This window comes from Thunnus albacares, chromosome 16 (assembly GCF_914725855.1).
Source record: "Thunnus albacares chromosome 16, fThuAlb1.1, whole genome shotgun sequence".
Lineage (NCBI taxonomy): Eukaryota > Metazoa > Chordata > Actinopteri > Scombriformes > Scombridae > Thunnus > Thunnus albacares.
In genome coordinates, this window is record NC_058121.1 from 17,442,042 (window position 1) to 17,586,220 (window position 144,179).

At 41.4% G+C, this 144,179-nt stretch overlaps 5 protein-coding genes across 7 annotated transcripts; 2 read left to right on the top strand and 3 right to left on the bottom strand.

The window, feature by feature from the left end:
- Positions 1 to 11,154: 11,154 nt before the first annotated feature.
- Positions 11,155 to 15,480, bottom strand: rhov (ras homolog family member V). Its single transcript, XM_044330050.1, has 3 exons — positions 14,897 to 15,480; positions 14,475 to 14,533; positions 11,155 to 14,032 (listed from the first exon to the last, which is right to left on the bottom strand). Exons 1-3 carry the CDS (start codon positions 15,099 to 15,101, stop codon positions 13,586 to 13,588), a joined length of 711 nt encoding a protein of 236 aa, XP_044185985.1. The 5' UTR covers positions 15,102 to 15,480; the 3' UTR covers positions 11,155 to 13,585.
- A 492-nt stretch (positions 15,481 to 15,972) lies between these two features.
- Positions 15,973 to 22,291, top strand: vps18 (VPS18 core subunit of CORVET and HOPS complexes). The gene is made up of 9 exons (XM_044329617.1): positions 15,973 to 16,625; positions 16,780 to 16,921; positions 17,136 to 17,227; positions 17,912 to 18,162; positions 18,515 to 18,868; positions 19,034 to 20,296; positions 20,481 to 20,690; positions 20,906 to 21,142; positions 21,355 to 22,291. The coding sequence occupies exons 1-9, from the start codon at positions 16,523 to 16,525 to the stop codon at positions 21,649 to 21,651; spliced, it is 2,949 nt and encodes a 982-aa protein (XP_044185552.1). The 5' UTR covers positions 15,973 to 16,522; the 3' UTR covers positions 21,652 to 22,291.
- Positions 22,292 to 22,763: 472 nt separating this feature from the next.
- ino80 (INO80 complex ATPase subunit) lies at positions 22,764 to 59,359 on the top strand. 3 transcript variants are annotated; one of them, XM_044329614.1, is made up of 37 exons: positions 22,764 to 23,275; positions 24,643 to 24,707; positions 25,160 to 25,351; positions 25,578 to 25,744; positions 25,963 to 26,030; positions 26,127 to 26,273; positions 26,369 to 26,489; positions 26,617 to 26,822; positions 26,916 to 26,969; positions 27,134 to 27,337; positions 27,521 to 27,725; positions 28,216 to 28,283; positions 28,373 to 28,594; positions 28,911 to 28,991; positions 29,423 to 29,518; positions 30,330 to 30,389; positions 30,536 to 30,678; positions 31,848 to 31,932; positions 32,068 to 32,185; positions 32,392 to 32,477; positions 34,661 to 34,828; positions 35,056 to 35,189; positions 35,369 to 35,436; positions 35,625 to 35,718; positions 35,959 to 36,175; positions 38,777 to 38,917; positions 39,606 to 39,831; positions 47,185 to 47,312; positions 51,713 to 51,807; positions 52,382 to 52,454; positions 52,979 to 53,137; positions 53,648 to 53,750; positions 53,853 to 53,941; positions 54,369 to 54,524; positions 55,026 to 55,236; positions 57,155 to 57,370; positions 58,101 to 59,359. In XM_044329614.1, the coding sequence occupies exons 3-37, from the start codon at positions 25,200 to 25,202 to the stop codon at positions 58,307 to 58,309; spliced, it is 4,770 nt and encodes a 1,589-aa protein (XP_044185549.1). In that variant the 5' UTR covers positions 22,764 to 23,275; positions 24,643 to 24,707; positions 25,160 to 25,199; the 3' UTR covers positions 58,310 to 59,359. The 3 variants fall into 3 exon arrangements, with proteins under 3 accessions (XP_044185549.1, XP_044185551.1, XP_044185550.1); XM_044329616.1 differs by having other exon boundaries at positions 22,768 to 23,275; positions 55,065 to 55,236; XM_044329615.1 differs by lacking the exon at positions 22,764 to 23,275 and adding an exon at positions 23,302 to 24,094.
- A 4,363-nt stretch (positions 59,360 to 63,722) lies between these two features.
- Positions 63,723 to 65,972, bottom strand: chac1 (ChaC, cation transport regulator homolog 1 (E. coli)). The gene is made up of 3 exons (XM_044329618.1): positions 65,307 to 65,972; positions 65,121 to 65,156; positions 63,723 to 64,998 (listed from the first exon to the last, which is right to left on the bottom strand). Exons 1-3 carry the CDS (start codon positions 65,472 to 65,474, stop codon positions 64,477 to 64,479), a joined length of 726 nt encoding a protein of 241 aa, XP_044185553.1. The 5' UTR covers positions 65,475 to 65,972; the 3' UTR covers positions 63,723 to 64,476.
- A 6,032-nt stretch (positions 65,973 to 72,004) lies between these two features.
- On the bottom strand, positions 72,005 to 81,489 carry dll4 (delta-like 4 (Drosophila)). The gene is made up of 11 exons (XM_044329531.1): positions 81,002 to 81,489; positions 80,598 to 80,858; positions 80,143 to 80,200; positions 79,209 to 79,472; positions 77,127 to 77,187; positions 75,747 to 75,877; positions 75,361 to 75,530; positions 75,049 to 75,268; positions 73,855 to 74,587; positions 73,302 to 73,410; positions 72,005 to 72,801 (listed from the first exon to the last, which is right to left on the bottom strand). Exons 1-11 carry the CDS (start codon positions 81,053 to 81,055, stop codon positions 72,796 to 72,798), a joined length of 2,067 nt encoding a protein of 688 aa, XP_044185466.1. The 5' UTR covers positions 81,056 to 81,489; the 3' UTR covers positions 72,005 to 72,795.
- Positions 81,490 to 144,179: the final 62,690 nt, after the last annotated feature.

The window sequence follows — 144,179 nt, forward strand, 5'->3', positions numbered from 1 at the left end:
TCAAAATGCCTTGTGGTTGTAACTAATATATGACAATATGACTGAAAGTTTTATGGGTCTCCATTGCCCACAGTTTTAAGTTCAGAGCCCTTGTTTTCACCACTGCTTGGCCTGTGTTTCCCCTCCAGGCCTTGTTCTTTCCATCCATTCTTATTCTCGATGACCATCTGCAGCTCCGAGTCAGACCTGTGTGTGAACTCGGTGCTCCACAGGCCAACAAAACAAGCAGAAGGGTGTGACTTTCACGGGGCGAAGCGTTACGCTGCTGTGAAGAGTGACCCTCTGACAGGATAATAGTCCCTCCTGGAGGTGCGAAACAGCCAGGAACCAAGCAGAGGAGAGAACCTGGGAGTGACCAGGAGTGACACCTAAGGGCTGTTGAATAGGCCTCATAAACCAGCACCCCCACTCACCCCCTGAGTGTAAATCAAAGGTTGTGTAGAGGTTTGGCAGGCCAAAAACACAGTGAGGCTTTCTTCATCCAGAGGTGTGGACTGTTAATTACCCCTGTTTATAATGGGGCTGTAATGGCACTTTAACTTTTTTGGTTCACCTATAGTATTTCTGTGGATGTTCCTTCTTCCAGTAATAGTGATAACACTCCCACTACACTTCATGTTCCCCTCAGTTTTCATTAAAGTTGTGTTTTATCTGTCTCATCTATCTGTCTCTATCTGTCTCTGTTACTTAAACAGTAGACATTTGAAATCTGCTTACAGTGTTTTGGGTGTGAGAACCTCATGGTTTAGTTGGGATCCCCACTGAGCTGGGAGTTGCCGCTTTACCACCTGCAGTGCACACACACACACCCACACGCACCATAACACAATCATTACACATTCAGAGATTTTTACGATAAGTCACACATTTATACAAAATGGTTTTAACAATAAATAGATGCAAACAACGATAAAACGTACAGAAATAACAGAAATGGCAGTTGGCACAACAGGAAGTGTCTTCCTAGAATGCCTTTATTCAATGTAATGTTGTGTCTTTGTTTTGTTTTTCTTGAGTTCCTGGCTGACAGGTGCTGAAGAGAGAAAGAGTCACGTTATTGTTTTAAATGTGTCAGTTTATCCACTCCACCTCCCCGCCATACAGGCAGGTGTAACGTGATGTCAGTTTGGATTTGAATCTCAAAAAAATCCCTCCTCCCTACACGCCCGGTAACATCAGAGGGAGATCACCGGTCATTTTCTCACTGCTGAACTCACGTGCACAGTGTTGTGGTCTCATATGGAAGTGTACCTTCCTGTAGGACATGCATTTACATATTCTCCTGACAGCAGTTTTATCTATGGAGTCTGTCATGGAAAATTATGGAAAGAGTTCGCTGCAATTTCTTTGTAATGTGGGAAGTTAATACTGTGAATTTCCATATCACTTTAGGCTGGATCCACTGACTTGTTTGTCACTGGAGTAAACCCTGGGGACCCCAACTGAACAACCTCATTGTTCTTCTCTCCAACACTCAAAATGTACCCGATAACCTCTCTGTCCAAACTGATGTTTGCTTTTATTATGCGCATCCACTGAGGACAGGCTAATGCAGCCAGACCCAAGCAAGAAAAAGCAAACAGTAGAAAAAAAATGCCAAGAATAAGTTAGATTAAGTACTTTTAAAATAATCAAATTCAAAAAGGTAGTGACAAAAATCATTTATACTGCATATTTATTGATTTATGGATTTTCATTAACTGAAGCATTACAATACAATGATACGTGTGCACATTTACAGAGAACAATATCGATTCATGTTCAACAGTGCTCAGCTTCCTCCGCACTAAACTAGAAAACTAGAATGTTTCCTTATTAATGACAACAGAAGTGCAGATAAGACAGAGCTGAGTCTTGGGTGGCATTGCAGAACCGGTCTTGGCAGAAAGGATCACTTATCAAATTCTCTGGAACCGTTTTGGTAATATGATCTTGAAGGTAAAGCTGCTACAGCTCAATGTGGAAATATAGGAAACCATGCATGCGCAGTTTCTAATCCTCACTGACGTAATCGCACCCCAAAAAAATCCCCCAACTTCTATCCAAATGATGCAACTTCTAAACTGCAGAGTCCATAAATTAAACCTGGGTGGGGTTTTGTCCTAGATTTTATAGTTCAATGTTTCTGTAGTATTGATTTCAAATGACTACGGGATGCAGGATCCCACCCTGATAAATGACTGAGGCCGTGACTTTGAAAATGACCTTGCAGATAAATTTGATGTAATATGTTCAAAGACTTGAATATTTATGTAATCAATCAACCCTGTAACTAAAGGAAATGACATTGTGTGGCTTTAGACGTCTGCAAACAGTGTGATTAATTGTTTTTTTTTTTCTTCAGGGGAAGACGTGCTCATATTTGCTCAGAGACCGGTTTCCTTCCTGGACAGGAAAGTCCAGTGCTTGCCCTCCTTTGGTCCTCTCACAGAAGACAATGTTGAACTTCAGAGTGGACGTTGCCAAAATGTATTTACCCATCCAGCCTGTGTGCCTGCTTTAAACCCTTAAAAGATACTGTAAATATGAAGTAGTGATCGAGTTTAACCTCTGGCACCATGACAGCCAAGTTCCCTCCTTCTTGTTAAGATGCAAATTTTTTTTTAAAAGTACAATGAAACAAATGAAACTGACTCTTCTCAGGCCACGCCCTTTGCAGCGTCACCTGGTAAATGTGAGGTAAGTGAGATGAACTTCTTGTCAGACCAGCTGTCACCAGATAAGGGAGCGAGAAGCCTGCTCTACTGGTCTGTCAAGGAGAGCTGACAGCAGGGAGAGCTACCTGCAAACACACATCCGTTTTCTCTGTTTGTCTCAAAGGAAAAAAAAAAGAAAAAAAAAGAAAGCTCTGCCATGGCGTGAGTGTGTATGCGGGATTATGTGTTTATGTGTATATAAAAGTAGGTCTAAACTGCCATATTCAAATCCTCTGGCCATATCTGTGCTGGTACAGCGATGCTTTTTGGTTTTGGAAATTTGTGATTTGATTGTCCCTCCTTTGTGTGTGTGTGTGTGTGTGTCTCCTCATTAAATAGCTCTATTCCAACTCCCATGTCACTCATATAGTATTGCTGTTTGATAACAACCCCTGAAGTTTCTTCACTCTCAGTGGTGCTGCAGTGTCTGTGACCACTGATTGAGTCAGAAATGTGGTTTGCATAAAACTTTAAAGGCAATAAAATAAAAAGGCCTTTAATAAAGAAATCTGACTTTAGAGGGGGTTTTCTAATTCATGGAGTGTTTTATTGCTTTTTAAATAATAAATCATGCAGACCACAAACAAACCAATCAACTTTTATGGTATCAATGATGCCATTTTAATACTTTTTCTAAAACCTGCCGGAGTCTCTTATCTTTAGCTTTCGTGTCAACTGTAATAGTGCATCATCCCAGCACTGAAAAACTCCCCACAGATGGTTACTGATGTAGAGGAGTATTTCCTTTGTGTCTGTTAATAGATAGGCATGCACAGATAATGTGTGTCAAGGAGACGTATGCCTGCTCTGTAATCAGCTGTTGCAGAGATGTGAATTTTGAAGATGCTATGTCACTCGTTCAGAAATACCCCCGCATACCAATGGTGTGCGCTACACACGTGAAATGACATCACATGTAGCAGACAATGGAGAGGATGAGTGAGGATTAAGATATGATGAAGATGAAAGATAGGATTAACTTTTTGGGGAGGGGGTGGACGGGGGAATGTCTTCCGTCATCGGTAAATGCAACACAAGAATTACCCACCGATTGTACAATAACTCTGTCTTTTATTGTCTATTGGATAAAAAAAAATCCCTCTCAGTTAACACCTACATGTATGCGTTGAGCACAATCTCATTTTTTTCTTGAAACTTTTCTGATGGATCATAAAAAGTTGAGATTTTGGAAAAGTAAGATTTAACCAGACAGTGACTTTATATCACTAAAATGTACCTGGTGTTAACAGTGAAGGCGAAATTCTCTAGAAAATGATGTGATTCATCCTCCAGGTTGTCTCGTTGTCCTGTCTCTTAGGAAGCCCCAAAGCAAGTTTCTGTTACATCATGACTACATGACACATCCAGAATAACCTAGAAATGTATCTCAACAGAATGGAAACACGTATCTAAACTCAATCAATCATATTCAAGGACCTCTCACACAGTTACTGAGCGTGATTAAAAAAATAAGGTTAGTTATAAAACTAACAGCTGAGGGAGTTGGTCCAGCGGAGGAGTATTGCTGTGTTTCAGTCTGCTGCACTTCTGTGTCAGTGATAATCTACAGCTTTAGCCTCTCCTTGTTTTCAAGAGGCAAACAGTTGTGGTCAACAGGCCTGTTTTACGTCACTGCTGTTATGTTGACATGGAATAAATTAACACTGTTTGTCTAATGTCACAACATGTGCACCATGTTCTGTAGAGCTCTGACATACCCTCTTCTTTTGAGTCACTCGCAGATCTTTTTAGTGACTTTTGCTACATAAATACATGAAAATCACAACCCATCCTAACTTACTGTTTCTTATTTTGGTTGCATGTATGGCCCAAATGTATGATCCCAACTGGAAGAGTAAAGGGTTGAAAATGTTATGATTATGTGTGAATTAGATCATTTTGTATGACTTTAGCCAACAATGGTGAAAAATAATTAAGTACATTTACTCAAGTACTACTTCTACTCACTACATTTACAAATATTGTACTTTTTTGTACACCACTACATTTATCTGACATCTATAAATATTTGTTACTTTTCATATTTTTCTAATTATTAAAAAAACAAACATTATCAGCTTCTAAAATGGGATGGATTGTTCAGTGAAAAAATTGCTCTCTTCAAACAATTTCACTTTTTCTCTGGAATTGAGTCCTTAGATTAGTTGGAATATTTCAACATGTTTTCAATGTGAGTCATTCTGTTCGTCATTCAAGATAAAAAGATAAAAAATTTCGATTCAAATTACAAAAAGGTCAAAATACTTTCACTCTGCTACAAAATACGTCTTCTAGGACTCAATTATAGACAGAAATGTCTTTATAAGATTGATCTTTTTGTGCAACATCCAGCTGTTCAACATTTTATAAAGTAGTGAAAATCAGCTCTGCCTCAACCAACTACAATGAAAATGTTGCTCAGACATTAATGTATCATCTTTAATAATCACAGAATATAAACACTACTTTGAGTACATTTTGCTGATAATACTTCAGTACTTTTCCTTGAGCAAGATTTTGAATGCATGGCTTTCACTTGTAGTGAAGTATTTTTACACTGTTGCATTACTACTTTTGTTTAAAGGATCTGAATACTTCTTCCGCCCCTGCTAGCCAGTAAAGGTTTGGATGTAAAAACAAAACCTAACATCCCATCATATCCTATTAGTCTGATTTCATAATTAGATTTCTTCATTGTCTCCTGACATTGAGACGTCTGGCAATGTTCAAAAAGACTGATTCATATGAAAGTAAACCTTCAATCTTCGATAAAATTGCTCCCCCTCCCCCGTCCCAGCATAGACACACTCCTCTGATGGTGACTCAAACAGGCTGAGTAAGCCGATTTATTGTGCTGTGAGTAACCGGACAGCAACCAGTCACTCTCTATAGAACAAGTCCAGACACACCTCATCGCTCTTAGCAGGTTAGGAAACAAACAATATCTATTGTCATGAAACCATTACACTACATCATGTGTTGGCAAATACTCGTCTATGTCCGCCTGTCCAAATGTTGGAGAGAATATATGTATGTGGATGTGTGTTTGTACCTTTTACATGTATGTACGCTCATACCGTATTCCTATTTTCATATATCATTTAACTGTGTACTTGTGTATGTTTCTACCTGTGAGTGTGTGTGTGTGTGTGTGTGCGTGTGTGTGTGTGTACGTGCGTGTGTACCTACATGTGTGTAGCAGAGGGTACGTGGGACAATAATTGTTGTGTTGACTTGCATCATGCCCTCACTTGCTTCACTGCCACCATGTGTGTTGTGTAGATGTCACAACACCCCCTGCCTCACCTCCTTACACCACTGTGAGAACACCTCACCCCCTTGATTCCCAGACGTGGTCACACCCAATGAACACACTCACAGCCAATCAAATCACACACTTTCCATATGCAAATTAAACTGCACTATTCCCTCCTAAACATGGTTAACTGTCACTTTTCAAAAAACATGAATCAAAAACAGTAGTCACATTGTAACTGTCCTCAGCTTATCTCCACACTCTGTCTCTTGGCTTGGCTATGGATTAAGATGCAGCTTGATAAAGAGCATGAAACCAAAATCAGTATCGCTGATAGGGCGCTATATTTATTATGTCTATCATATCTTTGATATTACAGCATATTGTTTACATCTATGGGACAACAGAGAACCAAAATTTACAAGATCAAATTACAAGATTTAATCTAACCTGAATACTTTTTAATCTAATCTAATATTAGATCTTTCCCTTTATCTTACCCAACCAAAGTAACTGTTTCTATTAAAATGTAATTATTATATTATTAATTTAGATTTTTTCTGGTCTTGTTCTGGTTAGATAAATCTTTAGTGTAGACAATTTTGAATCTGCAAAGATCAGCAAATCTGCTAAAACAGCCTGTCCAGTCACAAAGGAACTGGTCAGGAAAAGAACGCTTTGTCGCAAAAGCAAATACGCTTTTCAGCTGTTTTAATCCACAACCAATGTGTATCTCACACTTCATTATGATGACTAGTTGTGTCAGTCCCCACAACCCCCCAACACAACACATTCAGTGTTTCTCACGCTCACTCTTTTAATTCAAATCAGATTTCTGGCATAGATCACTCCTACTCTCTATTCTGGGAAGATAATGCAGTCGTTGACTGGCGATCTTCAAGAGAATGGGTCTGCAGATGTGTCCTGCAGAGAGGACAGTGTGTTGATAAGATCGTGACACCTTCAGCGAGTAAAACATCACTCAGACTTTTGTCAGATTTTGTCAGGATCTGTTTTATCATCATGGGAGCGAGCTCGGACATACAGTGGGGCTGGACTTGATGGTTTCACAAAGGACTGCTTATACTACGTAGCTACAGTGAAGAATTTGTAATAGAATTTGATAGGAGAATTACAAAATGTTATGTTTTATTTTTATTTTTTATGTAATATTTAAATATACATCTATATTGTAACATATCTAAATAAAAAATAAAAAATAATTTATCAATTTACTATTAATGTGCAACAACGAATTCTGTTTTTTCATCCCAGCAGTTAACAAGTAGCTGTTACAGCAACTGTATGAGATTAAATTTGCCTAACACACATGCATGAGTGTTAGCACTGGTGCCCACATACATTTTTGCCAAATTTAGTTTTTACAAATGAATTCTTAGAACTGAGAATTTCTGTATTGTTTACCGCTTGATGCTATATTGTTTTTTTCTGCACTTATTCTAATTTTAGTTCTTATATCTTGTACTTAATGCAGGTCACATGCTACATGTTGTTGCAGCTATTTGTTGCTATGTGCATTATGTATGTGGCTTGTTTTTTATTACATATGTGCTTTTTTGTATCTACACTGCCAATCCCCTCAGGATAGTAAACTTCATTAACTAATATGAGTCACAAAATGATTGTAAAGCCGCTGAATGTACACGAAAATACGCATACAATACACACCAATCCTCAACTTTTACACCACAAAACACAGCATTTCACAGCCTGAACATCCAATTGTGTCCTGAGTTGTGTAGAGCTGATAGTTGTCTGAAAGTCTACAGGTCGTCAGTAACATAATGAGGCCTGAGACGGCCTGTTTGAAGTGTTAATCACCTCATCGTTCCCTGAATGCTAAAAGCGCTCTTCAGTTGCCTCATCTCAAAAGCTGCATGTACTTCAGCTATACACTATACTTTGATCATGTGCGCTCATTGACAGTCGTTCTGAAGTCATTATTTGCCTCTTGATGACTGCAGATTAAGATAAAGGTTAAAACAGACAACACACGGTAGAAAAAAAGTGCATGTGATAATGCTTTGAAAGGCTCAGGTGTATTTCAAACCCTTGCAAATGACATTGAAGAATCCAAATGCTGAAGCAGCAAAGGCTTGTTATTATTCACTTCTGTCATTTGCAAGTGTTTGATGTTGTTTGCATATTTACCTCCTGTGTATTACTCAACTGCATAAATGACAAGCCAAGCAGATTCGTGGAGGCGAACTAAAGCTGTTGACTGTGGGACAGAAATAATCGTTGTTGCCTCCAGGCACAGTCACAGTAGTCAGGAACTGGGGCGATTCTCACTGGCTCTGTTTGACATCGAAACTGACAGTTTATGTTTTGACAGAAATAATGGGAGGGTTTTTTTTTATAAACAGCCTTGTAAGGTAAATGTGACTGACAAGTTGGCTTTTGTTATACTGCAGATAAGGTGAATTACATGGGAAATGGTAAGATAATGACATATTGTAAGAAATAATGTACTTTATTATGCAACGTAAACACTTAATTAAGTAATAAGTTGCCAGATATAAACTGCAAAATAAGAAACATTTTTCATTTTTAGGTTTGGTTATTTCACACTACAATCTGCCTTCAACTTTAGATTTTGACACTACCACCTAATCTCAATCATACGCACCTGCCATAGATTTTCAATCAGCCAGCACAGGGTGGGAAATAAAACAATAACAACAACAAAAATCACAACTGGGTTTTTTTTTTTTTTTTACTGTGTGAAACAGACATTGTGAGTGGTGCCAAATCTTCATGAGAGCATAACTACTCAAACTGCCAATTTGGTTGACCGAGGAGCAGCAGTAGTGAGCCAATAGGCTTTTGTCCTCGTCCAGGCAGACCTGTCTGTGCACCTGCTGATTCCCAGGCCTCCTTGCCAATCTTCGAACTACAGTGAAACCCAGAGAGAGTGAAACTGGCCCAGAGCCAGAGGAAGAGCTGGTTGACTACTCCTGACACAATCGCTAAAAAGCAGGGGATCCTGGGAGGAGGACCAGCCCTCGGTGTGGAGATGAGAAAAAAGGATGACTAACCATGAGAAGAGAAAGAGTAGGAGGAGGAAGAGAAGGAGCAGTTCACCTCTCTTAACACCTGGGAACCTAAAACCTGTCCAACATGGCCTTCATGATTGCTCAATGGGAGCACTGACTGCACAAACTGTTCAAGTGTCTGTGTTTGCATCATGAGTGAGTGTACAACCACATGGATTTAGGAACTTTTTTTTTCAAGATTTTTCTCTCTCGTATCAGAATAAAAAAGATTTGCAAAGCATCTGTGTTTTGTTTCTGTGGGAAAGAGTCATAAATAAGATGTGACATTCAAGTGTGTTGCTCAAAGGAGTCTCATGGCCTGCCTTGACCCAGGGCTGCTGCCTTTCAAGATGTTAATAACCATTGCACTGCTGACCTTCACCTGCCCTCACGCAAACCTGAACATCCCTCAACTTTCTGCAAAACACATACACACATGGTTTAAAGCTACGCCAACAAAGTCAAATTGCACCTTTGACTCCTTCTGAGCCGTTGAAACAACAGAGGGCTTAAGGATGCATCTGTTTACATTTAGAGGATATTTCAACTTTGGACTTAGTTTGGCACATAAGTTCTATCAGTCAGGACAACATTGTACTCCCAGATTAATTGCTGAAATCTGGGAACATGGCAACATTGCTACAGTTAAGTCTGACGGCAAGAACCACAAAGCCTGTATGATCATGTGCCTGCCGATGTTTCTTCTTTTGTTGACTTCTTTTTAGCTGCATTTTCAGATCTCAGCAATTAACCAAAGTTATTACTGATAGGAATAATGGCCAAAACTACAAAAATAAAGTACTAATAAACCCAATGACTTCTTAAACTGGCATTAGCTTTCAGCTTTGTTTTTTACTGAAGCAGCTGCTTGTTGTTTTTGAAAAGTACGCTGATGAGAACTATGAGAGTGAATCAGAACAGTAAAGTTTCATGCCCTAAAACCAAAACAATGAGCTAAAAGACAAGAAAACACTGCAGAGCTGAGGGGCACTGCAGAGGCGGGTGATTATTTTCTGTTGGTTCATCATTACGAGAAACACCTCTCACATTACATTGAGTCATTTGATCCATTGTTTATATGAAAATATTGATTAGACCACTTTAAATCCTGACATATAATTTTGATTTTCCTCTTAGGATTGCAGTTCATCTAACGTCTGGACGAGTCCTGGCTAACACCAACTGGTCCCTGAAATCAAAGTTCAACATGGGTCCACTCGTGTCAGCGGTGTCAGATGACAAAACACTAGCCTTTCTCTGTGACCTCTGCTTATGAGGTCATTAGCCCGAGACGTAGGATGTCCTGCTTTACCCTATTGATAACAGCCGTTCAAACAGAACCCTGACACATGACTGCGTGATGGACGGCACACACTGACTAATGGCAAACAGACTGCTGATATATCGGGGTGAGTGTGTGCTTTTTTATCCATTTGCTCATCTGTGACTTACACACCCTGTTCTGTCAGGTCCTGAAGTGATTTATAATCCCTCTCCGCTCTGTCTTTATGTCTCTCCCTGTCATGTTGATTTGAGTTTGTCATACAAAGAATCCTCTGTGTTCAATTTTCTCCAAACTCAGGTTAAAATGAACCATTATAGCCCTTTTTCATTGAGTTTTCAAAGTCTCATGTCACCCCAATGTCAATGATGTTGTTGAGTTTCATAAACAATGTGCCTTATCCATTGTTGTTATACACCAGTACATTGCTATTGTTTATTCTCAATCAGTGAATCTGACTCAATCACTCTCCACCACTCTGCCATGTCTTCAGGCCTTTTAGAAAGACACAATCAGACACATCAATCAGTCATGGCTCAGCACTACTAAACCCCATCAGTGGTCATGTGGATTGCATTAGAATAGGTCGGCCTAAGGCACAGCTGGAGGTCAGAGGTTATTTATCATATCCTTGGACCGAGTGATGGTTCAGGAAAAGTACCTGGAGTGAGGATGAGGATTATCCAGACTCCCTGTAGAGACCAGTGCTCGCTGCCTCAGCGCTTCTGGTGACTCTTTTCAAAAACTCTTCCCTGAATGTAAAGTAGCCTCTGCTATCAGACGTGATAAGTGATTGGTTGTGAATTGGGCAGTCATAACATTGCGAAACATGCTGTTCTAAAAATATACATAACACAGAGGCTATAATTTGCACTTCATTTATTTGCATCACATCACTCCGACATGTAAAAAAGTCACACAGGTTAAAGCAGAAGGTGGTCATTTTGAGATAAGTGACAGCGATACAAAATAAGACGAAAAAATAGTTTGTGGAGCATAATGCATTTAAAATCCATGTCTTATGTAATATTTCAAATGACATAAACATGACAAATGAACTGTTTAAACAAACAGAATAGCATATACATTAGGATAACTTCCACAAGAAGCATAGTAAAACATTCTGGTCTGGTGAAGTCAGGTAATTTGACACATCAGGTAAAATGGGACAAACAAGTTTTACATTTTGGGCTCTTTAAATATTAGTAGCAAATCACCAAACATGTTATTGCATTGTTGCTACAAATGTCCTTTACATGAAACAATCATTTTAATTGGTCTGAGATAACTAGGACAGGCGGAGCAAAAATTTAAAAAAATCACTGGTCCCAGAACTTGCAATGTTGATTTTCTCTTTTTGGTAAAGCTAAAACAATAAGGGTATAACACCAAACATGGTTGTAGGATGTTGCTATTTATTAACTGACTTATAATGACTTTGACTTATAATCAAAATATTTTCACAATACCCTCTGCTTTTTATGGAAAAGGGTTTTGAGTGACTGTCCCATTATAGCTGAATGCATTTAGTAAAAATTGGACAGTCACAAAAAAATGGGACAAAAAATTAAGCTAAAATGGAACATTTTTCTGAAGTGAAACTAGTATGTTAGGCTACCAGGTGTCATAAAATCATGAGTTACTATGCTTTTGTGTGCCACAGCTTACAGAACAATTGTATTTAATGTTTGTTTTTAAATGGTTAAATCCATTTATCAATTCAGTCATCAATTTGTTAAATCATTAATGTAACCTAACTATTCATTAAAAGAGATTGACAATTGAAATTGTAGGGTAATTAGGCTTGTAAGGAAATTAGCCTCCAATTTTCAATCAGCCAATTTTCACATCACCCTATTAGAAAACAACCATCAGTGACTGTCCCATTTTACCTTACTAGGTGTCCCATTTTCCTTGAACATGTAATTGGAGTGAGGTAGGGGTTCTTGATGTGTTTGTTTTTTACTTGGCAACATATTTTCTTTATGGAAATATAGCAGAGATCCATGACAAGTTCTAAAAGTAACACCTAAGGTAGTCTGTTTTCTTGATAATATATCAAAAAGTGTCCCAAATTACCTGGCTTCACCCTATATACACATGTATATCCACCAGATATTATTATACTGGAGTGCAAAATCTGACTTTTTTTGCACAAATGTCACAGGAACAAGTTTCTTTTTAAGTGTATTACCTTACAGTTTCAATAAAGCAGGGGCTGTTAAGCATCCTCTGTACACACTGGGCTATTGAGGGGATAAAGAGTGTATTGAGCACATAAACAAAGAAAGGCAAATTAAAAAAGCCAAGACTGATGGTGGTAGTGGGAGGGTCCGCAGGGTGGAAGTCAAGACTCCTGCAGTGCCTGCTTTTACAGATGCAGATTGATGAGATACAGGAACAAAAAGCCAAAGGTTACTGCTCTCCTGCAAGCTTTCACCTCTAACAAGAGGATTTTCAAACAAGTTCCTGTCAATCTGTTGGTTAAGACGGAGATAACACATTTGTTTCTGGTTTGTCACAAACAAATCTTCCAGCTGTGCTTCTTTTTCACAATTGTTAAGTCAGTTGATAAAATTCCACTTTAAAATCAGAGTTGGAGCTGATAAGACTGTCAGTTGATTAACTTGAAGACCTGTAAGATACCAACCCAAACCAGCCAGGGGAGCTTTCACATACAGGTAAGAATGTGGCCCCTCACACTGCAACCTGAACTTGCAGCTGCTGCATATAAATAGGCTGGTGTAGCCAGACAGCAAAAATACAGCAGAGAAGGGGCTAACGCCCATCTGCTCAAACTGCCCTGACACTTTCTGTTTCTCTCTCACTCACATTAAAGGCTGCAGTTGGCAGCAAAGCACACTCACAGCATGCAAATTCACAGCATTTACATGATGGCCATGATGTTTTTTTTTTCTCTGTGTGTTCATCTGATCTACTCTCCCTCACAATGTCTCACTCCACCACCCTTTTCCTCTCCACTAGCTCAACAGTGGCTATGTTTCTCTGACCTAAAACAATCAAACATTTGAATATAATGTAAACAACACTGCTGTCCTGAGTTATGTCTGATAGAGTCTGAAACCAGACCCTGGCTGAGACTGACCCAGAATCCTCTCTGCTGTCTCCATAGATGTTAGTTCCCAATGCTCACTGTGCTCATATCTTGTTTCCTTTGCACCATTTGGCATCCGAGAGTAAAATAAGCCAAATACTTAACAGGGAAGGATGCAAAAGTAAGATTTTGAAATAAATTAATGTTCTGTCCACAACCCACAGGGTTAACAGTTTGAGTTCAGACAAAGCAGAAGAACTTCTTCCAGCTGCACCTGGAGAAAGCTTTAGTGCGTCTGTCAGAGGACCTCCTCTTCTTGGCTTTGCGGGTTTTGTTCTTGATGGCCGCAAAGATGGCCGCATCAAACGCCTCCTTCAAGTTCTTTTGCGTGAGTGACGAACACTCTATGTAGTCTGTGGCCCTGATCTTCTCTGCCATGCTCCGCGCCCGGGAGCTCAGAACTGGCTTGACATTAGATCGGTCCAGGTTGATGAGGACGTTCACGTCCAGTAAGAGGTCCGACTGTGTCCCAACGAGAATGATGGGCGAGGACGGGTTATAAGCCCGAATCTCTGGAACCCACTTCTTGGTGATGTTGTGAAATGAGCTGGGGTTGACCATGCTAAAGCACAGGAGAAAGACGTCTGTGTGGGCGTAGGAGAGTGCCCTGAATTCATCAAATTCTTCCTGAATGGAACACAAAGACAAGAAAATACAAGTTAGTGTCACTCAATCTGTAACCAGACATGATCAAGTAATGAGTGAAAGAGACTGACTAACTGAAATGTCAGGATAAGATCATCAATTACCGTTCCGGGTGACATATTGTTACTGAGTCACCGATAGGATAAAGTAAGGACGTGAGGGTTTGTACCTTCATAGTTCATCCCTTATAACATTTTTAAAACCAGAAAACCATCCCATATGATATTAATAATGGAAATTCGTTAGAATTTTGTCTAATAACTTTTGTAAAAAATAATTAATGAGTCATCTGACAGAATGAATCACCACTGAAAACAGATATGAATGATATGAACAGCCTGTTAAAACAAAACTGCAATAATTGCCTACATGATATCTTGAGGAAAACAAACAAACAAACAAACAAACAAACAAATTGTCTTACCTGTCCAGCAGTGTCCAGAAGCTGAACTTTGACTGGAGATCCCTCTACTTGTACCTGACCTGTAAGAATCCAGTAACCATTCAGTTTCAGTCCACTAAGTTTCAGACATATTTTTTTAACAACAGCAAAATGACACACACACATATATCAAATCAAAAACATACATATACTTTTAGAGTTAAGTCCTGATATCAAATGACAGTAATACACATTTTATTCATTGAATATTTTCAGAGAAGCATATTCAGACTTGTATAGCTAATCTTTTAACCATGATTACTTATAAGCCCATAATACAACCTGTATTATCCTCACACTGAAAGTAAACACATAATCTTTCATGCAACTTTATGCAATTTCCTTTCTTTACTTACTACTAAGAGGCAAAATGTACAGTCAGGTACTAGTATATGATCACTCACCGGAGAAGACATCAAAGCCTGTTTGTTTGTACTCTGTTGGGTATCCATTTGAAGTGTAGCTCACAATCATACTGGTCTTCCCGACGGCTCCGTCTCCGATCAGCATACAGCTGATGACACCGGGCTCCAGCTCGTCCTCCCGGGTCAACCCGCAAGCGGAGGGGACTCGGGACTCGTGGTAAAAGTAATCCATGTGAGGTGGCATGTCGAGCCGCGCATTAAACTTCTGAATGCAGACTGGCCCTACTGTCCGACCTCTGCGAGACTAGATACTGAGTGAGCTGAGTAGTCGGTCTTTTACAACCTGCTGACGGGTTGCCTGTCCTGTTCTGACTGATGGTCGACATGTGCGGGGTGGGACGTTTTAGGGTATGCAGGTTGTGATTTGCATAGACACACCCACCGAGAAAAGACTATAAGACAGGTTACTGCAGGGCAAGAAAGGTAGATAGATACATACTCAATATATAAAATGTCACAATATTTATGTCTATCATGTTATTTGATTCTACCGATGCATTAAAGGATGGGTTCACAATTTTTCAGGTATGTCTTAAATAAATGGTCAGGTGCCAAAATGAACATTGAAATAGGTTTTTCTTGCCATAATCACTCTTCCTGTTCATACTGGCCATTAGAAGATCCCTTCATCATGCACTTATGATATATGCTTCAGCCATCCAAATTAGTCGAATCAAGTAGCTATCTTTCAACGTTACAGTCTTTTTAGTGTCCCTCTTTTTGTTACTATACTTCCACCACAGCTCAACAGGGAAACACAAAGAGGGAATTCAATGCTAAAAAAGACTGTAAATGTGACAGATATCCACTTGATATGACTAACTCAGACTGCTTCAGATCAACTTTTAAATGTATTTTTGCACAAAATGACTGTGTGGACACACTGTGGATTTTGGCCTCCATCACTGAATTGAAAGCACATTTGAAGGGGATCCTTTAATAGCCATTATGAACAGGAGGGATGATTACAGCGAAGAAAAACCTCTTTCTGTGTTCATTTGGGCACCTGACTGTTGTTTTAAGACAGACTTGAAAAATAATGAACCAATTCTTTAATGTGTATAAACAGTATTGTCGAAGTGCAGCTAATTTTAACAACTTTATAGGCTATATGGGTAGTTCATATATAAATTTGTGCATAAGTGTAGCACAGGAGTAAATGCACTCAGTTACATCCCACCACTGTTTATCCAACATTTATACTTCATCATTTCATAACACCACTCACTCTAAATTTGGGCAAACTGCGCCCCCCAGTGCCACACATGAGCACTACATCAAATGTGATCACATGATTCATGTGTCACCTGATTATCTTGGTCCACCCTGCGCTGTGCACTCGGAAGCTATGCTAGCTGTTACTATGAATGATTGAAATTTCACATATTACTTTGTTTATGCCGCAGCGTATTTCTACACCTTTCTTATCAGTACAGACGCAGGTGGAGAGAGGAAAGACGCTGGTTAGCCCTTTTACGGGTGCAAGCTGTGATAGCTAGCTAGCTAGCTAGCCGTTTAGCCATGTCGTTTTAGGACCCGCCAGTGTTCTGGAGAGACAATTCATTTTCGGGTTTTGACATAAGGTAAAGTAAGATACATTAAACTATGGCTTCAATTCTTGATGAGTACGAGGACTCGCAAAACACCAGGCAAAGTGCGCAGCAGCACAGCCGCCTGTCAACTGCCAACATCGGGATAACACATTCAGGTAAGACCGGGGGGGCTCGGTTGGCTCTCCTCTCAGAAGATGCTCTGTCTGATCAGCTGCATGCAACGATTCTTACCATTATTATTAATGTGTATTAAATGTTAAAGCGTAATGCATAATGCAGCCATTTTGTTTACTTGTTCCCTAACGTTAGGCTTTGTGAATGTGAGACTTGAGGAAGAGAAACCGATATTCAACAAGCAGAGGATCGATTTTACACCGCCCGAGAGGATAAACCACTTGGCAGTCTGCAACAATCAGCTATGCATGAGTCTGGGGAAGGACACCCTGCTGAGGCAAATAACACTGTCACAAACACTGAAACACTGTGTCGATGAGTCAGAGTGTTTTGTCTGTTTTTGATTGGATTCGTTGTAGTTAATGACTGCCATTCACTGTGATTAGTACTCATCCACTGTTAACTATTGCTGTGTATTGAAACCTTGTAAAGAGTTGTTATGGTGGAAACAAGATGCTGATACAAATGTTTTCATGTTCTGTCCCATCCAGGATTGATTTGGCCAAGCCAGATCAACCTAATCAGACTGAATTGGGAAGAAAAGATGACAGTAAAGTGCACAGACTGTTCCTGGACCCCACAGGTGAGTGAAGGCACAATGTTAGTGTGTCAGTTGCTTCAGATTTAGCTCAGAATGCATTGTCCACAGGCTCCCTGTAGGCCCTGCCCCGAGGTGCAAAACTAACTTTTTTGTCCACCGGCCAAATGGCAAATGAATGTTCAAATCTTACCAGCTACTCAAGAGATTACCATTGTTTTTTTTGGCTGGTGAGTGAAGCAAATCTACCAGCCACTTGCATATTTTATCAGCAGTTGGCTGGTTGCTGGTGCTAATTTGGTGCCCTGGTCTGCCCTTTGTCATATTATTATCCACAAGTTTGCTGTTTGTAATTTGTATTTAAATAGGAACTGCTTTTTGAATGCATAAGGACTGGTGTTAATATTCATTCTCTTGTGGTCTGAATTTATAAACTCTTGATATTCATTTTACATCCAAGTAAATGGGCTTATTTCTCTTTTACTAGTACATCGTATATAACATACATTCATTCTACTGTGTCTCAGCTTGGATAATTATAAAATTGTTTTCAAGCCATCATTTTTATTTAATTAAAACATAAATGAGAGTGAACAGTAACACCAGTGCCATAGGCCCTCAATTATCCGCCTGATGCATCTGCAAGATTTATAAGATTACTCTGGCAGTATCATGTTATGACTTATTAACCACAGCAGCTACATCCTCCTCCATATTTTCCCACTGCAGGCTCCCATCTGCTGATCAGCCTGAGCACCAGTGAGTGTCTGTACCTCAACAGGAACACCCAGAAGGTGCGCAGTCTGTCCCGGTGGAGAGGCCATCTCATTGAGAGCGTGGGCTGGAACAAGCTGCTTGGCAATGAGACCAATACAGGACCCATCCTGGTTGGCACCAGTCAAGGCATCATCTTTGAGGCTGAGATCTCTGCAACTGAGGGAAGTCTGTTCAACACCAATCCAGACCAATACTTCAGACAGGTCAGAGCATGTGTGATTATCCTTAACAATCAGTGTTTAGTATGTTCGCCAATGCAACATTTTACCTTATTGTGACATCTGTGGATTGATTTGATCTTTGTTAACCAGTGTCAGTACACAGTTGGTCATGTTCATAACTGTGTTTTTAACTGTTCTTATTGTAATAATATTCCCCAGTCATCTGAAAGTGTAAAACTTTGGCCATAAGAATGTCAGTTTTGTCTCTACATGCTATTTCTGGTGATAATTTCAGGCTTATCCATACAACCGTATTCAAAAACAGTGACCTACATGTTTTATTCCTTCCTCTTTGCATGCAACTAAACAACACTGTATTCTTCTCCTGAGGCAGGTCCACTCCCTGGAGGAGGATGGGAAGCCAGCCCCAGTCTGTTGCCTGGAGGTTGAACGGGGCCTGGAGAACAAGTACTTCATCATTGCCACCACACGTAAACGCTTGTTCCAGTTCGTGGGTAAGGTGGCTGAAGGGTCAGAGCAGCAAGGCTTCAGCTCCATCTTCAGCCAGAACCAGGACCTGCTGCCCAGTTTCCAGGAGTTCCCAGCCAACATGGGCTACAGTGAGATCACCTTCTACACCTCAAAGCTTCGCACCTCCCCTAAGGCGTTTGCCTGGATGATGGGTAACGGAGTTCTTTATGGGCAACTGGACTATGTCAGGCCTGACTCCCTGCTTAGTGACGTTCAGGTAAATATATAATATGTGTGTGTGTGTGTGTGTGTGTGTGTGTCAAAGTAATGAGACAATAATGTGTAGTTCTACCCTCACTGCACTCACCTTTGTTCTCTCTATCTTTATTTTTCCCATATTTTCTCTGTGTTTCTTTCCCTGCTGTCTGTCACAATCAAACAGGTATGGGAGTACACCCCGGACATTGACCTGAGTGTCAACAAGCCCATCTCCATTGTGCTGACACAGTTCCACTTCTTGCTCCTGCTTCACGACCGAGTTAAGGCCATCTGCACTCTGAATGGACAGGTGGTATATGAGGACGTGTTCCCAGATAAGTTTGGCTCCCTTAAGAAGATGATCAAGGATCCGGTTGGTGGGTTGGTCTGGATCTACACCGAGCGGGCAGTGTTTCGGTACCACATCCAGCGTGAGGCCAGGGACGTCTGGCAGATGTACATGAGCATGAATAAATTTGATCTGGCCAAGGAGTACTGTCGCGACCGGCCTGAATGCATGGACATGGTACTGGCTAAGGAGGCCGAGCACTGCTTCCAGAACAAACGATACCTTGAGAGTGCCAAGTGCTACGCGCTGACACAGAACTACTTTGAAGAGATAGCACTCAAGTTCATTGAAGCCAAACAAGAGGAGGCCTTGAAGGAGTTCTTGCTGAAGAAACTGAATAATCTCAAACAGAGTGAGAGAACGCAGATCACGTTGCTGGTCACTTGGCTAGCAGAGCTGTACCTGAACCGGCTCGGTCACTTGGAGAGCGATGGGAACACCATCATCTTCCAGGAGACCCGTGATGAGTTCCGCCGCTTCCTGAGCACCTCCAAGCACAAGGAGTGTCTGTTCAACAACCGCACCACCATATATGACCTGCTGGCCAGCCACGGCAACGTGGACGACATGGTTTACTTCTCAGTCGTCATGCAGGACTATGAGAGAGTGATATCTCATTACTGTCAACATGACGACTACAGTGCTGCTCTGGATGTGCTCTCCAAGCACTGTGATGAAAAGCTTTTTTACAAGTTCTCCCCAGTGCTCATGCAGCATATTCCCAAAAAAGTAGTAGATGCCTGGATTCAGATGGGCAAGCGGCTGGACCCAAAGAAGCTCATCCCAGCTCTGATGAACTACAGCCAAATGGGCAGCACCCAGCAGATCAGTGAAACCATCCGCTACATGGAATTCTGTGTGTACGAGCTGAATGTGACTGAGGAGGCGATCCATAACTACCTATTGTCTCTCTATGCCAAGTACAAGTCGGAATCTCTGCTGTGGTATCTAGAGCAGGCAGGTACACACGCCTCAGAGATCCACTATGACCTGAAGTACGCTCTCAGGCTGTGTGCAGAAAATGGCTACCTCCGGGCCTGTGTCCTGGTTTATAGGATTATGGAACTGTATGAAGAGGCAGTGGATCTTGCTTTGCAAGTAAGTGATGTATGTAATTGGGTCAGTGTTATATTTGACTCAATATAGTTTAATTGTAAAACATATTCAAAACAAGCAGCCATGAAATCTGTATGGATTTATTTGTGAAAATAATCTTGTTTTTTAAACTAATTATAGTCAGCTGAAAAGTGCCACTAACTTGTATTGTGTTTACTGACCATAGGTAGATGTAGACTTGGCCAAGTCATGTGCAGACCTGCCTGAAGATGACGAGGAGATGAGAAAAAAGCTTTGGCTGAAGATCGCCCGGCATGTGGTGCAGGAGGAGAAAGATGTGAAGAAAGCCATGAACTGTCTATCCAGCTGCAACCTGCTCAAAATTGAAGACATCCTGCCATTCTTCCCAGACTTTGTCACCATCGACCACTTTAAGGTTTGTAACAGTGTTTCCTCTCTAATTACATTAATAACGGAAATACACACATCAAATGAATAAAATATTATTCTACTTTTTTTTCCATTTAATTGACCGATCAGGTAAGTTCAGGTACCAAATTCCATTTCATTCAGTAATGATAGATTTAAAGTATGCTTAGTGTACAGTCAACATTCAAATCAACTTACCTTGTCATCTGTTTTGGTTTTCAGGAGGCTATTTGCAGCTCCCTGGAGGAGTACAACCAGCACATTGAAGAGCTGAAGCAGGAAATGGAGGAGGCCACAGAGAGTGCTAAACGCATAAGAGAAGACATCCAGGAAATGAGGAACAAGTATGGTGTGGTGGATTCCCAAGAAAAGTGTGCTGCTTGTGACTTTCCACTGCTCAACAGGCCCTTCTATCTGTTCCTGTGTGGACACATGTTCCATTATGACTGCCTGTTCCAGGTAACTGTCTGAGGCTGCCTCACTTCAGCTTTTTGATACCAATTTAAAATGGTAGTATTGAAATATCAATATATGCAAGATGCCTATTTTATTTTATTTAAAACATATCAACTTCTGTTTGAAACTTTATTCAAATGGGAAATTTCAAAATCTAATAACAACTTCAGTGTGGTAATAATTCTCATATGCCTATTTTTTTCTCCACCATCTAGGAAGTGACCCCTCAACTATCAACTTATAAGCAGAGTCGTCTGGAGGAGCTGCAGAAGAAGCTGGCCACATCCACACAGTCATCCAAGTCTCGCCACCGCCAGGCGCCCAGAGAGGACGGAGACACTTCCAGCCTGGGAAAGGGCAACGCGGGCACAAGCCGCGAGCAGATAAAATCTGACATCGATGACATCATTGCGTCAGAATGCGTGTACTGCGGCGAACTGATGATCAAGTCCATCGACAAGCCTTTCATTGATCCACTGAAATTTGAGGAGGAGAAATCCAGCTGGCTATGAATGAGGTCTCCCTTCCTCTCACTGTGAAAAGACGTGACAGCCAACCATCCATATGTCAGTGAAACTGTACCATCCGTAGGACAGACCCATTTAGTGGATACAGACATTCACCTGATTGCCTGTTGGTAGTGTCTACTACTATAAACTGTATCAGCTTCAGTTGTTCTCTACAGAGTACACTTATTTTGTTGACAGTATTTGAAGCTGATTTAAAGATCTTTGCACTTCGTATGGGAGCATCTAGTGAAAGATGCACATGAATTGACATTGTGGGCAATGATACAAGACGATATGGTAAAGTAAAGTGATGCCAGGGTTGCACAGTGCAAACACGTGCCTGAACCTCTGATTATAATGGTAGAAAATTACTTGAAAGTTCAAATTGGTTATAACTGCACTATACATCTATTAACTGCATTAGGTTATGCACTTGTTTGGTCCAAAAACATAACCTGCTCTAAGACAATATCTGCTCCCTCTAGCTCAGTTCAGTATCTCCACTCTACAGCTCTGTGTTTATCTAAAAATCGAACTGGAGAAGATTAACAAATGATTACATGTATTCACTGTTTTGCAATTCAGTTCTGTCATATTAAAGCCTGTCAGTTCTGATCACTCTGGTTGTTAAAAGTGTAATAAATATTTAACAAAGAAATGTCAGTGTTTTTAATCAGTTGTACTGAGAAAAACAATGCACTTCATCAATTTCTCAGGAGGGCATCTGTAGCTCCCTGGAGGAGTACAACCAGCGCATCTGGGAGATGAAACAGGAGACTGGGTAGGCAAAACATGATAGCTACATACAAGACCATACTCAAGCAGCACAGGAGAAAGTGATGTGCCTGAAGGGTGTATTCTGTGCAATATAGAGGTTTAGCAAGGTGGGTGGTTTGGGTGTAAACTGTGCTTTAACAAGAAAATCTGGTTTAGGCCACTGTGACAGCAAGATTCATTGTTTGGATCCCTACCAGCTGCATGAGTCTGAAGAAAATGGTTTCATATAATCATTACCAGTGTGGATGTCAATACATGTAAACATATAGATATGCCCGTACTTTTCTAATTTTATGGACTTTATTATCAACACCTGAAATAAGATAATATTTTCTTTTATTACTGTCACATTTGTCCGTGGGTGTCCACTGCCTCACCTTACCATGGATGTATGGCACCTTACCTAAAACGGAGTTCCCTTCTGGTGACGTAAGACGTCGCTCGGTAATCTTCGCAGTGAGCAGACACTATTAATCGACTTCGGAAATTCATCGATACATTTGTAATAGTTGAGCATATACACCCCAGTAGGCGATAAATTTTGACAGTGTAGCTCATTGCACGAAAGAAAGATACAGTTGGCATTTCTCGACAGAGTCTTGTCTCCGGAGACGTCGAAGGGCGAGCGTCCCTCTCTCTGGGATTGATTAAAACGCCTGCTCCTTGCTGTACTCTCGCCATGGCGTCGTGTCTCTGCTCTCTCAGTAACAGAAAGTGGCCGCCTCTCTGCTGCTGCTGCCGACTCAAAGCTCACAGACTCGCTCGGCGCCTCAAACCGCCATTTTGGAGTCAGAGAACCGAGAGTCGGCAGCGGCGACGAGAGACGGAAAAGGGGGGACACGGGGCCGAGGTGAGATACTCCTTGGTGGTTGTTATGGCGAAGGAGCAACGGGGGAAGATGGCCGGGAGGGAGAAAGAATTAAAACATGGGGATCATTCGTTCACTAGGCGACCGAGTCCCCGCTCGTGTCCGCAGCGAGGGTACTAGAGGCGCGGGCAGAGGGCCTTGCTGCCGACGCATCGCGACTAGCCAGCTAAAGAAACGCTATTAAAACCAATATATCTTAATAGATTGTTTAGGCAGGGAGGTGGTGGCCTTAAAGAGACAGGGCCGATTTGAATACTTCATATTAATGGTGTGAGAGGACGTCTGTGTCAAAGCTCCTCAGTGTTTCATACGCTAACGATAATGATGAAAAGCTACATTAACGTTAGGCAAGTTAGCAAGGAAGCAGTCGCCCTGTAACAAAGGCTAAAAGATTAGGAAAATAACTACCATCGCTCATGTGATATCTTAAATTCGGTTTACTTGAATCAGTAAGCTGTCAATGTGTATGTACAGCAGCCCCGTGACCCTTGACTATCATTGATGGTAAACTAACGGTCGTTAGCTTGCAAGCTACAACGGCTACAACCCAATGCATCATCCAAGGTTAGCTAGCAAGCAAACCCTGGCTAACGCTAGCTTGGACTTGCTAACTAGCTAGTTAACCATAACATAACGACGTGATAACGACAAAAATATGTTGTAGGATGGCACAGCTCTCACTTTTTTCCTCATTAAAAAAAAGATAAGGCTCTTGTTTGGCTTTAGTTCTTGTCATCACACACGCGAGGCAGTGAACTTAAAAGAAAGTCAAGTGAATATGTAACGTGATTAGTAGTACCGGTAAGTACAGAGGACATCTGACTCAAGTTTATCATGAAACTGTCAGAACAATCACCTGCGCGCCCAGAAATGTCATTTTAGCTCAAAATTTGCTGAAATGATACTATTTACATTTAAATACATCCAGTCTGACCTCTTAATAAACTGAAGTGGTATGAAAATAGTATGCAGTGTAATGGCCAAACTTACATCTTCATTGTTTATGATACAAACAAGATTAGAAAAAACCGAAGCTGACATGTTTTTAAAAAATAGACTTAAAGCCAGCCATTACAATTTTCTTAATAAAGTACTTACATCATGAAGGCAAAATGAAATTTTGTACAATTTTAATTCTTAGTAGTAGTGTGCTTTTTTGACATGTGTGATTAATATGTGTATTTGTTAAAGACAAAAGCTGGTTTCTTTAAAAATCATGAACACTCCTCACTTTGTCAGTACAGCATGATGTGACAAACTCCAAATAAACAGAACCCACAACACGCCCACAGAAAAACTTTATTGTCTTTTGGACATCTGTTTGTGACTGGGGATTTCTTCTTTTGTAGGGTTTTTGACCTTTGTCTGACCACTAATCTTGGAATCAAGAATAATGACATTCCTTACTGAGAAGGTAGGTCCACAATATACGTATATCATATGTTGCACAATGACCCGTGCTGGCACCATACCTGATGCACAGCCGTTGGAGGAGAGTAGCTTGATATTCTGATTAAATGGCTATTTTGCTACCATAAGAGAATCTTAGACATGGATGGTGATAGAGAGGTCAAGAACCACGGAAAGAGGAGAGTATCACTGTCATACCAGGCTAGCTTGGAAAATTATGATTGGGAAGATGGATGCAAAATTAAGCATCTGATCCTGAGCTTCCTGTTAGCAATTTACAAATCTTTTTAAGTGGCATGAACCCTCACACTTAAAATTCTGGCTAAGATTAAGGTGAATTGCAATAAAACAGCAGAGCTCTTACTTGTCTCATAGTTTACTGCTTTATCTGACCTTGAACCATCTGCCTGTCCTTTTCTTTCTGTCTCCTCTTCCCCTCCACTTCTCTCCCCTCAGTAAAAGTTCCTGCCCAACAGGGCAGAGGTATCCGTGCTGTATGGCGTCAGGGCAGGGTGGCCGGCTGGACGCTGGAGCATCAGGGAGCTCTGGCCTGGCCAAACCTCTCTACCTGCAGCGCTTGGAAAGATCCCTGAGGCTGGACAGTTTCCTGCGCCACACGGCCGCCATCTTCAACAGAGACATAACCAGGTACATGCGGAGAGGGTTGGGGGTGGGCGCACACTTCTCGCTCTAAGACACAGATTTATTTCTGGGCACATTGGGCACTGCAGTTTAAAGATGGCACTTGTTTGGATGTGAAGAAGCCAAAATTTAATCACATTATGTCCCTCTGTCATGCAGTAGTATTTATACAATCACACTCATCACCAAAGAAGAATACTGGGCTTACAGCTAAATATTTCTCATGTTCTAGTGATGACAGTGATGAAAGTGATGACAGCGATGGTGCACTGGGGACAGGGCTTTCCCTGGACCCCTCCGCTCAACATACAGCTTTGACAGTTAAAAGTGAGTCATGTGAGCAAGGGGACGGGATGGCAGAGGGTAAGCCCCTCAATGGAGTTCTTCTGCAAGGTAAAGGTAAGATATATCCACATCTCTCCTCGTACTTCTTTCTGATCAGTGCTCTTTTTGTCACCGAGCCTGTGTCATGTTCTACAGAAACACTTATTTATTATTACTATTACTATTTACATATTACTACACAAGTACACCCTTGTTGCTGCCATTCCCCTGTTGAAAGATAGTCTTTATCAGTCTGTACATGTGATGTTGTACCTTCTCTTTGAACGCCGTAGACCAAAAGGCAGATAAAACAAGCCTCTACAATTTCTCCAAGCTAAAGAAGAACAGGAAATGGCTGAAGGTATGGAACATTTCACTGTTCTGTTCGCCCTCTTCCTTACGCACCATTACACATCCTCAGCTTCTTTTAGCTACATTCCTCCTCTGTCTCCTGCAGAGTATCCTGTTGAGTGACGACACCACAGACTCGGACACGGACTCTGATGACTCTGACTTCACTTTGTCCCGGGAGGAGCTGCATGACATGCTAAGACTACACCGCTACACCAGGCAGCATCAGAGCAAATTTCACAGTGACCGTGAGGTACACATTCACACACAGTTAAATACAGTACCCAGTGATATATAAAATCCCCCTGCAATCATTATATTGTCAATTTTTGTCTGTCTCTCCTACAGCTTCACCAGTACCAGTTCTACAGCACTGGACTTCTCTCTACTCATGATCCCTTCTATGAGCAACAGCGCCACCTATTGGGTCCAAAGAAGAAGAAAATCAAAGATGAGAAGAAATTCAAGGGTAAAGACAAAAAAAGACATGTTTAGGAATGCAGTCATGATCGTGGCAGTGCAGCAAAGCAAAAAGAATCGGGTAATTACTAGAATAGCTGGCAAGATTTAAAATTCGTTGTTCCTTTTTCTTTTAGCCAAACTGAAAAAAGTAAAGAAGAAGAAGAAGCGGGGAGAGGGAGATTTTCTGGAAGAGGGACGTCCTTATGTCTCCAAGATCTTCGCAAAGTTTTCCCATGATGCTCCGCTGCCCATGGTGAAGAAGAAACATCTTACCATTGAGCAGCTGAATGCACGGAGACGCAAGGTCTGGCTCACCATCGCCAAAAAGGAGATCCCCAAGGTTAGTACGTATGTCACGACTCAGTACCATTGTTCAGGACCATTTTCCCAAGATTTATTAGGCTAAATTGTCCTGTTTATACTTATTTTTCAGTCTTTTAAGCAGAAGACCTCTGCTAAGAACCTTGTCTTGACCAATGCTAAAAAGGTAAGTAAAGCTTATACACTGCTATTACATTTAAGATGTTTAATTGTGTAACTTTCTATTGACAGTTGATAAGTTGAAACTCTCTTTATTGCTTTATTATGAGACTAAATTGTAGCTTCAGTACAACATTTTAGCTGTTTTTGTTTGGGTTTTTTTTTGCCCAGTTGGCTCACCAGTGCATGCGAGAGGTCCGGCGTGCAGCTATCCAAGCCCAGAAGAACTGTAAAGAGACGTTACCTCGGGCCCGCCGTCTCACCAAGGAGATGATGCTTTACTGGAAGAAATATGACAAAGTGGAGAAGGAGCACAGGAAGAGGGCAGAGAAGGAAGCCTTGGAACAACGTAAACTGGATGAGGAGATGAGAGAGGTAGGTGGGGAGGAAGGTGTTGTCTTTGGAGCCACCTCATTTGGCAGCAAATGTTTCTATGGCAATATTTGAGTGTGTTTACATTAAAACACAAGCTTTAAATGATTGAAATGTAGGATATATTGATCATCTTTAGCAATGATATAAAAGCATTTTTAATCCATGTGTCTCTGTCTCTTGCAGGCCAAACGTCAGCAGCGTAAACTGAATTTCCTCATCACCCAGACGGAGCTGTATGCACATTTCATGAGCGGTAAAGCGAGCATGGGGGGTCCAGGAGGAGATACAGCTCAGGAGGAAATTCTGAAAAAGCTTGAAGACACTGGTGCGCAGAGACAGATTGACATTGGAGGAGGCGTAATGGTCAACATGGGACAGGAGGAGTACGGTAAGAACCGCTCACTCAAGTGTATTATGTAAATGGAGCAGAGTCAGTTAATAACTTGAAAGTTTATGGTGGTGATAGCTGAGATTTTTATGGCTCTACTCACGTTCAGTCCAAGTTTTGAATTAGGGACTGCTGACCAAGTTGTCCTTATATTTATTGTTTCTTTTAGCTTCCCCTCTATCACTGAATTACTATTTCACTTTTTGTCCTATCGGGTGTTTTAATGCACTGTTAAGCAGTAGAAATATTTGTGCAGTGAACTAAGTCTGGAAAATATAAAGCAGGTCATTTAGGGCCACTCTTTGTTAAACTAATCACGACAACTTTACATTTGCTCATGACGATTATCTATAATTAATTTTCAGATAATTATTATAGAATAAATGGCAATATTCTCATAGAATTCCAATGTTTTTTTGCTGATATGCCTTTGTGTATGTGAAATTAAACTGGATTCTATGGTTTTTATGCTGATTGTATGCGATTTCAGATAGTGAATACTACAAGTCCCAGGCATTGAGGAACGCTAAAGAGGCCTATAAGATTCATCAAGAAAGAGTAAGTAGATAATTCAGGCCCGACTGCACTTCCATATACACACAAACACACTATACTGTCTGTGTGCTAACTCAAATCTCTCCCCGCAGACGCGAATGTTTGACGAGGAGGCAAAGGACAGCCGCAGCGCATCTCTCAGTGCAGCTGGTGCGTCATTCTCAGGCGCCGGCTCCGGGTTTGGAGAGAGCTACAGCCTTTCCAACCCATCCATCCATGCAGGTGAAGACATTCCTCAGCCCACCATCTTCAACGGGAAACTCAAGGGTTACCAACTCAAAGGCATGAACTGGCTGGCCAACCTCTATGAACAGGTACCAGTGTCCATCTCTGAAATTAGGGGTCCATCTGGCTTCCCAGGGGGACTTAAAAAAAAATCTGAAATCCTTAATGTTTCTCTTAGTTGTTGCATGTTTATATATAAAAGTTCCACTTATTTTGTGGCTAGAGGTTTAAGAGAGAATTCAGTAATATTAATATTACGGTATTACAATAACCTGGAGTTCCTTTTAGTTTCTACAGTTACTTCAGGGTGTTTTTTTTGGCATTCAAGTGATTCCACATTATGTTTACATATAATGTGAACATTGACTGATTTATTCTCTCCTTGTTTCTCTCTCTTTTCTGTAGGGAATCAATGGAATTCTGGCAGATGAGATGGGACTTGGGAAGACAGTCCAGAGTATCGCCCTGTTGGCCCACCTAGCAGAGGTGAGAGAAAGAGCACCGGGCCAAAGGGTTTCACTTCCAAAAAGCTCTGTGGAATGTCCAATTGTTTTTGCTGTTGTTTCTAACGAACGAAAACATCTAAACTCCAGATTCTTTGTGCACCTGCATCCTTTAAAAGAGTCCCTAGTTCATGTTTTTTTGCAGGTGTTGGAATAATTCACTGAATGAGTCATTTGACTTATTTCATTGTTGTGAATAGTTGATTCGTCGGCTCTTTAGATCTCTCGCTCTCATCGCTCCGAAGGGAGAAAAAGTAGAATTCAGGGGAAATGGGAGCTTTTCAGTGTTGAAGTATCGCTGACAGGAAGATGCATGCTGTGTTCCTCCAGGGCTTCCTGTTATTGGGTGCTCACACAAAGACCACCTGTTGCGGTGCCTGACGATGTGTTCTCTTTTTCTGTCTCCCTGTGCAGAGAGACAACATCTGGGGTCCATTTTTGATCATCTCTCCTGCATCCACGCTCAACAACTGGCACCAGGAGTTCACCCGCTTTGTGCCCAAATTCAAGGTGAGGATCCATGACGCTGCTGAGTGAGCACGCCAGTGGAAACACCTGCGAAAAACATGTCTGCAGGAATACTTGCATCCTCATTTCTAGTGTTCTCTGTAGTCTGTTTCACTCCTCTAATGAACCCAGTTGACAAACATCTGAGAGCAAACACACTCTGGATAAAGTGTCCAGAGATGCAAACATTTCTAGAACTGCTCATTAGAGGGCAGTATTGCATTAGGACGTTTGTAGCATTGCCTGTTCTAGAGGCTTTGAAAAAATCTTTTTGCAGGCTGTGTGCATTCTTTTAAGCTAAAGACCATTTATCAAACACATCAACTACGCCTACGTGCACACAAATACGCACACACGCACTATAATATGCATAACTTCTTGTTGTGCTCAATGCTCAAGTATGCCCACTTTCTGAAAAAATTTTTATTCCAGTCTGTTTTGCTAATGAGGTGTGAAAAGACCTTATTATACAATTTGAAGATAAGCTTCCTGCACATTCAAAGCAAGACTGACTGAAAACAATGAAATACCAGCTTGTGATGAGCGATGTAATGATGTGTAAATCTTTTCACATAGCACTCTACATCAACAGCTTAAGAACTGAAGCAGTGATTCATACGTGATACTATGCCTAAATATTTCTTCTGAGAACATCAGTGGTAGCTCTGCGTAAATGTAAGCAATTTGGAGGAGCTTAGTTTGAATGTAGATTAGGGGAAATAGATTCACACAAGTGGTCATATCGATATTACTGATTTTCTTGATAGAGCCACTTTTTTCTCCTAGTTTTTAACTTTGCTGTTTTGTCCGTCAGGTGTTGCCATACTGGGGAAACCCTCATGATCGCAAAGTGATTCGGAAATTTTGGAGCCAGGTAAGGAAGAGATGACGACAAAGCTGAGGATACATTGGCATGAAAATGCAGCAGTGTGTTGTTTATTCAGTCAATGTTGTACTCAGTTCTGTTCCTCTTCCGGTCTGTAACTCTTTCTCTCCCGCCGTTTGTCTACGCATGTTTAGAAAACCCTTTACACTCAAAATGCACCATTCCATGTGGTGATCACAAGCTACCAGCTAGTGGTCCAGGATGTCAAGTACTTCCAGAGGGTCAAATGGCAGTACATGGTTCTGGATGAGGCCCAGGCACTGAAAAGCAGTACCAGGTAAAGTATTAACAGGGTGGCTGTTTCATTATTTAGTTCTGTATTCCCAAACACATTGCAGGGGTCCTGTGTGTTAAAATGTTGATACACAATACATGATAATACTTGCTAATTATGCTGATACTTTTTCAGAGTGTAGACAACCTTAGTTTTGTTTTTCGCATGTATCAGCACCCTCACTATGAATGGACTCTAATCTACTTATTTTCTTATTTTTCCAAAGTTTTGTAGATTGATAATTGCATTTTTCCTACTGCCAATTCACCATTACTAGTTTCAGCAGATAAACAAACCATTGACAAGACTTTTCTTAATTGATTGACGAAAAACAGAGTAATCACAATTAGTTTTCAAGTCTTTGAAAGTTGATATCTATACTGTAGTGCTAACATGAACAGATCATCTTAGCTGCTGGGAGGTTAGAAAAACAAGTTCATTTTAAATGTGTTTGGTAAATTATGATGTAATATGTAATTGCCATCAGAAATGTTAAAGGACCAGTATGTAGGATTTAGTGGCATCTAGTGGTGAGGTTGCATATTGCAACCAAATGAAAACAGCTCGCCTCAGCCCCCCTTCCAAGCGTTTAGGAGAACCAACTGTGGCTGTAAAACTCGCTGAACACTTGAAAGGCCCTCTCTAGATCCAGTGTTTGGTTTGTCTGTTCCGGGCTACTTTAGAAACATGGCGGTGCAACATGGTGGGCTCCGTGGAAGAGGACCCACTTGCCATGTAAATATAATTTTATCGTTATTTTCAGGTGATTATCCACTAATTAAAACATACTTGTTAATATTATATTCCATTTCTGCCAAGTCCGTTCCCCTAGATGCCACTAAATTCTACACACTGCGCCTTTAAGTACGCCGAGTTTGTAACTAATTTTATACAGGCAGAACAGAGAAACTGTTCTTTGAAACATTTTGGAAATCAACAAAAAGTGGAAAACTGTGGGAAAATATAGTTGTTCATCTGTCCAACAATATAAGAATGCCTCATTTCATGGACACTGGCCAAAATGTACAAATCTGGTCACGCAATGTTTTCAAAAACTTGGTATCTTGAAATTAATCATTGGCATGATTACAGTTAGGTAAGTATTAAATACAAATAATAAACTCATATAGTTTTTACACTTGATCTCCAGTCATTTCCCGTCATGTTTTTAGTGTTCGGTGGAAAATCCTCCTGCAGTTCCAGTGTCGAAACAGACTGCTGCTCACTGGGACGCCCATTCAGAACACGATGGCTGAGGTGAGGTGTGTGTGCGTGCGTGCATGCATGTGTGTGCGCGCGCGTGCGTGTGCATGCGCAATTGTACGTGTATGTACATAATAGTATGTGCAAGAACCGAACCGTTGACGACTATATGTTATTACTGTCTCTCAGCTCTGGGCCCTGCTCCACTTCATCATGCCTACATTGTTTGATTCCCATGAAGAGTTTAACGAGTGGTTCTCCAAGGACATTGAGAGCCATGCTGAAAACAAGTCTGCCATCGACGAGAGTGAGTACAACTCTTAGGTCTTGAGGAAAAAATGCACCACTCAGCTACGTTTTTCTCCTACTTTTCCAGCCAACAACATATGTTTTTTAGCTCATTTGGAAGGAAATTATATCATTTATGTGCCAACATTGACCTTTTATTCCTGCTCACTGTTGCATGTGATGTGTTTTGTAGCTAAACACAATTGTTTAATGTTTGTGTTTCAGATCAACTTTCCAGACTGCATATGATCCTTAAGCCTTTCATGCTGCGCAGGATAAAGAAGGATGTGGAAAATGAGCTCTCGGACAAGGTACAAGCGAGAACATTTTACTTATTATTAATACTTTTTGTAGTTGCGCAAACCAAGTTTCTTGTCCAGGACTGGATTGCAATAGCTGTTCGTATATACATCACTAAGTTTGTGCGTAAAGTCCTTCCTAAGTTCTTAGTAACTACTAGCTAGTTTCAATCTACTGATTTACTATATCAGGTTGAAATGTCTAAGCTAGACATTTCTTAAAGACTTAAGTAATGTGTATATCTGTTTCTAGGAAACATCTGTAGCGCTGTCCAATAACAAGCAACCCACTATGTAAACAGGAAGTCACTGTAGCATCACAGGCTATAAAACAACATCCAAAAATAACAGTTTTAGGGGCTAAAGGATCAAATAAACTTAACTGCTAATCTTTTGGGAATGTGGCTCGACTTTAATTTAGTTTAATTTAATTTTAATTTCTATCTGCATACCTGGAGAAATATACGTGTTAGAGTAAGTAGTATTCATACAGTTTACAGTGGGAGGGAAATATCCACTTCTGCTGAGCTAATGGTCGTTATTTCATCATTCAATCTAACGTTATCAGCATAAACTTTTGTAATTCGAGGTTTAGTATGATTTTTCTGTGAAATGTAAAGTGTCAAGTCAGATATGTTGACCATATTCCATATTACCTCTTTTATTCTTCAATTTAAACGGGTCAGATATCAGCAAGCTAACGTGAGCTTTGTTGGTTGGTTCACTCAGCTAGCTAACACAACAGGTCCAACATACCAACTAATTTCTATACAAGAAGTAGTTCGTGTGGTACAACGGTTTTAATTTAGTGATTCATAAATCTTCACATAGTAAGAACTTTGTTATAAAAAGGCTAAGTTTGAATTTACGAACAGCTGTTGCAACTGGCTCCAGAGCAGCACATTTACATGGAACAAGATTTGAAATAGAAGTAATAGCAATCGTCAATTTTCAAATGAAATTTTCCAAAAGACAGATATATATATATTTATATACAGTATATATACTTTTTTTTTTGTAATTTGAGGGAAAGGTTCCCCAGAGTATGTCTTCGAGCAGGGAAATTCCATTAGTTAGTGTGTACATATTAGAAATGAATTATATTGGGTGTTCAAAAAAGGGAAAACTAAATTTTAAAAAAAAAAGCCTGTATCAGCCCATGTACTGTACTAAAAATGCAATATCGTATTTTATCATTATTATATAGCTGTACTTCTTTCCTTTTCTGGTTAAACCTGCACCCTTCCTCCATCTGTCTCCCAGCTCACTGACACCTTAAGTGTTGTAATAAGCCTGTGAGTGATGCTTGTGCTGGCAGATCCTCTTGACAGATGTTGGACTCAGGGTCTCTTGCTGTCACACCCGGTGCACACATACTCACTCATACGCTGTGGGAGTCTCGAAACACAGTCAGAGTCAGAGGAATGGCAGAGTTCACCACTCCCCCACATCTGTCTTTTTCACTTTCCTAGTTCGTACCCACATGCAGTTCTGCCAGCCCACTTCCTTCTCTTCTTTTCTCTTGTTTTGTCAGCATACTGAAAGCCAATAGTGACTGGTGAAGTTCACTCATGGTTCATGGTCGGATTTTATGGTTTGTTGTTGTTGCAGTTTCACTGCTTTCATCAAAGCATGACACTAGATAGAAACCACAGATTTGAATGTATGTTTAAAGAGTATTGGTCAAGCTGGGTATGAAGCCTGCACCCATAAATTCATGCTCATTTTTGGTCCCATAGCCCATGTGTAAACACTGTACGTATTCTAAAGGAGGCATACCATCATAGTAAAGCTAAATTGAGAATCTAAATATTTTTGTTCTCACTGTTGGCTCATGTTATGTATGTCAACTTTTTTATATAGTGTTATCAACTATTTTATATAGTGTATATTTGTTTTTTATCTTAATTTAATGTTCAATCTTTGAGCAGTAAACTTCCTTTTAAAATAAATTAAACAATTTACTATATCATTAGCCCACTGAAATGTTTTTGTTTAAATTCTAATAATTCTGTTTGGAAGAAATGAAAAAGTAAAAATTTGTAGAGATCTGAACTCCAGCTGCACATACATGAACTTCACTGTAAATCTGTTCTTTTTTCATATTTACCCAGCCAAGAGAAGCAAGATGATGGTTTCTGTGGAGTTTTTATTAGCACAGATTTATACACACTCGCTGTTCTCTCCCTCCGCAGATCGAGATCCTGACCTACTGCCAGCTGACGTCCCGGCAGAGGTTGCTCTACCAGGCTCTTAGGAACAAGATCTCTATTGAGGATCTGCTGCAGTCCTCCATGGGAACAGCCCAGCAGTCTCACAGCACCACTTCCTCCCTCATGAACCTGGTCATGCAGTTCAGGAAGGTAGGATCTGCTGCTTAAGCTGAATTCTACCTTCGGTTTCCAGCGCAAAAAATAGAATAAAATACAACTAGAGGAAGACGGCGTTTTTTAGTTTTGATAATTCTGTCAATACATTTACACTGCATTTTATTGATAAAAATCAAGATGTTTGATTAGACAGTCCTATAGCAAACATTAACATGAGTTGGTTTCTTTGCATATTTCCTAACTACACTGTCTGCGTGTAGGTGTGTAATCACCCCGACTTGTTTGAGCGCCAGGAGACGCGCTCTCCTTTCCACATGTCCCTCAAGCCCTACATCATGTCTAAGTTCCTCTACCGTCACGGCCTCATCCACGCACACAACCAGGCCAAGAACAAGTAAGTCGTACCACACAGATACAGTATCTACACCAGCACAACAGTAGCTACAAGTATTGTTTTAAACATGTGAAATTACCTTTCTTCCCAGCAAATCTTTCCTTTTGTGGGGATCATATCATCTTTTGCTCTGTTTCACTCGCACATGTTCAGTGGTTTAACTCAATCTCTCTCCACAGATTACTTCAAGTGCTGTTGTCTCCCTTCTCTCCAAACCACATCCAGCAGTCTCTGTTTCATAGGAAAGGTTAGCACATATCAAGCTATTACACAAAGATAATGTTTTTCATTTGACATTCAAACCTCAGTTTCACCCCAGTTTCTCTCTTCGTACTTCAATGTTTCCATCATTCTTCCTGTCTGATATTTTGTTTTTCTTTCTGCTTCGGTTTATTCTCACATTCTTCATTCTGATATTCTGTTTTTTTGTTCCAGGTGATGACAAAGGAAGCTGTTTCTCCTTCCTGCGCTTCATCGATGTCTCACCAGCCGAGATGTCCAATCTCATGCTACAAGGCACCTTAGTCAGGTGGGCTTCATTTTCAGATCTGTTACTCTCTTTGTTTCCGTTCCAAAGAAGTGAGACACTGAATGTTCAACAGCTATTTAGGTGCTATACTGTAGTTGAATCTGTACTCTGTTCTCCCTGTAGAGAAGGGGAGGTTTAATAATTAATAAAAGCCAAGTTTACACAGTAATTCTGATCATAGCAGAAATCTTTATGAAGTATTCATAACGATCCGTTTTTCCTCTCCCTTCCCTTTCACAGATGGTTAGCCCTTTTTCTTTCCCTGAAAGCTGCATACCGGCTCCACTGTCAACGCCTGTTTGGCCTTGAAGAAGAAGGGCAAGAGGAAGCCAGAGAAGAGAAGGGAGACAGGGGGAAGTTACAGCCCAGGAGTAAATGTCTGTCTCACAAAGACCTGATCCTGTGGCTGAACAGGCCTACCGCCTTCCCCAACACACACACCAGCCCTGTCCTACAGGTAAGAAAGATGCGAGCACACACACACACACAGAGTAAGATATACAGTACGTGCAAGAGGCTCTTGAGTAGCCATCTGCAGTACTTGTGGGCGTGCAACAGACAGTAATGGTGAAACTCCAGTAGGGAGGCATGTGCTGCTGACGATGCTGAAATCGTCCCCAGAGCATCAGTCAGTGTTTGACCACACAGCGTGCTCTCTGCCCCAGGTTTCCTCACCCTCCTACGGGATCCAATGTGGAACTTAATCCCCCCCGTAGCCCTGTGACCCAGAAACACTGTCTGACTACCTCCCTCTGTTTGTCGGTCCGTGCAGACCGGCGTCTATCTCCACTTTACTGTAGAGGAAAGTTCTGGGAGGATATACTATCGTTTAACATATTTTAAAGATAAGTTTCAAGACTTTTTGTTTATCAGAACAGCTACGCTTCTGTTTCTACAAATTTTGTCAAGTCACACCAACTCTGTCACATCAATATGGAACCCCCCCCTCTTGCTTTTATTTATTAAAATTCTAGGTCTCATTTTTAGAAAAAAAATCTTGCATGCCCAGTGAAGCATAATCCTCAAAGGCAGCCATTCAAATCACACAGTTTTTGGCCACTGGGCTTTCAGCACTTTATAGGCTGTAATGCTGTAAGGACTGCTGGTTCACAGTTGGTGTGGATTAGATGAACAGAGGCTTTCGGTAGCACTTCTCCCTTCTGGCTTTTGTGAAATACTGAGTGGTACATTTTTATTAATATATTTTTTTGGTCCATCAACCATTTTTTCCCAGCTTAGAAGTGTGTGTTGTCTGTGAAGTTATGTTTCTCAGCGGGTAAATGTAGCAGCGCTCAGTTCTTTCTAACTGAACTCAAATGCTTTCATATGTGCAGGATTCTGCAGCTCAGACTCATAGGGTTACATTAAGAGAGCACATACAGTATTTCCTCTTATTATTGTATTATTTGGCAAAATAGAAACCTAATTGTTAATGGGGGAGACACAATACAAAGCAAAAATATGCCTGTTCAAATATGCAGTCCAGCCGGGGGAAGAAAATGGAACAGCTGCAGCCTGATGATACTCTAGTGCTGCAAGAGTGTTTTAGTCATTCTACTCAGATCTTTCACCCAGTACCAATGGGCAATATATATCATTAAATATCATCATCAGATATCATCATCTTTCACCAGTTCTTAACTTAACTTGTTGGATGGAAAATACTTAGGATTAAATCTGCCATCAGGATAATTCCATCCTCCACTTCCTCTCCTGGCCTCATCATACTGAGTCAGGAAGTTGACTAGCGTGTTAGGTTCCCCCCTAGAGCGGCTTAAGGAACGAAAGAGCAGAAAAATATAAGAAGTTCAAGTACGAGACAGAAGGCGAGAGAAACTTACAGACACCTGGAGAGCTAATATGTGTGCTGTATGACCAGGCTGACCCCAGACTCCCACTTGAGTGTCTAGAAATTACTCACCCCCACAGTTTATGCCAACTTCTTTCAACTCTTCATTTTTTCTTTTGAAGCTGTGTGTTGCTGGCACACAGCGCCTCTTCTCTCTGCTTGGCTCATCTCTTCTCTGGCTGGTGGTCGTGACAGTGTGGTCAGTATTGCTTTCAGCTTTCCCTCTGCCCCTGTTTGAGGAATAGAGAGAACCAGGAAACGTTGTAAACCTCCTCAGCCTGTCTATCAGTCTATACATGTGTTAATTCCAGTATGAAACAAAATCTAGAAGTCATATGTTGTGGAATCTGAAATTTTGATGCATTTTAAGAGGATAATCGTTACTGTGTATGCTTTATATATGGGATGTATGCCATACAATATGTATGTCTCCTGTCTGAATTTTGTGTATTGTATCCTCTTATTTATCCATATCCATCCATTTCAATGTTTTACTTTTTAAAATATTCCGATTCCTAAGCACTGGTGCATTGCTGTTGTCAAGGCCTATGTTACAGCCCATCAAATCCAATGATAGAAAGACATGAGTACCCGCTAATGGGTGGTGATGTCATTTTTTAACTCTGCCATGAGATGGCACTGTGTATCCACCATTTCTGTGGTGTCTCATATAGCACAGACACAGTTACAAAGCGTCATGTTAATATTTTCCTTTACCACCTACCAGTGCTTTGTACTCGCATTATTCATCAATATCTTATCAGTGATCAGTATCAGCATTTGATCCGCACTATATCTCGTCCAAAAGTTCTCGGCAGAAACGATCACATGATCAGAGATCCAGTTTATCCTGTGACATGCAGTGTTCAGATCCTATAAGCTCCAGTAATCATACATTTTACATAACATTTTAAGCATTTAGCTAAAATTTTACATAACATTTGAAGCATGCAGCCACTGAAATGTAAATATACAAAGCTGTTTATAAAAACCATGAGTGCTACACTCAGTACCTCTGTAGGTTTCAGTTTGTTTACCTCTTGTTTTTGCAGCAGGAGGTGTAACTCCAATTGTGTTGTTTTTGAAATAACAAGCAATTGAACGCATTTTACCACTCAGTTCTAATCACTGTGTTTGTGAAGTTTGGGCTTTATGAAACAACACAGTAATTATTTTGTGTGTGTGTGTGTATGTTTGTGTGTGCTTCAGGATCTGGTTTTCACAGCCCTCAGACCCGGCATGATGGGACACACAGACGTGACGATCCACAGTAGAAGTTCTGCCACCTCCACACTGCGGCCCTGCCAGCCCACACTGCCACCCAAGTTCCTACTCACCGCCACACCCAGGGTATGTGTATGTGTGTGTGTGTGTGTGTGTGTGTGTGTGTGTGTGTGTGTGTGTGTGTGTCAGTAGCAAGTGGTTCGAGCAAGGCAGTCTTGCAATTCCTCTGTGTGTTTGCGTGGAGAGTCTGTGTGTGTGTGTGTGTGTGCATGCAGTGGCTTGTGTAAGACAGACAAGCATTCGGGTGGTCGTGGAAAGGGAAGAGAGGGAAGCTCTGTGCACATTGCCTTTGTAGGCTTGCAACAATGAGCAACTCTTATCTGTGAAATGTGTGTGTTTGTGTGTGTGTGGTTGGGGAGTGGGGGTGACTACAGCGGCTTCCAGCTGCATTTAAAACAAATAGAGCCTCAAAAAAAGGGCTTCTCGCTTCTCGAACAACTGGTTGTCCACCAGTTGTTCAGCTTCCTTTTGCCCTCCTCCTATATACACATAAACACACAGAACCTGCTGATTCAGTGAAACCAGCCTTCACGCAGCGACTCACTCTATCTGCAGTATATAAATCTACACGGGGAAGTTGTCCATTTTTGTGCAGTTTTTAATAAATAGAATAAATGGCTCAAAAATATATTACTTAATAAAAAAAAAACCCTTGTGATGTATTTGTAACATGTTATCCTAAACTACTCCTCCACACAATATCATCTTTTGTTCCAAATGTAGAAAACCTTATCTTTCTTTTTCGGTTTCCTAGGTGACAGCAGTTCCCATGGAGCGTTATTGTGACGACCGCAGCGCCGAGTACGAGTGGCGGGTGACGCGCAGCGGAGGGGGTGCAGTCTTTAAACAGTGTTTCCTCTACGGCTCCCCTGAACTTGCCTCAGACTGGCGTGAGAGGGCCAATGCCTTCTACCCACAATGCCCTGGGGGTGTGATGGCCCTCTACCCTCGCCATGGATGGTCCTACATTCGGATACCTGGTAAGGGCGTGTGTGTGTGTGTTGTATTCCTGTTTGCTGTTGCTATACTTTGAATTGAGTTCACACCGTGGTTTATGTGTTTTTTTTAGCTTTCCTTGTGGATTTTGTCATTATAAATGGAAAGTACATTTTCCTAAAAACTACAGATTCAGTCACTGACGATGATGGTTCAGTATAATCAGTTCAGTTTAAAGATTCAGTATTAAAGATTTGTTCTTACATGTACTGACATGTACTAAGGGCCCGTGGGAGAATATACAGAGGCCAGACCAGGGTCAGAGGTGCAGAACCGGGCACATCGCCCTCTTCCACCTCTGTCTGTCTGCCAGGTAGAATCACAATCTAGTGGAACCGCTGAGAGGAAGGACTTCTGCAGGAGTTCACCTTCATACCAGAAATCACTGTTTAAGGTGTGAATACATGATTGTGTGTTTGTGGGCCTACGTGTGCTCGCAAGCGCTTTATCAGAAGAGCTCGGCTCGTTGAGTTAAGGGTCAGCTAAAGCAGAGTGGGAGCTGATTCGCTGCCAGGATTTAGCTGACTGATGGATGGCCAGGGTGAGAGAGGCCATTACAGTTTTACAGACAACACTTCCCTTCTCACTGACCCGCTCAGCCCCTCCACCTCTGATAAACTGTCTCTGTCATGGATTATGATGACTGCTCTTTTTTTGTTTTGTGTGACAAAAGAGGTTTCTTGGCACAGAAAATGAACCTGTGTGTGTGTGTGTGTGTGTGTGTGTGTATGCTTGTTGTTGATAAGCCTGCAGTGCATTAATGTTGCAGTTTTGAGCGCTTAAAAAGACACATTGTTAATTGATATTGTATTAACTACCCCCTCTTTTACTAAAACAATATCCCTAAATATAATATATAATTCTTTAAATCACATAGACACTCTCTCAAAGGCCGCCATATTGTACTCCTTGATTATTTTCTTCTACCCATCCGTGAATGCATGTGCTTGAGTGTGTTTGTGGAAAAGTGAGAAACAAAACAAGTATTTGTGTGTCTGTGTGAGAACAGTCTGAAAGCTCTTGTGAAGTTATACGGAGGCAGACAAAGCGAGGAAGTTTAGCTACTGCTCATTGTTCAAGTGCTTAGTTAGGTAACACTAATAGATGGTCCGTCTGTGTGTGTGTGTGTGTGTGTGTGTGTGTGTGTGTGTGTGTGTGTGTGTGTGTGTGTACACCAGCGAAGCCATTCAGGGAACTGCGCAGCGCTCACACGGGGCCCGAGGTGTCTCTCACCTCTCCCCACACACTCTCCCACGCTCGCCGGCATTGCCTTTCCTCGCACACAGACCGGGGGCAAGCTTGGACTCTGTCTCTCCCACTGACAGACGGGACCGTACACTGATCTGAAATCAGTATCTGGCTTCGGCCTCTCAGCCCGTCTGGTCTCCCACTTCTTTCTCAGCCTCGGTAGGAAGGAAGTGACCCAACACTCCGGCACCCGTCCTCCGCTGAACACATTGTTGCCACATCAAGGCCCAGATATGTACAGTAGCCCAGCTGAAGTTTCCCACCCTCCCTCTCCTCTGCGCTCCCAGCCCCACACCTTTAGAACAAATGGCAGAGCTGAATAACTGTTTGTTTTGAGCACCATGGCGTGAGTACGGCTGCCCACTGATATCGACAGAGGAATCTAATCAGAGGGCTTATTAGGAATCAGCCCATAGAGGAGGAAAAAACAATTGAGGCAGTAGCGTCTCAGGCCTAAGATTTTTTTAGTTGTTGATGTCATTGTGATGTTGAAGAATAGACGTTTTTCATTCAAAATTTAGCCATCTACTCTTTCCACATTAATAATATCAATATCGTTGATGATGTGGTTCCCATCACAAAAGAAAACTCATCCTCACGCTCCAGGGATCAGAGTGCAGGGTCAGCAACAATCAGAGAAAGCAAGATGCACGCTGGCTAGTATCAGAAAAGGAATTGACTGAACCACAAGGACGCAGCAAGAGAAGAAGGTTTTGTCTATAATTAGGGAGACATTCCAGTCTTGTTTGTTCGCTAAATTGCCGCAGCTCTGCGGTCACCTCTCTGCCACTCTCCGGAAATTTCTCATAAAGCTACATTTTGGTCACTTTGTATTCAAAAATGGGAAAAGAATTTCATGCCGAGGGATTTTTGTGTCAGGTTAAAAATCAGTATGAGAAGAATAGTTTTGAACTCGCATGCCGGAGGATTATTTGTGGAACATTCCAGTGTGACATGGAAATAACCATCCTCGCTGTCTGTGTGGCCCCTGTGTTGCTCACAGTAATTAGAAGGAACCGTTCCGCAAAATGACGGCCTTCTCACTACAGCGCCGACTCTTGACTCTTTTTCTGGCCTTATTGTTAGTTGGGAACCCACTGCGGCAGGAGTGCCTATGTATGTGTGTGTGAATGTGTATGTGAGGAAACGGTGAAAAGATGTGACTAGGGGTAAAGGAATATGTATTTACATATGTGCGGTGTGCATCATGTTTCTTAATGACTGTATTTGAATGCGTGTGTGTGTGTCAGTGTATCAATCAGACTATAAGAGAAAGAGCCCAGTCTGGTCTGGCCCAACAGCCCACATAAGGCTGTGGGAAATGCAGTTCTGCCTTCCTGTCCCTTCAAAGAAACTCTGCTCTCCAGCAAAATGGCAGGAAGCTTCCCCCGGCCCTCTGATAGACAGGCACAAAACAACACAGACGGCCAACCTCACCACATCACCGTCTGACTCTGCCCCTCTCAATCTGCATTAAACTGGCACCGGTAACCGTCTGCGGAATTCAGCTTTTTTTTTTTTTTTGAGCAGAGAAAAAACAAAACAAAGCATTCAGCCAAGTGTGTAAAGGGACGGAGATGTTTTGATTTCCTTGTCTAATTTATGGCTATTAATGTGTACAGAAGAAAGAACGCTTCACTGATGCTTAAGAAACTCAGAATCACAAAGTAGACTGAAGGGGGAGACATTAGCCACATGATTATGAGATCTTTGAACATGGAAGCCAAGTAATATCTAGCTCTCTATGTTCCTAGCCATCTAGCTTTCATCTGTGGTGTATGTCAAGTCATTGCTGGCCAAGGGTAACTAGCAGTAATCTATCTTAATGACAGAGTTCACAGTGGGCCGCGGTGATGTGGTGAGTTCCCCCCGCGAAACTCAAGAGTCCTCATCAGACTGTCTGTCTCTGCTCTTGTCTAACGACTCCTAGGGAATCAAGAGAAAGTGCTCTTCTTGCATGTTTGAGGGGAGACAGTGATGTATGTGCAAACATGTTCCATATATACACACAGTCCATCACTCACTCCTCGTTACACATAGTTACACAGACACATTTTTGGGCTTTCGGATGATCTTGTCCAGAGCTCCGGAGTTGAGGATACTGTATTATGGATGCAGACAGATTTTGGGGCATCATCTGTAAAAACTCAGCAGGCCCTAACAAGAAGCTGAAATCTCCCCGTTTTCTGTCGGCTACCTCTCGCTCTCCAGCTTCCAAAACCTCCTGCTGGCATCTGGCTCTTAGCTATCCTGATGCTGTCGTGGCGAGGAAAATTAAGTTTAAGTCTGATTTTGTCAATACATGCAGGAGAAGCAAAGTAGTGTCAGGCTAATATTTCCATCATCAGCAGTGCTGAACAAGTGTTGCCCATTGACTTATTGATTGCACAGTGTAATGTATCATTATACAGTGAGGGGCCGGCGCTCGGTTCGATCGTTGAGTCGACCTGTTCTGTGGCCCCCCATCTGTCTCTCTTTCTCACATAACCATCCATCCATCTTCTTTCATCAGCTTTTGATTTTTTTTTTTTTTTTTCTACCAGTCTGCTATCTCGCTCTTCTTCATTCCCTTTCTGTTCGATCGCATCTGGCCCGCTTCCCTCCCCGTCGAGGGCGGCTCCGCTCTTGGCTTCAGCAGCAGAGGGGAAGGGGGACAGGACAGGACAGAAGATTGTAGTGGCGTATTAATGAAATTAGCGCCGTAGTTGGTTTGGGAGTATCAGGCGCCAGGCACCAGGGCTGGGCCGGGGTTAATTAGCTGGCAGCAGGCCTCTAATTGGGTCAGGACCGTGTCAGGCCCCTGGCTCTGGCCCTACAGGGATTGGATTACACCGTCAGGGGACAGACAGTAGGGGGGAGGGAGAAAAAGGGTGTGTGTGTGTGCACGGGGGAGCGGGAGGGAGAGTTTTGTAGTAGTGAAGGAGGGATGGATCGAGAGGGAGCTGGAGGGTGCGGTGGATGTGGGAGAGAGGGGGGGAGAGTGAGGAGGGACAGGGGAGTGTAGTCTAATCTGCCAGCAGGAGGTAAGGATAGGAGGAGATGGGGAGGGCTGGCTGGCTTGGTGAATACCGCTGTTAGACTGGATTGGTTTGAGGCAGGAGGGGGTGTTGCTGTGAAAGGGGGGCAGGGCAGGTGGTGAAGCTTGATATGTGTATCCATAGCAACGGTAGAGTGGTGTGACACCACATGGGATTTGCCTGTGTTTTGGGGTGTGGTCTTAACACAGTCCTTGTCCTCGTCAGTCCACAATTACAAAGTTGTTTTATATCCATTTCACTGTATTTTAATCTAAATTTCTATTTTGCATGTATGCCTGGAGGTTCCTTTTTGTATTGCCATCAGCTAGGTAATAGTAAATGGATCTTGAAGGCCAGTTGATGTAAAGCGCCACATGAGTTAGATGTATAGACATATCCGTTTTAATCCTCTTAGCCTTTCATAACTCATGTTACATGCATGGTTACTGCATCCAGTTTGCTCATGTTTATGACCAGTGGTCATGCATTTCACTGCAGCCACATGTAGCTTATAATGTAAGCCATAAGTGTCATGTTGGAATGAGACAGACCACCAAAGCCCTCCCAAATCGCAATTATTCATTTTCTTGGCTCAGCTTTATAGGGTATGGCAGTGATATTTAGAAATAGGGATTTTCTGTATGCAGCACTAAATGTTTTGAACTCGGCCACCTCTCTCTGTAAGCCACATCGCTGGGCTTTAGGGAGTTTGGATATTTGCAGGGGTGGGAATTTTTTTTTTTCCTCGCAATCTCGTCATTTCTGTTGGACATCTGTTTCCCCGCTTATCTTTGATTATTTAGCATCTATTTCGTACAGATAATGTCCCTGCCACTGAGCCTCAGCTATATTAGTGATCATATGGTGCCCTCAGCTAGAACACAAAGCAAAATATAATATCCAACTGCTTAATATGGGATTTTTCAGATTTACAGATTATACCTTTCAAGAATTAGTTTAAATAAATGCAACATTTAAGCCTGTTGGGCAGCAAAAAATCTTCAGATGGGGGCTTTAACCCATCTTCAAGCATGACATCGGAGTCTGGAGGCTTAAATATAATCTGCTAAACAGAAACAGATTGGTGGCAGAGGTTGAGCAATGTTGCCTTATATGAGCATCTGCAACTTTGCCAAGTGGTGGTTTGCATCTGGGTGGTTGGCAGTGTGGCCCGCAGCACTGGTTGGTGCCCTTGACTGAGCAGCGCCCTGGTTAGACTGGCACCTGCGGTGAGGAGGCCCCCGTCTGATCTAAACCACAACATCACCGCCGCCGCCACCGGGCTAATACTGCCTCACTGTAGCCGGAGCCACCACAGACCCCCTTCAATCTTCCGCTGTCCCCCTCTGTCTGGACCTTTTTTCTTTTCTGTCTGTGTCTAATCCTCTGCGTGTCTCACTCTCTCTTCCTTTTACTTTTCAATCCATCCACTTTCTCGACGCCACTGGCAATTAAAGGGATACAGTGTTTGTATGTCTGAGGGCTTCGGGTGCACTGGTCTGCTTCAGATTTAGTTCACTGTCTCTTGCTTTTAGTGTATCATCAGTATCCTCTATTATCACCTTATGCATGTATTAGCCCAATTTATCTCAGTTATATTTCATAACTGGGACAGTAAAATAAGGAATGACAACAAAAGTGGAAAACACTGATATTCTTCCCACAATACAACAGTTGTCTGGAGGGGAAAATGAATCATAACTTCAAATTCAGAGCCCGCCCTTGTCAAGATCTCGGCCTGTGTGTGATCAAGACCAAATGTATCTGGCAGGCTGACACCACTCCACAGTGACCTGTACGTGAGCTCTCCAAAACCTCCCCAGAGTGTTTCCTCTGTTCATCTGTTCTATTAGTTCCTCTTTAACACCTCGACAGGGCCTGACCTTGTTTGGGGGGCTATACTAGAGGGTCACAGGTCAGGGTTCAGCCTGAGTACACATTAGCATAAAATGCTACTGGTTTAAAAAGTCGAGAAGGATCCAGTTGGTTTTGTTGGATTATGGAGTGTATGGAGCGCTTCCAGAAATGATTTCATATCAGTGTTTTACAGATATCGTGGTAGGACACTGTTGTATGCATGTATTATTACAGCTTTAGTTTAAAGTTTCTGATCTTGTGTTTTGGATTATTGGAGTGTGATTTTAACGCAGTTGGTTACATTACATTGACAAAGCAAGGAAATAAGACTTGGAAATATTTATAAGCCCAGGTTTTCGCTTGTACAAAAGGCCTTGGGAACAAGTGTCCAACTCGAGTGCAAGACGGCTGAGCCCGACTCTCCCATAGGGACTCTCTTGTAACCCTGGACTGACCCTGTCACCTGACCCTGGACCTGGCCTTAGGTTCCCCCACTAAGGGTCACGACCCTTTGGTCAAACACCATAGTGTGCCTGTCACTCGGATCGATGGCAGCCACGGCCTTTTTCTCATTCTGCCATTGTGCCAGATGACGTTAATTCCTCATCAGCTGGACGTGGAGAGTAGCACTTCAACAGCAGACCCAGGGTCAGATTGCTCCCCATTTGCTCCGTGCGGTCAATCATCTCAGAGCCGCAGAGCACCTGATGTGGTGTTGGCAGCAATGTGACCAAGACCAACTGGCAGGCCTGTTTGTTCGTCTTTTGTGCCATTGCGTAAATCACTTTTTCTCACACTTTCTGTGTTTTGTTCTCCCCCTCCCCTGTTCATTCTCTCTCTCTCTGCTCTCATCAGCTGTCCAGTCAATAAGGGCACATACTTTATTTAAACAATCACCAGATCAGGGACAGATTTAGGAGGATTGATCCCCAAGGTGATCTGTTATCCAAGAGAATACAGAGTCTTATCGAAGACTTGTATTGATTAGTGAAGAGTTGATAACCTCTGAATAAAGTGGGCTGCTAGTTGCATGAAAAGGCTTTGATTGTTGTCTTCACTTGAGAAAAAGTCATTATTGTGTAAGTTTACATATTTGGATACAACTACCGAGAAAATATATTTAAATCGTATACTGACTGTGTAAAATGGGTGAATAATTGATCTCTAGCTGTCCAGGTAGTTTGGGTTTTCACTCTTTGTCTCTCTCTCTCTCAGATAAGGAGAGCCTGATCACGGAGAGTGGCAAGCTCCACACCTTGGATATCCTGTTGAGTCGTCTAAAGGCCCAGGGACACAGAGTCCTCATCTACTCCCAAATGACTCGCATGATAGACCTGCTCGAGGTATAAATACACACACACACAAACACACACACACACACACACACACACACACACACACACACACACACACAGAGGACATTCACATTCATGTTGTAAAACCTTGATCCTGATCTTAAAAACACACCTTTATTCCATCAGTTGGATATATGTCAGTGGTTCCAAGCCAGTGGTTTAACCGATAGGCTTCCAACGGAGAAGTATTGAGCTCCTGTACCTCTAATCAGCCTGCCTGTCCCTCGTTAGTGCACTCATTAGACAGCTAATTAACAGGTCAGGGCTAATTAGTGGGGTCTCATCTGTAGGGGAGGCAGCCAGATGGGAGGGACGACTAGAAGAAGTGAGGAGAGAGGAGAGGTGGAGGGGAAGAGGGGGAGATGGGAGTGGCAAGGGCCTTGGGGTTAGAGGAGAAAGAAATTCTGCAGGAAATCAAAGACAAAGGTAGTTGAAGGGACAAGAAAAGAAAGGTTAACGTAAAACTTATTTTTCTGCTCGGAGCTTAAAGCCAGGAATGAGAACTGACAGGTCGTTTTTAGCAGGCGATGGTCAACAGCAAGACTCTTATTACTCTTATCTATACAGGATAAATGCTCTAAGCTGCTTGGTTTGGGCACTGAGTCAACGCAGCTATATCATCATATAATTTAGGTAATTTATAACAAGAACTGTTAAGGTTCATACTGAAGAAAACCATCGCACCCAACTCAGACACTTAATCTGTGTTTTAAGCTTATCGGCTAGCTGTAATCTATTCCACGTCCAGCAGCAATCAGAGTTAAAGTTCAAATGATAAAATCTGCGTCACCGCGCTCTCCATAGGAAAACAATGTTGCAAAGCCATTCTGCCGGCGATCATGTGCCGACAGCCTCAGTGCAATACTCTATTGTTGCCTCCATATTTGTTGCAAACATCACTATGGAGCCAAAAGCCTCTGGCATGATGTCACTGGGAATTCCTTCCCTGTTCACACAGCGCAGTGTTGTTTCCACAGCCAAATCTTTTGATGGCAGATGGACCCAACCCAGGTGGTTAAGGACTGTCTTCCTGTGTGTCTGGAAACAGTGGGAATGCCTTGTGTCAGAGGCCGTAGAAAAAACAGCGCTGGCGAGAATGCTTGCACTGCAGTGCCATGTGTATTGCAGAAGTGCGTGTTTATAAGTGACCTCATACAGTTATGGGTGGCTGTGACAGCATCTCCTCCGCTAATGGGCGAAATGATTGAAATCATACACTCACCCACTCTGACTTCAGTTTTCCTTCACCGCATTATCTTTCTCATTGGTCCGAGATGAAAACTCTGCAGATGGAGTTGATTTCCTGAACACAGACTAACAGAAAGAGCGAAGGAGAAGCTGATGCTAATCTGTGTCATTAGCGTCATTGTTTTCGTCGCCAGTCGGCTGCCGGTTCTCCTGGTGACATCACGCTGTTGGGTGATGGATCGTTGAGGTCCGGGTGGCCTGAAGAAAAATAACATTGTTGGCTTTTTGTGGCAGCAGCCGAGATTGGAGCGGGACCGCCAAGACACTGCCCCTCTACATGAGTTGTGTGTCTGTGGCTGCTCAGACGGCACTTAGCTGAACTTGGAAGTCTGTGGCTTCGAGTTGGCAGGAATGCCCGAGCTGAGTCTTTGGTAACGCAGCCAGAAATCAAGAGAAGATTGTATCGAGGAATAAAGACTACAGATATACAGCTCTGGCTAAATTTTCCTGTCAGTTCCTCTTTCATATTATTAACCAACATAATGTGGGATACAGTGACCCATTACTCAATACAAAACATGGATTCAGTTTAGATTTTGGCTTCAGTTTATGATGCAAACTGACTGTTTTATTATACATTTCTGCCACACTGTGATTGTAAATACAATAGAAGTGACTTAAAGATCCCTTCCAGACATGTTTTAAGATGTATATAAAACACTCTACTTTGAATAATAATTTGTGTCTAATATAGTTTTTCCACAAAAAAAGCTCATGAAAATCTTTCTCCCTCATTAAAACTCTAGAATCTATGAATATGCAAATATATTTCATCTCAAAAGGACGACCATTCTCAGTGTTTGTGAACTGGAGGCTTCAAGTTTCCACATCACACTTGTGTAAGCTGTATACTGGAACGCGACTGGCTCTAAACTAGTTGTGATGTCACAAATCATGCTCATGGATACGCCCCTTAAGCTCATTTTCAATGAGCGCTGAGAAACTTTCCACTTTCAGTAGATGAATGTGAAAACAGCCTTCTAGTGTCAAACTCTGCACATACATCATTCTGAAAAGTCAAGCTCATTAACTTTGAGGCTTTGGATAGATGGATGGATGGATGGATGGATGGATAGTGTTGCAAGTTTTGAATATGTTGGTACTCTATGTTTCGTGACACTTGAAGCACTTGTAACATACTGGTGTGACTTCCAACTCAGATTTCTGTCACAAGGCTGGCAATCTTTGCTGTTAGCCAGTCGAAAAGTATTTATAGTTCCTCTACTTGATGTTCTTTTCTGTTAGTAGTAAGCATTGCAGTCGGGAACAGGCTGTGACCTTGCACAGCGTGTTCCCAATTGAGCACTGCAATAAATACACAATGTATTCGTGCACTTCTGAGAGTTCTTTTTTTTCTTGACTGCGGGGACTTGTTATTGTTTGGGAAGTTCAGAACAACCTGGCTGCCACTGGCTGTGTTTTTGTAAGAAATGCTTTTGGGCACATCAATGTGCCAACTCCAGAGTACAAACGTAGTTTGAGGCGAGACAGAAATATTAGACAGGAAACAAGAAATGTCATCATGCTTTTAAACAGATTATGCTTTTAGTTCACTCGGATATCACAACCGCAAAGAATTTTCTTACTAAATATAATTCCTAATAGGCTGCTGACAGTTGGTTGAACAAGATGAACTTTTTGTCCAGTGAAAAGTTCACTCGTATTTATAACATTAGCAGTGAAAAATATTACAAAATCTGTGAAAAACTGCAGAAATATAACAGTGTCACTTATGATTAACACAAGCTCACACACAAAAAAAAAAAATAGAAAATTGACAGCTGTTGACGTATTGATTTCAGTGTTGGAGAAAGTCCATACTGTAACATCCAGTATTACATAGCAGGACCAGGACTCAACAAGCAACATGACAGTTGGAGATCTCAGGTGATCTTTTTCTTAAACTCTCTTCAGATAACTTTAGACGTAGATTAATTTTTATCATTAAGGAAGGCTGAATAAGGCTTTCCCGTAACAGTATCTGCAACATCCTGTTGGCAAGATATCAAACCCCAATTCAACAAGGTTAGCAGCATTTTGGCGAGCACCGGGCTAATGGTCCCTAATGTAGTGTTCACTCAGAACAGATGGGGCGGTTGGGAACAGAGCCAGACGTACTGAGAGGAGGGCAGGCCCTGCCGGGACAGAGGCCCCGGGTGTCATGACTGGGCTTTGAGGGGTCACAGAAAACATAGTGTCAGATCATTAGTATCATTGGTAATGATTGTGTGAGGTGAGTTTTGATGTGTAACAGCAATTGTAAGTGGCTCATTGGTTCAGGGGTTCAGGGCAGGGATAAAGAGAGATCAACATGTCACCTCATCACTGCTGTTGCTCTGACACCTGCACCTTAGGGGCCCCTCCCATCAGACCTAACACCCCCCCTCCACACACACACAGTTTAGGGGATGGGGGGATAGAATATTAATTTCTGCATTTCTCAGTGTCTCCCTGGGTTTAGGATTGAAGTTTCAACTTCACAAAATGAACTTAAGAAATGTGAGATTTTTGTATATTGGACACAAAGTTGCAGCCAGACAGAAATTCTTTAATTTAAGATTAGTATTTGTTGACCCTTGGAATTTTAAAAACCTGCAGGGCTTATCTGATCCTTAGAGAAAGACTTACTCAGCATTGCATATTTGAGAACTTATTAAATTCAGTATATAGTTGCTGATGACTATTCCCTAAAGAGCCTGGAAAACAGTCCCACATTCCGATTTCCTCAGATTAAGATGACAAGAGTCTGCACATTTCAAAATCAGTGGTAAAACTGACCCGGGAAGGTTCAGCAGCAGAAATTCATTGATTCAAAAAGCTACATTCACGAATTCCATGCGGGGCTGGATCCGGTTCACTTTTTGTTCAAGCATCTTGAAAAGTAACAAACGCAATTCCTTTGGTATTTAGCAACTGTTCGCACTTATTACTTCCCTGATTCTATGTGACAGCTTTGTCGAAGGAAATGTTTATGTTTTTTGAGCAAATGCACTTAACTGATGGTGTACTAAGGCTAGTTCTGGCACAGACCAAAATAAATGAGGAGATGAGGAGGATAATGTAACTAAAACCCACATTGTGAAATTACTGTTCTGTACTTTTGGCATCCATCTTTTTTTTTTTTTGGTCCCGTTTTCCAGGAGTACATGGTTTACCGCAAGCACACCTATATGCGACTCGACGGATCCTCCAAGATTTCTGAACGCAGAGACATGGTGGCTGACTTCCAGAGCCGGTGAGTAAAGATGATCTCAAGTGTGCGTGAGTGTGTTTTGCCAATAACTGACTATAAATCTGCCCTTTTTGTATATTGCCTCAATCAGTGAACAGTTTAATCTTAACATGGGCATGTACAAAACGAATGGTTTTGTGTATGTGTGTGTGCGTTTCCTCGTGAGTCCACATGCTCTGGTTTACATTAGTGCACAGCTCTGTGGCGCCGGTATTTCTCTGGTTCTTGTTGTGGGGGGGCTGGGGGGGTGTAGGTAAGAGCGTCTTTTGGTTTATTGAAAGTGCATTATTGTATGGAACTCTGCTATCAAGTACTTGGTTCAATTTCCATGCCTCTCTTCTTGTGAGGTTTTAACAGTCTGTAGCACACAGGCCCAGTTTTGCTGCCAGGCTGTTTTCAGGATTGGTTTCAGTTTGACATTGTTAAGAATGGTTCTTAATTTACATTGTAACTTAATTTTGTGCCATGATATTTGAGTATTTGCACTGCAGTTGTAAATGATATCTTTCTTTCTTATTTTGTGCATCGCTCCCCCTCCTCCCCCCTCCTCCCCCTCTTCCCCCTCTTCTATCCATAGGACGGATATCTTTGTCTTTCTGCTGAGCACGAGGGCCGGAGGTCTGGGCATTAACCTGACTGCTGCTGACACTGTGAGTCACCAACACACTGAAGGAAAAACACTTAATTGATTAATATCAAGTATAAGAAACACTAATATTTTTAAATGTATCACACTGACCTTGCTCTGTGTGTGTTTCAGAAAAGGGTATAGATGATGTAAGAGCATTACTATGTTGACATTATGATACTGTTGTATGGTTGCATGTGTTTTTGAAGGGGGGTAGACATCTCTCAGCATAATCTCCCTCTGTGTCCCTACAGCCTTAACCCTAACCCTATAGTTCAAGTGGGATTAGCTTTAATGACAATGATTCTATAGAGATGGTCAACACAGGACATCTGTCATGTGAAAGGGGGGGTTCACTTGGGATAACACATTGCCATATTTAGAGAGAAAAGAGTTTTGCTTCATGTATGTGCTGTCATCACATCATCACTAATAATAATACAGCAGGATTAAAAGTTGCAACTGGACCAAAGGTGATCTTGACTTGTACTTTATTTTAGAAAAAATCATTTTTGTCTTCATACTCTTTTCTCTCTCTTCCTCCAGGTTATCTTCTATGACAGTGACTGGAACCCCACGGTGGACCAGCAGGCCATGGACAGGGCTCACAGACTGGGTCAGACCAAGCAGGTCACCGTCTATCGCCTCATCTGCCAGGGCACCATCGAGGAGAGGATCCTGCAGCGGGCCAAAGAGAAGAGCGAGGTCTGAAATTCAATCACTCACACGTACAACACATGAAATATGACAAAATAAGTCTAAAAGAATTGCAGAGAAGTAAAATATATACCGATTTAAGGTAGAGTCATAGAGTCGATCATTCAAAAAGGTTGTTGATATTTGAACTAAATACCCCAACAAATACAGCCCTCCCACAGTTTTGATTAAATCAAGAAATTAGTATTAATCAATTTAAAGTATAGCTCTAGATTCCTGAGGAGTTTTCCTTTGAAATATATCCCCCCAATGAGGGTCTCTTTTTTTAAATGTTGCTTTTAAAAAATATATTAACAGCATTAACTCATTTTTTGAAGTTATTTGGCACCTGAACACATCACAGACACACTATTATACTCCCATTAATCTGAACTCAATTTGAGAGTTTTTAAAAAGCTTCTATTCCACAAAATCAATACATAAACAAAACACAAGCAGGAATAGAAATATGAATTGACGACAGAGTTGATTAATTCTGTGTTGTTCCTGTGTAATAAGATCCAACGGGTGGTGATCTCTGGAGGCAACTTCAAACCAGACACACTCAAACCCAAAGAGGTGGTCAGCCTGCTATTGGACGATGACGAGCTGGAGAAGAAATGTGAGTATTTGAAAACAGAGGCATGATTTAGATCAGTGCACCTATTACAAGAAGTAAGTATGAAGGAACATTTTAAAAATCATTGTGTGTGTTCTCCCGCAGTGCGTCAGAGACAGGAGGAGAAGAGGCAGCAGGAGGAGAGCAGCAAGGTGAAAGAGCGCAAGAGAAAGAGGGAGAAGTACGCCGAGAAGGTATGATCAGCAGAAAGCTAAAGGACTGTCTTGTGCATAAGTGGAGATTTTGTGCTGCTGATGGTGAAAGCTATAGAAAAGGTCACAGGGTCACTAAAGACATTTAGATTTATTCTTAAGGGATCATAATTATCCACAGCAAGTTTCATGGGAATCTGACCATCCGTTTGAGATATCTTGTCAGGGACTAAATAGTGTTAGCTGTAAGGTCAAAGGTTGACTGGAATCATTAGAAATCATCCTCTGGGGGATCATATCCAGACCAGATTTCATGGCAATCTGGCCAGTAGTTGTTGAGTTATCTTCCTCCGGACTCAAGCGTCGGGTAGGATGTGAGATATAACTACAACCTAGGAAAGGAATGGGAATATATTAATCACTGTCCGCTTACTGTCTTCTTTACCGTGTTTCTGCTTCTAACCTGCAGAAGAAGAACGAGGAGTCGGAGAACAAGAGGAGAAAGGAGGTGAACTTGGTCATCTCTCACGCGCCTTCAGCCGACAACTCCAACCTGTCCGCGGATGGAGACGACTCCTTCATCAGTGTGGAGATGGACTCGGCCATGCCCAGTCCCTTTAGTGAGGTGAGGGGAATCAAAGAACAAGATTTGTCCTTTTTTTATGGAAGTGAAGGAGAAGAGAAATGCAGCGGAAGAGTGTGTGTGTGATTTATGATGGCAGGATAGTTAGTGACTGCTCCATTATGTCACTTTGACCTGCATCCACCAACTCACTCTCTTATTCTGCATCTTTTGCTTTGAAATTCTGTCGCCTTTCCCCACCTTCCTTTTCTCATCCTTTGTCCCCTCTCAATATCTGTTCCTTTGTTTTGTTTATTGATTATCCTCTTTCCATGTGTTCCTTTCCTCTTTCTTTCTATCCTTCTGTCTCTCCGGTTTCTTCTTTACTTACCTCATCTCTCACTTTTTTTCCCTCCTTATCTATTCAATCCTTCTCTTCCTCTACTTCTACCTCCCATCCTCCTCGCTTTCCTTCTCCTTTTTTGTTCCTTTCACTTTCCCTCTACGGTTCCCCTCTATTTTACCGGCCTGGTTCCCTTGTTTCCCTGTGGTGCTGACTCCCAGCCTGTGTGTGTGTCTGTGTGTGCTCCTGTACACGGCCAGATCTCCCTGAGCAGCGAGCTCCAGCCCGGCTCATTGCCGCCGGACGCTGACGCGGACGAGAGCAGCAGCGACATGCTGGTCATTGTGGATGACCCGGTTTCGTCTGCGCCGCAGTCCCGTGCCACCAACTCCCCCGCTTCTGTGTCCGGATCGGTCTCTGACAACATGAACGGTGAGAGATCAAACGAGTTTTAGCTGGTCATTGCCCTTTGTGTGATTATTTATTTATTTAATGCTTATTTGTATAGGGTCAAGTTTATAGCATGAACTAACAACACATACTACAGAATTTATAACCTAAGCTAGTTTGCAATGCCCGTCCCTAGATTGGCCTTTAAAAATACATAAAACTCTTCAATGAAATACATATAGAACTGCAGAAAAACTCATCAATATACACACATTAAAACACAAAACATCATAAATGGACAAGCACCAAATCACTCATGACCACATTACTGATCCCTCTTTAAAAACTGTTTTAATTTGAGTTTAAAATGATCCCGTTAATCATCCATTTTGGGTTCTGTGGGTAAAGAGTTCCACATATTGATCCAAACAAACAAAAAAACAAAAAAAACATCTCTCCAAGTGAGGATTTACAAAAGGGCACCATACAATTCCCAGTAAACGGGCCTCACGTTAGAGATAGAAACACTGAGAGGTATCACCAAGTCACTGAGCACCTGAGGAACCTGGTCATTTAGGCTTTTATAGATTAGTTATAGAAGTGTTAATCGCTTGATTATATATCATCATAAGAGGCTTGATTTTTGTAGATGCTGCTTGTGACCAAAAAGTAACACAATACTGTGAAAAGATCAGTAAAACTATTTGCAGCATAAAACAGTAAAAAGTCTCTAATGAGTCTAAATGTAATCAGTGTGTAAAATGTGTTCTGCTCATCAGCCCACCCTGCTACCTTATGATGTACGCTGTCAAAATGTTCATTTTTGATGTTTTCTTAGCTGAGTACAATCTTGGTACATTCAATCTGTGCAGCTGCCCTCCGTTCTTAAAGCTCCAAACGTGCCAAACAAAACCTATGTACGTTCTCTATGAGACAGTATTATCACATTACAGCGATGTTGGAAAAGGAAATAAGTGTGATTTACATGAGTTTCATCGCTGCACACGGAAGTCTGGCTGTTCTCTTCAAGACGTGTGTTTTAATAGGCTTGAGTCCATTAAGATAAGTTGTCTGTTACCTCATATGTATCATGCAGCTGATTATTTAGATTCATGAGGATTTTATTGGCTGTAATGTTCTGGATCCAGATAGTGAATATATAGTTCATATTACTTCTACGGTATATCTGTACTTTGGATGCATCGCAATTCATTGAAACCCATTTGGGATTTTGGCTGCCATGCTAAGAGGCGCCTGCCAGAGAGATTATGAATGGCCTCTGCTAACCAGGCCCAGTGAGCTGGGAGGAAGTTTCAGAGATGCTTTAATGAGAAGTTTAGATGATGGAGTGAAGGTTGGAGTGAGGGAGCGATTGGTGAAACTTAGACAAACGAGTGAAAGGGGAGGAAGAGTGACATTAAAGAGGGGAGGGTAGGAGTCAGAGATTTATGGAGGGTCTTTATCTGTGGCTGGGTGTTAATGATAGGCTAGGCTCATACCCCCCACAGAGAGGGCTTGTGTACCACAGTGTTTGGATGGAAACATGCTAAGAAAACGCAGACCAGTGGAGAGACTTAAGCACATTATCAGTGAGGCAGACACAAGCTCTAATTCTGCAAGCGTTATGGAAAATGGGAGCACTGTTTCTGTTTTTGCTTGAGTCTGTACTTAGGCTAATGATGGGTAATGATGAATGTGTAATAATTCTTCTAGATTACAGTAAAAATAACCACATCAGTATCTTTTGAGGACTGGGGTTAAGACCAAGCCAGACAGAATATCTCTCTGCCAGAACTTTTTATTAGTACTGTTTATTCCTTCCTAACTTAATTTCTATCCTGTCTGTATGTAATATGTTCATGTACGCATTCAAAGAAGAGCCAATACAAAGGCAATTATAACAAAAAAAATATAAAAAGAAAAGCATTTGTCTGACTTTTGTTTTTCCTTCCTTCATCAGGCGTCTCAGCCTCGGACACAATCAGTCCCGGCAGAGGCAGGTCCGGGCGGAGTCGAGGACGCCCTAAAGGATCAGGAGGTGGAGCCAAGTCAGGAGGGAAAGGACGTGGGCGCAAGTCAACAGCGGGTAGTGCGGCAGCTATGGCAGGAGCAATGGCTGGTGCAGCAGCTGCATCAGCAGCAGCATATGCTGCTTATGGCTACAGTGTTTCTAAAGGTTAGTAAATACTGATCTCCAACTAATGCATGCATGCACAGACATGGCGGTCCATGTCTGTACTGTTGTGTTGTTTCATGCCCTCTATTTACAAGTTGTCACACTTCCTCTTTGGCATGGTTTCATCTTTAAAAGCAAGTAGGGATACACTGATGCAAACATCTGGATTATCAGAGCTGATACTGACCTAATTAAGCAGATCAGCTATCAGCCAGATGTGACAGATCAACAATTAAGTAAAGTTTCGTGGCATTATAAATTTAATTGCCTTCACTATCAGTCACGGTTTTTAGTACCACAGCAACTCTTGCCTAACATTACTTTACAAAAAAAAATTCAAAAGAGTGAGGTATACATATTTTAAATTTTGGGAAAAGAGGCGTTATATTGGATCAGGAAAAAAAGAGCGATTATATACCTATAGTTTAGGTTTCGGAGTCAGTATCAGGTGAGAAAAAGTCAGATTGGTACATCTCTAAATTCAAGTTCCCTTCTCTAGTTGGTTCACATATTTGGGAAAACATTTTCCGATAAACTTACTTGATACTTGTTTTTTAAGGAAATGGAAATGATTCTCACAGTTTCCTCTGCAGTGATTGTGTCGCTCTGGCTAATGGCTCCAAATATTTTCAAAATTTCACACTGATGTAAAACATTTTTATAGTCTTGATAAGGAATGTATCGCCCAGTGTCACTGTTTAACCATCTTCATGTCTGTCTCTTTGTCCAGCTGGCCTCTCTGCATCCAGCCCCCTGCAGCCTTCCCTGGGCCGGTCTGGTACCAGCCCCGCCTTCAACCCCAGCAGAAGCTCGTCTCCTCAGGCCAAAGGAGGCACCTCCACCCCGAGCCCCCACAAACAGCTGACCCACAGCCACCACCACAGCAGCCACGGTGCAGTCAGGAAGGGGAAGGGCCCTGGCGGTCCTGGGGCTCGATGACGCACTCATACATTCTGAACACGCATGAATGTGCACTCACACACGCACAACTGTCTCACTATAGAACACACACACACACACACATACACACACAGATAACTGACCTACTCTCACTGTGATCCCCACAGATGTCCTAAGCCTAAACTAATAAGTAGGGAGTACAGTATTTATAGTAAGTGAGGCTCACTACCTGGAGGACCATGCTCTTGCCTGCTGACTCAGCAACTAAAAGGACCCTTTTCACACCTACACACACACACACACACACACATACACACACAGTCATTTTAAGGTACAGCCCCTACCAGCCTCCATATTTTTCGTGTTAGTTTTTTTATTTTAATATGTCCAAGTCGGTGGACAAAATCTGCCTTGAGTATTTTTATTTGCATCGTGACGAGTATTTCCAAGTGCTTTTTGAGAAGACAAACTACTTTTCTACTCATGACGGGAAACTCTTTTGATTTGCTACCTAGCTACAACAAAGACGTGAACCAACACGTGTAGCTTAAAGGGCTTTGAAATCCTTGTGTTTGCCGGGGTAGTGAGGCAAAGAAGTTTCTGTCAAATGCACTGAGCCACGTCTTTTGTTTTTTTTTTTTATTTGTTTTTTTTTCTTTGCGTGTGTGTTATTGTCATACATGTACATTAGGTTATTTAATTGTTCTGTAGATATGCTCAGTGCAAACTGGTGGATGATTCTGCATTTCACAGAGCTTAAATGTGAACCTTACCATACCAACCCATACTTTACCAAACAATACGTCTACAGCTTTTGTACTAAAGCTCTTATTTTTATAATAAAAAGATGTGAGTACCCGTACCAACATGGCAGGTCTTAACATTTTTTGAAAAAAATGTATTCCAGTACAGCAGGAAATGAAAATTGATTATATATATTTTGTCTAATGGGAAAACGAATGGATGATGTAAAAAATTATATTCCAAAATGAGGGTTACTGGCTGATACGGCAATGCTGCTAAATTAAATTTATGAATTCATTCATGATTTGGTTGTCTAATATTTAAGTTATTTCAATTTTTTTTTTTTTTTTTAAAAAAAAAGGCAATTCATCATAATTGTGAATGGGATATTCACCTGTAAAACAGTGTAAATTGTACTGAAGCCATTTCTATTTTTCAGAAACCGTTTTCGTGCTGAGGAGTCTGTGGTTCTCTTTGATGTCATTGATGTTTTAGAAAAGGTTTGCATCGGTGTCCTGAGTTGAGCACTACATCTGTTATAGGTTTGTTTGTTTTGTGTTTATAGTGTGATTAAAATATGATGTTCTATATTGATGTACATAATGATGAGAGCAACATTTCCTCTGGCTTTTCCCCCCATTTGCCTGTCTATTTTTATAGGTTGTGTGTACATATGAATAAATGCATCTGCCATTTTACTAACAGGAGGAGCCAACTGAAAATAAATGAGTGCTAAATCAGCCGTCCTGTTTGTTTGTAATGATTTTTGCTCACTTAAAGCGACAGTACGTAACATTTGAAAGACAAAATAACACATTCTTCCTACAAATTTAGTGTTGAATTCGTATTTTTATATATATATATATATATATATATATATATAATAAAAGAAACCCTCAATTCATCAGGACTTTTGCTGCTACAGTCTTGCGTGGTCTGGTATGATAGCAAACTTATGATAGACATTGCTGTTACAGACAGTCCAGATTCAGTTTGCTGACAATGACTTTTCTCTATTTGTGACACTGTTACTCTGAGTTTCAAAATTTGCCATTATCCCGTAAATGTTACTTGTAGCCACAGTGGCCAATATTCAGGAAAAGTTACATAGTCTTGCTTTAAATCTGCATTGTTGTTCAGCACAGTAGTATGCTAGGGGATAAGTAAACTTGGTGCAATCATATTAATCAACAAAGGATGGGTAAAATAATGGAAACATAAACAATATGTGATTATAAAGAACTTAATAAGGAGCAAGGCCACACTTGGCTACGGTTTAACTTAAAGGACCAGTGTGTAGGATTTAGTGGCATCTAGCGGTGAGGTTGCAGATTACAACAAACTGAATACACCTCCCCTCATCCTCCCCCTCCAAGCATGTAGGAGAACCTACAGTGGCTGCAAAACTCGCTAAAAAATGCAAAAGGCCCTCTCTAGAGCCAGTGTTTGGTTTGTCCGTTCTGGGCTACTGTACAAACATAGTGATGCAACATGGCAGCCTCCGTGGAAGAGGACCCGCTCCCTATGTAGATATAAAGGGCTCGTTCTAAGATAAGAAAAACACAATGAGTCTTATTTTCAGGTGATTATACACTTAATTAAAACATATTTATGAATATTATATTACATTTCTCCCAAGTCCACTCCTCTAGATGTCTCTAAATTCTACACACTTCACTTTTAAAGAACTGATTACTTCTGAAAATGGGTTGATGGAGATTTTAGAGGCCATATCATGAGTTTGACGTAGTCCTGATATTCATGAAGCTGTGGTGACCAGTCCTGTAAAACGGCTTCTTATTCCTTGGCTCTACAAAACAGTCATCAGAGGTAATAACAAGATGGATGCTCATATATCACAGGAGAAAATGATATCTGCCAGCTGAAGAGTACCCTTCAGCATGCAGTGCAAGGGTAAGAAACAGTTCATCAGACCGTATCACTTTCCTCTATTGCTCAGGGGTTCTTACCACAAGTTATGTAACTTTGTGCGGTGGCTTCAGAAATGGCTCTGCTATAAATATCACCTCTATAAAGCTCAAAAACTGTTTTTGTTGAGACTATCACAGAGGTATTGAATCAACTTTGGCTTTTTTTTAAAACCATAACTTTGCTGTCTTTGGCAACTATCCTGTAAAGGCTGCTTATCCTTGTTGGCGAGATTCAAGTCTCAGACGTCTCCCCTCTGACACCTGCAATCACAGAGTTTTAGAAACATGCTTGTTGAGACTCAACAGTCACTGAAACCTGAAGGCCATACTGAATCCCTTCGCCGAATATGCCAACTACAACCACATATTTTGCTTCGCACTCAGTTTTTGCAAAACACTACACACAGTTACAGTGGTGGAAAGTAACTAAGTACATTTAGTCAAGTACTGTACTTAAGTCAATTATGAGGTACTTTTATTCGACAGCTTTAGTTACTTTTCAGATGAAGATTTGACACAATGGATAATATAACAAGTTTTTAAAATACAACACATTGTTAAAGATTAAACCGGTGGTCTCCAACCTTTTTGGCTTTTGACATCTTACCAAAAGCAGTGTGTAGTCGGGGTCACATTTCAGATATCTATGAGTTTTTAACAGCTCCTCCAAATCTTGATTTTTCCCTCTAAACTTCTCACAAGGTTTCATTTCAATAAATGTTCAAATGATCCAGTATTTCACTAAAAATAGATTAGGGAAAAAGTCCAAAAACTGAAAATAGATTTGGGTATTTGAACTTTGTTCTTTCTTCTTTCCTCTCCCATTAATCATCTCAAGACCCCCCAGATTTATCTGGTGACCCTTTGGTGGGGTCCAACCACTAGGTTGGGAACCACTGAACCAAACTAGCTAACTGTACATAAAGTAGTTCAAACTAGCTCCACCTCCAGCAGCTACAACAGTAACATGCTGCTTACACACTGATGCTTCACTATTAATAATGTAATGATGTCATATATAATAATATATCAATCAGAGGGACCAAACCACTACTTTCACTGTAATACTTTAACTACATTTTGCTTCTGATACTTATGTACTTTTACTTAAGTAGGATTTTTCATGTAGGACTTTTACTTACAATGGAGTATTTTCACATTATTACATTGAGACGTTTACTTAAGTAAAGGATCTGCATACTTCTTCCACCACCTGTGGTTTTCTATTTTAGGCAACATTCAAAAACATAATCCTATTTGGAATACCTCCCTGTCCAGTCCTAATTTCATTTATGGTGCTCCAACATTCAAAAATTAAATGTTTTTCCAGAAAAAAATGATTTGGCTACTGTGGATAATCCACAGACCTCACTGTGGACAGTTTTTATTGGAACTACTTTCTACTTAAAAATAGTCCCTAGGAAAATTGTTGACAGTGAGGTCTCAGGAACTGGGACATTGTTCTTGGAAAACATGTTGCTGTCGAGTTTTCCAGATGTAATTTTTCAGTCCTTTATTCAGCTGCATTATATTGTAATGAAAGCAGAAATTTTAGAGGAAGACATTAAAATTCCTGGCACTGTAAACAGCCGTAGGGATAGGGAAGTTTTTTTTTTCTTTTAAATTTTAGGTGAACTGACCCTTTAACAGATACATTGTACATAACATCTAAACCTTAGCACCCCACACACAACCCAACCAAGGTAATCTATTTCAAATTTTCTGGGTGGCAAAGGTCTGAGACATCAATATTTTGAAGTGCACCTGAATTGACAGCAGTATATTTTCACATGGATTGGTGCAGGGCCAGTGAGATTTCATCTAGATGAGTGCCTCAGCGTGTTCTTCCTGGTGCACTCTGACATGACCACGGAGCAGACTGTAAACACAGGACTTCCAGGTCTGGGCTTGTTCCCGGCCAGCAGTTATATAAGCCTGTGCACCTAGATAGACTCTTGACTTGAATCCCATCCAAGGTACAAGCTGCTCCGGCCAATGTTTGGGAGTGTCCAATGTATGTTTGTATATATGTAGTCCAGGGACCTGTTCCAAAAAGCTGGTTTATTGAGTTATCTGGATAATACTGCTGAATAAAACCCAGTTAAAGTGGAACTGATGGGAAAAGGAAGGTAATCTAGGTACGTGTAACTCTGTAAGCCTGTTTCTTGGAACAAGCCCCAGGCATGTACAGTATGGCTATCAAATGTGGCATGTGTACACAGCTGACATATCCACATCTCCACTGATATTTTATGTAGAACTGTGTTTTACTTTGTGACTCGTCAAAAGAAAACAGTGTCTCCTTTCACTGCAAGTTATATAAAAGTTTGTGTTGTTTCCTTCTCAGATTGTTTAATTTCAAGCATTTTTAAAGATATAGAGGTCAAAATGTTCAGTTTTACCTTGGAAAAAGGCACAAATTACAGAAAATCTGTTTAAAAAAAAAGTTTATTCGCCCCCCCCCCCCCCTTAATCTTGTGACACTTCAGATATATCTTGATTGTTAACAGGATGATTTTGGCCATGCGATTTTGTAAGTCAGTCATTATGGCTTTTCCACAGATGGATGTGAATACACAATACTCCCCCATTTTCCAGATGAAAAAAAAAAAAGGTACCGTTTTATACTGCACGCATCTTCAGAGATTAAAGGCGTGTAATTTAACAAGCCATATCCAAGCGTTGATACAATCAGCACAAGATGTTGGCTGGCATTAGATTACAGAAAAGGAGGACACATCCCACTTACTCACATGAGTTAAGACAAACAACAAAAGTGATTTTTATCTTTTATTTGCCTTTACAGTGAATGGAAAAGTTACTACAAGCAACTTTTTAAAAATGCACCATAAAAATCATCACAGCAGCCGTTTGGTGAATTGCGAATAGGTTGAACTGCTACAATTAATTTCTATACCGTCTGAATGGACTGGACGGAATTTGAACTGTGCAAATTAAAAAAAAAAAAAAAAAAAAAAAAAAAAAGGTCGATGTGCATTTTATGAAACAGAACTGCACAGATGTTTACAGGCAACAATTCATTGATATTGCAACTCATGTAAAAAAAAGCACCAGGCTTTACATTACAATGTAAACATGAGGTCATGCTTCAGGAAAAAAAACAAAACTAACTCCACTTAAGTGTCACACTTCCCTTTTGTTATCACTTCAGTATAGGGGTATAACGGTACACTGGGTTCACAGTTCGGCACAGCGGGGGGGGTGGGGATGTAATATTTTGGTCTTACATTTTAACAAATGTAAAGATCCAACAATGACTCATCGATTATAACTTTTACTGACAGTTTAGTTTTGCTGCAGTGGAAAAAGGAATATGACCCGTTTCTTGCAAGGAGTCAGGACACCTGCTATATGCCGATTTATGGTCCAATTGTATCTGAAGTAGTTGAAACTAGCTCCACCTCCAGCAGCTACAACAGTAACATGCTGCTTACCGAACCGTGATCATTTGGGACGAATTCACGTACCGTTACACCCCTACTTCAGTAGCATTATAACACTGCATGGTAGTTATGAATATATTTTTAACATCATAATGTAGAGTTGGACCGCATGACTGATGAAAAGCTTCAGTGTTGTGGGTGTGTGTTTGTGTGTTTTGCGCATGTATCCACTATTAGCTAGTGAGACAAAGGGTACAAGCCACTGGGCTACCAACAGAAACAGATAGACCACCATGGTCATGGCTGCTGCCTCGATGGAGAACAGGTGATGGTCCTCCACCTGTGGGCAGCTGCTCCTCATGAACTCTGCCAGTCGGAGCAGGTACTCCAGGTTGTGGCCCGTCTTCCCTCTGCACATAACGATCTGGGCAGCAATCTCCACTGGGCTGGCCTTCCCCAGGTAGAGAGCGTTGTCAGCGGTGGCGATGTACACCAGCGCCTGAACTGGAGACTGATCCTCCCCCTCAGGGAAGAAATCAACCATCTCGGTGATGTAGCCACCGCAGACCGTCTCACGCACATTCAGGTACTGCAGGGACTTCTCCACTTGAGCGCCCGTCACCTCGAACGCCACACCCCAAGTGCTGGCCTGTGACAAGAAAAAATAAAAAAAACTTGTTAAGACATATGATTCAGAGGGGAGAGATAACAATGAACCCTTGAAGCTTGGAAACTCCAGTAAACCAATAGGAAGTAGGGCTTTCCACTTACGTCATCATCCTTGATTAGAGTCACCACTCTTCCGGGCTGCAGAGAGAAGAAGAAGAGAAATAAGTCTTGCGTCATGGACAACGCCTGGTAGTCAGGCCACAACCAGCAGCATCACAGCGGCTGGTTTGCCAACAACACAAGCAAATCATCATGTGCCAAAGTAAGCAAATACACTCTGAATCTTACCGTCTCGTCGTTTCCGCGGTGGAAGTTATCTCCGTGCCAGAAGCGTCTCTTGTAGCCTTGAATGTAACCGACTTTGCTCCTCTTGTACTCGAAGTCAGGTTTCCACACCAGTGACCCGTACCCGAAGATCCACAGGCTTCTCTTCTCGGGGATTATGTCAGACTTCATTTTGTTCGGTAGTGTTTGACGACGTTGAGATGAATTTATGGATCACTTTTTTCCCTCTCTCTCTCTTTCAACCACTGTTGAGCTAAGGCGACTAGCTAGCTAGCGTCAGCTTCCTCCGGTCCAGTAGTAGAGGCACCGGTTGGCTCGCCGGTATACCGCGGACGGTATTGGAGCCCAACTGCTTGGCAGTTGCGAAGATGGAGTTTCGCGGTTGATTTTTCTGTGCACGATGCATTGCCATTGCATTAGTGGTGCCGCATTATGCCTTAAAAATCCATGGCAGCCGCCTTGGCCTTCAGATCAATTAAAAATGTCAAAAACCGCTTTGGCCAGCTGCTCCGCCAGCCAGTGAAAACTCGACTTTAAGACTAACGAATGAAACGATCGAGGCCTGATTAGATAATTTTAGCGTTTCAAACACCTTACTGTTAGCCCGGCCTTTGTCTTCAAGCGGCAGTGATTTGAAGTGTTTCCTCGATAACATGGCGAAGCTGTGCTCATCTATTTATACAGCCAGGGCAATTGGGCGTATCCACTTCTGTATTTTTGACCAATAGGAATTAAGGTACGTTTTTTTACCCAATAAGATGTTGGTGCGCTGAATAAGGCAGGACTTTCAAGCCAAACTCGTTACACTATTGGCTAAAATTTCATGTGAGCCGCACACTCCTACCCTAACAGGATTGGCCGATGAACTGTCACTTCAATTGACTCAATTTATGATTGGTCGCCCGTGTTGTCATTCTCCGAAGATATTTCAATGTGGCTCACTGTTCTGGCTGATGCAACTTCCCACAGCATTACAGAGCAGCTGCAACAGGGCAACAAACCAAGACGTTGCATCAGATGGGATACAGGGCAGGGTCCTAAATAGGACGGTGTCAAATGTGTGTGTATAATATGTGTCAAAATTATATTTAAGTTAAACTCAAAATAAATTAAATGACCAAACACAGTCATGAAATGTGAGTCTGTTGATTAGCACCCTACATGGATGTTTACATGAGCCAGGGATTGAGAGGGCTTTAATCTAGTGACGTAGCTCAAAGATCAAATACCAAGACAAAGGTCACCTACCACTGAGGATCCCTCACTTCACTCCTAAATCATTTCCTCCAGAACAAGAGAGAAATCTGATAAAACGAGGTGGGCAGTTATTTTTACTGTCAAATTTATTCTTTATAATGTACAAATACAGGTTGGACATTGTAATGTTTTTATACCTACAGCAGGAAGGGTAACTTTGACAGGCCACATATGATGGTCACCCCTGGGTCAGCTATCATTTCAAATCTAAAACTAAATCCACCTTTGTAACCACACATGGCAGTGCCTTTTTATATACTGTACTCAACAAGCATCCTACTTGGACAGCCAAATCAAGGTTAATAAAAGGAACGCAGGATTTCTGTCTTTCTCTCGGGATAGCACGGGGCAGACGTGGTCTGCTGGTCCCTGTTCCTTCCACTCCCTTGTGCAATGTGTATAGCATTCTTACATTCTTGAAGGTCTGATACTCCCCTCTTCATGACAGGGCCTCAAGATCAAGGAGCGCACTGTAACGCTTAAAGATATCTATTTGATTTGACTAATTTGGATGGAGTTTAAAAGTTTATCTGAAGCTAATATGAAGCTTAGGATAAACTTTTAAATACATACTTTACACAGAAGGAGGCTTGTGGATTTTGGCCCCGATCACTTTCGTTGTAAGTGCATCATGAAGGGATCTTTTATTGGCCAGGAGGAATGATTACAGCAAGAAAAAACATGTGTCACTGTCATTTGGACACGTGATTATTGTTTTAAGACAGAGGTTGATATGGTGCTTTAGTAGTGCGTATCTCCAACAAGGTTTATTGTTTTACCACAAGCCCGTTGACAGATAAGCACGGAGCTTTCAAGGCCCCTGGAGCCTCGACACCAGGTTTAGATCGTGAACAACCCACGTGCATTTGTGAATCAAAACCGCCAAAACGCTAACTGCAGTGGAGACCCAACAAACACACAGGAAGATGATCAAGATTGGTGGATCCGATATGATAGCAGAGGCTCATCTGTGCTCAATTAATAGATTATCTATAAATAGCTGGCATTATCTGCCTTGATAAGAGGGCAGACAACTGTATCAGCTCTTCATAAAGCTAAAGCACCATACAATGCAGGCCTTTCGGGCAACCCCGTGTCATGCACAAGCTCCCATCCCATCATGCTTTGGCCTTTGATGTCCATCCATTCCTCAAGCCTGCAGCTACAGTATCACAGGGCCACTAAAGGCCTCACTGCCAGCACTGCCTGTTAGCTAGTGCACTGCTTCTTCACTAGTGAATTTATGAATGACCCACCTGTCTATTTGTCTTTGTGGTCTAACAGATGTATTCGAAATAGGTCATTTCAAGGCCACAACCTTCACTTGTGTGGAATTTACCCTACAGTGCATTCCCAGTGTTCCAGCTCACAAGACATGAAGTATATCCAGAAAAACAAGACACTGGCATTTTTACTGTAACATTCCTGCAGCAGTGAGGGGTGGGGGTTGTAGTATGATGATGATATAAACATTAAGATCCTACAGAATACAACTGCACACAGATCTTTTAGAAATGTCTCAAATTGTTCCAGTAGGTTTATCTGAATAATTGTATGTTTAATGATTTTTTTTTAAATTTATGGATGAATGCAACATCATATAAATCAGAATAAGCATGTTTGCATGTTTTAAATCTCAATAAAGTTGTCTAATTATGTAGCTCTAGACTTGAGTGTGCCTGAGGTGTAATTTTGGCATGGACTGGCCACTTATGTCCTGTGTGTGGGTTTCTTACTGACACCTAGTGTTAATTAATGAGACGGCTACAAGCCCAGGAGGAGGCAAGGTTACACAACACTGCATAACAGCATCACACCATGTATCAGTTTAACCTGAAGACACATATATGTCCAAAATCATGCGTGGTCAAGAGCCAAATTAAGCTTTACAAAATATGTATGAAGACGTGAAAGAAAGCCGGAGTCAGAGCAAAGTAGCAGTTTTAGACTCTTGTTTTGTCGAGGAACTCCTCATTTGCATAAAGAGATAAAAAAGATTGGAATTTCAAATCTGCTTCTTGATTCTCGTCTTATGACATCATTTCACAGATTTTTCCATTTCCTACTTGACAATAAATGGTGCTGATTGGAGTGTTTGTCTGCTCTCTCACATGTTTTGAGGTGGTTTCCTGAAAACTCAAAGTCATCTGCGTGAGCAAGTGCAGACAGAAGAAAACGATGTGTGAGAAAACCAGTTGGCCTGCGCCGGCATGTTCTGAATTTTTTAATCAGAGAGGAAACAGGAACTGATGTCACTGGGTCACAAACAGGATGCTGTGATTATAACACAATGAAAATGCCTGGCCATGCTATGGGGACCCAGAGGCCAAAGAGCGGAGCCCTTAGCATGTGTGATCAAGTGTGAATGAGGGTGTGTGTCTGCTTATAGGTGTGAGTATGATCATGGTGGGAAGAAACTTCAAGTGCTATCAGGGAGGGTCAGGTAACAGACCAAAGCTGAGGGGGGGGGGCTTTAACTTGATGATTAACTGTTGTCATAACAAGTATGTTTTTCTTGAGCCAGACCGGAAGCTGTGCTGCTCCTAGGGCCAACGTATTTTACGTACACGCACGCACCCACACACACACACATACTAGCCCTTAGATGAGGATGCCTAGGTCAACAGGCTAACAGGATGTGTGTGAGGGAAAAGCCATCCAGATTCTCTGCTGAGTGTTGATTGCTGCTGATTAGGGGGTGTTGACTGTTGCAGGATTTCTGTTAATTGGAGTCAGGAGAGGTTTTGATAATGTGGATGACACATTGGCTAGATGAAAAAAAAATGGATTTGCAAACACACAATTGCAAATTCTAAGACTGATCAGAGTGTATTAGGAGGAAACTGTATGGAACAATTTCCAAAAGACAAGAAGGGCAAAGGGCAGTAAGACTGACCAGATTGCTCTGACAAGTCAACTTTTGTAAAATAGACATCTTTTTATTTATGTGGATTCATAGCAGATCCGCTGGCTCCCATCTGGTTTCCCCTCCCCTCCGGTGCCAGGCCCTCTCCCTAGCTTTGTTTGCAGGAGTGGGTGGTACAGAACTGGGCATTGAAATATTGCTCTTAACCCTGAAGGGGAGGCAGGCAGTTGGGGAGCCTGTAAGTGCTCGAGTGTGCATGTGTGTTTTTATGGGAGGAGGTCTGTGCACTCTGTGTCATGCACACGGGTGAGAGGCCTGGCATATGCTGTTGTTTTTATGGCACTACAGACTCACTCCTTGCTCCCCCACGGCATCTGTTTGGTTGGGCTGTGTGTGTGCGTGGTCGGGTGTGTGCGAGCATTATGAGGGGTGGTGGTGGTGGTTGGTGGAGGGGGGGGGGGGGCGTTCCCCTTTGCCCTGTGCCTGGCTTTGTTTCGCCATTTCCAGCTTGAGGGGGTGGTATCTGTGGAAACGGATTTGAATTTCAAGCCAATTTAGGGCCAGAGAGAGAGAGAGCGAGGGGCGGGTGAGTGGGGTGGGAGCCAAAGGCGTTTCCAGGAATTACTCAAAGTAGTGATGCTGTAGTCGAGGGGCTTTATATTTCTACCTAATGTCCAAAACATTACATGTGATGTGTGAATGTAGGAGAGCAGCTGGATTTCATATTCAGAAGCTTGGTCACAATTTAATTGATCTACTTGTGCAAAATGGATTACAGTTTAAGCCTCAACACTCACTTTTAAATTGGGCCTAGATTTTAAAACAAATAAACAAATGAATACAAGACACATCTGATCATCATTTGTACTCAGTTTCATTGTTTAAAGTCTGTGTAAAGGAAAATCAGAGATTTCTTTTGAAACACATTATACGTGTTAGAAAATTGCTGAAAACATGTGAGAAGACTATGAAGTACTGAATTGGGGAGTTAGACTGTCAAACTGTTTTTCACCATTTTTGTGTTCAGGATTTGCTGGGCGTGGCTAAAACGTCTGCACCATGACGTAAAGAGGTGACTAACATGTCTCTTGATAATGGCACTGCCCATGCACCAAGTTGTGCAAATATAAATGCACAGTCCCCCACACTCCTCTGGTATCTGCCCTGAGTGTGTAGCACCCCGGTAGCTTGATGGCACTAACGGGGACGCTGCTGTTAAGCCATGTTTCAGTAAAAATCATGAAGATGTAGTCCATAATCCCTTTATGAGTGGTGACCTGCAGTTGCAGTTCATCTATATTGTCCACCAGAGACCATGCCTTGGCGAGGAAAATGCTAGATTGAGATAGCCGTTGAGGAGTTAGCCTCAGTTTAGACACCGATGTCATAGTATTAACTGTAACTGGTGAATGGGGCCGTTTTCGGTCGACAGTAGCGCTCAAGGAGTTATTTCAAACCCAGCTGAAGCATCCGTCTACAGGTAGAGTCGGTGTTAAGGCTCCGGTCCACCAAGAGGATATCTCCATATCACGCTGCTTGTGCAGCACTGCTGCGGGAGCCGCACCTGTGTAGCGACTCTCGCTGCCTCAGGCTGTGTTGTGGATGCTCCTCTGGTGCCTTCACTGTTACTACAGACATACTCCTGCGGCTACTACATCCAGCCCCTCGCCAGCACTTTTCAAAGAGGCAAGTAATGTTGACACCGAACTCCATTGAAAAAAATGACAATTTAACATAACATGATTGGTGATGGATTGCTTGTTAACTACTCATTTAAGTTACATTTTTACTGAAAAAAGTCCACATTTACCTTCAAAATAGGTGCCAAATTAAACAGTGGCTCCTAGTGTTACTGTATTTCTGAAATATCATCAATGTTGCTTGTCTTACACCTACAAACAAGGCCTATTTTAAATTGTATATTTTTTTAAGGGAGTCTGGCATGAGCACTGTTAAGTTGAGAGGCTCAGAGGCTGTTCAGTTGGGGGCACAGTTTCAGCGGACATGCCCCCAGCATTTCAGGGCTCAGAATATTGCTTGTTTTTCTACGACTTTGAAACCTAACTGTATATACCTGGCAATGTTTTTTAATCAGTCAAATTTGGCCGGGTGGTTAATAACAAATTTTTCTGTGGTGTGAAAAATTCAGAACACATATTTATTATTGCTTTACACAGACTTTTTAAAACACCTAAAAAATAATTTCCTTTCTCATTCACTGACAGCAAAGTAAAAACTGTTTTCAAGGAAGTTTTATTCTTCAGAAGTTTGGTCCTTATAAATATGCATTATATACAAAATAATATTATAAAACATATAAAGAACAATGTGTCATATTTAAATTAAACTCTGGAAATAATCATTTTAAAAAAATTACATTATTGGTTCTGTAGTTTTGAAATTTATTATAGGCAGGCAGTGGTATGACAGTCTTTCCTCCTTGTCTCGAGTCTCTTTGTTTTCCTCAGTTGGGTTGCATAAAAACACTTTTCTATGCACACTTTTCCTTTCTCTTGGATCTTGCTGGCACAGCACTGACTATTGCGCTCCTGTGGTTTTCTCTTCAAATCCCAGTTGATTAAAAAGTATTTTCCCCGCTGTTTTTTTTTTTTTTTTTGTAGTGCAAATGATCCAAGAACAGACAAGGGCACAAATTTAGCATTCAAAACCCCCACTTTTAAGGCTTCTAGTGAATTTGGGCTGCATACAATCTTCACCGTTGCATGGAAAAGTCCAACCAGTCATTTTCACGTGATTGACAGTTGAAGATTATTTTTTAGACATTCATAACTCTCAGTGTTTGTGAGGTTGGATTTTGACGGTGGGTGAGTTCACTCGTCTCGACCCTGAGTCTTGCATAGCAGGCGAAGCTGGCAGGAGTGAGTGTAAGGGGGATTTGGAGGGGGTCAAATCTTAGGCACCTTTTTTAGTGATTGGTTGGCTGTCAAAGTCATCATGATTATCACACAAGGCCGGGTCAGAAACGAGGGGCAATGATCCACCTTCACCTCCTTTTACTGTCCAGGATGGCTGAGATTACAAATTAATATTTTGCCGATGCTCTGTCAGTCTCCACACCTTGTGTAGTCAGTCTTTTCGCCAGTCCGTTTAACCATTGTCACAACTGAGAGAGGTCCTTCACTGTACATGTTTTGCATACAAACACTCGGTCAACATAAAGTTTCTCAGTTCTGTTCTTTTTGCAGAGCAGAAGTTCTGCCCTCTCCAGTTCTCAAGTGTTCCAGAGCAGCAGTGGACATCTAAAACAATCTCCAGTCTCTTCTCAGTATTTGTAAACAATCCAGAATATTATATTCTGCCTCGATTGTGTCTTTTTCCTCGTTCCGTCACTTTCAGACCCCTCACAGTTTATACCTGTGGGAACAGGAGAGGAAAAATTGGAATTAAAAAACAAAACAAATTAAAATAACCCCGAGGCTAAAAACTCTCTTAAGTGTTTCTGCAGTGCTGCTTGACGTGTTACACCTCATATGCTACACTATCACCATCATATTTTGCTTGGAAATAAACATCTGAGAAATTCCACTAAATGCCACAGCAGTAAAACATAGCACCTCTGAGACCAAACTGAGCCAAACATGTGTGAGGAATCAGTACAAGTTCAGTCTTTAGGTCATCACATGGCCAAGATAAAGAATAGCCAGTGTAATTTACAGAAACCAATAATGCAGTTGATTGGGCTATCCCCAGCTCAAGTCCAAATACCAGAATGCAGTCTTTCTACAAATAGCACTATTCCCTGTCATAAATGTTGGTGCAGTGGTGAGGGATTGCACGCTTGGGACGGCATGATGCATTTAAAAAGAGCGGATCTATGGAAATGCTGATGAAGATGTGATTTTTTTTTGGCTTACCTCAGTCGCTATGACGCATTCCCTCCTCTCCTCCCCTATAACAAATACCGACTGGTACATGGAGTCTCTTGAGGAACATATCGTTGATATCCTACACTCTGGCTTTTCACTGCAAACACAAATCACACTTTGTGTTAACACAAACTAGAAGCACATGGCAGAGCTATGCACTGCACGCAGTATACATTGAGGCAGCAGAGAGGATGGGGGGGGAGTGGTGTGTAGCAAAGCAATTGTCAAATATATGTAAACTCTGCATTAGTGAAGAACAATGTCTGGTTTCCAAGGTTGAAAAAAAAAAGGGGGCTCATCTTTTGGTTAAAACAACTCAACTGAGGCAGTGCGTGATTGAGAACATCCATTAACAGTGATTTCCACTCAGCAGGGCTCCATATACACTACTGTATGAGCACAATAAATAGTGAACTATGAAAATGTCCTAGTAATTTTAACAAACATTATATTCAAATTATATTTTAGTAGCATAAGCAGGGGGTTAGATTAGCATGATCCAAAGTAAACTGAAATACATTGTGAATATGGTTCGTCTTACCTGTACACTCTACTCAAGGGCATTTTGTCTTCTAAACACTTGTCGTAAATAAGACTTTTGTCTTCTTGTGACTTCTCATCCTTGAACTCCTTTGATTTAGAGTTGTAAGAGTCCAAGTGATAGTTTTTATGGATAAAGTTTGATTTCTCTGAATCACAGTCTACCTCCAGGCCAATTTTCTGATTGGTGTTTTTCAGCTGGGACGCTGGGATCAGGTTATCCCTCTGAACGTTGGACAAGTTGTTCATAGTCTCTGTGTCTCCCCTCTCTCTCTGGGCCTGCCTGTGGATGTGCCTCAAAGCCAAGCCCACCATACACAGCAGCATGAGCAACGCCACCAGCCCCACAGCCAGAGAAACTGCCGCCCACTGGAAGCCATCTTGAATCTCTCCCACTGGTGAAGTCACGGCGGCGAAGAACTCGCAGTTCTGCCCGGCGAAGCCAGAAGGGCAGATACAGGTGGCTGGGGGATTGCCTGGCCCACCGCCACCAGAGCAAAGACCTCCATTGAGGCAGGGATGCAGGGAGCACTCGTCCAGGACTCTGTCGCAGTTGCGTCCACCGTAGCCTGTGGGACAGGCGCAGGTGTAGTCGTTGATTCGGTCTAGGCAGGTGCCTCCGTTGATGCACGGGTTGCCGGCGCACTCATTGATGTTGATCTCGCAGCGCTGGCCGGTAAATCCTGCGCGGCAGCTGCACACACTCATGCCGACATGGATCAGGCACAGACCACCTACAGAAGAAGAGATGAGGACAGTTAGTATCAGCATAAGCAGAAAAGCTAATGTTAGCATCCAGAATGAGGCATTTCAACAATCAAGGCATTTCAATATCAGAACGAACATGATCTCGATAGACGTTCCCATGAGGCCCCCCTCAGTTCACACATCTCCATCAAATCGAGTGTGACCACAACACTGTGTATTGTTCTCTCAACATAGAACAATCCCAGAGCCCTGAATGTTTACAAGAAGACAGAAATCGAGCTACGCTGGATATTTGTCCCCTTTCATCAACAACCGCAGTGAGCTGTGGTGACATTTACAAGCCGCTGCTCTGAGCTGCCGAGTGTTTATATGGAGGACAATAGACACCAAGTTCCCACCAATTCCTGTTGTTCCACACTGCTTCCAGTTGCAGGAATTTGAGGGGGGAAGTTCAGAAAGGGGGGCAAAGAGGGGAGGAAGACTGTACCATTAGCACAGGGAAGCGACGTGCACTTGTCCACTCTCTTCTCGCAGTTGAGTCCAGTGTAGCCGCGGGGACACTCACACATGTAGCTGCGGCCATTGTCCTTCTCCCAGCATTTGCCTTTGTGGAAGCAGGGGGAATCGGCACACGTCAGCAGGCTGTGCTCACAGTGGGAACCCTCGAAACCCTGGGGACATGAGCACGTGTAGCCGCTCTCTAGATTCTGGGGGAAATGGATAGAGAGGAAGTTAGTTGTACAGTCATAACCTAAGAATATTTAAATATAACACCTATAATAACCTATTTCCAACTTACTGTGCATGTCCCGCCATTCCTGCAGGGATTGCTGTCACACTCCTGCATCTCCAGCTCACAGTTGACCCCTGTGAAACCTGGCAGGCATGTACACGTATAACTGCCCTGGCCTGTGTTCATACAGGTGGCGCCATTCACGCAGGGATGGTGATGGGTGCAGAAGTTCAGGTCTGGGGGGGGAGAGAAGAGTGTTTGTTTACAAGGAGTCTGCAGGGGGAAAAAAAAGCTATCTGTCCCGGATGTGTATAAAGCTATGAATGGAACACTTCAGAGGAAACCTAATTTACTAATGCTTTCAAGTTAATTCAAATGAAAACACTGTACAAGTAATACGAGAACGTCATTTAAAAAGGAACAGCAGCAGTGGTCCAAGTTGTCTGGTGTACCTTGGTCACATAATAGGCCTCCCCAGCCCTCTTGACAGTTACACTGCCATGGCAGCTGGCAGGTACCGTGCTTGCAGGCCGGGTACTTCTTACACTCATCACAGAATGTGCCCTGCCAACCGTCTCTGCACCTAGAAAAGTGACAAAATATATTCTTTGATTAATCACTTACTCCTCATATTGTACGTCTTGTAATTTCCATTACATATCACATATTGAACTTGCACCAAAAGCTGTTTTATTTCCAGTTCAGTTTCATTTCTATTAAACATGCAATCAGTACTGACATGGAAGACAAATATGCTTTGTAGCCCCGTCAGGGATTTGCTGGCTACTATATAAAGAAATCAGTCATCAATCATCCAACTAGACATTAATAGTGGCCTCACAGTGGGATGCGATAATTAAATGCTCATATAAATCCATCACAGAAATCTGAAGAATTACAAAGTCGGCTACATGTGGGGCTAAGAATTATATGTCACGATGGTAATTTATTTTGAAAAAGGGCACATATGATACATGCAATGTAAAATCATGCAAACACTGTCAATTATGTAGATGTTCGTTATTGCAGAAAACCATGTTAAATAATGGCACTGCCTACATTACAAATAATGAGAATGCAGTTTTTACAGAAAGGGATTTATGTACAAGGCCATATGCACAATATAAAGATAAATAATGATAATATAATAATACAAATGTGAAATATTGCTTTAAAGATGTTTTGGCAGCAAACCAACTGCTGAGACTTTTTTTCTTTTCTTATGCTTCCCATGAATATCCATTTCTCAGCGCAGTGTGCAGCAACCTTGTCAATCCGTGAGATTGTTGGACTTAAGATGTACTTTTAAGGTTCCAACATTTTTTTTTTTTTTGCTGAGTGAGCAGAGACATGGGAGCAGCGTTAGTGTTGGGTATCTGAAGGGTTTAACCTCAATTTGGGTCATTTCTAGTGGTGGGAATGATGGATTTGTGTCTGAAAAAGAGGGCAAAATAGGATTCAGGAGGAATTTCTCCCAGCGAGCGAGTGTGTGTGTGTGTGTATGTGAATGATCCTCTCTGGTGAGTGAGTGAGTGAGTGAGTGAAGGAGAATGAGACAGGCTAGTGACAAGAAGGGGACATGGGAAGCAGAGAAGCCAGAGAGTGACGCAGGGAGACGAGAAAAGGGAACGGAATGAGACTTTTGTTGATTTTGTGAACTTCACCCTCTCTTAATGAATGATATGGATGCAAGAATAGCTGATGTGAATCTTCTAACGATGAAATATCCCCCTCTGATTAGCTGTATACACACATCATCATTTGGAAGGAGACAGATGCGCTGATGTTAAACCAACAATGAACTATTTCACTTCATAAATTTGAATACTTACACACACTCGCCAGGTTTGGAGCAGTTTCCGTTCCTCTCGCTGCAACCCTCCAGACAGATAGCTAAAATAAGAATAGAAAACACAAATGTAAGTGCGCTGCTCTTTTGCTGGTGCTCCCTCACAGGTGTTTCAGCATGACTGACACTGAATATTATAAGTTACAGTTTCACAACCTTGAACGTGTTACAAAAAGAACATTTCAGAACCACATGCAACATATAGGCCTAATTAAGTCTGTTAAAAATTAAGTCTATAAATAATACTGGATAAGCAACAGCAGAATCATTGGTACAGAAACTGTGGACCTATAGGTTGAGGTAACTGAACCCTCAATCTGTCTCAACTTTCCTCAGAAGCCTTCATCTGATCTAAACCTGTCCACCACACCCCCAGCTGCCACGCGAGGGAGGGTGGTGGGGGGGATCGGTTGAGGGTTTGTTTGTCCTGTTTTAAGTGTACCGGTCTTGCATGTCTCTGATTCGCAGAACAACATATCAGGCGGCTGACGGTAAGCGGCCGGTTTAGTCCAGAACAGATGCTTGCTCTCAATAGCAGACAGCTGTCACTATTGTTGTTTATGGTCTGCCAGAACCATATTTGCAGCTGCTACTACCGCGCGCCCAACAATGGAAGGGACTAAACATCGGTGGCGCGTGGCGGATAATAATGCCGCGATTAACCTTGGCGCGTGCAGTCGCTCGGGCTCCTCCTATGAGTGCACGCGCACCCCCCCCCCCCTCTCCACGCCTGCAGATTATGATACCGAGCACGCGCGGTACAGTACTTTCTGAAGGTATAAAAATATGGTTTTGTCAAATGAACATTATATATTGTGACTCCATTTGGACACAAATAGGACAAAAATACCAGGTGCATGCACACCTGTGTGAACTAATTTGAATATTGACAAGCTAAAGGCATTCGTCATTCATCCTTTACAGCTGAGCCATTCCCACTTTAATATTAATTTTACTATTACAAGACTATGTTTATCAGAAATGTACAATGTGTGGCTGCAATGTGCTTCCTACAACCTTCTTAAATGTAAGGCCCATATGACCAGGCTTGTTTAAACTGATGTATGGGAGCGTGAGAGAGAGGGGGGTAATTATGGTGTGTGAAAGATGCCCAATCTATCTTTCTTGTGTATATTTTCTGTAGTCACTGTCGATTGATGCGTCTGTAATTGCAACACGTGAGCCCATCTGGTTAGAATTTGGCGCCACTGTCAAAATAGCACATGCCAATTTCTCTTTCACCACCGTGTGACATGGATGACAGATCCGTTGTCACCCATGTGGTCACATATTCAGCACATGGTAACTATTACTCTCATGGTGCCTCATTCCAATCTACTCTTTGATTAATTTGTTTTGGTGAAAAGGGCCCTTTGGTATTGTGGAGCCAAATGGCATCGGGCCTCCTCATAGGCCCATTCAGAGCTTTCCAAAACATGGGAGTGTTGGTCTACGATTTTGGCCAAGTGGATTTGCACAAGTATAATGTGCCTGTTGTCATGCTAAGCCGTCTGTCCCTCAACCAATATGCAATGATGGTTCACCAACCCACAACCAATTACGCACCAGAATTATATGATTAAATCCAATAACGAAAATGTCCCGGAAAATTCATTCTGCACCAAAATTGCATATCCCCAGATATCATTACATCATGTCTGGTTATCATGCTTAACATCTTGTGGCTTTCAGATTAGATTTGACATATTACTGATATCTGTAACTAGTTAATGCTCACAAATGTTTTCTGTTTTTAGCAATAAATCATAATGATGAAGGGCAAAGGTCACACACCATGAGGAGACAGAATCATCAGACCCTCTGATAAGTAACTCTTAAGGTAAGCACTGGTCACCAAATCCTACCTAGGATTGTTATTGCACCAATAATCTGTATCGCCCTCTCATGTTCAAAAAAACACACAACCATACGCTCATAGGAACCACAGTGCAACAAAACTCCAGTTTCAACAGACAGACATTGAGGCCAACATGCTATAAAGAGCAGGAACTACCGATAGACATTGAATCAGCCAGGTGTGAATAGTGGAGGATTGATTGCTTACGTTCTTCGCAGTATTTCCCCTTCCATCCAGGCAGACAGGACAACTGCCCTTCTCGGGTGCAGGTGTAGTGGCCAAATCGGTCGTCCCTGGGCGTGCATTTTTTGGAACAACTTTCTCCGTAGTAACTTTCATTGCAGATGAACCGGTAAGAATACTTAAGCTCCGTCTGCTTCCCGGACTGTGTATCCTGAGACCAATCAGTCCCTACACCCAGCTGTCTTTGGATGGCAAAAAAGCTAATCAAAAGTTCTGAGTTGTTGGTATCTGAAAGAGGAAAAGAGGGGGACAGAAGGAGGAAGAAGTCAGAATTAATGTGGGATATGTAAGCTTACAACCTATTTGTACTCTAGGATTATTAAGGTTTTATGTCAAGAACTGTGTCATGAATGGTTGCAGGTTCAAAAGTCATCTGCTTTCACTTTAATAATCTGCCCAGTAACAAGCTGCATCCCTTATCAAATCCCATACAGCTTAGATGAAAGATAAACTCAGGTTGAAATTTCCTCTTTCTTTCCGTCAGCAAAAACATTCCCAGGCCCAGTCCCCTCTTCCAAAGGGCGGAACAGAGTAAGGTGTAAAATACAGGAAGATGTAGTCAGGGGTTTTTGGCAGGCACTGTGTATTCTCACCAAAGCCCACAGCTCTTTCCCACGCCAAAAATAAACCAGAGGAAGTTCAATTGTATTGGGTATAAGAATGAAAAAGGTGTTCTGAAGTTCATAACAAAGAGGTGAATAGGCGTGAAAATGTGTGAAATTATGAACAATTAACAAGAGGTGGAAAGGAACATGTTGCGTGACTAAGCTGCATTTGATAGCTCAATCTTTGCTGTTTTCTGCATGTAATTGTGCAAAATGGTAAACTAGTAGGAGAGCCTCATGTGTTAAATGTACAGGCAGAGCTCCCTCCTGTGGTAAAGAAATGTTGCACTTACCTACAGGTAGATTTCCATAAGGTGAATGCCAGGCTTCAATTATTAAAGAAAACGACCCCTAAGGAGAAGACACATGCATTTAATTAACATCCAGAAGACTTTTTTTTTTTTTTTTTACAGAGCTCATCATTTAATGTGTAAAACATAGCTATTTTCTTTTCTCTGCTGTATTTGATAGGCTGCTGACTACTGTGGTAAACAGCTACTGCAATTACACTAAATGCTTCATGAAGAAATATAAAGTGATCACTGCGTGGCCCTCTGGATTTTGAAATGAACGACGTTGTAGCAGTCCAATCTGTTTGACGCCAGGGTATTACCTAATGATATGGATTAGATGAGCTGACCAATAACCGGTGCGCTCCCAAAATGCATAGCACCTCTGTGAAAACAACATAATAGCGGGTCGCTGTAATAAAAACAAATAAAGTGGATGTGGTGCTCCACGCTCTTACCGGCCATCCAAAGTTGAACGGTATTTGAATCGGTCTAGGTAAAGTGCCACTGTCCTTGGCGCTGAAAGAGTTTGTCCCCAGCACTGGTGTCATTGTAGTTCCAAAGATGCAGTCACCTGGCGAGACCACAGCCTGATAGTTCTTCAAGCAAATTCTGAAATAAGTCCTACAGTTGGGTTTGCACGCGTTCCCATTTGCCAGCAAACCCTTGTGATTTTTAAATTCGTGGAGATCAAGCTCAAAAACACCGGATCCAAATACCTAAAAGAGAAGGAAATATGATTTAAGAAAACGTCGCTGTGGTTACATATAGGTTATTCTTAAAAAGAAAAAAAAAACATGAAACAAGTGGCTTTCCATTTGTCTCAGGACCACCGGGGCAGATGTAATATCCTCCTTCATACCTGTGTTATCAACGTGGTGCTGAATGCGATGGTAAAGGTGAACCAGGCTGCCATCCTTCTCGCTTCTCCAGGGCAGCCGCGTCACCAGCCAATAAAGCAGCAAAGCCTTGCTATTCCAAAGTATTTACACCAAGGTAAACAAATGGAGAGACACAGAGAGTGAGAGAGAGAGAGAAAAAAAAAAATCTCTAAAACATGTATAAATCCTTCTTCACTCCCAGGGAGTTCTCCGTAGCTCCTTGTAGGTGTGCGTCAAAAAAGCGTCCAGAGAAAGCGTTCCCAATCTCCCAAGTTATCCAAAGGCGAGGGAAGACCAATATCCAAGCCCTGCTTCTTTCTGTCAGCAGGCGTCCCCTCCTTGCAAGGTACTGTACTCCACAATGGTCACTTCGCTGTGTGTGCGCGGCTCAGAGCTTGTTTTGGTGCTGAACTTGGTGCGTCAGTGCGCCTCGGATGTTCATCACTCGTCTTATTACTAGTGAATGAACCGTAGTGTGTCTCCTCCCAGATATATAGACTTGCACTGCGCTGCTCATTACATAAACTGCCAATCACTCCACTGACACCGCCCACTTTACATATTCAACCCCCTTCCCTTCCAGCCCAACAACAATTATCCAGATTTAATACCCACTGGCACTGTGCGAACTGACCACCATGGATACTGGGCGATTATTAACAAGCCCCAACATCTGTTGACTTATTTTTAGCGCACAATACGCCGGACGCACATTTACACATTGTGGACATTGGGTAAGGACAATGAAGGAGAGCCGAAAGTTTGAGAATAGAAAGATAGAATTCAATTACTGTCTTACTCCATGCACCCCTTTTGCCCTTGTTTCCGCTCAATTGCTCGCTTAATTAGCCCTACAGCTTGGAGCGGGGCGCACTATTTCCTTTCAGACCCCCTCACTCTCTGTGAGGTCAGATGTGTCTCTCCCTCGGGTTGTATCACAAACAGTGAAATTAGAATTAAAGGATAAATGACGAATATTTGTTTTAATTGCTGTTAATGCTGGATTTCCTTTTTTCTCGCTGTTTCTTTTCTTTTTTTCTTTTTTTTTTATTATTAAAAAAAAGCATTTAGAAGCAAAACGGATCCAGAGCATTTACCACCACCTACCTAATCTACAGAGCAAATATACCAACAGAATATGTATTTTTACATTATAAAATACATTATATTCTACATTTATATCTTATTAAATTCTTAACACTCATATAAATACATGCATTTACTTGTAGTCATGCATACATACACAGAGCTACTCCCTTTCCGTTTTTTCCCCACTAAACGTGTTATTTTGGGTGTGTTTCATCTGGTTGGTGGCGTGTGCTCCTTCATGCCCACCCATGCGTTTTACGGTTTAGTGGCAGCGTGCCTCCTATTGTTGAGGCGCGTGTCCCTCTCTCGCCCTCATGCGGGTGTAATGTGCGGGACGGGAGACATAACTATTCAGCTGTATGCAAATGAGCTCTCCCTCTCCTTCTCTCTCTCTCTCTCTCTCTCTCTCTCTCTCTCTCTCTGTGTGTGTGTGTGTGTGTGTGTGTGTGTGTGTATGAGTGTGTGTGTGTGAGAGAGAGACGCGTGCATTATCACCTGCATCCGTAAAATTGGTTTATTCTTCCTCGTGGCCTTTAACAGCTAATAGGAATGACACAGGACCCGTGCTCAGCGAGGTTCCCAGGATCGGGATAAAAGATTTAATTAATGACAGTGATGATGCGCGAGACTAATAAACTGATCACTTCTCCCTCTCTGAAAAATAACTTTACACACTCTAATAACAAGAGGATGCTGTTGTTGCAGCTACTATATACAAAAATGATTAATAGCCTAAATTAAGTCCCTCTATATATGATACCTTCTTGAATAAATTGATTTTTAGCTTACTCACAATGAATATCTGTATAGCCCAAAAGTAAATAGTTCATAAAGCAAATAAAGTGAACACAATTACAGAAATTCACATAGCCAAATTAAATAACTGTTGAATTGCATGAATATCTGGCAAAGAATTGCATTTCCTCTGTGTTTTCTAGTATACTTGGGTTGTTTTTGATCATCTGATTGGTTGTATTTGTTATTCCATCCCTGTGTCTCTCATTTACCATCTGGTGGGAGACTGGCAGCCCGACGCACCGTTTTCTGTCGTCTGTTCATGGAAAGGACTGGCCAATTTTCTCCAACCTGTTCATCTAAATTCTGTCTGGCATCGGTTGTGCATTTGTGAAAGGGAACTACAGTAATGCTGTAATAACATTTAGAGGGGTGTGTTATTTCCCATGTTGTAGACACTATGGCAGTATCACAAAAACAGTTGCCCTTTACGCCGCAGGACACAGCATCATAAAATATAATGAAGCGAATGAAGCGAATATTACTGTAATTTTTATTAGTTTGCAGCTGTTGAACTGGGCAAATGTGAATCTAATTTATATTTCCAATGAGAGTAAAGTAGCATAAAATGATTTGAAGCTATCCTCCTAGGGAGATTAAATTTTCATCATACACACAAACATCACTATTCCATCCAAGTGAAAGAATGAAAACAACCATTTATTTTATTTGCCACTTACATTGTTATTGTGTCATTGACTAATTTGCGGTTTCAATTTTGATAGCTACATTGTGATTAGAGTGAAATTGAGTTTGTCAGCTCACATGGCTTTCCTTAGAATAAAAAAAGTGCTCCTAACAGAAACCAGAGGTTTCAACAAGATTACAAACTCTTTCCCCACTCATGGCGAGCCATAAATTAATAGATGACTTCATGCTTATAAAGCTATAAATTATTGTTTCTGAAGGGACAACAGGTTATTATGCCTTTTTTGTCACTTGAACTCTACATGATCTCTCAATGTTTGCATTTCATCTTCTGTTTTTCTATGGTAGCTGTGCGTTGCTGAGAGTGAAAATGGAGAGCATCTATATTTATTCAGTGTTTATATGAGGCAGACATGGTGGATTGGTTGAATGCTTGTCATATTGACACACCTGTTGTGTCTCCAGTGAGTCCACAGAGACACAATGGCTCTGGCTCAGTGAGGCTGTATGCCATGTGGCCCTTTTTTTTCTGTCTATACACTCTCAGCTGCTAATTCTGTTACTCGTTGACATTAAAGTGTTGATGATTCCTTGCAAAATTATAAAACAATCTTCGGGTGTTGTTAAAAGTGCATTACGAAGATGGGATCATCGACAACCTAGTAGTAATAGCTGTTTTATGTGCTCACATGTGTTTTATTCATCTGCACTTAATCTGTTTGTTTTTTTTCTGGATGGTTGAACTAAGCTGCGATTCCAAGTTTGTCCTGATTATTGTATTGCCGTTCTTGCCAATAATGGTATCTAATGGTGAATATTACCCGTCTTATCTCCCTTTATAGCCATATGTCCCCAGTCCTGCTAACATGAAACTGCCATAAAAAGTGTGACAAGTGCAGTTTATAGTAGGTTGAACGCAGCTGATAACACAAAAGTCTCTCCGCTACGAAGTGAAAGTGAACAACATGTGAGCTGTATGTTCTGTTCCATGCAGCTGAAACCAACCATACAAGCTGGCTATAACTCATCATAATGCTGTCAATGTCAGATGGGCTTTTATTATACTGCATATTGACTTAACCGCTTGTTCTTTGTAAACTGTGTGCTCTGTCAAAAATAAATATAGATGGTTTAGGGTTGAGTACATGAGAATCAAAAGCAATAAAAGCACAATTTATAAAAATTTAAACCCATGTCGCATGATGTCTATAGTCTCAAACATGTCCAATAGAGGAGCTGAGGGAGAGCTGAGCTGCTGTCAACGAATGCTTTCTGTGGTTTTATTTATAACATCCCTCACTGAAAACGCATTGTATTATTACACTCTTATGCAATGCCAGGCAGCAACTGGAGCCTACAACAAACCAACTGCTCTGGTGAAGCTCATACCGAGGCTATTTGGACCCATTCACTAAACCACAAGCTGGGACCCTGCATACATTAAGATGTTGCATCAAAGGTCTCTGCTTTCCAGCAACACAGCAGGGTCTGACTGACCAGACTTAAGTTCATGCTCGAGCCTTCATCTAAAAGCTTTGATGTTTGCATGTGTGTGTGAGTACAAGCTATGTATGTGGGTGTCATGGAAGACGAAGAAAGCATCTATCCTCATATCTCCTCTGCTTCCCCCCGTCGACTTCTGCTCTTCAGAGAGCAAACCAGTGGGTTCGCAGGTCCACTTTAGATTGTTCTGTCTGTTTGACAGATGCTTTTCCAGTTGTTTGTGGATTTGAGGGACGCTGTGTCCCACAGTTCCTGTTCTCACCATTCTGGCCAGTTCACATGAATAAACTGTGATCTTCTGACAAGGAAGTGTAAACAGGTTGATTGGTCAGAGAGCGGACGCGAGAATATCTATTGTTGTCGATGGAATGTGGAGAATGCTGCTGTATTAAATATGAAGCAAGAATGCCGCCATGACGTCAGCTTCTTCTTTTATCACCTGTTTTTTATGAGTTACTTGAAAACAAAGAGTGAGAGCTTATGTATGAATTAACACAACTAAATTGTAACTTCAAATTTATAACATTTTAGACAACTTGTAGACAAGTATGCTTTCTCATAATCTCGTCAATATCAATCTCAACTCTGGTCCATCTACTTTGCAATTTCTCCTGATCTGTTCTGATTACCAGCTGTCCTTTTCAAAGACCTGCTGGCTACAATATAAAGATTGTTAACAGTAGTTAGATCACGATACAAACCCAAACTGTGTTTTTTTTTAACACACCTTGTAACAAATCTGAAGGAGGATTTTTCAACCAGCAACATTTTTGGTTCAGTCTCAATATAATAATGCCTTTCATCTTTAAATGCAGTGCAAGCTTCAGCCTACGGCTTGGCTCACAAGGTCAGGGCAGCTTGGGTCAAAGTTCAACTAATTTGAACTTACAGCGCGTTCCCACTTCAAAAATCAGCTTTACAAATGTTAGGAGGAAGGAAATACATTGAGCACATCTGTCAAGTCTCAAAGATTCATACAGTGCATTTTGGTGAGAGCCAGTGAACGTAAACATGACTTTGTTTGTATCTTTATCAGCAATGTGACACGAAACACTTCATTACAAAGAGATCAAACTACATCTAGTGTCCTCATAGCAAAATGAAATCAAAGAGCTTATTTGTCAAAAAGTTTTAGTATATTCATTTAAGCAAATGTTTGTATAACTCTTTGTTGATGATACATACATAATCCAAATTTATTTCTCCAGACATAATCAAACTCTTTTTCACAAAGCCATATTGGTTTTTGGCTTTCAGACTGCAGACAGTGAGGAAAAGAAAAGAACAGATAACACATGGATTCATTTAAAGCTTTGACACTTTTCACATGTCTTAACTGCGGATATGACTGGGATGCATGTCAGAGAAAAGTAACAGTTACAGGAGTACATCAGGTGAAACAGATTTAGACTTCACATTGTGCATATATGACAGCAGATTTTGTTGGTGCTATATAATATATGTCTTTGCGGTCAGTCACATTTATCTGATCCCGTTAAGCTGACTGATGGGCCACCTGTTATATTGATCAGGAGGCCCCGGCCATATTTGCTCTCCTCTGTCGCTGCTCAATGCAGCTTGTGTTTGAAGTCCAGCTGGACTTTATCGTAAAAGTATTATAAAGCTTGATTTAAGGAGGGAGGCCAATATGTTGCAGCAGATTGACAGTGACGTCGGCAGTAAGACCAGAGGAGGAAAGTAGATTTACGACCCGCTCTTTAGAGCTACAGGTTCAGTTCCCGGCTGTATGCTGGGTCCCTCGGAGCCACACCTGAAAGAGCTCCCTCAAGGAAGTGACTTACATAAAACAAAGTCAGGGGAAAATCAGTCATCAGATTTGAGTCTCTCTGCGTTTCTCATTTGTTCCAGTTGCAGGTGAAGGAAATGACCCAAAGAGGTCAAGCAGTTAAAATTTGTCGGTCTCTTTGATGAAAGAATGAATGTATGTGTAAGTTAAATATTGTAAAGCATTCCAAAATCTTAAGTCCTTCATTCTGTGTTTGATCTTTGAAAAACATGTTTCTAGTTTTCTGTCATTGGGACCCCAGTGAACAAAAATACGACCCTTTGAATTTAAGAAACTGGAATATAGTGTATACAAATCCACAAATTAATGAAAATACAGATACAAAAGTAAATATTTTAATTTCAATACATGCTGCCAAACAATTATAACCACTAATGCATGAGTAAAATGACGTTCTACATACAATAGCGTAGAAGAATTTACAAGTTTATTCATTTCTTTATGACATTTCGGCTTCACCGGAGCATAACGCCCCTTAAATCTCATCTGTCTGCCTCGATCATGTTTTCCCTCATGTTCTGTTTTGGAACTTCTTTTCCTTTCTCTGACTTTTTGATGTTTACTACAAACAGCAGTGTACCAGTACTGACCTGGCCTTTTGACGAGTACACTGGCAACATGAACCAATGAGGCTGTTGTGCTGTCCTACAAACTGCAGGGGAAGGTGGTGGTGTTGTTGTCGTCGTCATCGTCATCAAACCTCACCTTTTCTGAGAACACCGTGATCTGTAGCAGGGGGTCAGGGTCAACTTTATTCATGAGGGTTGCAAATTATTTTTTTTTAAATATTTAAGTTATCTTTTAGTTTGATCATACAAAGCATCATAAGGGTTAGGTAAGAATTAAATCTGTCTTAGTTGAGGCTTAGTTTTGGCTGACTATAATGGATTGGATTTGAGTGTAACTAAAGAGGGGCTTTGCAGAACTCATTCAGCCCACTCTTAGTGAAAATCAAACCAAAAACTCAGCACTTATGATTTTAGAGAATATTAAATTGACTTTCCCCATTTGGGGATTTTAAATAAGACTTAAAACTACATGGAAAAAAACTAAAAAAAAAAGAAAAAAAGACTTCTCTGAAAATTGGTCGAAGTGGGCTGAGTGAGTGAGTTGGAAAACCCCTTCAAATTGAATGCAGTATGTGGGCAAGTTAATGGTATTTGGGTGGGAATGTATTACGAAACCCAGGTTGAAAAGATTCATGTCTCATACTGTTATTTACTGACATGATCTCAGAGTATATAGATTGTATACATTTGCTGCCTTCACCACACTTTGACTGTTGTAGCCATGGAAACACAGGCTATATAGGCTAAATATAGTGACAGTAGCTCCCCGAAGTTAGTAAAAGCATTGACTATCATTCACTGTGAACAGAGAGCCTTCGTTATTCATTCAGATGAGTGGAAGGACTCACACCACTCTCTGATAATGAACGCTTTAGAATGAATTTATAAAACATGTCCAGCATCAAAACCATGGATTAGTGAGAGAAAATAAAATAAAATAATAGGTTACCTACGTCAATACCAAACTCAACCATAGTTTGTTGGAAACTACACTGGTCTTCAAGGAAATCATCCTTTCTGGAAGTGATAAAAAATAACATCATTAGGCAGTGATATGATTCATTTCGGCATGTCTAAAGCAAATTCATGTGTGTTTATTTGTATAGTGTTTAGCTCACATGGTAGTCTTTCAAGAGTACACGCATCACAGACATTGAAAAACCAAATCAAACCACCCATAAGATGAGCAGTGAGAGAATCCACTACACAAATCCCTCCTCGGGCATAAATGTCCCAGTGGATTGGTACCACAAATACGAGTGTTTGGGAGTGAGAGTGAAGTGGGTGTCCACAGTCTCTCCAAAGCCTTAACCACAATGAGATTAGTGTCAGTCGGCAGCATTAATCCCAATAGTCTCCCAGCAGCACAGAGCCCACCGTAGGCCGAGTAAAACACCACAGGGAGACTGAAGGGAATGGGCTGTAGCGATTTAATAATGGATTAATCAGATACAGCTAGAGGAGGAGATGTCTTTTTGCATAATATGTAAAGCAAAACAAATGTGGGGATGTCACTGATACAATAATGTCAGATGATATCAGGGAGGAAGGTCTGGTAAAGTGCTGGTTTTTAATTAGGTCCAGTTTTTAGGGGTACGACCTTAAAATAGGCTTAGCGAATCCCCTTGACACAAACACAGTGAACACCCAGAAATTATGGTGTCGAGATGTTTTTTAAAAGATTTTGTCCATACGATTACATCATTTTCCCTTTATATTGATCTCTGTCATCTGCTCCGTCTCTTTGTAACTTTATTATATAATACTGTATATTATTATTGGATCGTTTCTAGATTTTCTGCTCATGAAAAGTGCTTTCAGCTTCAGCCAGCGTTGGTGACCCACAACTTGGAAACACACCTATCTGTTTTTTTTTTTTCAGAGATTAAAAGTGCACTGCTCTTTTGCCTCTCTGTGTTGCAAAAATCTCTGCTCTACCCACTGATTCCCCACCAGAGACATCCCCTGGCTCCTGTCCCCTCCCTTCCCCTCCGACGTTGGTACGATCCAAAAGCCCAGCGGTTTGTTTGCTTGGGAAAGGAGAATATCCTCTGAGGTCAAGTCAAACAGGATGTGCTAGAGTGTGGTCCTTCGCTCCTATTGGCTCTTTGTAATAACGCTCTCGGTGGGGCTAACACACACACACACACATACACACACACACACAATCGTATGAACATATGCACGTCGCATGTGCACATATACATCTGAAATGCCATACCTAACAACCACAAACCTAGTTTTGTGAAATGCCTATCTGACAGGCTATCCAGTTGTATTTATCTTAAAAGAGGAGTTTGTGATTAAAGCAGCGTGCTCGGAGCAGGCTTGTTTAAATAAGACGTTGTGTTGGGAAAATGTCAAACACTAAAACTAATAAACAGAAACTGCTGCGGATGAAGACGCCACATAGTGAGAACAAGAGTGGGACAGCACAATCAGAGGAATCGCTGCATCAGCAACTGGTCGTGGCTTACTTGATATTACAGATTTTTTTTTTCTTCGACAATCCTATAAATATTTGTACCGTTTATCTAGGCAAACATGAGACTTTCGTTTTTTTTATGAAACAACCTCTGAACTTTAATTGCCACAAAACCCAGAAATTATTTTTCCACCTTAGGCTGAGCGCCAAATAGTGTAAGAGAAAGAAAGAACAAGCAAATTAAAGTTCTTGTTTATTTTTGGCAACAGTGTGGTCGGCAGTTTTTGTCAAACAGTTGCACAATGGACATATTTTTCTGATGAGGCCTTTTCTCTGCAATTATCATGGGGACTATCTGCAGTCTTTTATTAATGCTTTCCCATCTCGAAGGTTTCTATGAATCATGGTCTCGGACCGCCTGCTACCACGCTACACACCTACGCCTGCTATTGTTATTATTAGACATATTTCTATTATTATTATTTTTATTGTTATTATTCTTCTTCTTGTTGTTATTGTGCTTCTCTGTGTCTCTCTCTCCCCTCTCCCCCTCTCCTCCCTCCTTCTCTCTTAACCCAACCGGTCAAGGCAGATGGCCGCCCACCTAGGGCCTGGTTCTGCTTAAGGTTTCTTCCCGTTAAAAGGGAGTTTTCCCTTGTCGCTGTTGCCAAATGCTTGCTCATAGGGGATTGTTGGGTTTCTGTAAATTAAATATTATGGTCTAGACCTGCTTTGTGTGAAAAGTTCCCTGAGATAACTTCTGCTGTGACCAATCAATACATGTTGTTTCAGTCACAACAACTTGTAAATGCAAAATGCCTTCAGGCCATTTGGTGAAAGTCTGCGGTGCAGTGCTGAGATGTTATTATTCCCATCAAAGGTTTCATCAAATTCTATCAGTGGCTGCACAAAAACAAATGTACAAAGTAAAAGAATGAGTAAACAGACATAAGAATAACCAGAAGGAGCCCAATCTGGAGTCCCCATAACTAGTTTAATTACCCTGATGTCATATTGTGTTTACATGCACACAGAAACGGGTCTGACATGGGTTGAGCTGTTGATGGATGTTGAAACCCATCTGACATGTTTCCTTTATATACTGTATTGTTCAGTTGATCTTCATCATGGAAACTGATCCACTGCAGGACATGAAAACCAATGACTGAAAGGATACCATGCATGCCTGTCTCAGCATATTGAATAATGAAAACACGCATGTTCACAAGTTTTTCACAATCAGGAAATGAAGTATCATTAATGAGATATGTGAACAGTGTTGAACAGTAACCACGTATACATGTGACTGAAGAGACAGTGCTGTTATTTACCCGGTGCCTGTTTTGTGCGGCAGTCAGCCTGGAGCCGCAGACAGGCATCGCCTGAAGGCAAAATAGTGGTGACATGGGGCCTGTCACTGAACTTACTGCAACCTATGACACGGGTTTGGTGGGTAAATGATCAAATGTAAATTTACAGTAATCTAATCGCATAAGAAATCTCTGATGGAATCCATTACATACTGGAAAAAATAAGATCATTTAATGATTCAAAAACATGTTTTTGATATCACAACTAATACAAGTCTATAAATGAAATAAGTTACCTGTTTAACTTCTATCTTCTCTATAATTAATTTAGACTCAAGGAGGTTTAACAGTCACAATTAAGTGGCAGATTATGAGCAGAATAGCAGACAAATATTTTAGTATTACACTCCTGACTATGACCACCACTAGTAAGATATATATGATGTAAACAAACATGTTGGCTGTGGCTGCTCTTGTTCTTTGGTGTGAATTTTACTGTGGAAATCAACACTTTCAGATGTGAACACAACCGCTGTTATTGTGTGTTGTCATTAAGCTCAGGTAAACTGGAGATGACGCAATCATCACTTGTTTCCATTTGCTGTCCCACATCTACTGTGTTCTGCTTGAGCTCAACACATGACATCATTGAAAGGTTAATTATGTCATTTAAAGGTTACGGGCATTTTTAGAGTTGTACGTTACTGACATCACATGTGGACAGGATGACAAAGCTAAACGAGTTCTCCCAAGTGGAGAGCATGAAAATGTGTCCCTTTTTTCAAAGGAAGGGGGATATTGTATTTGCATCTATTAGAACATCCTAATAGGAGACCAATGGCTCGGAAAATTGAATCAATTAGGAAGAAGAGGTCAGAGGAAATGACCTCAGGGTCAGTGACCTCTAGCCACAGGAAGGACTCTGTCATGGTGGTGTCCACTGGATCAGACAATCTTGTTAACTTATATCAGCTGAAAGAAGCGGATCTTAATGAAAAGCTCATATTAACTTTCATTTAGAGGATAAAAGATGGCCCAGCCTTCCTAATGAATCCTAACAACCCACATATCACTCTTTTTTCCATAAATACATTACTTGCATGCTGACACACAGAAGGAGCATCAGATTGTGGCTCTCAACCTTGAGCTGCCTGCTAGTGTGACCATGGTGCAATGCGAACCCTTATAGTAGAATGGAAAAAAGGGTAAAACATGTAAGTGTTCCCCCACTGGCAGGGGCTGGGGTGGCTGGTCTGCTGTTGAAGGACTCAGCAGCCCTGCTTAGCGCTGATTAGCTCATGGCCTGATGAAGTTCATAGTTAGACCTTCTGCATTACTTTCCTGACCAAGGAAGACTGGAGAGAAAGATCTGAGGAAAAATCACAGTGGGCAAATGTTAAAAAAAAAAAAAAAAGTTTCCTCGATGTTGAGTAACTAACAGCAGGGTTGAGGAGGAGAGGATGATATGAAGGAAGTATGTAAGGAAAACTGTCTTGAGTTAGAGGATGAGAGTAATGATATTTCTGTTTATCTGCGGAGATGGTCCTGAGGTATTTTTGGATGGCCGCTGTTTTTTCCTCCGTAAATTCCAGGTTCCGGCTGTTTTTCCTTCTCCTTGTTCCCAGCCTGTGAATGCAGCACCGCTTCCTCTCCCTCCTTCCTATTCTGAGCCTCTGATTGCATGGAGGTGGGGGTGGTTAACAGGATAGCGTATGTGTGTGTATATGTGTGTGAGAGCAGGAGGGAGCTTGTGCGTGTGCGCTGAGAATCTGGAGGAAGGAATGTTGCAATATGTATTTTTTCTGTCACTCGGTTTAAAGTAATGAAAGCTTGTGTGTTTGAGTGTTTCGGGTGTTGGGTGTGGAGGATGTAACCATTAAAGAGATCAGCGTGTCAACTGTTCCCCAAGTGCTGCTTTCTCCGATCCAGCTGGCGATGGGAGGTGTGTGTGTGTTGTGAGTGTGTGCGCGTGTGTGTGTGTGTGGTGCACTCTATGCCCTACACGCTCCTCTCAGCACGGAACAGACAGATGGATCTTTGCTTTGGCCAGTGTTTGTCTGAGTCTGGCTGCTGATCTAACTGTACGGTCCTGCTGCAGGCCAAATTACTCTGCATCTTTCCCTGTAAATTAACTCACTTTTATATTAACGAGCAGAGAGCTGCAAGAGTTATATATTATCAAAGTAAATTTTCTGGAACTGCATTTAAGCACCCTGATATTTGCTTTGCACATATTTCATGTGGTTGCATGGGAAGCAGCGAACATCACATAAACAACATGCTGCATTGGTTTTGTTGCTATTCGGTTGCCATGCAATCACACGTGCTGATGCAACATTAATCTTTGTCAAGCATTTCATTTGACATTTCGAAACAAGGTTGTTGGACTCGCGTCTTATCAGCTGATGTCTTCATTTCATGCTTTTTATTAGCTTATAAACTCTGCACTCTTGGAGAGGAAGGCCCAAGGAGAAAAAAAAGGAAGGTGAATATATTTGGCTGTAAGATTAAAGAACCAAAAAATTGAACATTTTTACACATCTAATTTCTATAGCTCATACAGTCATTGCTGTGTGACCTTGGATCTTGATTGCTTAGTGTTGTAAACACTTAAAAAGATCTGTCAAAGTTGTTCGCAGAAACACATTTCTGGTCCACAGCTGTTGGCTTGTTGGGGATTCTTCAGTATCAGTCCAGAAAGAACAATAAACAAGTATTTCTCCCATCACACAGCTTAACCATACATGACTCATATTGTACGTAACGCAGGACAAAGTACAAGTGATTTTTATCTGAGTTTCAGGGACATAAATCTGACATGTAGGCGCATTCATTCCACAATCGAACTTGTAGTCAGAACGAATTAATTTTTGTTAATCTGCGATTGTTTGTGTGAGCTCAGTCATGCTGTGCTTTATCTTTTGTTCTTTCAAATCCAAGTTTTCTATTTTATGATTAGTAGGTTTTATAAGCTTCATCACATTTAAAATGAAATCATTTCTACTCGCGTGAACCGCTTTTGGAGTAGGTTACATAGTATGTCAAAGGGGAAAGACAGAAAGTCGTGTGTGTGTGTGTGTGTGTCCTTTGGTCCTCTGGATGAACAGCTCAGTGTTGATATAAAAACAGAGGCACACTGCAGCTTGCTCCTCTGTTTATTGCACAACAAGTCACCTAAACCACCGCCATATTGGATTTTTCCTCTGTCTGCAGTTTTTAGTGTAATAACCACGCTTAGTTGTTTCATAGGATGTAAATGTACAGACATGCACATGAGCACACTCACAAACACACAAGGTGTGTGTGGAGCTACTCTGTTAGGGTTGTGTCTCTTGCTGGGGTATTCCATTTATTTTTCTTATCTCTCTAAACTGCACTGAGTGTTTTATGTGTATTTATCGGATTTATAGTTTGATGAATCTTTCCAGCACTTCCAGAAAGGATGATTTCCCTGAAGACTAGTGTTGTTGTATGTCTGATAAACAGTACAGTGGTGTTTCCCCACCTCTGCTTTTTATGATCATTTGGCTTTCCTGTACAGGAAAGGGTACGGTGAATTTGTAAAACTATTGTTTGTATCTTTCCCATATATCTCGCACTGTAACTCTTATATTTGCTTTGTCTGCTTCCTCTCAGGGACTTTTCAGGGATATTTGGACCGACAGCAGAGACGCTTGAATTCTTTCTCATTCCAGTTATATCTAGACGGGAGATAGACACTGTAGCATTTTCTGGGGATTATGAAAAATGTTTCTTCCCTAGACAGGCAAGAATTTTCTGCTTCAAATGATGTATTCTTATCCTTTTTCCCTATCGGACGGTTGTCTGGAATTTGCAGCTGAAAGCATAGTGATAGGGGTGGTGTTATCTGTGTTTAGACTACAAATGTTTATGAGGGATATATTTCGAGGAGTGTTGCAAAAAACAGACCTTGTGTACGTGTGTGTTTGTGTACGCTTTAATGTATGTAAATGCGCATGAAGGCCAGAGTGACACTGTCAGGTTAGGCGAGGATAATTAGGCAACTCACTACATCTAAGGTTTGTTTTACAGGGATAGAAGGAATTTGTCTCTTCCTGGACTCATACATCAATGTGGCAGATATTTCCTAAAGGATGGATCATGAAGCGTTTCAAACAGATTCACAAACCACCTTAATTGCTGTTTGTTTTGTCTCCCTCCCCCCCCCGACTCTTGGTCTTGCGTCAAACATCTGAGAAGCATTTTCAAGAACAAAAAGGAACTCATATTGCCGCTGCATATTTGGCTCTCAGACACACGGGGAACTGCGTATTGTTTCCAAGCTTTTATCCATCCACCATTTGATCTCCGCTCCCATCCACAGTCCAAGCTCTCTCATTTTTAACTGAATAGCGAATCCCATTCATACTACTCATGGTGTTTTTCCATGCCTGAGATGGGTATTGGGTGCTGATAGGATATCAAGCACACCTAAGTGCTTCCCTTTCCTCCCTCTCTTTATTTTCTTTCCTTTTCTCATCGGCCTCTGCCTCTCTATCAGGCCCCCCACACATGCTCTGTGTCACGTCCTGTAGCGAACAACACCCCTATACCTTCCCTGGAAGGCACGGTGATCGCTGCCATAGATCAATCCTCTACATGTGTACAGCACTGATGGGAAACTTGGAGAAAGATTTACTGTGGACGTTTTTTGGAAGACAGCAAGATTCGTCATGTTTTAACCCCCCCCCCCCCCCCTCCATCTTCATGCGCTGGCTCACTCTCCACCTTTTTCTCTGTCGTTCAGACATACAGACACATTCTTTCTTTCCTGCTTTCCCATCCCCCCACGAGCCCTGGATGAAATTGTTGTATAGATTTGAAGCATTTGAAGCTCACTCTCATTCCAACTCAATCTATGTGTTTATTGACCAGCAGCCATCTTTCAGCCCTCATCATCATCAGGTAGGACTGTGTTCGTCGATGTTGTCTTGGTAACAACACGGGTTGCCAAGAGTGGTCTGACCGCTGCTGACAAAGAGCAAGACCCACAAAGTTTTGTGTTTTAAAACGCCCACAACTCTAAAACAATTTGTGTTATCATAGAAGATTTGACACAGAAAGTATCCAAACTCCCTATAATTTGAAGAAACTGAAGCAACACTCAACTTGCAATATTTTGGTGCATGATTTTCGAAGTTGCACAGGCCAAGGCTAAAATGAACTTTGTCATCACTCAAGCTCAAGTGGCAGATTATCCATGAGCTGTCTTTTTTTGAAATCCTGGCAGATTCTGTGTGAGACGCAAACCGCGAGGGCTTTGCCAACGTTGTACGAGCAGGACAAGCTCCATGCTGACTGGCATCTTGAGGAGAAATGACCTCACGCTGAAATGACTCAACATTTTGTCTCAAGCAATACACTATGAAATAATGTCCCCGAATGATGCGGTGATGCATGTGATTAACTGGCATTGCTTTACATAGAATCAAGGGGGAGAAATTAGCTCATTGTTCAGTGGAAACCATACTGAGTAATTTGACTATATGTGAGTTAGGAGTGTAGTTTATAGCTGCTGCCAGCCCCTCGCCCTCTCTGTGGCAGCGGTGATTCATGTGATTGAGAAGAGTGTGGGAGGGGAAGTGGGGTGGAAGGGGAGGAAGAGAGGCAGGAAGTAGGGGGGAAAAGCTGGTCTATCAACGAGGCCTGATAATGGAGACCCACAGGAAACCGCTGAGGAGGATTTTCCACGATGTCGCACAGGAGCCCTGGCACTAGAACACACACACGCACGCACACACACACACACACACACACACACACATTAATTTACTCCTTCCCCACCCCCATCCTACCTCTAATCCCACACAAACAGGGCCACCCACACCCACATGGGTGTAATACAGCAGTGTCCCCTCAGCCAAAAGTAGCCTTGCATCAGCCATCTCAATCAGTGTTTTAAGTTGATCGGCAGATCTGTCAGCATATTCTCCTTATCTCCTATTCTGGCTGCACCTGCTCCAGTGGGGCACCGTGCCAGCTCCCATCCCGGGCCTGTCATTGGCTGGCAGTTCTCAGGACCACAGGGCATGTTGGCCAATAAACAAGATGAAAAGCAAGTGTACACAGAGATAGACGTGGCCCTCATACTCCTCTTAATCTGAAACTAGAGGCTCAGGACGCACGAGCTGAGCTGCACCGCGTGTCTGATGTGACATCAAAACATATTCTTCAAATATGAGACTTAGCCAACTAAGCACACTAAGAGAAAGGTGTCCAAAAGGAACTTGGCTCCCCTCCAGATCTGCCTGAAAGGAGAGTGAGGAAGCATGTGTGTTAATGTGTGTGTGTCAAACATGTTTGTCCCATACTCGGACAGGGAGGGGTCCTTGTTTTCCTTCTGCTCTTCCCTTTGGTTACACTGTTGTTTCCCAGATACCCCCCCCCCCCCCCCCCCTCCGTATACAACACATCCCATTAGAAAGGCTACTGCTGCTGAGACTTCTTACACACAAACACACTCTGGTGAGCACACACACACACACACACACACACCATGGACCCAGGAGGAAAATCAATGCTGAAGACCTTGTTTCTCTTCCTATGGTGCAGTCGTTAGGGAAATGGAGAGGCAGTTCCATCTGCGTACTCCTGCTGCTAGGCCCTCCGACACTGTTTAGCTGCTGCTTTCCCAACCAGTGATCATGGCTAAAGCATCAACTGCAGTATATAGATATATTTCCCCCTCATTAACATAAACAGCTGCTTTTTGAAAAGCTGCCAGATGGAGATTTAACTGTAACAACTCCCTGGTCGTTACCTTATTGATATTTAATGTCTTTTTTGATAGATGGGACATTTTCCCTTTCATTTTCTCATCAGCTGTCATGCTGTTATGTTAGCCTTTGGGGGTTTTATGATCATTTGCATTGTATGTGAGCTGTTGTTTTCTCTGTTTCTGTATGTATATGACTTGACGTGGTGCACAGCTCGTCCCCCCCCCCCCCCCCGTTTCAGAAGCTCACCATTCTCAGGACGTCCTGTAGAGTAGCCTCCCCTTCCCCCTCCTCCGAAAAAGAAAAACACACACAAACAGACACAAACATGCACACATACTTCATCCCAGCGACCCCCCTCCTTCTCTCTCACAGCTCCAGCTCCTTATCTTCAGCGTCCAGGCAGCTGCGTGTTTGTCTGTATGTGTGTGTGTGTGTGTGTGTGTGTGTGAGTGAGAGAGAGAGAGAGGGGAGACAGAAGGAGTGTGTGTGTGTGTGCATCCATGTGTGTAAGCGCTCTTGTGTGTAAGGCAGAGAAATAGGTGTGAAGTACAGTCACCGAGGTTGCCTTTCAAGTTCTCCTTCCTCCTGTGACTGTGGTCAGTAGTCTGAGTTGGGAGGGGACAGGATTAACAGCTGCACAGGCCCGGTGAGTCTGTCGGCCTCAGATGAAGGAAGGACTATGAGCTGCTCCAGACAAACGTCTACTCCGGTGAACCGTATCATAACCAGAGTTCATCCTAGGACTTTGTCTGCTGAAGCAGAAGAGTCTTGAATGATGTCATTTTGGAGAAAAATGAAAGAACTGACCATAAAGAATCATCATTGGGCCTTGAAGACTTGATCATATATTAGAAAGATCCAAGACAAGCATTTCTAAATGAAATCCTTAATGATGTTTCATGGCTCTTAGTGTATTTTGTCTTCCTCCTTGAATGTACTTATCTCATTTGGGTCTCATGTGACTTATATGCCAGAGTATCATTAGAAATCTTTCAATTTTGGACGCCTGGGAACCTAGAGATTAAGTCGCACGTCAGGAACAGCAAAATACACGGTCCGCTTCCAGCCGAGGACCTTTTGTTGCAAATCATTCCCCATCTCTGTCCCCTCATTTCCTGCCACCTCTCTCTACTGTCCGCTGTCTGATAAAGACACAAAATGTGCCCCGAAAATTGTTTGAATTCTACAATTACCAAAGCGATATCTGAATTTTGCTACAGATACCAAAGCAGACATTTCTTAAATACATTGCCTTGAGGAATATAGACGTGTTTTTTAGTTTGACTTTTTTGCCGAATATGCTTCACTTTCTTGTCAAGAGTTAGTTGGGAACAATGATACCTCAACTAAATTGGTCTGTTAAATAAGCCACAAGAGGCACATGATTAGCTTAGCTCAATATCAAGTGAGTTTTAGAGGTTTGTTGCCTTTGGACAGTATCAGGCCAACCATTTCCCCCTGTTTGCGGTCTGTATGCTAAGCTAAGCTAACTGTTTCTCAGCTCTGGCTTCATATTTGGTGTCTGTTTTCTGTCTTTTGAGCTGGAAAAGTTCTCAATTACTTAATATCTGGCAGTAGACTTTGCAAATAAATGCTAATTGCCCCTACACAGCAGGCGATTAAGTAACCATATAAAAAGGCTGTTTTTGGCTGTATACAGTACAGTCAGACTTGGCATAATCTACAGTCCATTAGTTTCAGTGCACCTCCAGCATGCTTTCGACATAAGGGGCGAAGCAAACCAGGGAATTCCTGCAGTATTTTCCTATCCTTTTGAAGCAGACGGGAGACCGTGCCTTTGCAGTTGTAGCCTGCAAACTCTGAATGAGGTGCCTCTGCATATTAGGCTGGCCCCCATGATGCCTGTTTTTAAGTCGCGTCTTAAAACACATCATTATTCCTCGGATTTTATCTCATTATGAGAGATGCTTTTCTTTGTCTTTTTTGTCTGTTAAACTGGTCTTTGAGTTTTTATTGTGTTGTTTTATGGCGTTTGCTATTTTGATTGTATAGCACTTTGGTCAGCTGTTGTTGTTTTTAAATGTGCTTTATAAATAAATTTTGACTCGACTCGACTATCTGTGTGTGCTTGTAGTGCATTAAAACATCGACTCCAGCTGTTTACAGGCAGAGCGAGAGGTTCAAAATGGATTTATGGGCCTTAAGACAGATCGGGTGGCCAGAGAGGGAGTTCTGCTGTTGAAATGAAGGAGAAACAGCTGTCCTCACTGCTGCCAGTATAGAAATGCGATGCTCCAGTGTGATTTGTTGGGTTCTGATCTAATACGTAAAGGAACACAAGTCCAATGTGTGAAAGACGTGGTGTTATCAAATTGGTTCTACCATGTTTGTCACACTCTCCTGTGTTTATGCCTTTGTGTATCCTTCTCTGCATACATCTCCAGTTATTTCTACATGTCTGTCTCTCTGTTTGCTGGGTTGTTTGGGTTTGCATGTCTTTGATTTGGTAAATTGGTGCATTTGACATTCTGTTTTTCAAGCTGCGAGGTTGTGCGTGTACTTGGGTTGTTGCAAGTTTGTGCTGCGGTGCAGGGTCGCTCGTCCGTGTTATCTGTCACTTTGTGTCTTGCTGTGATTTCGGATTGTTTGTCTGTGTTTTTGTCTTGATTATTATGGGATGCAGCTTGCTGCTGAGCCACTTCCTGTTTATTGCCCTCATCCTGGCCCCGGGATCATCACTGACATCACAAGGTTGTTTACGGTGTGGGAACCAAGGTAAGCTATATTTACCAGGAGTGTGAAGCCATCTCTTAACCTCTGACCTTATAAAAGTCAACTGTAGTATTTTTTTATATTGAATGGGGGCTGTGGGAGAGGAAAAGCATATATTCAGCGGATATGTTTTTATGAGTGCACTCCTCATCCCAGCATACAGTAGCAGTAGATTTAAACACTTGTCGGCCTTTAACCTGTTTCTCTTTGGATCAGAAAACAATGACTAAAACAAATAGTTTGTTCCGTTTATTCATTCATGCCTTTCTTCAACTTGCAGCCAAGTGACGGCATGTCAATCTGTTGAATTTCGGGAACATAGTAAATTTTACGAAAATGTCCCAGAGCAACATATTTTACATGTCTGAATCCTGTTCAGACAATGTCTCTGTCTGGTGTCTGCAACCCGCTCGTAAACTTAAGTGCAACATATAAACAATTAGCTTGCCTACTTAGCACACTTAAGTAGTTTATAGACCTTTTGACCACATTAGGTGATGACATATTTACTATATTTTCTATCATATCTAATTTTCTATCATATCTACAGCTCTAAAATTGAAAGCTACATAAGTTATAAAGTTGAAAGCTGACACTTTGCATAAGAAGCCCACTAGTCACTGTAAAACCCAGCTTGTAAATAGTATTTTGATAGGGGTCGGTCACTTCAGACCCTGGAATCTGTGTAAGTGTTCTTCAAAAATGCAGAGGGAGGTGGAAGCAATTTTACAGCTCAAGTGTGTCAGGACACAAACATACATGTACGTCTACAACTAGCTGCCCATCCAAAGAGAAATATAATTGATCATTTAAACTGTCATGTTGAATTTTTAGTGCAATTAACCAACTTAAAGGAATAGTGAAACTGTGGGAAATGCATTTATTCTTTTCTTGCTGAGTCAGATGAGAAGGTTGACACCACTCTCATGCCTGTATGGTAAATATGAAGCTACTGCCAGCTCATAGCTTAGCACAAAGAATAGAAAAAAGTCCATAGGTAACAAAATCCACCCAAGCTCACCAATTAACATGTTATATCTCGTTTTAACAACATTTTGTGGTTTTATGGGGGGATATGTGCTGGACTATTTCTTGGCTGGGTGCATTAACTTCTTGGAATCATTGATGGCTGCTTGGCAGCAATGCAGCACAAAACCCCCAGTAAAACCACAACATGCTGTTTTTACAGTTTAGGTTTTGTACTGTTTAAACAAAGAAGATATAATCGGTTAATTAGTGAGCTTGAGAGGAGCTGGTGGGTGGATTTTGTTACCTTTGGATAGATCTGAGCCCACTGTTCCCCTGTTCCCAGTGTTTGTGCTAAGCTAAGCTAACCAGCTGCTGGTCGTAACGTCATATTTATTGTGCAGATGTGGAAATAGTATCGATTTTATCATCAAGCTCTCAGAAAGATAATTTGAACCGTTCTTAAAAACATGGCAGATAAATCGGTCTCTGATATGCGATAATACTGAATCAGCAGTTAAATGATTAGATAAAAAAAGACAAAATGTTTGATTGCAAATAGAAAGGAAAGCCAACACAGCTGAATATAGGATGACAGTGGAGTGCGGGAGAGAAAAGAGACAGTAATGAGAGAAAGTTTGGCAGGGCAGCGTTAATTCTGAGGCTCCAGCAGAGTGAGTCACAGTGCAGGGTGGAGACCGTTTGCTGCTTCAGTGCCAATCAGGTCGGGCAATGTGCTGCCAACTCCTGTTAAAACAAAACAGAGGAGTGGGGTGCAGGCAGCCCCCTATTATCCTCCTCCTCCTCCTGTTCCTCCTTCGATGTCCTGCTTTCATTCCTCACCCCATTTCCTTTAAGATCGCAGCCAGCCTCCTCTTTCATCTCTTGCCTCGTCCTGATCCCATCCACCTCTACTGTTCACCCTGACGTCTGTGTGTAATGTGCGAGGAGGAACAACAAATCCCTCTTTAGCTGGCTAATTGATCTTTGGAAGATTTGTTCTGGATGAGAATGTGGTTATATTTTTATGCGGTGATGGGCTAATGCTGTTTTATTACCTCAGCAGAGCTGCCCTTTTAATATCAGTCATCCTTGAATTTAAAGATTCAATGTTCAACAAATCAAAATATCATGTCACCCTCTCGCATTTCTTGACCGTGCCACCCTCATTACCCATATTATTGTCCTAATCAGCATGTTTCGTTGTCTGCCCCTGAAGCGTAGCTTTCATGCGATGGCCGCCAAACTCACAGAGCCTGTTCTCTGCCTGTTGTTCAGGTCACTCTCACTGTGGAAAAGTAAATCACTCCAAATGTCATCAGATCATCATTTTAATCTATGTCTCCAATGCATGTTAGGGTGCCAAATCCTCCCTGAGAGAGCCATGAACCCACAGCGCCACGGTTTCTTTGTATTCTTTATGATCTTTCTACAAGATCACCACAGATTGTACTGTTGTTTTATGCAAACACTCCAGGTACACAAGGGCATATAAAATGGCTATTGTGTGAAGCAAGCAGCATATGCTACACTAGAGGTATAATGTTACAGGCAAGGCTATTAAAGCAGTACAATAGCATATTGCTTATTGCCTAATGCTTTTTACCATCCTACTCTGCGGTTTGACGTGGTTCAGTTGCTGGGTTTCACCAGATCTTTATTAAAATGAATTAGCTTAACCAGAGATAAGGGGTCAATAAATTCAGATAACATTGGCCTCAAGTGTCTTCTGAAATGTTGGACCATAAGGTGATGTGGCTTCTTGTATAGTTTCTATAAAATAATGGAATGCATACATGATTAAACGCAATCTAACATTAAAGTAAAACCTGCTATGAACCTGCTCTTACTGATCTAATCATTTTTGCATAATATACAACATATTTAGTATTGCTTGTATAGTCACTGGTATTCTTAAAGTTTCCAAAGAAACACCAAATATGGTATTGTAAAATCTATCAGACCAATTAGTCAGTTAATTTAATTTTGAGTCACTTAACAATGATGGTTTATCACAACTTGTGATTGTACTCACCAATTCTACCATTATTGCTGAGATCTGGGAATATGGCAAGACTGCTCTAATAAAGTCTGACAGGGCATGAAAAACACTGGGTCAGACAATCAGCGAAAGCCAAGAGTTTAGTCAGATCATCTTAATGATTACTAAAACCAAATGTGATCACATCAAGTGTCTTTTAACTATGATGGATGTTGTGTAGAGTTTGGCCAATGACTTTATTGTTCGCCTTTGTTTTTCTCTTCCAAATAAGCTTAAAAGAGAAGAAATCAGTATCAAAACCTATTTTAATCACTCATTTTCAAATCCTTACTGTTTGAACGTCAGTAGCCAACAGTTTTCCTGGAGGCCGCCCTGGTCCCTCCCTGCTGGGGTTTGCTGATTTCTGCCAACCAGTAGAACAGCAGCTGACGACTTTGCTATTGCTCTTTTAAGGTCGCTTTAGGGAAGTAAAGCATTGCGTGCCAATACCACATCTTCTATTACAACAGCTGATTAGTCTGATTAATTTGTATACAAAGAGCGGGAAGGGGCAACAATGTAGTAATGAGCAGGGGAATGAAGTGAAACGGACTGTGGACGGCAGTTAGGGGGGCGGCCCTGTGACAATGCAAGAAGTCGAAGCTGTGGTTTACTACAGTTCACCTGGCAGACTGAGTGCCCTGTCTTTACTCCCAGCTGGTTGATGTGACTGGCTGTTGGGACGCGTGATTTTAAAGGCACGCCTCCTCCTCCGTCTAACTAATCAGCTTCAAGAGTTGTAGCTTACTGTAGGTCGCCATGGCTGCAAAAGCTCCTAGTAGCATAGGTTTCCTCTCCCCTCTTACCTTCCCTGACATCCCTCTCTCTCTCTCTCTCCCTCTCTCTCTCTCTCTCTCTCTCCCTCCCTGCTCTCGGCCTTATACCACCAAGCCTGGGAGCGGAATTCTGGGAACATTTTTCCATGTGAAACAGCGAGGGTCAGCGCAGGGGTGTGACGCCACGGCATTGTTCCCGCTGCGAGGAGAGGAACCGTGCGCCGTGAGGCCAATTCCTGTTCGCTCCAAAAAAACAGCCACTTTCTCACACCGCTTTCCTTCCTCCGCCAGACAGCTCAAAACAATCCCAGAGTGTTTGTGGGTACGAGGTACAGCAACGCAGGCCAGAGAACAAGCGAAACAGAGGGAGCGGGAGATGCAGAAAAATTAAATTAAAAGAGGAGGAGAAAGAGGGCCCTTTTTTTTCTGTTCTGTTGGTTTATCCAGACTGTTTATGGGCCATTGAAAACAAACAAAGGGGTAAAAAAAAAAGATCCCACTGTGCCCAACTGACACTCACTCAAACAAACGCCGGGCTGACATTATATCACTCTAAGTGGGCCTGAACAGCCTGCTGTTAGCCTGCCCGCCTGGGTCTCAGCATAATCTGTTTTGTTATAAAAACAATGAAACATTCTTGTCATAAAAAAATGGTTGCTGCTCCCTTCATCATGAGTTTTTCATTTTTCCTGTCACCCACATTCTCATAAAAATTCATCTGTGTCTATTCAAATTGTTCCTTTGGGTACATTTTTTATTAAGTTTAGAGAGTTTGTGCATGCATGGGAGTGTGTAAAAGCATATATAAATGAAGCTTTCCAGAGCATCTTCATATTTTTGGTGCTGGCCCCTTTGACTTGTGACCAAACCCATTTTTGCCTCATTTTACCATAAATAGTCCCGTGAGAGCCAAACTAGTGGTTGTAATCATATCTTAGAGACATTACCATAACCCATGAGCCCTATTTCTGTCAACAGCAAAGCTACTATTAAAATTGTTGGGGATGATACACTGACAAAAGGATGCATTTCTGTTAACATATATAATTAGTTATTTCCTATGATTTGGTACATTGCAGCATCGGGTTTCTTTTTTCAGGCTTCCCCAGAGTTTTAGCGAAGCCAGTGAGACGTCTAGCACAGTTTAGGTCGGAATGAGCAGTTGCCCCGTCTTTGGTTGCAAACCTCCTCAGGTCAGAAGTTTAATAAGTTCCAAATGTGTGTCTGGGTGTGCATATGTGCTCTGTGTATTTAATAGGGGACGCAGCCTTGCATACGTGCACCTCTCGGCACTGAGTCAAAGTAACCCCCCTCCTCTCTATTCTCATCCCTAACCCCAGCCGTCCCGTCTCACGACCCCCTCGAGAGCTGTGATGGTCCCATTGTTTTATTCTCCTATGTGATCTGCACGTATGGACACCTCATGAGTCACATTCTTCCCTACCTTATCATACTTCATTCACTGTATGGGGCTGATACTGGCAGGAGTCCCTAACACTGTATTCGATGTATTCTTTCCTGCAGACTCCAAGGAGGAAACATGATAGGAAGGATGAGCCATCCAAATCCCTCTCATGCGTAAAACAGGAGGCATTCCTATTTTGGTGCTCAGTTTCCTTTTAATCCATTCTTGAAGGTTTATTTGACTTTTTTTTTTTTTTAACATGCTCCCTGTTTACCTTTTGGGTTTTTTTTTTCATGACTGTGTTTTTTTTCCTACCTGTTTTGTTCAAAATGGAAACTGAGAGTATTGAGGAGGAGAGAAAATAGCCACGGCTGCTCTCTAGAGTTTCCTGCCTGTTGTCAGGCTTGTCTGCGTGCGTGCCCTGTCCTCCGTCCTCCTTGGCCTGCTTGTCCTCCCCCTCCCCTCCTGTCTGAGGATGCGTGTGTGTGTGTGTGTGTGTGTGTGTGTGTGTGTGCGTGGGCTGGATGTCTGGGAAAGCCTCTGACACAGCTGAGGAGATGAGCAACAGGCCTAATATAGTTTGCAACTGTGTGTGTGTGGGTTTGTGTATTTGTGTATGTGCGAGTGTGATGTGTATCATTAAGGAAGCACCTGTCCCGTGTGACCGTCAGTTCTGTTGCGTTTATCTGACCCCTCTCACATCAGGTGGCTTCCTGGTTTGCGTCAGATGCTGCTCCCCAAGGCCTGCTGGGATTGGTTGATGTTAGCTCCTCCTGTTCCTTTGCTGGTGTTCATTGATCTTTAGAGGTTTGTTGCCTCCCTCACACTTCTTCCAAGGCCCAATGTTACAGCCCAGAGGCTTTTTTTCATTCATCCTTCAAAAAATTTGAAACTGTTACATAAGCTAAACCCAGAATTTTTTATTGTTTGAAAACAAATTCAACAAAATGGTTTGAATATACAATTGATTTCTACATTAAACTGATATAATATACACAATTTTATAAATTACTGGTCCCCACATATGCCCATATTTTCTGAATTTGTGTTTCTTATGATGATCTTAGGCAAACTGTATGACAAGAATATAAATTTTCTCCCACTACAGTCACTTTAAAACCCACTTAAGACACAGCAGAGACTTCCTTGACCCTTGAGTCGCTGAATCTTTACAACCTCCATCAAAGTCTGTCCTGTCTTCACCTGGTAAACAGGACACTCATCTCCTCTTCCCATCCGTCTGTTGATTACCCTTGAGGTCTATCCCGCTGGCTTGTTATTATGCCTTTCTGATCCTGTGGAGAATCGTTTCCCATAGGCCATGTAATGATTTTTGAAAGTCTTCTGGACCATCTAACAAGAATTTTTCTTGTTTCTTGTCGTTTGAAACAAATTTCTAAAATTGCAAATGCAGTTGTAAGCATGTCTCTGATGAAGCAAGTGAGTGCAATCTTTCCTTCACACTCTTTCGTGTAAATCTGTTGTGTCATTCACCATGTGCGCTGTTTCTCAGCCTCTTTTCTCTATTCTTTCTTTCTGTCTGTGTCTCTGTCTTGTCATTGTATCGGTCCCGCCATGAAAGCCACCACAGTTCTTTAAATTAGTCCTGCTTACAGCAAACTTACCCTGTTTTTTAACCTCCAGCCAGCAAGGTTTTGAACTCTGTTTGTTCACCAGCAGGAGTCTTTTCCTTGATCCCTTCAAAGGCGGCCTACTGTATTCTCTGATCCAAGCCCAGGACCAGAACAGCTGGGTTACTGCACAGATCATTTGGGGAATTAAATGATGGCGGGAGCACAGAAACAGCAAACAGAAGACCTCCTCCAACTTACCCTTTCCTCCTCCTTCCAACCTCCAACCATCAGACACAATTAGGTACTTGTTTGCTGGTGTTTCCTGCAGAAACAGGAGGATTGTCTGCTTAGCAATGCCATACATTATTGATCCTCATAATGAAATTCTCTTGCCTTTTACTTTTGTTTGGGGGGAGGGGGGTGACATAGAGCACAGTTAACACTTCCTTGTAGTTGCTCGAGAACACTTAAATTATGCAAATGACTGCAAACTCACTCTTTTTCCTTGGAGAGCAATCGGTTGCAGGTATTGAAGTTTCTTTTGTGGAACAAACTTAAAAAACTGAATTCTACAGTGGCTACATCAGCTGTTTACTTTACACAGTAACCTCTGCCTTCATGTTCTCTTACATTTGACTTGTTCAAAGAGCTTCAGGCCCTTTGTGATGCATACTTTCCAAACAGGCTCTGTAGCTTGAAACAGACACCGTGTTAACGTCAAGGTCAGAGGAGAGAGGTGCAGATGTGAGGAAGCAGACAGTAATAATAATTTGGTTGAAAAAGCACTTTTTTCTTCACTGTCCTTGTCCAGGCAAGGACAAATACCTCCCCCTTCACCAACTAGCAATGTATAAAAAGCCACTGTGACACTGTATTTTGACAATAACTGTTCAGTGACAATCCCACATTGCTAAATTATTCCAACTGTTATTCCTTAAGAGCATCCTGACTGCTGCTCTGACTTGATAAATGGACCCAAAGGGCAGCTAACCTAAGTGAATTTATGAGTGGCAGTAATCGAATATGGCTTAAAGGAAGTGATTCAATTACTTTTGTGTGTGACACAGCGTGCCCTCTCCCTTTTTTTTCAGTCAGTCTAATGGTATGGTGCCTGTAAAGAATGCAGTCTGAATAGCACTCTGTCATTGCACTTAAGGAAGACAGCAGGATCTATATTTGGGAACTGCAGAGTGCTTTTCAATAGTCTAAAGTGCCTTCAACCTTGTCTCTCCCTTTAACGATGTGTGAATGTTAATTTCTTGTGTGTATTGATCAAATACTGGCACATTTTCTATGTTTATATTACCCTTATAAGTATAAGACTTGAAGTGAATTAGTTGCAGCATGTGTGACTCAAGGCTTTGTTGACAAGGATATCACTCATTGAAATTGCCAACCGATAATGGTTGATGCAGCAGAAATATACTGAATTTATACACATATGCAAAATGTATATACTGATATATAGTGCAGCCTCACCGATGCACTGATATGGCTGTAGATGTCTAGTCCTAGTAAGTACTTTTTGAGCATTTCAGCCTTTATTTTACAGCAGATAGTAAGGTGGTGACTAGAAATCAGGGCAGGTAGGGGTTAGACAACATATAACAGGGATACCCGGCTGGACCGGGGAAGATTATAAGATTAAGATTATACAGTCAACATCTTAGACCCCTTCAGCCACCAGGATACCCTGTACATTATAAACCAAACAATGTTTTTACATCTTACATTAACGACTTGAAAACATAGTGTGGTTTATGTTGCAAGTATACTAATTCATTTTGTTTTGTTTTGTTTTTTTTAATATTTACCAGATATTGTCAATCTGAATTCAGTGATTTACAGTGATGTAGGTGATAAGTGAACAGATTTGTTTTTAAATCAATCCTTGAAGGAGAATTAACAATACATTATAAATAATATATTGGCACATATTGCAAAATAGATGTTGAAATATTTATATTTTTAAATGTTAATATATTTTCAATATATATTTTCATGTATGTAAATGCATTTTGCTCCATATGAGAATATGTAACACATTTATGTAGTAATTTAGCTCAAAGCTAAGTAAACAGTAAGTTGCAAGCTATATGAAGGAATCTTCATATAGCTTATAACATATAACAGCTTATAATATTGTGTCCACACAGCTAAAAGTACTGTAATTACACATTACATTGCACCATTGCATTTTAGAAACCACATTTCTTAAATTGTATCATATATTTGCACAGAATGGTTTCAGTTTAAAGGAATCATTCAACATTTTGGAAATACCCTTTTTTGGTCAAGAAAACTGACAAAACCAAGCGAGCTGTTTTCCCCTGCCAAAATGTCAAACTAATCCATTATTTAAAGTGCATTATTAAATCTTCATTTTTCCTTTCACTGAAGTTGTGCAATCTAGACTTGAGAGATTCCCAGCCTTTTAAAAATGAAAGGGCATTTATCACATGTACAATACAGGTACTGTACATGTACATGAATATAATGCAGTATTATAATACTGTCCCCAGACAGCCTGTTGTAGTAGATAACAGACATGACAGTACTGCATGTTTAGAGCAGAGCCCGAGCAGAGCCTTATCACATCTAGATAGATTCTGATGTTGTCACTATAGTCTGGTTTGTAACGAAGACTCAGAAAATCTCCCACTGCAATCACAGCAGCCCTGAGCTTTGTCAACAATCAGAAACGTCGCTTGAATTGGCCATGTTGCTTTCTGTTTCTCATCAACAACACGGATGTCGTGCACGACAACAAGCAGGTTGCCTCTTTCTTGTAAACTGGCCTGTTTTCTGGCATTTTCCACAGCGGCATCCATGTTGTTATCTAGCAGGTGTTTGAAACCCCCCACCTCCTCCTTTTCTGACCTCCTGTGACACCATCTGAAACAAGTAACTGTTAAAGGTGGCTTGGTCCCTTATGGTAACCCCCCCCCCCAAAAGCTGAAGAAAAAATAATGAGCCTAATTGACTTAGGGGTAATTTTCGAGCAATTTCCTTTTTAATGGGCAACGGTTTGATGCCATTTGTTTGGTAAATGGCATGTGCCCTTAATGGTCTCTCTGTGAATGAACCCTCCCCCTTTCTCTCAAGTCCCAAGTGATCTTCAGATCCTGAGAGGGCCTAAGTTAAAAATAAGTCTAATTTAAAGCTGGGCAGTATACCCAACTGGGACAACAACAAATGTCACAGTGACTGCTAATTGTGCGCATAGAGATGTTTCTGGATCAGGTTTCAATGCAAGCTGATTAGGAGTCAAGATGGTTACCCTGGCTTTTAAGCATTCACCTCTACATCTGATGCTTTGTCTTGTCTTAATTTCAGATGAGGTGAGGATTGGACCTCCTCCGATTGATCTCCTAACCCAGTTGTTATTGTCTTCTGTGACATTCGGTGCAGGGATTTGGAGGTGTTTATACATATGTGGGTTCGGCTGTGGAGGTTTTCTCATCGGGGGCTCGGTTCCCAAGGATATTTACTCCCCGAGGCAGAAGAGTGACATTGGCCAGAGTTTGATTTGGTGGGAGAAACACAGTCCCTACATCATACAGTGGAACACATGGCCTCTCATACACACCCAGTCACACACACACAGCCATCTGGGCAAGGCAAACGTCAATTATATCCAATTCACCTCATGTCACTCAGGAATTGAAGTCATAATGTTGTATGTTTAAAACAATGATGTATATTGTAGTGGGGACAAATGAGCAATAAATTTATTCAGCTTGCCTGCAGAAGATGAAGACACACCATCTCTAACACTAAAGGAAATACATGAAAATGTGATGATTATTGGCCCATGTAGATGTATGGCACGTCAGTCTTCGGCCTTGTTTCTGTCTGTACCTTAGTGGGTTAGCTGTATTTGCTGATTAAGTTGCTCACTTATCTCAAAAATGATCCAGCTGTGTGAGAAATACTTTGCCAGTTTCATGATGTCAGAGTTATGTATGCAGAGGTAAACGCGCGTTTCCTTGAGTGTTCTGGGAAACGTTTAAGAGGAGCCAAAACTTTTGGAGCTGTTGAGACCTACACGCCTCATGTTCATGGGTAACTCGGTGACTCAAATGAATGGGAATTGTATCAGGGGAGATCAAACAAACCTGTAACCACCGGGGGTTGTGTGATGAATGTCACTGAAGTGCAGTTTCCTTAGAAATGAGCTGGAGGGTTTCAATGGAGAGGTGATGTCATCTGAACTCCACAGACTTACACTGCTTTTTTTTTTTATGTGGATATTAATCTTTGAAAATAAATTAAATTCTTAAGCCTTGCTTTAACTTGAACGTCTATGTATTTCTTTCCTCAATAGATCAAAATCAAGATAAAGCTAAGGCTCAGAAGCTCCATATATTTTCATTATGCACTATTCAACTTTTTATACAGAAAGACATTGTGTTTTTATACAGGAAACAGGAACTCTGGACACTGAATAAAAGGTGCTTTGTCCTTGTAACACGTGTGTGCCAGTGTGCAGTTTGTCATTGTAATCCTTTAAATTAGATTAAATTCAAATTTAATCCCAACATTTTTTGACTTTGGAACTCTCTCTTTTGAATTTATGATATAGGAAAATAAAACTACCCTGACTTCCATTTTTATTATGATCTATTGGAGAAAACAACATTCATTCATAGCTTTTATAGAAGGGAAAATCATCATGGAATATCAGTGAATGTATGATAAATGTGAATAAATTAACAATAATTACGTGTTATGATACAAAGTGATCATCTCAGTTAGGTAGACCCACACGCATTTATCATTACAAGCTCCCATCTTTGCGTCACTCCACACCTTTTTTCCCTATTTCTTCCTTCTTCCAGCCACAGTTTCAACATCACAGCTGCCATCCTGCACCAACTTGCACACTGCGTCTCATATGAGGCTCACTATGTCATTTCTATCTGATTGATCATAGATCAGTGTCAGGGTACTTTCCTTATTATCTGTTCTGTTACAGTCCCACACAGCGTACGGACACTCTACTTATCTCTTGTCCTGCATGTGGGATCTTGTTTTGCAGCATTCTTATCTGTGCCTCTCAAACCATGTACTGCACAGATCTTTATTCTGCACATAGCTTGAGGGATTCTGTGGAGTTTAGGGTATTTCTCCAAGGACAAATTCAATTAAGTGCATGGATGGCGCTGTGTATTTTGACTTAATTCAAGCAATGCATGTCCCCTGGAGAGCTGGCATGACAAAAAGATTGATAGTTTGTTTATTAATTGTATATAAATCTGTTTGCTGCAGTAATACTTAAAAAAAAACAACAAAACCCCCCCCCAAAAAACTAGAATAGTATTATAAGCCAATCTGCCAATGGAGATTCAAACATAGAAACTCTGGAAACTAATGTCCATCATTTTCCATCATCATAATGTCCGTCATTGATTTGTGATACGTGAGCAGGATTTGCAAGGCTTGCAGTGGAAAAGTGGTGCAGTATGTCACAGCCAAAATGAAAAAGTGTAAATGAGTCGTGTGTGGCAGCAGACCATCGTCTGCAGTCCCATAGTGCTGACTCTGGCTTGAATCAGCCAAAGTCAAAGCGAGAAGTCCCCTTCCTGTCTCACAGTGTGCTTTTTGTGGCAGTATTTCACACACTAATGTGGATGACATCGTCTTCTAATCATTCAGGATCATTATAGCTCAGAACTGGAGTCTGTTTGAGTCGATTCCAAAATGTCACAAACAAAGCCATGCCATTTTTTCCTCTCGCTCAGTCTTTTTTTTTTTTTTTTTTTTTTCTTTTTTATGTGTGAAATCAACAGGAGGCTTTCAGACATTCCAGAGGCTGGAAGAATGACAGCTCGCCTGGTGATTGTCTGGATCTGGGTTTTGAGTGGAAGAGAGAGAAAAACATAGCAGGCCAAAGAGCAACAAGGGAAGAACCTCCAGAATACAGATTTCTCATTAGATGGTGAGCGAAGGAGAAAGAAAAGCTTGCTGCCGTCTGAAAAATTCACAGTCACATGCAAAATAAATCAAACTAAAGTTGGCCTTAAAGGTGCTGATAGGTTAAACATTACTCCTCAGAGTTGAATTAATAAAATTATTTCTTGGAAAGAATTTGTGAATGTTATTTCTCCTGTTAAACAATAAGTGGTTTTACAAACAAATGATACGCACTCGCTCTGTGTAGAAGGCTTTAGAACAATTCAAACAGCTCTTTCAGCTTGAATCTATTATAACCGGCCAATACGTTTCACACGCTTGAAGAAATATAAAAGGAATTTCCCCATAGGCAAACACAGATGTGGAGGATCATCTCAAATATTCATATTCATATTTTTAGGAGCTGCTTGGAAGTTGTGAGTTGATGTTTATGTCTAACAGACACTATTTCCAAACCATGACACTCTGGATGAGACCCTGAATCCTGGCACTGCTGTGCTCTGACCCTTAAATACTCACTCATATGTGTGGCTGATAGAAATAAAATGAAAATAGCTTTGACATACTGTTATTTAAAGAGCACAGCTGCCATGAGTTGACTGTATGGACTGTATCATTGTATGGATGGTCATTTTTTGTGCCTGTTTATTGAGAACAGTTGAAATAGTTTACATTGTCCCTTATCGAAATATCGCATGCACATTTTAGAAATGCTCTCATAAACTGTTTTTTGCCACTTGCGTTGCCTCATGCATTGTTGTTCTTATCTTCCTGACACCATGCCCCTGAAACAAACAGACCATGGCACAATGAGAAATAAAAAAAAGAGAGAGAGAGAGAGGAAACAGTTGTGATCTTTGGATGCCCTTGAAAACCGTGTTGTATTGCTGTTTTTGAGCATATATTACAGTGTGCGCATGTGTCTGTGTATGTCTACGTGTGTACTGTACACCAGCCTCTCCTGGCAAGAGTAGAAAAACTCAGCCTGTTGACGGTGATGACAAGATGACAGGTCAAAGTGGAGTTTATTTTTCCACTATTTTATCGTAAATACAGCTTGGGGCTGCAGAGAATGCGCTCTGCTCTTGCTTAGAAAGTGAAAACATAGTTCGGCACCTGGAAGGAAAGCGGGAGGAGGGGATGGTGGAGGAGGGGGGGAGGCGGATGAAGCATGAAAATGTTCCGTTCCATCAAACAGCCACGATGCAAATCCTCAGTCAATTTCAGCGTTTTTTTGGCAAATATCAGCCTGCAGCACCGACGATTGTATTTCAGCTTACTGGGCAATCTCTTTGAGGTGGATTAAAATCTTAACGTTATATACACATCAAAAATAACTTTCCCTTAAACACCTTTTATTGCGCTTCCTGTCTCCTTCCAGAAACACTGAAGTTCTTAAGCTCATTTATTCCCAGGTTCATTCTCTTCTTTGCTGGGACTGAAACATATTATTCTTTCTTTCAGGTGGCTCTCCTTCTGTTTAAACCATTAGTCTAGAAATCTGGTGAGTACAATAAGCGAAGGGGGGACACAATGGTGCCGACATATGCAGACAATAATGGAGTGAGTTTATATAGAGCTTTCCCAGCCCCTTGAAACACTTAATATTGTAAAAGAGGGAGAACTCACACATGGTAAGCTTAGCACAAATCATTTCAGGTGGCTTATATAGCTAGACATACGGCATTATTTGATGTTACAAAGACTAATGCTGATGTCTGGAAATCATAAGCCTTTTAAAGCTGTTTAAATGTTACAGCACAGGTCAATATACTCTACTGGATGAGGCCACTTCCTTTAAGTCAGTGATTTCTTTTTGGGGGAAGTAGGAAATTGTAGTTTTGTTGAGTTCAGTGGTCATACAGTTAAGAAAAATTGGCTTCTTTTCCCCCTTAGAAGCTTTGAAATGAAAAGCACTAACTTGATGTTTACACCCCACACAGAAGTGCTGCAGAGGTTGAGGTGTTACCTGTGCCTGACCTGACTGACCTGCCCAGCAGTAATTTGATGCGGCAGCACGCTGTTCAGCTCTCATCGCTTGTTAAGCAACCTGGGCAGATAAGAGACGCAGCAACTCAGGCATCAAAAGCTGTCTTAAATAACAAGCTGAGCAGGGAAAAATGGTTTGCGTTTAGGAGGCCCCGAGAGGTCAATCAGTCATAAGAGAGACTGAGGAACATTTGGAGAGGGACCAGTCAACATGTTTGAGTTTCTGAAGTGCTTTTAAAATTTGTCATCTCCGATGAAAAGACAGAAAACACCTGATTTTTCTTCATCCTCAAGTGGATCCAGCGACTTTTTTCTTAGTTTTCCACTTCTGTGTTGTGTCTCTTGTCTGTTTCAAAACAATGTAGAAGACATTTTTAAGAGCAAATTGGACACAGTTCTGGAGACTCCCTATGCAAAGTGGAGCAGTGGTATCTTCTCAATGTCAGGGCTTTTTAGACACGCTAGCAATGTGGCTCTAGGGATGGTTTGTTGATTTGTTGGTCAGTCAGTTGCACAGTTTGTTCCACACTAAAATATTAACAGTTGGATGGATTTCCATGAAATTTGGTTCAGACATTCATGGTTACCAGATGATGAATCCTAATGACTTTGGGGATCCTTGACTTTTCCTGTTGCTCCATCATTAGGTTGACATATTTAGTTTTTAGTGAATGGATTGCCATCAAATCTGGTACAGATTTTAATGCATCCCTCAGGGTGAAGTGTAATCAATTTGATGGTCCCCTGACTTTTCATCTAGTACCATCATCAGGTCAGAATTTGTCCACTACTTTGGTCTATGACCAAATACCTGCAAAACTAATGGCCTTCCCATGAATTCCCATCCCCATTCTCATCAGCTGTACATTAAGTGTTTTTTTTAGCAAATGGTAGCAGGCTTACACACTAAACAAAGACTGTGAACTTGGTAAACATGATACCTGCTTAACATCAGCATCTTAGCATTGTATGTGTGTTAGCATGCTGTAGACTGCATGGCTGTGAACCACTAGTCTTGTTGGTCTGAAACATCATAGTGCAAAAGTTGTTCAGCTAAATGAGGTCAAATGAGCAAAAAACAACACAGATACTTTTCTGCTAGAACTCAAAGACAAAAATATTCCACCTGGTAACTTTAGTTTGGTCCTAAGAAGCACAATAAAAGCTCTCAATAGGTTATAATTGCTGTATATAATTCATGCCAAAACCATGTCTAATAAAACTTAATGATGAGCAGGAAAATGAGAAAGTTCAAACTCTTTTATTTTTTCTTGATAGACGGATGGAAGCAGCAAAGTGAAAACAAGTGTTTCCACTCCATTTCAATCTAGGCTAACTAGCAACGCTAAAAGTATTTTCCAAAATGTGTGTTTTCTTTAAACTGTTCGCCCAGGATGATCCCCTTCTTTCTCAGGTACTTTCCTTACTCATGATCGGGCGTTTTCAGTGGCGGGTAAATAAAAAACAGATGCCGGCTCACACACAGGAAGCGTTTTTAAAGGTTTGGATCTAACAGTTTGTGACACGCTGTGTCAATGCACCAGGCCAGCCAAGCCAGTTCTGTGCATTTGTTGGAGAATGATAAGGGGTGTAGTCAGTGACATTGCATATATCTTCACCTGTGTCCAATATAAGGTTGACGTTTTTGATGAGAGCATCAAGCTGCAAACAATCCGTGACCAAAACCAGGCAGCGGAACAAAAGGAGCCAAGCTTCGAATGATTGGTTTTGCTGGAAAGAGGAAATACTGCAGGTATAGCTCAAGTTATTAAAATGTGCACACAAGGTTTTTAAAGTTTATTAAAGCAGATCTGTGGGAAAGAAATGCTTGTACAATGTTTCCATGATTGAATTGTGTTACTTTTTATGTGGGATACAGCGTGTGTGCGAATGTGTGCGTGTGCTGAAAAAGATGTTTGTGATGTCTATATCTGTTAGTCTGTTTGTGTATGTAACTCTGTTTGTCACTACAAATGTGTGTATTTGACTGAGCTTTTATGTTTGGTTTTTGAAGAGGTCAGATTACAATTTGGGTGTTCTTCACTGGCCACAGAGAATGCTGCTATCATCAAACAGAGATACACATTGTTCTCATTTAGCTTTGCATGGGAGAGTAGAGGCTTGGCAGAAAGCAGTGGAGGCCCTTTTTTGTTGATACAAAAAGATCATTTAATTTAACATAAGTGATGTTTAACTGGAAACATTTGACAGAAGACTCATAAGAGTCATAAATGATGAGTTGAATGATAAACATTACAACAACAACATATATCTTTTTTTTTTTTTTTAAATTTGTGCACTTTGCCCTAGTCTGCATACTAAATGGTGATTCACAGCTTTGTCCAATTTGATTCGCTTACTCCTGATCTAATCAAGAATCAATTTATTTTCAACAATTGTTAGTCAGTGATTGACTCACAGCTGTTTGTAAACATGTTTTCCCCATCTATATCACATAATTAGTGACAGGAGGAATAGTCTAAAAGCTGACATCTATATTTAATTCCAATTTGCTGTTTAAAGAAATACTACTTTAATGAATTGACTGTTGCTCAAAACAAGAATTTGCATGTAATTTATTTCCTAGATAAAACAGAAGCTATAACTAATAGTCTGACATGGATATCAATGCTAATAGCAGGACATCCTGGTGGCCTAATGGGTGTAAGATGCATACCATGCAATCACAAAATCTCAGGGCTCTGTGGGGGTCATACCATCTGTTGCAGGACTCCTTGTTCTTCTTGTCATTGAAGATAGTTCTTTATAACTCTGGCTGTAAGTTCACTTACATGCTGCAGAACGAATCTGGCATTGATCAAATCAAAAAGAGAACAATAAAGAATGATCAACACTAAAGCAGCAGAGTATGGGTGTAGTTGTAAAAAGGCGGGATCCATTTCCCACAATGCAATGTGATAACGACTTTCCTTAGACCCTGCCTGACTGGTAAACGCCCTCGTCTTTCAAACATCATCTCAATAGTTTGTAACACCAGCTTTTTGTCAAAAATTGGAGGTCTTACTGGATGTCCAATCTGGCTGTGAGGTTGCAGATTGCAACAGATTGAATACCCCCCCCCCCCCCCCCCCCACTTCCAAGTGAGTAGGAGAACCTGCAGTGGACGTGAAACTGGCAAAAAATGGGAAAGGCCCTCTCTACTGTTAAAATTATGTGAACTGTAGAAACATGGTGGTGCAATGTGGCAGGCTCCGTTGAAGAGGATCCACTCCCTATACAGAGCTCATTTTAAGGTAATGAAAACACGACGACTCTTATTTTCAGGTGATTATACACTAATGGAAACATACTTATTATTATTATATTCCATTTCTGCCAAGTCTGTTCTGCTAAGTCTGTTCTGCTAGATGCCACTAAATTCTACACACTGCACCTTTAAGACATTATCAGAGTTGCTTTTTTTTTTTTTTTTTTTTTTTTTTTGGAAAAGCTCCTCCAGAGTCCAGGAAGACATTATACAGCTGTTTTTACTGGCTGAATAGTACCCCTGATGACGAGTAAACTGACCTTTATGAGTAAAACCGGTGGACTGCCCCATTAATCTTTTACTATCTCTCTGCTCTTTCCATCTGTATTCGACGTCTTTATTCATGTTTTTCACTGATAGAGCATGAAAACTGATACTAAAATATTAAAAAAGGAAATGGTAAACCTTGGCAATAATTTAGGATTATCTCCCTATTTTCTTTCCCCTCTTGCTGGTTACCTTCTACCGCTCCATTATTCTCTACAGATTTGGCACATATTAACTATTGAATTGTGATTATTGCCCAGTGCTGTCTAGCCTCTTGCCATCGTTTCTGGGTGAAATACTGTAGCGCGGCCCCGTACTTCACACTGTTATTCTAACAAGAAGGTGATCCACTCATTCACATACGCAGGCACGCACGCGTGGAGGCTGAGATTACAAATGAGCGGCATAATCCTTCTGTGATCACAGTTCTCTGAATGTATTTGTGACAGAGTGTTTAGAGTCTTAAGTAACAGTGAGCGATGTAGTGTAGTCTGCCTTTTCTCTCCACAGACAGCTGGCACACAGGCCTTCCTGTAACTCTCTCAAGAAGGATGCTCCTGTGGTGTTGCTCTAAGCATTTATGGCAAATATACCAAATACTTTGATTTTCAAGACATTGAGCTGAAAGATATTTTAGTATACATTACGTGCACTTGGAAATGTATCTCCACACACAGTTCTGGTCTGGATATTTAGCTGTATTTACAACAAAAAAACCTTACAACAAAAGGATGAGAGTCAAGTTGAGTGTTTGCCAATATGCAGAGTAGTGGTCCATTAAATTGGTTGCAGAGAGTGACAGCCACTACAGGGCCAATGAGTGTAATTGAGTGGAAAAGCTGTTTGTGGTGTGCTGACAGGTGAGAACAGCAGGAGTTTATCTCTCACTCGGGGCTCGATTCTTTTAACGGGTATTAGTGCCCCACTGCTACACCTGTTCCTGCAGTGGAAAACAACTACAACCAAGTGTTTGCAAAATACTGACTCATACACTGTTCTGTTTGTGGTGCAGCTGAACCTCTCAGTATTGTTATGGGCACAATGTCTATCCTTTTTAGAAACATATTCATAACAGAAACAAAAAATTATTTTCTTTTTTCTTTTTTTTTTTTTTTAAAGAATGACTTGCTGCCCAGAGGGTAGAAACAGATCACTGCCTGTTGACTGCTGAGTGCTGTCTCAAGGGCCCACATTTACACTGCTGATGAAAAACGTAGCCTTTAATGCAGTAAGCAGATTTTACACATCATGCACAAACAAAATAAATCTAAACTAAGTGGCTGACCAGCTCTATTCGTATGGCATCCATATCACAAACATGCTGCAGGAATGGAATAGTTTGACATTTTGGGGAATGCGCTCAATTTCTTTTACCAGGTAGTCTGCCTTGGATTAAATAAAGAAGATATTACGTGTCAAGTAGATACTGTTCACTTTGGACAGAGCCAGGCTAACTGTTTCCCCCTGTTTCCAGTCTTTGTGCTAAGCTATGCTAACCAGCCACTGGATGTAGCTTCGTATTTAACTAATTTAATGAAAATCTATATCTTAATCAATCTTCTCATCTAACTCTCTATGAGAAAGAAAATGTCAAACTGTTTGTTCAATGCATCTCGCTCAAACTGATATCTAAACACAGTAAGAGCTTTTTGCCTCCGTTGAATGTGAGGCCAATGATGCCGGCCAAGAGGAAGAACAGCAGGGTAGATGGAGTTGATGGCAGAGGGGAATATTGTTGAAAGGATGTAAAACAGGGTACAGAAAGATCTCTGAGCTGATGGAATAATAGAGGTAGCTAATTCCAAACATCCATGTCATGGCGAAATGTTCAAACGTTGTCTATCATCAAGTCCCACTCTCTCCACTCTGTAAACATGGCCTTGCCAAAAAATGTCTCTTTGACTCAGCAGCACATATTCCAAGGAGTGCACCGAAATTGTTTGGTACTCTTTATTGTCCAACTGGCAGACAACATTTGGCACTCCAGATCCACAATAGCACAATCTGTCCTATCCCAGTAAACCACATAGAGGTCACAGTGAGGGCACGGCGGGCCAAAAGACACGGGCTGCTTTCTCACTTATCATCTTTGCAATACACCCACCATTTTCCGTTATAGTGTGATTTAAAGCTATTGTGTGGGAATGAGCTTTTACTGGTTACAATAATGTCATTATATGATTTGCAGCTCGAGTGAAACTACGGCGTACTTACTAGCGCTCCCATTCCCGCGATGTGGAACTGTTGTGCTTGGATTCACAGGGGAGCTGTTTACTGTGGCACCACTCATTCTAGCCATTGTTTCTGCACTCTTAATGACAGACTCAGTCACAATGGAAATCAAAATGGAGACTCTGTGCCAATGTGATTTGCATGCAAAGTGCAAGTTCATGGGGCCAGAGGTGAGGAATGGGGCTCGAAGAGGATTTTAAAAAAGTCATAAAAGCTGATTAGAAACAGAAAGAAAAATTAGATTTGAGTAGATTCAGACGGATTTGGTGCATTATTACATGTAACATATTGTATAAATATTGTAAAATGACATTCACCTCCATAGCTTTGAATTGCGTATCATTTATTTATAGATCACAAAATATTTTTCCACTCTTTCATTAAATATGTATTAACAGATGTATACGTTCTTTCACTGAGTGATGACCATAATTATCCAGAGCAGTGATGTCTGGATTCTCTGAGTAATCTGCTCTGTTCGGTCTCTGGGATATTAACATGGTCTTATAAGTGAATCAGTCAGCACATCTGCAAATTAATGAGGCATGCTGTGTACAACTTCATAGTTTCCTTACAGATGCAGGCAATCTGGAGTGATTTACAATGTAAATTTGTCACTGATGGTGATGGAGAGCTTTGTCTTACAAGAAGCAGAACTGACATTTCTATATATTGTTTCAAAGCGTGAGGCGGGTTGTCAAACTTGGAACATGTGTCTTTGAATTATTATGTATAAGAGCTCAGCCGCTGCAGTGCCAATCAAAGTTTCACTGAAGTTTACACACTGTCACCCCTCGTATTAAGTAATAACTACATTTCAATCACGGTTGTTTGCCTGTCATGCCAAGGCCAAGTATTGCAGTCTGAGGTGTGACTTTCGGCGGGGAGTTCCTCTATTTTAAGGCTATTAAAAACACTGGTCTGACAGGCAGGTTTTCCCTTTAGGGCTTGTCAGTTACCCAGCCCAATCATGTTCTCCAACTGCTGATGGAGCGCCAAAACTTACAGAAAACAAGTGGTGATTTTGTGAGACAGGTTCCAGTGACCCTCTGTCCTGTGTTTCCTGGTAAAACAGTGTTTGGTTTTCACCCAGACTGAGCTTCAAGACAGGCAGAGCAAGGAGGAGGTGCAAATGCTAGCCAGCAGATAAAGACTTGTGCCAAGGCCTGAACAAATAAACAAGGGGATGATTATTTCAGCACACACGACTCGGCTAATTCAGAGTGAATTAAGAGTGCCCCAGCTCACAGCGACGATAAGCCAAACCCCTGTCGCTCTCGGCCCTCGCCTCTGTTTTCTTAACTAATGCCCTCCTCACTCCCTCCCTGGGCCTACTTAATCAGTTTAAGATCTGCGTCGGATCTGCTCACCATTCAGGAATGGAAATGTCAAAGCAAATTATGTGAATGAGCCAATTCACACCTCCTATGCGTGTTTTCAGAGCAGATCAGTGTGTTGGATCTCGTGTATTTACTGTAGCTTTCTGCTATGCTTTTACTTCAGTTGCTAATAGACATAACTGAAACAGGAGCTGATCACACACTGACTTGCACTTTCGAATTGAGAGTTCCTCTCCTCTCCTTCAACTACAGACAGTATGAGAAATGTGTGTTTTTTTTGTGGATTTACACGAATCCAAACTCCTCACTGTCAAAGTGACATTATGCTTTGTACATATCCCTGGCAAGCAGGATCAGGATTTACTTTGTGAGATGATATATCTCAGCCAAGCCTTTCTTTCACAATATTCTGTAAATAATGATTCACTTAATGACTACAGCAAACAACTACTCTCCGCAGTAATCCTATTAATCCTCCTCTTTTTGTGCAAGCTCCTCTTATTTTGAGACTCATTCCAACTGGATGGTTTGCAGATGTTTCCTCGCCGAGACTCATCAGTGAACTTCACCCCGGCTCAGTGCTGCACCAGGGCTTGGATTACACTCTTTTGGTTTTTCTCATGGTGAGATGGAGCTGAAGGTAGATAAAAGACGGAGTGTTATTGTATGATTAGAGCCGGAGCAGCTCCTTAATGACCCCCTCTTCTCTCCCTCCCCCTTCCAGATCAGTCATCGGTCGTCTGGTCTCTCTGGCCAGCATCACGTAGACCACAGACCTCTGGTCCCCATTAGTGCCACCCCCCACCTCCCCACCCCCCAGCTTGTACAGTATCTCTGAGTCCGATGGTTAAAAGACCCAGGCGGGTTCCGTTCCACATTAGTTTTGGCCTTAGCAGCATGTTTGTGGCGCTGCCCTGCAGCACTCCATGATGATTGAGCGGTGCTGAGTTTCCCCTGCTTTGATGCTCAAAAAGTTCCCCTGATAGAGAAGGGATACTGCGACATTTAGTACTGACCATTTGTGCTGCGGTCTTAGATAGATAGAGATGCAAATATAGTTTGTTGGAAGAGTAAGAATGTTGTACGTGCTTAAACATTAACAAGGTTGGTGAATTTTTGTGTGTCTTTGTGTGTATGTGTGTGTCTTTCTCTCATGGTCCAAAGGCACTGAGTCAGAGGAAATAGAGCACGGGGGAAATGAGACTGTTAGTCAGGTCCTGTTCCTCCTGTCGATGTTGTCACCATGACCAACAAGAAGCAAACAGGAACACATGACTTCATCACTTTTGCACGTGAACTTCCACACCTTGACAGGATCTGAATCGATATCACGGCCTATATCTACAGTAGACATGATTATTTCTTGTCTTATTAGTTTCCGCTTGTTATTCATTATTTAAAAAACAGGAATACAGCTGTAAAGACAGCCATATGAGACACTTTATTGGTTAATAACACTTTATGGAGACTGTGAATGTTGTGTTAAGATTATTTTTTCAACACTTTGCATTTGTAATAAAATCAAAATGGGGAATGTTGTAATTATAGATCCTAAAGCCATAGGGACCCCCCTGAAACAATGAAAGTTCAAAGATTATTATTCCCTATAGTTTGTGTGTACCAAATCAAATGTTTTTTGTTAAGCATGATTAATTTGTGAGCATAATCAAGGGAAAAATGGAAAGAAATACATGCAGCACAAAATCAATATTTATTCAGTTCACTGGAATTTTAGTGTTCCAAGAATAAAACTGGAATTGCTCTTGGCAGCACTAAACACTCATGTTCATTATTTTTGTGAGCTTTCATACTTCTGTCAGGATATTATGTTCACATTGTAACTTACATTTATTTGAAATGTAGATGGCAAATACTACTGAAATATATCTTGTGTGTATTTTTTACAGTCTTCCTGATGTGCCTTATCAGTTTAGGACATTTAAGTGTTTTTTTTTCTTCTGGTTATTCCACTGGCAGGAGACAGTATCTATGGCAGAGACAAGTAGGTATCTTATCAGCTGCCTTTGGCATGCATGTCTGGTTGTTGGTCAAGTGGAAAACCTCATCATGTGTGGTATCCAGTGCTGGTGACGTTTCTGTCCCTTTTCCTCTCTGTCTCTGCATGTCTCTCTTTCCACAGTATCTCTACCTGAGCTTCTGAGCGGAACAGGTGGTTTTTTCTTTTTTACTTCCAAGGAACCTTTTGTCCTTTGTTCACCTTTCTTCATAATTTCTCAGTCACAGATACAGTCGATTCCTTTAGGGGATGTTTTTCTTTGAAAATCTTTACTTATACTTACAGATCATATGAAGGAGCAAATGGTGTTAACTTGTGCTGTGTCTAATATGCAAATGACATTTTCCTGCAACCACTTCTGCTGACATTTTTCCAATTCAACAAGTAGGATCGGCCAATATTCACAAATGTGCATATTCTAATTGTCCAATTGCATAACAACAGTGTCTGTGATTGTTGTCAGTACTGGCCCTGTCTCTGTTGGTCAAAATAATACAACAACCAATCAGAAAGCTCTCCCTATCTCTTTCCATCTCTGGAAATCTGCTGAGTGACAGTGGCCATGGCAACAGCCCGGCTCTTTGCGGCTTCCTTGTACCCCCGCTGTGCAGCATTTGATGGCAGTTAAACGTGTTGTGGAGTAATTGGGTTGTGGATCAGATGAGATATGTCCCCTAAGGTGTGACAGAATGTGAGAAATGGAGCAGGTGGTAGGGGCCCAGAGGCTCGCAACACTCAGCCAATAGTTGTTTCCTTATCAGGTGTAAAACCACTCCGCTCTGTCATCCTGTCTGTGTAACAGCACCGAATGTGCACGCGTCTGGACAATAAAATGAGGTTAAGCTGTTGAATACAGGTGTAATACACAATATACTGTGGCACAATTTATTGCGATACAAAAATGTGATATACATATTGCAATATTAACTAAATGTAACCAGTTATGACTCCAAAAAAGTACACATTATGGTTTGCAGGCACTAAAATGCCAGAGGGTGTAATTAATGTCATTGTTGGCTGTCAGAGGTCTCAATTGTCACACTCCAGACATCTAATAAAAATGTCACACTCCAGACATCTAAAATCAGTTTGTGCAGAGATATTAAAATTGGAGTTTGTAGCCTGCTAAATTGTTAAAAGACGATTGCTCCAGCCTAGACTTCTGCACTTTATATCTGCTCGTAAAAACAGTTTTACTAAGTCCTATAACAGAATATTGAGCTACAGTTTATTCTTGACCATGGAAACAGCAGCTGAAAAAACACTCTAAGCTCAAGGTCTATTTACTTGTTTGTTCTGAAGCTTTTGACCGTATCACATAGCCTTCATCTGCAGATGAAGTTTGCTGAGTTTCCACTGTTTATTCTGAGAACTAATAGGACTTTTTGTCTATACTGGCTTGAAACTTGAAAACACAGTGCTTGCACATTGTGGACCTAAGGAGGGAAAAATAAGGAATTTTGTACTGTTGAGTCACTGTTTGTCCTCTTCTAGTATGTTGAAGTTTGAACTGTAAGTCGACTGTATTGTTATATTCCTCCTATGGGAATTTTACCATGCAAGTGTGGTTCTTTACATTTCATGTATGAATCAAAGTTACCAATGAGATCACAAGCCACTTTCAGTTTACTCTATGCAATGTATAGGTCAAACTTAGCAGCCACTAGTATCCCCAAAACGCATAAGTGCCACAGCTGATACAACGATTGACAGAAGTGATCCAGTGGATCTACATTTCCTGTGTCCTGGCAAGTGAAGAGTGCTGTAACTGAGCAGCATAAGCCTATCAATGTGTGTAGAGACGACATCAGACGGATGCCATGTGAAAGGAACGCGCTGTCACATTACACTTGTACCAACATCTATGAACAGCACCAAGGCCATGCCAGACATGATCAGGTGTCACTGTGGCAGCAGAGGCCGTCCAGGTGCGTGACATCACCCGGTATCAAAGCCCAGAGGGGCGATGCCAGCCGTACTGCGATGTGGCACAGCGGGAAGCATGAAGGGCAGGGCCAGGAAGTGTATCAGAAGTTTTTCTCTTCTTTTTGTTTAAAAAAAGAGTTATATAACACTCATGTTAGAAATTCAGGGGAGGTTATTTGTCCTGCAGGTTTTTACACTGATACTAGATATTTTGAGAGTAGTTCAAAGGTTTTGAATCATTTGTAGAAGTTGATGTCAGATGTCACTTGTAAATTGCAAAATTGCATGGTAGCAATGACATGCAGTGGTGGAAGGAAGCTAAGTACATTTACTCAAATACTGTACAAGTTTAAGGCACTTTTCTTGAATTATTTCATTCTATACTACTTCTACTCCACTCCACTTCATAAGCAAATATTGTCTTTTTTACTTCACTACATGTAGATGTAAAAATATGAAGTGATGTTATACTGTGGAGAGGTTACAGATCAAACAATCCAGCAGTATATAAAGTAGCTAACATTGGCTCCACATTAACCAAATATACTATCAAAATGTCAAGGGGCCATTCTGCATAATGAGAATTTTTTCTCTAGAGACTGTAAATCAATTGTTGCTGACAATTCTTCTTTGCTTTTACTTTTGAAGTTTTGAATGCAGAACTTTTACCTGGACTGGAACAGTTTTATAATGCAGTATCGGTGCTTTAACTTAAGTAAAAGATCTGAATACTCTGAATACTACTGATAACATGACATGTCATAGCAGAATGTGTGTTAGATCCCAGTGGGGACCCTCAAGGGATTGCAATTAAAATGGTTGTGAGATTATTAACAAAACAAGAAAGAAGGAAAACATTACTAATGCACAAAATTATGTTTCTTTTTTCAGCATTTCCTCAAATTTTTTGCTGGGAAATGCTAGACAGTTTTACTGCTTCAGGACTCCAAAAATTATGTTCCAAGTGAGCAGGGAACCGTTTGGTCGAGCTGCTAACAGCTTGTAGTGATATGCAACCTGTGGTGAGGGGTCATGAGCAGGCGTCGCTGGCTACAGAGTCACTAGCCAAAAATGTTGAGAATTATTGTATTAGATAAAGAAACAGCATCTTAAAGTGAAGATAGCCTCATAAAAACAGCCAAGAAAAAAAAGAGAAAAGTCAAGTAATGGCACCTTTTACATTTACATCACATAAAACATTTGTCGACACTGGCTTAGCAGGGATGTTGAAGGTTAAAGCATACAAAGGCTTTGCTTAAGCCTTTGGAACCATGAACCTAAATTGATAAACAAAAGACTCCCAGTTCCTGTGCTTAGCACCATAAATCTAGAGTGTCCAGAGCATGAGGGAAGTATGTTTAAATCATCAGTGAAGTGCTGTTGCTCATTCATTGGGAAAAATGCATTTCCATAATACCGTTAAGGATAAACATAACTACCGGACTGATTGGGATACAATGGTGTGAAACTGTACCCTGGTGCAGGACATCTAGCCAGCATAGCAACAACACAGCGCAGCGTGCCAGTCAGAGGGATTAAGTTGTTTTGAAGCCACAGTTGATTGTACAGCAGATAGTGAGAAGGAGGGAGCCGGCCCATACAGCCAGATAATGGTGTGAGATAGCCTCCCACAAAGCCGAATAGCCAAGAGCTCGGCTATACTGGGAAGTGTGTTTGTGTTTGTGTGTTTGTGTGCGTATACTTTATGAAGAACAGAGTATGTGTGCTGATGTTTGCGCTTCCATCTGTTTGTATACACATTGTAATCTGAATCAACCGCGAAACCTGAGCAGGCTCGCCCACCACGTGTTTAATTATTCAAGGTGCTTTGGCTGAAAACTCGATCACCTGGAGGATCCGTTCTACGACCGCCATGTGCGCCCCCGCTCTCTGCAGCCCTGTGAGAGAGGGTAGGAGAGATAGAAAAGGAGACCACTGGAAAGGAAAGGAGATACCACACTTGCTCTCTGTGGTATGTTCACTTAAACAGACAGAATGAATTATCCAAAGATGGTGTATAATACCTAAGGAGCTGTCTGCAAATCTGCAAAGCTGTCGTTGTCGTGTAGAGGAATTATTGGACACACTGAGAGATTGCGAGGGGATTACATACTGTAATGTCAGCCATGCAACATTCTCCATTTTCTTTATATTTTCTTAACTTTTCTAACGTTAAGAAAATAGATCGTTTTTCTAAAGATTGGTTTGTCCCTGATGATTTGAACCAAAACAAACGTCAGCCTCTTCCTAATCACCCACCATTCACCAGCAGCTGCCTTGATTTCATCCAACTTAATTTGCAGAGGAAAGCAAATTGTGGGCATTTGACCATCTGGTCCTACGCCTATCCCCCAAAATAGAGCCTTTTCCTGCCCAGTCAGAGGTCCCAATTTTATTAACAGCATTGGGTAAAAGACACCCGGGAATTAACCCTCTCCCTAAGTATACCATGGGGGCAAGAGCCTCAGCTCTGGAGGGGAAGTCAAGCCATGAAAATAGTGATTTGTCGGTGTTGTAGCTGTGAAAGGCGTCTTCCCAGGGAGCGGAGTTGCTCTATAAGCCTCCAACTGGCAGGGAATTACTTGGTTCAGTAGAGCAGGGTGCCGAGGCTGTTCAACATCCCTGTACCATCCAGGCCTGCAGGGTCATGAAGCCTCATGTGGGCCAAAAGGGCCCAGAGCTACTTATTCTGGTTCCTGTCAGCCCAGCCAGCTCCCACCATGGTTTTGATGAAATTCTGTGGTGAACTGTTCTGTGGTGAAGTAGAATTTAGGCAAAGTGTGTGCATACACTGTACAATATTATCATAATATTAGGTATGTCTGGCAATTCACGGTTTTCTTTTCCCATTTTCCTTTAGACAGCATCCCAGGGGCAAAGAGAAAATGTACAATTATTATGAGCCAATATCCTGCGGTATGATGTACTATTATTTAATGACTTCATTGAAACAATGTGTATGACACAATGATGTAGTGCTCATAAGAGACATATCCTAAAAACATGTTACATTGTTTGCTCGCAATAAACTGAACCTCATGTGCTTGAACGGGCCCCTCAGCCCCCATATAAACCCCCGAGGCAGCAACACAAACATCGGTGAGCCTGTGATTATCTGGCCAGCTTAATGAATATTCACACTCAGCAGACTGACTGTGAAGCTGAGATAGCAGCTGGGGCCCGGGGCCTGGGGCCCAGACACCCTACAACTGCTCATTGGAACAGCCACTCTTCATCTGGATGAGGAGATGGCCGCTACAGCCAAGCTCCCCAACTGTTGCCAGGACAGGACTAGACTTGTCACACTGAAAGGACAGGGAGGACAAGACAGAGATCGGTTGGACATTTTGGATGATCAAGCAAAAAAGGAATCCCTTGAACAACAACTAACAAATGACAGTTTATGGTGGTCACCAGTTTTACAGGTATTCAGTGATAGTTTGAATGAATATTTAGTTTTAACCTGCAATTTTATGAGTAGGCCAATTCCTAAATTCCTGCTTGATATTATTTTTTGCTTAAAATTAGTTTGTGGGTAGGAAAAAGCCCAAACCAATATTCAATTATCATATCACGAATATGACAAAAAACATCAAGTTTCTCTGCACTCTTCACTTGATGAAATGATATCAGTGTCATTTCCCGTCTCAGTCCCATAGTCAGAACAGTACAAAGATTATCTAGTTTTGCAGTCAGTAATTTGATCTTTGTTACTTGCTCCAATGGTATTGCACAAACAAAAGTTCACAGGAATATACAACAACTATTTGTTTTATGTAAGATCAATTTTATTCCCCCAAACAGTCACGGTTTCCACTTTACCACTTTGAGTCTCCAAACCCCACTGATGTTTGGCACAGAACAGAGCATCTGCATGTACAGCTTTGTTAGATTTTTTTTTATTTTTATTTTTTTTACCTCTGTTAAAAACAGACAACAGAAGTGGGCGCAAGCAGTTTCCTTGTGTGATTCCATAGGAAATATTGGCAAAAAACCAAAACAACAACAATAAAAAACACCTTTCATATCCTGTTGCTCCACTGATCTTAAATGTGTATTAATAAAATGCTTATAGTGTGTCTAATCTACTGCATATGCATGTGAAGATATGCGTAATGCTAAATTAGAATTAAATGAAACTCACTTGTCAGAGAATTATATGGAGAATAGGAAGTGTGCAAATGAACCCAAAATTGGAATCAATAAAATAATTTTCCATCTTTGGGTATACATCTACTTTTTTGTTTTGTTTTTTTCAAAGTTGTTTTTAAAATGTTATTCTCTGATTATATCCAAATTTTAACTGACATGGAACAAAGAGAGATGTTTGTAGGTCATAAAGGACGGTTAGAGAAGCTTACTGTATCTTACTTACTGTTTGTGACTATCGCTTTTTAGTCAAATAATGACCAGTGAGGCAGACATAATGAAACACCTGTCACATCTCTCATGATAATTATATAAAATGGCATGACCAACCAAACTGCAGTGATCACTCGAGGCTTTAATTGCTACCTGGAAAAACACACAGGTGTGCTTTAACGGCACACTTAAGTCATAAAACAACTGTTTCTGCAGGTCTCAGCCTCTCATAATAGACTTTCTTAGATGTTTAATCAGTGTCTTGTACTGATAGTCACCCTATAAACAGTTACAGGCCATATGGTCACAAGCTTTTTTGCATTAGAACAAGACTAAAATATGACTTGTTTATTGTACTGCTTCTCAATGGTGTTTTTATAGAAACCACAAGTGTGAGGTCAAGCAAAAGTTTATAAGCTTACTAGTTTAATAGACTGTAGATGTGTGATATAACATGTTCCTGTAAGTGCTCAGTAAGGGGAGGAAGTAAAGTTTAATCCAGAATATGATGCCAGAACCTCTATCCTGACATGCCAAAAAACCTCAGAAAAGAAATCTGACGTTACATTTTTAAATTAGCCATGGGCTGAACATGCCCTGTCTTGATAAAAGTATGGATCATTTTAAAATATCCTTAAAACCTCTGCTTTGTGTTTTATCTACAGCTGTTTGTCTGTGATTTGTCCAAGGTGTAGAAAATTGATTGATGGATGCTATACTTCACTAGTCAATACAGGGCTATTTTGAGTGCACATAAATAATTAATTAAGCATTTTAAATTACTTTAATTATGCTATATCAAATGCAAAGACCCCTCCCTTTTATAGTATGTAAAACACATACATAATGATAAAGCATGTGTTACTTTGACACCTTTGTGCAAGTATTTTGTCTGTGTTGAATTGTACATCAAACTCTTTACTAAAGCTTTATTTATGAGGCCATTAGTTGCTGTTGTTTCCGTACGCCGTTCTGTTTATCACTGTAAGTGAAGCGCCCCTGGTTTCTCTCTTTCTTCTAATGATGGGATCCTTTGCCCCAGTACCAAACAAAGCAGTAAATATGTTTGATCCCTGAGAAAGGGAAGAGGCTTTGATCACCCTTCCTGGAACACACGGCATACCTAGTTACACAGAATCAGGGTGTTTTTTCCTCACTGACGGAGGGATAGCAGTGCAGAGGTTACAAACATCAAGTCAGAAAACAACTCCAACAGTGTCCTACTGTAAATAATATGCTGTCAATATGTTGTATATGCTAAATTTAATTTTGGATGACAAAAAAAGGTTCAGTTTCATCATGGGGGACAAAAGGGATAAAATCTATTGTGGAATTTAGATCTAACCACCAAAAAGTTTTCATTTATTGTAAAATTTGACCACTATCATTGAGCGCAATATTGAATAGGAGATTATGTAATGATAATATCCTCTTAATCTAAAACCCGTGCAATAATTTCATCCACAGTCTTCTGCTGGCTAAAATAGAAAATGAAGAAAGCCACGCTTTGTTCTCAGTTACGTTCTATAGACACATAAATATGGGTCTTAAAAGTAAATTTAAAAAACCCAGATGCCGTTTTGGTTTTATACTGATATTTAACTCAAGTTTAAGATCGAAAAGCTTTTTCTGAAAAACCACCAAAGGCTGCTGCTAGGAGCTGCAAATACTTTAATAGAAGAACCAAAACAATAAAGGACATTATAATGAGAACAGAGATGAAAGCAAGCTGTAATTTTAGACAAAGATATCTCATATAATGCAAAGTGTAAGGGTATGAAAAATCAGAATGATAGATGGATAAATTAGGATCTTGTAACATAATAATAGAAAACATTTCAGCAAGTTCCTTTTAACATACAGTACAACTCACAAGCTTGATGTTTTCTGGTAAGTGCACAGAGTTAGCAAGCTAAAATTATGAATGTCTACTTCTAACATGCATGTTTTAGCTGACCTGCAGGCTGCATGAGGTGGTTCGTTTGACAGACCACTGCAAAGGGTCAAATATCAGTTGGAGTAACCAGGTCATACAGTACAACCTGTAATGAACATCCCCGAGGATGCTTGTGTAGTCCTCTCCAATTACAGTACATACAGTATAGTAATGTAGCATACACATACACACACACACACACACACACACACACACACACTTGCAGACAAACAAGGCCTCATCCCAGAGGAGCAGTAGAGGATCAGAGAGCAGAGACAAGAGGATATCCATTAGGAAGTCTCTGTAATTGGGATGTAGTGGGGGGCAAAGACTCATGCAGAGCAGCAGTGCAGGAAACATTAGTTTTAAGACAAAATAAGTGTTTGCATTTCCTACACGTATCAGATTTGACATAGTTGTCTTCATACTGACCACAGTATTAATCTTTCTGAATACTCCTCTCATATATAATAAAACATTGGGTGGAGGATCTACAGATGTTGCCTTTATATTCCTTCTTACACAACTGGGGCTCTTAGATGGTAAAGAGAGATGTGTGGGAGTGACAGCAGTAAACTGACTCATCTTGAGCTGTCGTGTTATCCAACTCAGCTGTCGCCATAGCCTGGTTTTTATACTTGTTGGACTACTGCTGCTGTGCTGGTACTTCACACCATGCACACTTACTATGGAGTGGGGGGAGAAGAGGACTGCTATGTGACAAAAGACATGCAACATTTTTTTTTTCTACTCTGTTGAATTTGGAGAGTGCCACAACAAATACAAAAACAACTCGTGAATGGTTTGCGGCTTTAACGAGTAATACTGACACTAAATCACACCTCTGTCCTTAGTTCAAACCATTATCTGTTAGCTATCTGTAGTCCACTGGGGAATCCAGAAGGGGTTCAAGTGATGTATTGTTATAAAACACTACTGTATCATAATGTCTGCCATACTCTGCCAAGTTATGACGTGTTATTTCCAGGGGAGCAAAGGTTGAACACTCTTCACTTTTTTTTTTTTTATATTTGTCTTTCTCCATCTCTTCCTATTTCTCTTAGTTTTGTTTCCCTTTTTTTGTATCTATTCATCTCTCTCTTTGTCTCCTGTCTTTGTCCATTTAACTGTGGCGGTCATTATTCTCTTTTCCGTCTTTTTTTATCGCTCCCCTGTCTTCTCTCCATCCATCCATCCTCCCTGCTGTTTGACAGGGTGTGTGTGTTGTTTTTATCAGAGTGACATCGGGTCTCTTCCCAGGGCACGTCCCGGGAACAGCGAGTTCAGCCTGATGGCTCCCCTGGGTCCTGCCCCTTTATGAGCCTCCATGTTCCCTCTGTAAATTATAACCTGTCCCGTGCACACGCAAACACTCATGGGCATACACACACACACACACACACACACTCACCCACCCATGCACAAATACAAACATACACTCCTAAACATGTAGTACATGTATGCAAGCAGCAGCAAACCCTCACTCTGCATGTGTAGATACACACACACACACACACACACACACACACACGCACACACACACACACAGTGCATGTTTATTCAGGTATATCCTTCCTGACTCTGCCAGTAAACCTGTGGTAGTCATATCTCTGCAATAGAAAGACAGAAAGTAAAGTCTGCATGTCTATGTTGGCATGGTTTTATGAGATTCTTTGGAGACATGTTATGACTTTCTGAGAGGGTGAAAATGAAAGACGCGCAGAGCCACGTCAGTGAAATGAAAGAGAAAGAGATCCACATCAATACCAAGAGAGTCAGATTGAAAGAGAGAGATTATTTGTCCAAAGAAGACACTGTAAGAAAAGGGCTAGAGAGGTGAGGAGTGTGAACGACAGAGAGAAAAAGAGAAAGAGAGATTGCCACCGGCTCTGTGATAGCAGTGCTCTAATTAATAGGTTGTAAAAGCAGATGAGCATGGAGGATGCAGAATGTCAGTGTCATTGCACACACACACACACACACACACACACACACACACACACACACACACACACACACACACACACACACACACACACACACACACACACATATGCACTTAGCAAGCCTGCCAATTAGAGATAAACAGTACTTTATCTTTAACCAGCCTTTACCACAGACACTCTGCGGTAAAGGTGTAGTCATCCTTCTTTTTGATTTTATGTGAATACAGTGTAACACATCTATGTGCTTCAAAAACCCCCATGATTGTGAATGGAATGTCTGTACAGCTCACAACTTAGTGATACTTATGAATCAGTTAGGTTATTACTTAACAGACATGCTGCCTAACATTTGTATGTGATGATGGATTGGCTGTCTACACTGTATACTCTCTAATAGCCCATTAGCCCAGATTCAAATCCTTGCTAATAAACAAACATACAAGTGGATAAGACTGCAGGCCTGCAGTTGATCTATGGTGCTGTCGGACTATTTTATGTCTGTACTGTGACCCTTGGCAGCTTCCCTGCTGTTCAGTTTATACACATGTATCTCCCTTACCTCTCTACAAACATATTTATAGTCCTCCACAACTGTTTTTCAGCAGTATTAACCCCAAAACTGGACCCTGGGCCCCAAATATCAGTCTAATCCTATCAGTTCTGAAGTTGAATCTTAATTTATTATTATTTCTGTGTGTGCCTGTAACGTCCTCCTTCATTGTCACGTACACTTCCACTCTTTGTCATTTAATATAAGAGTTTTACTCACAAGCACCTTGACAACAGGGGAGAGTGGTACTCATTTCCTGCTACCGTGACATCTTTCAACTCATTGTCCCTTGTAATGGTTTTCTTCCTATGTATCAAATCGCCAGTTCTTTGTTTCCATTGCTGACAAAGTGTTTTGATTGTGCTCCTCTGGCCTGTGGAGTTCCTCAAGGGTCAGTCCTGGGACCTGTTTCATTCTCCCTTTACATGCTCTCTTTTCAGCACATTATCTGTCTCTTATGACTGCTATACTCAAGATGTTACGCTATATTTAATTGTGAAACCTTGAGAAAGTCTGGCCAATTTAAATATTTTTCAAAAGTACATTAGTGCCTGGATGTCTCAGAGTTTCCTGCACTTAAATCACAACAAAACTGAAGTTCTGGTATTTGCCTTGAAGCAGACGTCAAAGGCAAGTTTTAGTTCTCTGGCTTCTAACTCAAAGTTGGTTTCCATAACTTTGCTTTGCTTTGGAACATCTCAAGTCAGTAATTCAGTCCTGTTAGTTTCAGTTAAGAACCATTATCAAATCTTTCCAACAGTTCAAACTAATCATGCATCGTTTTGTCTCCTCATGTCTTGACTATTGTAATGCACTGTGTTATAAGTTTAAATCAAGAAGGTGTACATGATTACAATTAGTTCAAAATTTTGCTGCACAATCCCTAACTTAGACTCTACAGCGTTCCCATATTACCTTGGTACTGTTCAGCACTTGTGGTAACTGAGCTTTTGCTTGTCTTCGATATAAATAGCGCTAAATAAATCAAGTTGAATACTTTCTTATTTACTCAGACCTTCTTTGACTTATACTTATGTGTTTCTGTTTATTCTGTTGTCTTACAGACATCTGTACATTTACTGAAAAAGTCATATTCCTGGTAGTCCCATTTGATAATACTGATTATATTCGGATCAGCTACACTTTGCTTGTTGAAAAGGTCAACTGCAGATGTTTCCATTAGCTGGTCCTCACAGTGTTTCTCCTGCCTACACATTGTCAGATTTACACACAAACACTTGCACACACCTTAATAATGAAACTTGATAGGGACCTGCGTGCATAATTCTTACAACCCCAACTTCTCTTCAGTTTTGCCGCCAGTATAGATTATAGAGGTGTGTGTGATCTTAACAATAACCGATTACTCATGACAAGGAAATAGAACATTATTTAGTGTGTGTGAGTGAGAGGGGTTTAAAGGAGTGATGGTGGGGGTCGAAGGAGGAAAATGATACTGCAGTAATCCACCTCTCCTTTCACCTCCATCCTTCTCCTTTTCTATTGACAGCCACCTCTCTTTTTTCCCTCCCTCCTTTTATGCATCTCCCGCTCATACCACACAAACTGGTGTCCAATTCTTTCTGTTACTTCCACCATAACCCCCTGCTCCTTTTCTTTCTCTCCCTGTTTCTTCTGTCTCAAATAATCAGATAATCTTTCAGAGCTTTTTCTGAACATTATTTGGTGTTTCTAGCTGGCTTCCATAGCTTGTTAAACACATTTCTCATGTAAAAACCTTTATATTTACAATATATCAGCTGTTTAGGAGAGAGCAAACCTCTGCCCTGCATTTAGTTTGACCATCATACTTTCCGGTTATCCAGTTTTGTCTAAAATGGTTAAGTTTCAACTGGATGCTGTTGGACACATTTCAAGTCATGATGTAATCCTTTGACACAAACTTTGTGGAGTTGTGAGGTTCACACATGAGAGCACTGATATGCAACTTCCAGTTTTAAAATGTTTTTTTTGTTTTGTTTCATGCATATTTCTTTTTAAGCATCTTTGTGAGCCTCGCCACCACTCTCCGTACCCATAATGCTGATGTCAAAATATATTTTTGACATATCTCTGTGTTTCCATAGTAACAGATTGTGGTGCTAGAGGAAAGACAGCTTGACAGTATCATCCTTTTCTCTTCTCTGCCATTATATATCTATCTAAAGGCCATGATCATTCAAATTCCAGTCGTACACCCACAGAGGCCTTGTGGATGCATTTTAAGGACTTTTTGATGGTCATTGACCCCTACTGGTCACCTCCAGAACAGCATCTTATTGTAGATTCTGCAAGGTTAACGACTCATGCCACAACAGAAAATATTCACATGATTGTGTCAATCATGCATGTGTGCAAAATGTGTTTTTAGCTGTGTAAGTCATGGTTAAGTTAACTATCTTTTTCCCTGTTTTCAGATGTAAACTCATAAATGTGTGTTTTTATAAGCTGCTTGTGGATTCAACTTGAGAAGAGGAAGAAAGGACAGTTTTCTCTCCTGCCTGGTCCTTTGTCCAGATCTGCTTTCAGATCTGCTTTCAGCTTCATCCCTCCCTCTCTCCCTCTCTCTTCGTCCCACTCAAACTCCTACGCACCACTTATCTACCTCTCACCTACATCCTCCTCTCTCTTCTTTTGCCACTCTTTCTAACTCTCGCTCTCTCTGTTAACGCACCCACTTTTCTAAACCCCTCTCACCAGCCAATCATTAATGCTTCTATGCCAACATGCAGAACAACAGTGTCCTGTTATAACTTCATATCTCAAAACAAAGGAAATAGAAATAGGGAAAACGATAGAAACTGAATTTTTGATGATTTACAATGATCTAGGTTGGTTATAGAAATGCAGGTGACAGTATCAGTTCAGTGTTTTCATTTTACGTGAAAATAACAAAGAATAAGGAAATGAGAAAAACTAGGATTCAAAAAAATTCTTAATAAGATTATAATTAGACTGAGAGATGTTTCATTTTCAGTTTGCATAGAAACCTTATAAAATAGCATTTTTCTTACACATATCATCCAGTGAGCATTTGCTCCAGTATCAGGCCTATATTCACACCAATAGAGATAGCTGTGTGCATAAATTCATATAATTTGCATGCGGGCACACACATACGCACACACATGCACACACACACACACACACACACACACACACACACACACACACACGGGAGGGTAAGGCTGTGGAGTGGGTCCCATTTACACACGACTGTAAATTACCCAACACTTCTCAATCAATTATTCATAATCCGTAATTAATTATGAAACGATCAGTAATCCAACACCAGTCCACTCGGCTTGTGGTTGCCTAGTAACCATGACCCATATTAAATGCCACCATTGTTGCCCGTAACCAGAGCGCCAATTTTTTTTTCCCATAGGGCTTCAGGCCTAGGGGTATTATAGTGGAGAGTAAATAACACGTGCGTGTGTGTACATGCAGAATGAATGCGTGGATGCCCGGGTGTACGCGTGTGGCCATATCATAGTGGTTGCTTTGAAGGTTGATCACACAGGGTAAACAAGCAAGGCTGGTTAATAATGCAGTATTTTGGCTCATGCCGGGAATGAGTTGTGGCCTGCTAGAGACCACTAATGGGACACGCCACGGGGAGCACGAGCAAAGAGCACAGCGCTCACAGCCAGACAATGATGCTATAACACGTCTGTGGGGACACATAACCGCACAGCGCACTACTTTGTTGGCACTTGTTCTGGAACTGCATCAGCAAGTTCCCATATGGTGCTCTGGAGGCTGGAATGAATGATTTATAAAAGAGATTTCGGTGTTGAGTGGCCATTTTTGAGGAGGAGAGTGTACAGTAGATCACTTTCCCTGCACTTTACCGCAACAGCACATTGAAAATAGTCCTCTTCTTTCTTTCTCTATCTCTATTCCCTCTTTTTATTGCTCTCTCCAGTGATAGCTCTTGTGTCCCATCGTATTCCAAAAGCACCACTACTGTCTTTTTAAATAGAACTTCCACATCCTCCTTCCACACCAGGACATAAACACAGCCTGTAAATATAGAATATGGTGTTTTTAACTCTCAAACAGTGTCAGTGACATGTGAAAATATCCTTCGATCCGGGGAACATCCTGCCTCTAGCGAGAAAACACAGTGTTTGTTTGTTTGTGTGTGCCTTCTCCTGCAAGAGGTAGCCTTTTTTCTTTTACAAAGCATCAATCTGTTTGGGCCTGTATGGGAGGTGAAAGGACATGAAGGTGGGAACAGTAAGGAAAAAGTCAATGACACAGGAGAGATAGAGAAGCAGAGAGGAAAAACTGAAAGAGAGAGAAGTGTGAAGAATGGAGAGAGGGAGGGGTGGGGTGGAGGTGAGGGGAAGCGGTGAGCACCGTGTGACCAGACTGCGGTTCCTTCCTCGCCAGCCTGAGAACCAGGAAGTAGAGCTGCTTGTCCCTGCATTATTGGGACTAACAGGAAATGCAGAGGTCTTCAGGAGGGGTAAAGTGTGTGTTTAGACGGTAGCTTGTTGTTGTTCCAGATAATAATCATGATTACTCCAAATTCCACTGAGGTTTATTATGAATGTGAATTAATATCCAATGAAATCTCATACATTGCAGCAACATAGCCCACGACACTTTTTGTAGGTACACAAATTAAATCCCTTTACAGTATTTCATATGGCAATAATAGATTGTCATAGGTTTACGTACTATCCACAAAATTACAACTGATTCAGCTGTTACCTCTCTTTAATCTTGTAGTGTGATTGTTATTTAAGGACTTTTAATATTTGTAGCAACACTAGCAGCATGGCTTTATGAATGGCAATGTTAGTCTGTTGGTCCGTCAGTTGGTCCACCACTTAGGTCCAAAGTCTGAAATATTTCAACAGAGGATGAATACCTGACATTACCTCTAACACCACCACGACATTGTCATTAGTGAAATGTCTTGACATCTATTGGATGGATAGCCATAAAGTTTGGTACAGATATCCATGGTGCCCAGAGCATGAATCCTAATTACTTTGGTCATCCTCAGAACTTTCTTTTATCACCACCAGCTGGTCCAGGTTTTCACTTGAGCCGGTGTAATACTGTGTAATACTGTCTAATGTAGCATAATGACTTTGGTGACACCCTGACTTTTCATATAGCAAAATTATCAGGTCAAATTATTAATTTGTACAATAATACAATGGTTTATGATCAAATACTTGCAAAACTGAAAACATTCCCATTAGCCCCAGCATTACTTGTGTTTAGTGCTAATTTGCAAATGTTGGCATGCCAAGGTGCTACACTGATGATGACAGTTGTAAACATGATACTTGCTAAACATTAACCTGATTTTGTGAGGGAGGACTTGCTAGCTACTGCTACTAATTGTAGCTTTTGCTGATCTTGAGACAGCAGGAAGAGGCAGAGTTAGGTGACCTTTCAACCTGCTGGGCATCTTTTTTTCGTAATAATGTGGTCACACTGTATGAATTGCTTTTACACCTGGTTGAGATCTGCTCATATTGTTTTCTAGATGCATTTCCACCTTTTTTACACATTTCCCCCCATAGATATCAGACACAGATTGTATGTTAATGCCAGGTGTAAATGCCATTGTAAATATTAATATGCTAGTGCAGGGGCAGCTGTGTTGTTATTGTCCTTTCAGCAGGATTAAGCATATCCAAGAGTTTGTTTTCTGTCCCAGTTTCATAGTGTGACCCAACAAATGTTTTTGTTCATTCTGACATGTCTTTGATTCAGATCCATTCAGCCATGTTCCCAGTGAGTTTCCCTACTTTGATGAGAGCGTACAGAAATTAGGCTGCAACACATCACTGGGGATATGGCTACGCCAAGAATGTCGCAACCATCAGTCTCTGTGTGGATTCAGGGTCTGCTCTGATTGTTGCTCTTCTCCTGGGCTGGGTCTTTTTTGTCTCTGCATACATGTTCATTCCCTCAGCACATTTCCAGCTGAATAAATGGATGACATCTAGAGGGAGATGTTAGATCAGTGAATATGGCCTTCAATGTGGGCTTCTTGCAAGCCAAGAGATCATCAAAATAATCACTGTTGCCTGTGCAAACAGTGTGCAGGTGCTCAGGCACAACACAAGATGAGACAGGGCCCCCCACGCCAGCTCGCAAGGGCCAGGGAGCAGCAGGTTGCCTTGGGAACCCTCGGCTCCCTCTTTCTTGTCATTACTCCTTTGCACACTCCCCCTTTTTAATCTGCACCATGCTTTCTGTGACAACCCCCATCCCCCTTGATATATACACACAATACATGCATGCACACACACAAGTAGGGATGCAGAAATATGGGTATATGCACGTGCACGCACACACACACATGCATGAAATGTATGAACAACAGGCAGATAAAGATAACCATGCTATTATATCCATCACTGAGCCCATAAACCCTCTATCAATCTGTCTGTGCCTACGGTCTATTTGGATTTCTGGCAGGAATTAAATAAAGCTATTGTAAACGAGTATTCCTCACACATACTTAATTCATCATACATTACAAAATACAGCTTTGAATCAGCTTTACAGATACATTTTCTATTATAAGAGCATTCTTTTTGATATGGTTGTATTCTCATCCATGGTTGTATTATTATCTTCTTTTGTATCCTAAGAGGGTAAGACAGACCCCTTGTCTTTCTTGCTCTCAACCTTCATTTTAGTATAATCAAAGCCTCCTTGAACAACCCCCAACCCCTTAGGCCTCAGTACCCCCCCACACCTTTGTCAAGGCACACATTTACTTATGTATACATAATATATACAACACTCAGGTTGCCCAGCTGAGGATGTGACCTGTGTTTAGTGCAAAGCTCGCTCTGATTGCCCATTCAAAAGCAGAGGGAGAGCGGGGTGAAATGATGTTGGCAACCTCCGGTAAGTGCCCTGGCTCATCACCAAGCGAAATGACTGCACTTGAGCTTCTCAAGCTGAAATTGTTCACATAGTAAATCTTCATGAAATAATGAATAGCAACCCCTTATTGTTCCAGGGTATGGCCGTAAATCAAAGCATGAGTGTAAGATTTGGACAAAGTGTGTGTTTATCTTTTGATAGAAATGTTCATTTTATGTACTGTGAATGTAGGCTTGGAATATTCCGGTGATATATCAGCAATGTTCTGTAGCCTTCGGTATGATGCATTTTATGTAGGTTAGTTCGGGCCTTGATTAAATATGGTTTTGCCTGCAGTATATCAAATAATATTAAGTGCGTTTATGATATGCTTGGCTCCAGGCAAAGACAGCATTTTGGACTGTATAGGTGTTGTGCTTAACACTGGAACTCTACTGCCTCTCAGTGGGCAGTGGCTGACTCAGGAGAAGATTGCTTTGATCCTACATCTGGAACTGGTAGCAGCTTTGACAGATCATAAATGTTAAAAAAATGACAGAACGAATATAAGAAAAATGCTTTGATTTTGACCAGAAAAGTGTATTATCATAATTATTAATATGACCCTTACCCTCTGGTCTCTACGTAATACAGCTTTTGGTTTTTGGAGCACACATACACACACCGCACTGTACTATGTGCATTTGTTTCTCAGAGCAAATATCAAATTTAGTTTAATTCAGGAGTTTTTCATGTCTTTGTTTCCAAAAATCAGGTTTTTGGTATTCAGATGGAGCCATTCAATTACCTGAAATAATGACTAGTTTTGTTTGTATTTCAGAATCGTTTTGTGTGCCAGCAAAAGGCAATCTAGTTGAGGCAAAATTCAAAATTTTAATGCAGGGAGTTGGCTGCTTCAACACACAACGCTCCTGGTTATCTGGCTGACACTACCCCCCCCCCCCCCCTCCCCCCGGCCACACACACACACACACACATACTCAAACACATACAGTCATTTTGGGTCATGGGAACGCGACGGTGCGCTCACACTGTGTTTATTCTGTATGGTTTCCTATTTGAATGTGTCCTTCTCACGGGACTGTTAATGGCTTCCCCTTTCCCAGGGCAGGGCAGCGCGATCAGACCTTATCCAGGTCATGCCAGGAGGGCAGGAGGTACCAGGAAGCATGAGGTAAGTCCAGGACCCTCCGTCTTCCTCAAGGACTCCTTCTTTCAAAGCTTATCCAGGAATTGAAAGAGCAGACCTGCCTCGAGAAATATGAACTGTGATTCTTGAGCACTTGTTAGAGAGGGTTTTGTAGCTTGTTGTTGTTGGCGCTGTATGCCCTCATACATTATGTCTGTGTTTTTGCTGAGATAGCTTGGCAGACTATTCAAAATGGAATATCTCAGGGTATGCATGGATGTGGGACATCAGTGAATGTACAGTATAACATGTTTTGAATTGATAAAAGAATTAAAGACATCTCTTTTTGTAGGCACATCAGGTTTGGTACAATTTTGATGCAGATAAATGCTGAATAATTTTAGTGTAAGAGTCACCTCACACAGCCTACAGAAGATTTATTGACTGAGGTTTGCTGTGGCGAGAGGCCTTATCCCTTCAAATGTCTAGCCTGAAGGTAAAAGGATATATCTTACGAGAGAGCTGCAGGGAAATTGGCTCTCCAAAAGAATGCAAATGTGACATTTTGGGTTGAATAATCTTCAGTGGTCTGGACAAATGTTGACATTTTGTGAAAGTGATCCAACTTCAGAGACTGACAGTAAGCTGCGTTCTATCCCGCTTTAGTTTCAGCTGGAACTTTTAACATGCAAGAAAAAAGAGGTAAAACTCAATTTTGTGGAATACAAATTAGGAGGCATGTAGTGGAGCAGTTAGTGGAGCAGTTAGTGGAGCTTCTTGCCACATGGGGGAGCTATTGCTGGATGATTGTCACTTTTGTCAAACAATGTTGTCTGCACAGCTTCCAGAGCAGCAGATATCACACAACTGAGAAACATGTTTAGATAACTCGTGACTTTATAATTTATGAGTCGTAGTTGTAAGAGGCAAAAAGGACAAGAAAAGACCAACATACAGGAAAGGTCATTCAAATGTATCTAGAAAATATCGATCCTTCATATATACACACACCCACATCTGCTCACATAGC

Coding starts and splice junctions, on each gene's coding strand:
- rhov (XM_044330050.1), bottom strand. CDS start 15,101: ATGCCACCTCACATGGATTACTTTTACCACGAGTCCCGAGTCCCCTCC. Junction 14,534..14,896: donor AGGCTTTGATGTCTTCTCCG/GTGAGTGATCAT, acceptor GGATTCTTACAG/GTCAGGTACAAGTAGAGGGA. Junction 14,033..14,474: donor TTCTGGACACTGCTGGACAG/GTAAGACAATTT, acceptor TGTTCCATTCAG/GAAGAATTTGATGAATTCAG.
- vps18 (XM_044329617.1), top strand. CDS start 16,523: ATGGCTTCAATTCTTGATGAGTACGAGGACTCGCAAAACACCAGGCAA. Junction 17,228..17,911: donor ACTGTTCCTGGACCCCACAG/GTGAGTGAAGGC, acceptor TTCCCACTGCAG/GCTCCCATCTGCTGATCAGC. Junction 18,869..19,033: donor CCCTGCTTAGTGACGTTCAG/GTAAATATATAA, acceptor ACAATCAAACAG/GTATGGGAGTACACCCCGGA.
- ino80 (XM_044329614.1), top strand. CDS start 25,200: ATGGCGTCAGGGCAGGGTGGCCGGCTGGACGCTGGAGCATCAGGGAGC. Junction 34,829..35,055: donor TGGTCATGCAGTTCAGGAAG/GTAGGATCTGCT, acceptor GTCTGCGTGTAG/GTGTGTAATCACCCCGACTT. Junction 35,437..35,624: donor GTCTCTGTTTCATAGGAAAG/GTTAGCACATAT, acceptor TTTTTGTTCCAG/GTGATGACAAAGGAAGCTGT.
- chac1 (XM_044329618.1), bottom strand. CDS start 65,474: ATGAAGTCTGACATAATCCCCGAGAAGAGAAGCCTGTGGATCTTCGGG. Junction 65,157..65,306: donor ACCGCGGAAACGACGAGACG/GTAAGATTCAGA, acceptor TTCTCTCTGCAG/CCCGGAAGAGTGGTGACTCT. Junction 64,999..65,120: donor CTCTAATCAAGGATGATGAC/GTAAGTGGAAAG, acceptor TTCTTGTCACAG/GCCAGCACTTGGGGTGTGGC.
- dll4 (XM_044329531.1), bottom strand. CDS start 81,055: ATGGCAGCCTGGTTCACCTTTACCATCGCATTCAGCACCACGTTGATA. Junction 75,531..75,746: donor AGGCCTATTATGTGACCAAG/GTACACCAGACA, acceptor CTCCCCCCCCAG/ACCTGAACTTCTGCACCCAT. Junction 74,588..75,048: donor GTCGCTTCCCTGTGCTAATG/GTACAGTCTTCC, acceptor CTTCTTCTGTAG/GTGGTCTGTGCCTGATCCAT.